We start from the raw sequence: 142619 nt of genomic DNA on the forward strand, positions 1-142619 counted from the left end.
TCATCACTGTAAATTAGGCAGTCAATAATTTTGAGCATTAATTGCAGGGGAACCGACGCCCTCTATGGCAGACAATGCAAATGCAGGGACATGAGTTACCCATGTGCTCTTCACAGCTGAGATGATTCTTGGAATGTTTTTTAGTCCCCACGGACATCGTCCGGGGGGACTTATAGGTTTGGTCATGTCCGTGCGTGCGTGCGTCCGTGTGTGCGTGCGTCCGTCCGTTCACACAGATATCTCAGAGATGCAAGAAGCGATTTCATTCAAACTTGGTACAAGGATTACTTCATATGTCATACAGATGCACGTCGATTTGTTTTGGGATACGATCCAATATGGCCGCCAGGCGGCCATTTTATTACGATTTTTTCATGTACAGAGCCATAACTCAGACATGTTTAAACCAATTTTATTCAAAGTTGGTACAAGGACATTGACCAATGTCATAGATATGCACGTCAATTTTTTTTGTGATACGATCCAATATGGCCGCCAGGCGGCCATTTTATTACGATTTTTTCATGTACAGAGCCATAACTCAGACATGTTTCAACCAATTTTATTCAAAGTTGGTACAAGGACATTGACCAATGTCATAGATATGCACGTCAATTTGTTTTGTGATACGATCCAATATGGCTGCCAGGCGGCCATTTTCTTACAATTTTTCACGTACAGAGCCACAACTCAAGACATGTTTCAACCAATTTTATTCAACGTTGGTACAAGGACATTGACCACTTTCATAGATATGCACGTCGCTTTGTTTTGTGATAAAATCCAATATGGCCGCGAGGCGGCGATTTTATTACAATTTTTTCATATACAGAGGCATAACTCAGGCATATCTCAACCGATTTTATTCAAAGTTGGTACAAGGACATTGACCAATGTCATAGATATGCACGTCAATTTGTTTTGTGATACGATCCAATATGGCTGCTGTGTGGCCATTTTGTTACGATTTTTTCATATACAGAGGCATAACTCAGGCATATCTCAACCGATTTTATTCAAAGTTGGTACAAGGACATTGACCTATGTCATACATGTCTACGTCGATTTTTTTATGTGATACGATCCAATATGGTCGCTAGGCAGCCATTTTATTACAATGTTTTCATGTACAAAGCCATAACTCAGACATATTTCCACCAGTATCATTCAAAGTTGACATTGACCTATTTCATACATATGCTCGTCAATTTGTTTAACGTCATGTAGCAGTAACATGTCAATTATTGAAGTTTCGTAAGTAGGCTGATATGTCAAGAAATATGTACTGCATCAAATTCATGAAACTTTATACAGATGTTAACTGATGTTAAGCTCACATTGCTTTAACATTGAAAAAGACATTTATCAGTGTCATTTTAATTAATTTGTAATTGCATAAGTAATGAACTTTCCTAATTAGGGTGATATAGCCACAAATTAATACAACGTCAAATGTGATGAAACTTGATACAGATGTTGATCTCATAGTGTTGTAAATACTGCATCAAACTTTATGAAATATGGTACCAGTGATAATCTGTTAAGTGTTAGAATTGTATGCAAAAATGTTTTGCAACATCCTGTTGATGATTTCCTAGTTGACTCATTTTATGAACTTTAGGATGGTGGCCTACATTGGTTCTATGTTTTCATCACCATGGAACTCATTCTTGGCCATTGAGCGCCATGTGTATCAAAGTATTTTTATCACAGACCTTATTAATGAAGAGGACTCTATCCTCTCTGAGGACATGTAATCAAAGTACCCATTATTAACAAGTGGGGACTGTGTCATCAACGATGACTTGTCTTCAACAGTGAAGTGTTTACATCTGTTTTGATAGTGATGATTCGACTCACTCAGCTGATCAAATAAAGCAGTTTTATTGAATTAAATATTATCTTCAACTGTTCATTGATACATATTCAGCTTTGCTAAATATTTTCTATCATACCTGACCTTTCAACTTCTACATTGAGAAGGCTAATAATGAACTGGTTATCAATTTATGTTACAATAGAACCGTGCTAAAATATTATTTATGGTTAAATTGTTGATTCAGCCAAATTTTTAATCGATTCAGCCAACTGAAAACATCTCTTTTCTCTGAAATATTGAGTTCCTGCAGAACAGAAAATCTGGAATATTGATTCAGATTATTCTGCCAATGTGAAGAGCGGTAATAATTCAAGAAATGGAGAATATTGAAAAGTTTCATAAGTGGAGGCTGAGAAGCTGTGACGTCACATTGAGTCGTGACGTACTGAACAACACAACGATGTTTAACTGAGAAATCGGTTTGCAAAGCAAAGACTTTAACAAATTCATTCCACATCACATGGGATTCATCGCGAGCAATTCTTTTTCGTTTTCTGGGTGTTTGTACCAAAACGATGGCAGATCACAAGGATAGGTTTGTTATTACTAGTGTATGTATGGTACAGCATCCACTACTTTTTCTACTGCCGACACAAAGTCGGACGAATTTCTGACATTTTCCATTTTCGTTTAATCAAGACTCCGGGTGTATTTGGCAAGCAATTTACATGTGTCTTCATGTAGTCTGCCAAAGGATGCAAACTTTGCCGTTCTTGTTCGCCAACAATATCAAATAAATTTTTGGACTCGTTCTTTTTTTTCAATGTTGATGAATGGAACTGTTACACCTTTTGAAACTGGACATTTAACGATTGGTGAGAAAAATTTTATAGTATTAACGTTGGTTGTGTTTGATTTATATCCCAAAGGATAATTAAAATCGTAACAGTTAAAAATTAATGTAGGTCTGTCTGATCCGCTAATCGTAAGCACATGGGAATTGAAACGTGCGTGATAAAACATCCAGCATGGCTTAACGACAACGTGCCTAGTGATCACGCGGCATCGGAGGTCGAGTTGAAGTGGTTCTGCAATTTTTTTCCAAACACCCAACGAGTAATTCGATCCATGCATTTTGCATCGCCAGGATATTAACCCCGTAAAATTTTTATCCGGTGCAGTAATCACTCATTTCCAACCAAACTCACTCTTTTGAAAAACCAGCGAAATCAGAGGACACATAATACTTGGAACTTGTGTCTTATTTTTCCGCGGCTTGACACTTTTTATTTATATTTAAGTTGGGATTTCAGCATTCAGTTTACAAAAGTCACAACAACCCGTTCAGACTCAGATAACTTCACAGTAACATTCAAATATTTCGGAGTATAATTCAATTCAAAACACCATCGGTTTTGGAGGCAACTTTATCTACCCATCTATCTGAACTATGTCCCGCGTTCTATGTCGAAAATATTAAACACATTATCAAACACATTCAAGATATTAGGTAGAGAACAAATAGCCCCCATTCTGAACAGTCACCGTCATCTTCATATTGACGTCGATCTTAGGCGGCGTTGTTGAGACCGTCGACGACTGGTGCAACCAAATGAAATGGAGCTGGACCTCTGCGACCGAGAACGACTTACTCCCCGGTATGATACGCTGACGTGCGCTCGTGTCCTACGGTTATCCTTTGAGCAGCAGCCGCAGTGTCTGCAGTTCTTGACAAAAGTTGCGTGTAGAATTGGATTTATCAGGGCGTTGAGGCCGCCCAGCCACGTTGCGATAACAACCATGGCCAGTCCATGTTTTTTGAACGGTCCGAAGTATGTGGCGAAAGTGAGCACGTAGAAATAAGTAGAGTAACAAAGTAGGAAAGCTATCACAGCACAACCCAACATCTTTATGACGTTTATTCTGGCGAGGTTTTGACGTTGCAAGTTGTACGCCGCATGGTTTACCACGACTGATTGTCGTGACCGTCCCCAAATATATCGAGCGATCTTCACGTACAACGCCGTTGTTATGAGGAGAGCCGAGGCATAGACAAAGATGAACACGCTCACGGTGAAGGTGTGCGCATACACGAGATCATCATCCACTATTTTTGATAAACAGAATGTGATGTGAAACACATTGCCGTCTTCGGTGATGCACTTTATTTCGCGCACAGATCCGAAAATGAAACACCTGCCGAAGGCCAGAGTCAGCGCCGTGCTCCAGATTAGCAGTATGATCGCCCTTGCCCGTGATGGAGTTCGGAAAAGCTTCGTCTGGATCGGGTAGAAGACACAACACCATCGTTCGATACTCACCGAGAGCAGCGTCAGTACAGATACTGTCCCGAAGAGCCCACTCATGAAGAACACTGTTGTACACAGGGGCGTGTTTAATAAACGGTTTGTAACATCACCAGAAACCAGGTACTGCAGCATTGCAAGCGGACATTCAAGAGAGACGCCGAGAAGGTCGGAAAAGGCTAAATTTAATATATAGATATTGGTTGCTGAGCGCAAATGCTTGAAACGAAGTGACAGTATCACAGCTAGATTCCCGAACACGGCAGGTACAATGATGACAAAGTATGCGATCATAAAGGCGTTTCTTACCCTTGGTAAAACCAAAATATCCACCAAATAATCCTTTCTGTTCCCGGAAGGCCACAGCGTCTCTCCGGCTTTGAAGTCTTTTAATGGAGTGTGAGCACTCGAATTTATGTGCCAGTTGGCATAGCAACAGTAACTTGTATCGCAGCTCATATTGCAATTTTGGCCGATGTGTCTGTATGCGAAGATAGCGAGCGTACCGCTGAAGAGTTCTGACTCAAAGCATGAAGCGATGCATGGATTAGAAAATCTTGATCCCGCTGGACAATGTCCGTTTTAGATAGAAGCTCTATGAGGAATATTTCAAATCATCAAGAACTGACAAATACAGGCAAGAGGCTGCTATATGATGATGTGCTCTGCAGTGTTTTAACCAAACTGTTGCGTTACCCATCCGCATCCGTTAACTCCATCGATCGCTGAGCTAATGAGGAGACGGCTGGATAGGCTTCAAACGCCTGTGAAACTTAAAATAGCGTTCAATCTCTTGTGACAGTACAATGTACTGAAGATTTGTTAATAATTGACGTACAGCATGACTACCCGTAGGTCTTTTCCACACCTTTACAAATTACATGTAAGTTCGTCGATGTGTACTTGACGAAGAAAAATTGTACCGACAGGTCAGACGAAAATTCTGGACTTGACGAAATATGAGGGGAGTAGCTTATGATTTCAGCCGCTAGTTCGGACGGTTTTTTCAGCAATAACAGTGCTCGCGTGCCGTTCATTAACGGCGGTATACCTTTTATTTGTTCATTTATTAGGTCAAGGGGCCAATCATGGAGGTATAAAGAGATGTTACCTCCATTGGCCAATTACGATATCATACCTGACAAAGGAGAGGAAATCTAGAGATGAAAGTCCCTATGAAAGAGTAATACGCAATATGTCAACCTTGAAGCGCATCTGGCCCACAGGGTCTATTGCTTCACTTTTGTTAATAGGCCGGATTGATAAGTATAATGGACGGGACGGCCACACTGCAGTGACGTGACGCAGAGATGCTTCTGGGCAGTCGATACAATGCATCTGGCCGTAGTCATGGAATAGTTTTCGTGGAAAAACAGAAAACATTGAGTACTGTTCATCGTTTTATTCAGGTAAAAGCGTTTATCGCTTTCTATATTGCAAATGCTTTCGTCGTTGAAGTTCAGTCCCCGTGATATCACTGTAATATCAGTCGATACTTTATTCGTGTGTACTGTTTTACTGTCAATAATGAAAATGTACATTTATCGATAACTATGTGGCAAATTAAGCCGACTCTCAATTGGTACCATTTATTAATACCACAAATTGCAGCACATCTGTTTGGGCGATATGCTATAAAAAGGTGCATAATTTTTTAGCGTTTTCGTGTTTTCGTTGCACTCAAAGGGTTTTTAATTCAACTAAAAAGATATCGTAACCATAGTCCATAAAGGGAAACGATAAAATAAACCGCATCTTAAACAAGATAATTAACAGATTTAAATTCAATATTAAAGAATGCAAGCTAAAAGAGGTGTTACACACTATACATGCTCTACACAACCTCCAAGCTACGTATTGCATTACCCACCCACCCATCCCCCACTTCCCCAGGTGGGTTGAAAATTTGGGTTCCTTGTTTAAACTGAAGTTTTCAATTTTGACGAAGGGAAAATATAATAATTTAATTATATCATATCATTATATTGATGGTGCAAATACAGCGATCTGATTGGTCGAGACGCGAAAAGAACCGTGGTATATTCGCGATATACCACGGCTGGCATGCGCGCTAGCTCTCAGCTTGAGGAAAATTCCTTTTATGACGTTCCACGCCAGAATTTCAATACACTGTTATGATATAATAGCAATAAAGCACACCCAGCGACGGTATACCACACGATTTTGACCAGTTCACTTCATATATGCACTCGCTATCGCTCGTGCTTATATGTCGTGAACTGGTCAAAATCTCGTGGTATACTATCGCTGGGTGTGCTTTAACATGTTTGCATATTCCCATATCTTGAAAGGGTGTATTTTTTATTTATCATCAATATTTATGAAATAAAAATCGTACGGTTTTGATAATCGAGTAATGGAGTCAGCTGAAGGATTGGATATAACTTCAACTTCTGAATCCAGGGCGTACTCTCCTGAAGTCCTCAGTAAATATTGTGTTTTATGGTCTGCTTTATCAGTAATTAAAAACTATCTACTGTTGATTGACCAATCACAGCGCTCAATTCAGGGTGTTTTATTTACGGTAAGCCTTGGTCACCAAATTCCAGAAACGAATGACAGCGCCGTAGTAAAGTACTCCAATCAAAAGTGAACATGTCATATTCTGTATACATCTGGTACGTTTTAATATTCAAATTTGGTAACACAGCGGAAACCATCTGCAACACAAAATCTGCTGTGCCCTAGGCATTTATATAATGTGCCCTAGGGCATTTATAGGATGTTCCATTACATTAGAAGGCTATTTCACAAATAAAAGTTTTAATTCATATCCTAAACATGTTACATTGACAAAGGGGACGTTGACGTAAACACATTGAAAACGAAAATATATCAGTTAGGGGCGATAGTATTTAAGTCGGATAAAACCCTCGTACTCGGGCTCTTCTGGTATATAAAGTCCAACCCTACGATAAAATGTCTCGGCCTGCGGCCCTCGACATTTTATCGTTGGGTTGGACTTTATATACCAGAAGAGCCCTCGTACTCGGGCTTTATCCTATACATAGCCGAAACATTTGTTAAGGTCCTGGAAATCGTTTTTTAGCTACTATAGACTATAGTCTATAGAAGCTATTGGGATGGGTATCCGTCCGGCGTCCGTCGTCAGTCTGTATGTATGTATGTATGTATGTATGTATGTATGTATGTATGTATGTATGTATGTATGTATGTATGTCCGTTTGTGAGGCGTCCGTCCACTCAAATATCTTGAGAACCGCAGTACTTACTGATTTGATATTTGTTGTGTAGATGGAAAATATGATTTTGAGAAACTATTTTTTTTAATTTTTTGATATTGTTGAAAATAGGCAAATTAATGCCAAAAAAGGCGTTTTTGGTAAAAAATCTTCTTCTTCATAACCGCTGGTCAGACAGCTTTGTTATTTGGTATACAGGTCCCTAGGGATAACCCAACTTAGATTTGTTCAAATTGTGATGAAATATGCAAAGGTGTATTTTTAAGGAATTTTTTTGTCCTTTTTGGTCAAAGTTTGACTTACATTGTATGTAATTCTTGTACTGTATAAACCCTATCAATTCACCCAGAAAAAAATAATTAATATGATTTTAAATAATTGAATTAATTAGGAAATCATCAAAGCCAAAATAATGTTAGTGTGGAATTATCAGAAAGTTCAACTTTTTTTTGACAGTTCATAGTGAATTGAGGATTAAAACATGTAAAGGCAACTTTCCTGAATCCCAACTTTGATATGTTCTGAACCACCATTTATGTTATCTAAAAGAAATTGCTCATAATAGTTTGTCATGATAGGGTGGTCAAATAAATAGAGATAGAGAAAGTTATAATTTCCATTTATGGTTGACTTGGTAAGGATAAAATAAGATTAGTTTTTGAGAAAAAAAATAGAGTGGTCAATTAAAAGAGTGGTCAAAGTGATAGGGTTTTTATGGTAAAGCTAGGCTGTAAGTTTCCTCATGTGCTATTTATAGCAATTATGCAATCTGTGTAAACAGTGCAATGAAAGTGTAACATGATTCCTTATGATGCTTTTGATGACCTTGAACTTCTTAAGTTTCAAACATTTGTCTCTTCAGTGTGCTTTCTCTGAGTACCTACAGTCTCAACTTATTCAACAGAACTTACTTACAATCTTAATTTGAAAGTTAAAATGTGCTTGGTTAATAAAATGAAAATACTGATATTAAAAGATAACCAGCTCAAGATTCTTTATAACCTGACAGATATGCTGTTTTTTTATGACGTAAATCTTGATATAAGCAAGTCTTGTTTACTTTAATTAGAATGTAATTAACTCTTGTTTATTTGCTATTATAGACTAATATACCGGTAGTCTGTTGAAATATGCAAATCTGTATTTTTACGCAATTTTTTTCCATTTTTGGTCAGGTCATCCTGAAATGAGCTATCAAAGATATCCACCTTCTTCATCAATACATGTGTCACAAAAGGTTATTCTCTACATAACACAGCAGAGCTCTGTCAACTGTTGAGTCGCTTATTTTTTCAAAACCGCTGGTCAGACAGCTTTAATATTTGGTTTACATGTCCCTAGGATGACCTTAGTGAGATAATTTCATAGAGTCAGGAAATACTTAATTTTGTATCCATGTCTATAGTAGCTTCAGGGACTTTGGCCCTATGTTTATTTAATATTGGAAAATGGCTTGAACACTCAGCAATTGCATGTACAACAAAAGTCAGGTTTAGCATTTGATGTCAAAGCTCGGAGCACGTTGGGTCGATTAGTGTTACTACCACCATAACTACTCAAAAGTATAAGATTTTCCACAGAAATATGCTCATTAGTGTCACATGCCTGTGGATCACAGCTACGTCACAACAATATTTGTCAAAACACAACAACAGACAAAGTTTTCACAAACTAGTACAGGGTCTGTCGCTCCACAGGGCTGTTACAGGACTTTGTACAACTGTGTACCATGTGTTGAATGTCACAGAGCTGTGGGGGTTCTACTGTGTAAGAGAAATGATTCGGAAAAATGTGTTATAGTCTACAGAGGGAGATTTCTTTTCACCTTTTAAAGGTCAGATACTAAACATGATTAACAGACCTGTTGCGGCATGGAGATAAACAATGACATGTACCATTGTTTTAATATAGGGCATATTACCTAGACATGAAACACAAATGATAAAAATGTTTTCTTTCCATCATATTTTACTGTGTTGGGACAAAATCACACCTTGAATGCGCCATCTCCATTTACAGCAAAACAACCACTGTGACATAGGCCTATATCTGGATCTTGAAACGCGCCTATGTCCATATACAGCAAAACAACCACTCAGTTAAATTTATATATCTGGGTTTGTTTGCAACATATAAAGAATTAATATTTAAGGAAAATAAGAACAGATGTGTGCACAGTTGCCTGTTGCCAGTTGATTCTTCTTTAAACAAGAATCGCCTTAAAGGGAGGGGGTCGTCCCGTCTCCGGCTGTGCGTATGGGAACCATACAACCGGTCTGTTGCCATGCGCAGCATATCTAAATAGCCTTTTGCACATATCCACAATTTTAAAATCTCAGCTTCAAATAAACGAAAGGACGTAACCAAAGCTTATTTGGCAAAGTCTTCCAGGAGTTGGAGAGTTACATAACTGGTGAACTGTGAACATGCATTAAATGCAGAATTTGTTTAACATTTGCTCGAAATTCATCGCAAATTTCTTGGAAGAAGTAATGTTTATTAACAAGAAAGCCGCGCAGCCGCAGATGGGCTGACCCTTCCCTTGATATGTGCCGTGCAGACATGCATACATAAATACATCACAACACGATGAGAGCTAATTTGGGATAATCGGATAGTGAAGTTATGTCGATTTAATCTACAAATGATATCTCATCTGCTTTTCTTTTTGTATTTCACACTTGTTTTTACGAGTAATTTGCGATGTTGCATCATTCATTTATATGACACCTAACACTTGCCAAATATTAAAATCCAATTATCCCAAATTAGTTCCAATCGTGTTTCACGTAAACTGTACAATGCTTTGTCATTTGAATAAAGCCGTTTCCCGACTTTGCTCGTATATTTTCACAGCATATTTGACATCGTCATTTTTACAGTAATAGTGTTGTGCACTTTATTCAGACTGAGCAAATATCCGGGTATGTCATATACAAAGTCAGTTCCCAATTTATAACTTAAGACCTAGATTATTGTTTACCTTGACTTTTGACCTTGACTATGCTTTAACTGTTTCAATGAATGAGAACAGAGCTGACATTGGATCAGCTGTTCAAACATCTCCTTGTTGTATGAACTGTTTTACTCCTTTCGCCATGTTCTCTCTCGTTTATCTTGTTCAATGGAACACACTGGCAAGTGACTCTACAAGCATTGAGATTTTCGCGAGACCGCTATTAGACTGCGATATGATTATATTCATTTTTCACCGACATTTATTGTTTCAATTTATCAAGTTTAGATATTAACAGACCGAAAGATACAATTACATGCCATGCACTCTACCATTTGTTAATTTAATATTTCCTATGCAGATAACCAGAGACTAAGACGTGATCAACTTTATCTTCGAGACAGACTTTCATATGAACGACGGTAGGTAGGGTAGATGAGGGACTGCGTGAACTCAGCGATACGCCCCTGTAATGTTTGTGGCCAGTACTTTACATTTGGTTTTGATAGACGTTACATTTTGATCTCGAAACGGTGTTTTCAATTGTCCATTTCTAATATTTATTGAATCTGCATATTAATATTAATAGCAAGCATTCATATCGACAAACTTTGGATAAGGAACAAAGGCGCGCCATTTTTTAAATTTTGTACCCATCTTGTAGGTTTGTAACGGTTTTTAAAAAAATATTTTGGTCAAACTCCATTCATATTTATAATGTTTCAGTTGTTAAATTTTATCTTGGCAATATTGTGAATCACTCCAGGGATACAATACTTGGCCGATTAACATCTCCATCGGCTTAATTATCAGATATTTGTATGCAAATGCAAAAGTTCGCATACGCTTTTGCAATCGACCGAGAAAACCGGGTTATGATACAAGCATCGGTAGAGGGCGCTGATGGATGTCTATGTACGAGAGCGGCATCGAAGATACTTCACTTTATTGCCAATTCCAAGTATAAGTATACAAGGTATACAAAGTATACAATGACGAGGAAAGAGGCAAGTTGGAGCCAGGAATAATAGCTCAGAGCTAATCGAGCCTGGCCCCATTTTCATGAAATTTACATTGCAATATTTGTTTTAAAGGGCTAATTATGTCAGTTGTTAATCAAAATTCTATATTTAAATGAATATGGACGTTTAAACTTGGACATTTCGTTCTGATTGACCGTATCTTTGAGCTGTAGCATACCCTTTTACACAGCTTTTGTTGTCACTTATAAGCTAATCAAATCTACGACTACAAAACCTTATATTTTATTTTTTTCTTACGTGTGATCACAGTCCCTCTGTGGTGTGATGCATGCCTCATTGCACGGCTTTCTGCCCAGACACGTACCGCCTTAGAACCCTATGACTGAGGACAGCTAGTGCCGGTACGCAGTTGTATAGACAAAGACACACACTGCTCCAGCCTATTAATCTGCGTCAAAAACGGGTCTTGAAGTAAACAGACACTACTGAGATCATATGTTAACATCATTTAATCATATTTAAATAATGTTTTTTTTTTCAGTATGAATATTAATCAGGGATGTTAACACTGGCGATGAAAAATTCAACTGAACGAGAGACAGTTACTTGAACTCACAGTCATCTTACCGCAAGGTCTGTGTCCTCCTTGATGTTCAATAGTTCAGAGACATTACCTATAATGCAAACTTCTTTTAATTCGTTCAGATAAAAATTTACCCGTTGACTGTATAGAATTTTCTTACAGTTTTAGGTGGGCAAAGAGGAGGGAATGCTTTAAAGCAGAAATAGCAAATTGGTAGATTTATTTAATGGAACTTATCACAAAACCCTAACGTGTAACCGAACAACTGCTCATTGAAATTGCATTTTCGGACTTTAATTCAAATGACTGGGCTGGCTGATTTGAGAGTGGCATGGAAAAATTGAAGCTTCGCAAATTTGTCTAAAATATGGTGCTTTCGATTTTCGATATGATCTCGTGGAGCAGGTCTCCAGATTACCGATGTAATGGACTGTGGGTTTTGTCATTGTTGACAATATTTAAAAAGTTATCCGTTTGATCCCCTCGTACATGGAATCCCATTAATCGGGAGACTCTAATCTGAGAAATCACATCCAATCCAATCTTGGAGGGTTTTGATATTAGGGTTGTGTTTTAGGCTTTGCGTTGATTCAATATGTAGTATACCAGTATTATACACAAGGGACTGGTCAGTTTCTTCGGCCTGGGGGGCGTGGATTATTTTTTGCCGACGTCAAAAAGCGGCTGACCCCCCTATTCCAACTTTCGAAAACAGGGTGACCCTCTATTCAAACTTTTGAAAACAAGGTGACCCCCCTGCGCGTGATAAAGGTAAAACAATAGGTGGAATATCGATTCAATAATTCAGTATATATATATATATATATATATATATATATATATATATATATATATATATATAATTTTTGGGTATATTTTAAACATTCAGTCATTCTGTGTTTTAATGAAATTGTTGTCATGTCAGTTGTTAGATAGGAACTTAAAAGTGTCATTCTAAAGTTTGAATACAGTATTTTGAATGAGCTGTGAATGTACTCCACTCTTTTTATGCATAAGCAGATGTCCAGAACTGTTGTAAGAAAAATGTGATTGTGAAATATTAGTGCATGTTGCTTTCTAATACTGAATTCTCATAGAGAAAACAGAAAAGTATCAGGAACTTGTCATGCTTTTCATATGAACTGCAGATTTCATAATGATTAGTACACTTTGCAAAACAGACTTTCAATTTACAGACATCAAGATATTTCTGACATATATCTCTGATATATTAAAGTACTGCACCCAAAGGGCTCACCAAAATATTATTTAGATATCTGTGATATATATCTGATATATGGAAGTCATGCGGCTGAAGGGCATGCTGAAAAATACAGGCCTTTGCTGCTAATACCTCCCCGTTTCACAATTTGTGCATACCAGACGTCGAAACGGGGAGGTAAGCAGCAAAGACCTTTATGTTTGATATCTTAAAGTAAAGCGCCCGAAGGGCGCGCTGAAAAATTTTAAACATACAGATATTTCTGACATATATATGTCTGATATATTAAAGTTTCGCACTTGGAGGGGGCTCTAAAAAATATGTCTTATTATTATCATTAAAGTTACGCGCCCGAAGGGAGCGCCGAAAAATGCAACTGAATGATGAAATTTGTGGCTGGTACGATGCATTTTAGGCAAGTATGAGCCCGTGCCGAAATTCAAAAACACACTGAACCCCCTTATTGGGCATTTCAAAAACATGGTGACCCCCCTATCACCAAAGTCAAAAATAGGGTGACCCCCCATGAATCTACCGCCCCCTAGGCCGAAGAAACTGACCAGTCCCTAAAGACGTGGGAGGTCGGGAAAGGTCTTAAGGAAGTCTTTCCCAACATTTATTTCAAGGAAGAGGGGTGATAAGATGAGTCACAGAATAGCTGATCGTAGACTGTTCTATCAAAGTCCCTCTAGCCACAGTAGATGGAGGCACTGTGCCTCCATGTGTGTTTTTTTTTCTCCTGGTGGATAATGACTCTTTGACTTTCAACACGTTAAGTCTACTTGTTTTGCTATTAGGGAATATGTTGTAAAAGACTTTACTTTTGATATTGCGTTTCCTGTATCACCGCCAATTGAATTGACACACCTACATCTATTTCCGTGTCGAGTGGACAATGAAAGGACAATGAAACTTTGAAAGGGGATTTCAAAGATGCGTGTTTTTACCAGTTTAATCCGACAGCAGGTTCTTTACCATGATTGCTAAGGAAAGCCGGCGAAAACCTGACACATCTCGCTAATCCTCTTATATCAGGCACAACACAGGGCTGAGAACATATGCTATAGTGGGACTCGAATCATTCGACTTTAAGTTAAACAACAGATTGCAAATTTCCACTCGGCCGACGGAAATGAACAAAATATAAGGAGCAAACTGTTGAGACCATGACGATTGAAATTACACTGAGGAAGTTTACCCTTCAGCTTTATGAGATAAAATTGACATAACACACTTCAGTTATTCCGTGTGCCGTAACAGTAAAATCGGATGACGGCACATGTTGACACAACACTGATTTAAGTATTACGTCCTGGCTGATAAGTACTGCATCATATGTCAATGTATTACCCCAAAATAACTATTCAAGGATATGTATTTGTCTATTATATAATGAGCTTACTTCGTCAATGACATCGATGTAAGTTCGCAAATCAGCAATTGCTTGATTCACTAATAATTGACTTCATTAACGGACCAGCTACTGGGTTTACGCAGAGTTGCTGGCAAGCAAGGTCCACGTTATTTTGCCATACAGGTCACTGCACACGTTATGAGGTGCTAATCAGGCTGATCTTGCGTGTATGTGTACTGTGATATATTTTTTATTATCTAAACTGTCCCTCCCTACGGGTACCTTCCACCCCCTACGCTTGAATTTGTTGTGGTCCAGTCTTGGGAAACCCTCAACATAGTGATAAATGACGCGGACAAGCAGTTCTCGTATGATTTATGTGGGGAGATTGTCTTCGGCGACTGCGTCTTGTAAGTCAACTACATTATCATTTTTATAGCGAGTGCCAACTTGAGTGTACGTTTGATACGTTTGAGGCGATCGTGAACAACATACCACACCTTACAGCTAGTGAAGTATTGACGTTGCTGTCGACAACCTATGGTTGGAATGTGCGTGGACAATCTTTACCATCGAAGGGCAACACTGAAAGGTTCGTAGTTGGTGTCAATTCGCGTTGCCAGATCTAGAAGGAAAATTCGCCGGTAATCCTACAGTTAAGACACAGGCGGGATGGAATAGAGATCTAGTAATCGCTGGGGATATACAACCATCACGAAAATGCGGAGGCTTAGCCGCATGTCAAAGCGAGGACAACAGTCTTAATAACAAAGACACGGATTTTCACACTTCCATTAAGGACCTCATCATCTCTGTCTATGCATTAGTGGTGTGACGTCAAGAAACTAATTTCCAACGTGAACACTTTCATATGGAATAATGATTGAAGTGTGCAAAGGAAAACAGAGCAGCAATAGGCGTCCTCTACGTCAAGAATACTTTGCATTCTACAGAATAATTGCACTGCACGATGTGTGATCTGTAAGCTTATGTTGAGTAACGTCTGGGGGTTTCACAGGATACAGCGGAAACATTGGAGTTACCGTGTGTTTTGAAGAGAAAGATTATTATCGCATTATTTAGTTGATGAATCTTACAATGACGGACATATCGACGACCAGAGACCAACTGGATGCTATGGCCGAGTTGGAGAAAGCTCTCATGGAGGTGGAACGAGAAAGACAGTCGACACCGAATGGTGAAGTCGCCCCTTACGACAAAATGCCTCGTAAGTTGCTGCTATTATTATTACACCACGTTCATATTCAAGAATCTCATAAAAGGCATTCCGATCGATACGATATATTACTCTGCCAGTTAACCTTTGGTAATCTGATTTCATATGAAGCAAGCATTATGGGGCCATTTTCAAGTTAATTTTGAAGTCCGTGCAACCTCTACAGTTGCGCAAACTTGACGCAGGCGTCAACGACTGAAATGGCGCGTTGCTGTAGATCTGAAAGGTGCATGATTCCAGTTTACGAAAGCCCTTTGTAAATAGACCTCATTAACACTGAGAGAAAGGCAATCACAGGCTGAGAGCTGAAGCTCCCCTTACATTGCCTATGGTTGCAGGCATTACGTAATTACAGTCACGTGCCACAGGTATACATCAGAGAGAAAGGATGCCGAGATGAATGTTAGTCGCTGGCTCAATCGTCAAACAACATAACCTTATTCTTATCCATGCATGACCTTTCTTCTGAAGAGATATACTTTGAACTTGGTGGATGGTTCAACGTCCGGCCAAATGTTTTGAAATTTTATAAGATAATGCAGGGTGAAACCACAGTCGAAATTCGAGGGTAAATAGTTGTATTTTCCCATGTCCCTTTCGTTTAGAGAAGGGCACGCATGGCTTGCCACCTACGATGCGCTTTACCTCAACTATGGCCATCGATCGCCCGACAGTCAATGATGACAAACCGTGCTTTATAGATGGAGTTTCAATTCCCCAGAGACTAACTATTCAGCTGTAAATTAATAAACTCAACGTCACACAAAGGAAAGTCATTGATAAAGCCATTGTTTGAAACGACTTAGCTTTAGGTTAATGTATTTCTGTCTTCATGATTATTTATGTAAACGAAGTCATTCAATTTCCTGCGTGCTATTGACTGTGCATACATTCTGCTTGATTTACAAGAATCTTTACTGATTAGCCTAATCGATGAATGGCTAGTTGTGTCCATTTCACGTGATTGCCTTCAATACAGTGAATTTTCGATATCAAAATGTATGTATGTATGTATGTATGTATCTATGTATGTATCTATGTATGGATCTATGTATGTTGTATCTATCTATGTATCCATGTATCTAAATACATATGTATCTATGCTTAACTATACAAATGTTATATACTAGCTGACAAGATACCCAATACTGTGAAAGGCATATAGCTTACAACTTATGTAGTTTGAAATGTATGCTGGCCTACATCCGAGCGTTTACGTACTCACAGCAAGTCTGCGTCTTGTGACATGGAATAGGTTCGCTGAACTGCATGGCAATAGTATCCACCATCGCCGCCAGACATTGAATTAGTATCTCCATTCAACTACTTTGATGTATATTTACAGGCAAAAACGCCCTCTCCTTGAATTATTAAAACGCATAGCGCTTTGTACATATAATTTGCACATTTTGAGTGGGAGAAGTCGATATTGTGAAGAAGGCCTCCTTGTCAAGAATTATCGATTTCACTTCAGTGTGGCGTCTTTATTGCCTGATCCTATTGAGAATACAAGATGGATGTGTGCATGCGTATTGGATGTATACCTGAACGAACGCTATACGGCGTGTCTGTTGAACTCGTCACGAACTGCATCCTGTACTCAAAGGTGAACTAGGGACACGAACTCACAGTATGTCAGCAGCTGTAATTGAACCCAGATTTCTCGAAGCACTACTCGCCTACCGATTACCCAGCTAGACGGGAAATCGGTCTCCATGCTCAGATCTAGAAACAACAAGCAATCATATGACCGCGTTGTAGATTTTGATTTTATAGACGATACTGCCAGAGCATGGAAATAGCTAATTTAACACGTATATTTTCCTCAGTCGCTGTAAAAACCGATTCTCCGTCTTCACTCGACTGTAAAACAATTATCGCCCCTTTCAGTGCTTTCCCACAGGCTTCCTTGAAAACGCCTAAACTGTAAATCACATTTGATTTAATTACATATTTCTGATGTTATTGCCGTATAAATATGGTTTCCAAGGCACTGTTTCACTGAGCCATCACTCGGCAGTCGAGTCAAAGAGCACAGATTATCACTGACCCTTGACTTCGTGTCCTTGACGATACACACTTGTACATGGCAACAATCTTGATGAAAACTTCACAAGTCAGCTGTGATCTCAATAGACGTTGCCGCTCAAATGAGTAAATAACACGTGATAGATGGATCATGACATTTTCCGTTGGGTTATGAAATGATCGCATTTCTACCGAACGGAATTTGAGCTGTTTTTCTTGACATGGCTGACAGTCGGAAAAATTGACATGATTAGAAACGGTTGCTCTCTGCTCTGGAAAAGAGATTCTGAGTATGAGTTCAGTTATCATAGACTCTAGAAACAGACTGTTTCAGTTCTGTGGAATTATATAGTATATGTTTTGTGTTTCAAAAAAGCATGTTTTCCTAGGTAATTAGCCATATGACAAAATTACAACAATCTGACGTATTTTGTTAGAGAAATTACGGTCACGTGACCGCAGGCATGTGACGTAACTTTAAAATTTGTAGCATTAGTGACAGAAAATTGCATTTCGAATACTTGAGCAGGTAGGCTGAAATATGGATATCAGGTAGCCCGTATTTACGCAAATTAAATTTTCACTTTGTCGATTTCTGTGATATTTCAAAGACATTGTACCTCTATAATTAGCGAAATGATGATGGAAAATGTGTTCATTGTGTATTTTAGATCAGATACCGATGCGGGTTTCTTTTTCAGCTGTCGGATACTCTCTGGAAAATACGAAGTACTTTATTGTTCGCATGCAGGCAATTTTGCAGGTGGACGTGAAATGAATGAAAATTTGTCTCCGTTAAAATCCACCAAACACTAGTATGATTTGACATGTAGTGCCTGTGGTTGTTTTTGTCAGCTTAGGAATTCTTTGGCACTGACCCGTAAACCATATGTCATGCGATATTATTTATTGGCCTCTACAGGTACTTGGCCTCCAAAAGCATGAAAAGAATTCATGTCAACATGTTTGATTTGTCATACACTGGGTCCTGATATCATGCACCAAGGTCTACAAACTGTGAACTCTAGTCAAGTACGTTTAAAAGTGCCGTGTTGTTTTGAAGTAGCCCAGGTTCAAAAAGCTTGTATGGCGACGGTTGACCGGCACAACCGTACCAAAGTTAAAGTCTATGCAGCTATGTGTCTGTCTGTCTGTGTCTGAGTAATTGTCTGGCGGTCTGTCTGTCTGCCCGTGTGTCAGGCCAGTCAGTCTGCTTGTCTCCCTACCTGCCTGTCTGTCTGCCTGTCTGACTTACCGAATATCTGTTCTCAACAGACTGTATAACTAACTACCCGTCAAGAAGTCGGTCGGTCGGTCGGACGGTCGGTCAGTCTGTCTGTATCTATGTATATGTCTGTCTATCTATCTGTCTGTCTGTCTGTCTGTCTGTATATATATGTATGTCATTGTCGATATGATGAAAGCTCAGGTGATCGAGTCACTGCTGTTAGATAAATTAAAACCAGCACGGAGATATCGATCAATAACTTGTTTTTTCACAGTTGACATGGCTGGCATCGTCATGGGAATATTTCATAATTAGTGTGTATTATACTTCATTTCTTGAATTTAATAGGATAACTCCAAAAACAGTGTACATGAAATGCCAATTATGCAATGATTGCAGTGAAATTATCACGTGTACCATCATACAATACGTTTTGATACGTTCATGTTTTTACGAAGTTAAAGTAATTAGGCGCTAATTCTTAGAAATGTTGATAGAATAACTGTCGGTCGTTTTCGTGATTAATTCTTAAATGAATATTTCATCGCAGAGCAGCTGTATGTTTGCTACCGGTAACATGTTACATTATTTATTTGCATATTCAATTAGCGTTTGATAATAGCAAGTATCTAAAAATACCCAACGATTTCAAAATGTCGGTGCCTTTAGCGTTCCTTTATGATGATGCGACATTCCTGTACATGCTGCAAAAATGGATCAATATTATGAACAATGTAACGTTGCTTATTGGATTCTTTTGAAAGCGACAGACGCCTGCATGTATGTATGTATGTATGTATGTATGTATGTATGTATGTATGTATGTATGTATGTATGTATGTATGTATGTATGTATGTATGTATGTATGTATGTCTGTGTGTCTGTGTGTGCGTGCGTGCGTGTATGTATGTATAGGTAGTAGGTAGATAGGAATGTAGGTAGGTAGGTAGGTGTATGTGTGTTTATGTGAATGAATATTTCATTACACATATGATATTATTTCTGTCTCTCTGTGTGTTTTCGAGTTCCTTTATTGACTCATGACAGTTATGGAAATACAGTCATGTTGTCAGATGGGACACTAATAAACAAGTATCTATATGTTGACTCCATGCTCGGCGTTTAATTATCATCTCAGTCACCTTTCAAGAAAGCGCCATCGCCATGATGAAAAGTAAACACTCTGTCACTTCATTGCAGGTCTCCCAGGCCCTCATTGTTCGCTTACTTCTAAGGAAAGATATGCTTGAGGTACACTTTAAAATATGTTTACTGATGACTGGAGGTCACAGCTTTCATGGTGTGGAAGTCCAGCATTTACCAAATAATTTGTAACTTGACTCTTTTCGGAACTATTTACTGTGCGGAAAATACAACTATTAAAATGGAAACAGCAACAGCAACAGCAGTGTTTACAAGAACATATTAACAGTCGGCTTCTGAGGGGGCTAACATTGTTTTTCGTGTCAACGGGCGGGGGGGGGTCAATTTTTATCACCAGTGAGTGGGGAATGTTTATTCATTTGCTTTGATAGCATTTTATGGATTACGATATTGTTGTTTATGAAGAGAGGGAATCGGAAATGTTTTGTAAGGGAAGGGGCCAGCGGTGAGTTTTCGTATAGGGAGAGTAGCTGAGCAAAGCTTCACTTTCCCTAATAATTTACATTCTGTTTTAGAAAAGCATATCGAAGCAAGGGGGACAGTTTCTCTTCATCTGCTAACTGACGTTCCCAGGTGAAGATTTTAGCAACCAACCAGCTGTAAAAGTCTCAGAGTTGTTTGTAATTTCATATTCAAAATGTTTGGCACCTTCAAAACAAGTACTTTGCTAATTTTATTGACAACATTGTCAGAACGCATGTCCTCAGATTAAGACATTAAAGTGATATTCTGTTAACTTACCCTCGGGAAATAGCCTGGGAAGGATTGGTCAGGGACATTTTTTGGTAATTTTAGCTCACATTTGGTATACCAATGTGAGGTTATCTTATTTATTTTTGTTGGGTGTGAAAAATCAACAGAAAGCAAAATTTGACAAGAGCATGCCTGATTTCTGAAATCGCGTAAAAAGGTTTAGCTTATGGTTTTTAAATACGGTACGTCATGTTACGGAAAACGTGACCTGAGAGAGAGAGAGAGAGAGAGAGAGAGAGAGAGAGAGAGAGAGAGAGAGAGAGAGAGAGAGAGAGAGAGAGAGAGACTAACTATCCATAGGATGCAGGAATGCAAGAAGGGCTTGTAGTCCGTCAATACCAATAAAAAAATCAATACATTTCGAGGATGCTTCGGCGATACTCAGTATTGTATGATTACTTCAGCGTCTTGTTGGGTCAATCGATAATTACACGAGTGCATCTTGAAAAAGAGAAGTTTGTTTCTACAATGTACCATAAATGATAACTGTTGTCAGAGCGAGAAGTTATCACCAGCGACAGAAAGCCTGGTAGTTAAAAAGTTGTACGATCAGTTTAATTATGATGAATAATTAATATTTCGTCAAAAGATAAAATGGCAAGAAATAAGCGTTTAGTCGGACACTCTTAGATTGGCATTGTTTTATAACAGAAGTATAATTTCATTCTGGTAAAAGATATTGTACGTCCCTCTGACCACACATTAGATCAGGTTCGACTGTCAGGGGTCACTCAAGCGTACATGTATAACTGTAAAACCCTCAATTATCAGTGAAGTGTATAATCCCCTCTGATTGGGCAGTTAATTTGCATATAAAGGTGCATGGCCCTCATTATTTCCTCTATTGTCAATTGTTCATTGTTATATTGGCAGCAGATGCCACAACGTCTCTGACCTACTCCCGCAATGCAGTCGGTAGCTATTTGGAAACTATGTTTTGTGTCAATAAGCAACGGGAAAGGTGCAGCGGCTTCTATGCGACAGGTTAGCCTCGACAAGCGTCGGCCGGTACGACCATGCTGGTTTAGGGTCTATGGTTTGCCTTGCTTTTGTAGCAACCTCGTCAAACTAAATCTGCAAACAAGTGACCAAGTGGTAGCCGAAGAACAAACAACTGTATGCGGAGTTCAAATGCCAGCCATTAAAGTTTGGATAACTCTGAATGAAGGCTGTAAATCTAACTAGATTTCCTTCTGATAACAGTTTTTTAACTTTCAAGTTTAAACACAATTAATTCTTGCAATGCGATTGTAACGGTGATACACGCAGCCTTTAGATCGAATCAGATGAAATCATAATAAAATTGTCTTACATTGCATTTCAAATGCTGCTTTTAATGTGATAAACGCCTGTCATAATAAAATTAATCCATTTAAGTTTTTATAATCATTAGCTTTATTCTATCGAAAACTTTTATTGCTTTGGGAAAGTGTTAAATAGATCACAGTACCCTCGAGGGACTGTGATAGAAAGAATGTTTGCGGACCGTTTGGTGTTACAGTGTCAGCACCGCCATCAACGTTGGATAGGCTTTTGAAGTTTTTATCTGGAGGCCAGGCGAGGCGTTCCAAAATTATAGCATGGGTGACTGCCGCAGGAGTCGTCTTGGTTCCAAAACAATATCCAAGCCGTTCATTCTAGCCAAAATCAAAGCTACAACTGTTCAACAGTTTCTCTGTTCCTTCTTACGTGTCTCCTGTTAGTTTTATTTTCGTCACATTTCCTGTCTCCTGAAAAACTACCATAATTGTTTTAATATTCTCATTGATAATATCACATCTTAGCATATCTCTGGAAGTAATAACCATTTTGACAGAAAAGATCTGAAACAACGCCCGGGGGCGGGAGGTTAACCTTACTTACATTCTCAATGACTTCCAATCACAACATGTCTCATTGTCGGAAATTGTAAGTTCTTGACAAACATGACAATAATTGAATCATGTTACTTCTAGAAGGCTTTCCGGTATGAAAGTCTTTATAAAAGATCATGTTTCAGCGCCGTTATTGTGTTTCGTCTGGATACAATATTTTGTAATCGTTAGTCTAATTTCGTCTGGTCTTTTAAAAACAGCTGCGAACATTCCTAAAGAGACATTGAGAATCTATTGGAACTTACTTCCTCGTATATAAAGTATGTGTATCTCTTGACAAGAAAACCATTCTATCGATTGTTCATTTTGTCAATGGACTTTTCTGAATATTCACTTACGCATTGTGAAATAAGTGAAACAAATTCACTCGCAAGCACTTTGACCTTAAAAAGTAAAATTCATCGAACGACTCCATGAATGGCCGTGTTTACAGTTAGTTTTTCTTTAAGACTATACATATCCAAAGCTAACAAGATGGTTTCAAAATTTCCTTTACTCTTTGAATTGGAACATATGCACATGTTGGTTAACAAATATGAGCACATATCTTGTGGCGATAATGAAGAATGGATGCGCAGTTTTTAAAAGGAACTGTGCTGAGGAGATTATTTTGTTACTATCTTCCCCAAAACAACAATTATGCGATTTTTTTTCAGGTATCCTTATTGTTGCACTACAAATATCTCCCATGCAAAATTTTAGAAGGAAAATTAATCATCAAATTCAAAGAACACCCCTTCATAGTCAAACGGCGTGCAAGGTTTTGAACGACATAACGACCGAGTGTCTTTTTCAAAGATATTTTTGCATATTTTGAGTACTGCTGCGCCATGAACATCGACAAGAGTTAGATGATACCACTGTTATGTCTTCTGACGCACAGACAATAACGTGTAGGGGACAAAAGATAAACGACAAAGGGATTGTTTTTTTCTGCAACGCAGGTAACAAAGAAAGAAAAGGAAACTTTTCTGTGCAAGAAACGGCAAAGAAAACAAACTACTGACAAAATATTTTGCCGTCTTCGTTTCAGTCGGTCACCAATCCACACAGTAAAAGATTTAATCTCTTTAACGTGTAACTAGGCAACGCGATTGTCACAGAGACGAAATGACGTAACTCAAGATCATCGGAAAGAGCGAGGAAGGTCGAAGATGTAATCCGAGAGTAGGAATTATGGCGACGACAATGTTGTCCGAGACTGGACACTACCGCAGTGAGCTCCAGTCGAGTACTTATAGACATGTGGGGTTTATGATTCCACAGGTTCATGTGATAAGTCCAATACGTCATTTTGAAACAGATCTTGAAAACTGCTATCTCTGGCCAGTTGCGACACCTATCTATGCGCAGTGCTGTTCCCGATGCATAGAAAAGACCAGCGTTTGTGTGATACACCCATCTCACATGTACTACTGGTCGTTTAACATCCCACGGTCTTTTCTCCCCGTAGAACGTCTTGAGACGGTCGTTGAAGAGGAGTCTAGTCGAAGTGATGTAAGCATAAAGTTTTTAATGACATTGTGTCGCAATTTACGCTCATGCAGAATGTTTTTAAATATACGCCTATCTTCTAAACATTTCGCACTTCCATATTTGACACCCTTTGTGAAAGAGGCGAAACTTTTGTATATGATGGAGGAGTGTCGCATCTGACATTAATAGAGCTGTATCTCACATTGCAGAGGGCACGTCGCCATAGAAAGTCTAACAAGTTGACAGAAACCGATGGAAGGCAGTTGGCTGAGGCGAAGAAAAGGCGTCATCGGCTTGGAAAAGGTATGGAAGTTTATGTATAGATAGCGCAGGAAAAGGTGGGATTGGATTGGCACGAATGAGAAATGAGTAACGATTGGTAATAGACTGTTCCGTTGACAAAACTTTTGTCAAGTGTTTATACAAATCTCGGTGAAATCATTCCTCACAGAAGATCAATAATTATTATCAACAAAGATGGCACGTTTACAGATTGTTTACTTCATTCGAATGCAAACAACAATGATTGACGCATGTTACTGCTTTAACATTTGCAATTAACAATACTGTCTTAGTGAATAGATAAATATTGGTAATCAATAAGAATTGATCAAGATTCAATGTATAATTTTCTCTTTTCGTAACATTAACATGAACTAAAGACTATCGTGTGAAGAGATGAGTTACAGATGCAATCGTAATACGTTTAAAGCATCAAATACATTTCAATGTTTCCATTGTCCCTCAAATATGTCTCTATGTTTGAATACATACGTAAGTACTTATTTCTGTATATTTTTTAGTTTTTTTTCTTTTCTTTTATTTCCATGTATCGACTTCATTTTGTAATATCTGTTCTCTGGGAATGTTTAAATACCCATGATTACGGTTGTCGATGGAGCCATGTGTGTGCGCGTGCTGTTCTTGTGGACAACTGAATTAGTGTGTAGGCGGAAATTCATTCGCCAGCATCTACCGGCTGAACTATAACGTGACACTGTAGCTGATACTTGAATCAAGAACACCTGGAAATATCCAGGGTTTTTTATAAGTCATTGTGCACATTTTTATGTTGAAATAACGTGTGTTGTGTTCGTTTTTTGTCCATTACGTTATGTGATGTTGTCCATCAACTCATCTCATCATAAAAGTCCACCCTCCGAACACGGAGAAAGTTAGTAAGTGAGATCACACCCATTTACTTCAGCTTTGGTCCGAATTTCCTTCGTTCTTGTTTGCTTTGTGGATCAATCAGGCAAGATAGTACCATGCACTCCAACTTCCATGGTCGGGTTATCTATCTAGCCCTGTTATATTCTTTTTCAGACGACTACGAGTGGTCTGAGGTTCTTTTCGAACATCACGTCTTAACGCTAATCAACCACATTCTTTAAATCTAAGCAACTGTAATATAAGCTATAACTTTTGGTGTTATTTCCCGTATTTAAATGTCTGTGTTTGTAAAATGCAATAACCTTTGTCCAGATGCCTCATGTTCAACTTGTCATCAATGACCAATGTGTTGATTTGATTTGGGTCCGGACTAGAAACCATCGGTCAACAGTAGTGGCATTGTGCTGTATGTTGTCCGCATTGCGTTGAGCTGGTAAGGCAAAACAAATAAATAAAGCAAGAAATATAAACATAAACATGTTTTACAGAAGAATAAAGCCACAGCTTTCGTCCACGTAAAATAACAAAATTGACATTGTTTGGATATTGTGGATAAGTTGACCAAAGCTCTTCCATTTAAGCATTAAGAATATGTTTCGACTAAAAGCACATAGTTCTCATTCTTTCTTGAAACATAACACCTTCAAATAACTGTAATATAACTGTAACTCGTCATTTAAACTCTAATCTTTGGTAACAGACGCCTGCTGTAACCCCAAACACATTTCCATTTACGTTGGTAGCACAGCGTGGACAAGAATTCCGGTTATTTTCAGAAAAAATGTCATAGAAAGATGTTGATGGCAATCTACATTAAACGTTAGAAACTTACGGAGCACATTTGTGAGATGGCAGTGATTGTAATTTAATTTGTTGGCGGGTGAAATGCTGATGGATCAGATTTAGAGACTTAATTCATTTTGGTTTGGATTTTTTGACATTTTTTCTCTCTTTCTACGTTCAACAGAGAGTCGACTCAAGACTGGAAAGGGGTTTCACAAAGGAAAGGTATGTTTCACAATTCAATTTAAAGTGCAGTCAATGCCATAATAGGTTTGCATGAGCGATCTCAGCTCGGAAGCACAAACCAATTATGACGGCTATTTCTCATTCTAAATTCCCTTAAGTTGTCATTTATGCGAAAATCTTTCATCTTTCAACAATGGTCCGTCTCTTTCACATCTCCTTGTACTGTTGTTCAAAGGGTTTGCTTTCACAACGTTTATGAAATATATATGAGTCAGAGCCACTTGATGTGTTTTAGCGTATTGGGGAATTTGAATTACGTTTATGACGAGCTCCACGACCGTCGAGCGCCCTTAATGTCAATTGAAATAATACTGAGTAACTTTGTAATGCAAATATTATTATGATGAAATTATAACTTTTTCTCACCTCTAGGGAAGTGGCTGGCGTGTGGCAGGTGTAATTGTGAAATATGTCAAAGTGGTGAGTACGAACATTTGTGAATCCGCAAATCCATTCTGTATTAATCCAGACCAATAAGTGGTGCATGGTATACTCGACACTTAACAGTAGAAACACTTAAATTTTAATATTTGATATTTTGTTTGAACACGCCATCAATGAAACAAAATAAAATTAATGATGTACACGCGTTCTCACTTAATGTGGGCGGGTCTTAGAGTGTGATGATATGGAAATAATTGTTAATACAGCAATGTCAGGGGGGATTGCAACTTCTCTATGAATTTTAGTGTAAAACTCACTCGTACTAAATCCTTAGTAGATAATTTTCAATAGTTAGACACAATTATCTTTGATTAGTACATCGGTGTTATATATACACATGTAACATGTTGTGCTACACTTGTGATGTTCAGTGCTTAGTTCAGGCGTCAGAAGAAAATACTGCAGTCTCTTGTAAACCTTTGAACCTACCTTACCCTTGTTTGTGCCTCGCATTGCCACTTGTTTGGAGAGAAACCAATGGGGGGCGGACTATTCCACTCTATACTATAGGAGTAAGCTCTTAAAGTTCTTGTTATCTGCCAATTTCCCGTTGGTGTAAACCGCTTCATATTCTTCCAAAACTAACCCTTTAGATTATTTGATCTTACATATCTTTGTTAAAACTTTGCATTTCATCACATTTTGAGACAAATGCATTCGCTCCCACCCCTTGAAAAGTGGAATGCATTCGCTATCACCCCTTAAAAAGTGGAAAAGTCCAGGTGAATTGGATCACCTGTTCAGCGACTGGCAATTGATGCTGGCTATACACCCGAGGGAAAGTTAAAAGCCATTATGGAAATACTCTCATTAATGTTAGGAATATTATCCCTGCTTTGAAATCAACGTAGTCATCTGCAGTTTGTTCTTGGAAGAAGTCAAACAGTCGCTTTATACACAAAGTGAGAAGGGGAGCCTGGTTAGAACGAGAATATTGATAAGCTCAGGTAAATGGTTTGAGTTCTATTTGTTTGAAAGCGATACAGGTGACAGTGGTGCAACAATAGTTACGTGTGCACACTATGGTCAAATGAATTGGGCGTCTGCCAAATGTCTTCCTTTGTCAGCGAAAGCAAGGGTGAAAAATCTTTCAACAGAGTGGTACCTCCCGCTGACTGTAACACCAATCGATTCCATCCACGATTGAAAGCTGCCAGATTTATTTTCTCAGCTTGGAAAGCGTTGCCAGCACACACACCTTCTCACAAAAAGAGTATCGCAGAAGTAAGCTAAGCTTATAGTTATCGATAGATATTGAATTTCTGCTGCAATCTGAAGTCTGACCGTGAAACTCTTTGGATAAAAAATAACAGATCGCGTCCATTGCTACTACTTAATCGCTAATTTTAAACGGCTACTTTGAAGCAAAGCATTGATATCTTCTTGGGTAACGTGACTCCCTAATAATCTACACTGTAAACATTAAGCTCTAATTAGAACATTAAATAACCATGTAAACTTCACACGTACATATTCAATGTTTTCCATTGTTGTAAAGTGTTACAATTCAGCTTCTGTTATATGCAAATGACATCCTGTTGGAGATTTAAACTGTTCCATGACCCAAAGACAAGGCAGAATTTTTTTTTGTCTGTTCATGATCATGACCGGAGAAAGTTTCGATTGTTTATGGTGTAAAATGTTCAAACACATAATTTCATCAAAATTACTTAGAGACCATATGTCTAAGATAGCACGATATTGCATTGATGTCATGATCAAATTCAAAGAAATCACTCCGAGGTGCTGTATGGATTTTCCTGTCAACGTGAAAAGCATACGTTGTGAAGATGCACCTGCGTGGCTGTCCATAAATCAAAGTTTTTCTTAAAGTCTTTATCTTCAGTTTAATTGTCTCTTTTTAATTGGTGTATACAGAGTTTCCTTTCTAACCGAACTGCCGAATCAATAGTTTAGATGGGGCTTCATTTTTCTTAAGTGCTACGTTTTGTTTGAGCACGTAATGTGCATGACTCAATTTTTACTTGTGAGCCATTCCCATGCTTTCAGATTCAAAGACGTTCGTGAACCACTTGCCTGACCTATTCTATTGATATTACAGGGACGACATGGCTACCTTGAAAGAGCTCCACTGACGGCGAAAAGAGGCTGTAAGTTCTTTCCCTAATTTAAACAAGATTTTACAATGCTTTTTACGTTACATGGATTGAATTACTTGTAACAAAGGCAGATTGAAGCAAACAACTTAACGAAAATAGTTTTTGAAAAACTGTGAGCACGTTTAAGGTTACACAGGCCACAAAATATGATATTACACAGTCCCTCCATGACATACTCTGCTTTGTCCCGAGACACCCGTCTCCACCAATATATCAAATTATATCACTACAATCCGATTTTATTCAAGAATAAATGTACCTTGTATTTAGTATATTGATTTGGTAAGAGTGCTGACGTCAGTTTAGTCTCATTCACAAGCTACCTACAGAGTCAAAGTAGTTATAAATACTTCACAGCACTGTCAAGTGCTTGTGTGTGCCCCGTGTGGTTGTCAGGTGTGAGTCAGTGCATGTACATGTCGGTGTTTACACGTCTGTCCATCCCTACTGGTGCGTCTGAGATATCAAATATGCATCGGAACGATTCTAGTATACGATTGTTACATTAATTTGGAATCTCAACGGCAATATATCATCGTAATTATATGGCAGCTTATTTTCACTTTCCGTTTGACAGTTCTAGATACCTCTGAATCAAACCAGAGTGAAACTCAGGGCTATCATAGTTTGAAGAGTGAGTGTACAGATATAAGTTCGGCTTCCATCTGTAACTCTCCGGACTCGATGCTTGCTGGCAATATGGAAAACCAAAATGGTTCTATTTTAAGCGTTCATATTGATGAATCAAGGTGAGAGGGAAACGTTTAAATGTTAATATTTACAGGTCTGTCATGAATATTAACTATTTTATGTTACGTAGTAAAACATGTCCGTAAATTAAAGACAGAGTTCGATACGAGTTGTGAATTACATGTACTCAAGTTATAATTTTGATCAGATGATTTTACCTATGTAACTGTCTTAACCAATGTTAAATACAACACAAAGCCATTTGAGCCAGATAATTCTTCATGGAAGATACAGTGAATAGCAATGAGAAATTCTGAAGATAAAAACAAGAAGCGACTTTATCGGCAGCCGGAGGAGTACAAAATTTTAACCTAATTTATTAAAAAGTTACAAAATGCAGAAACCAAATTTGAGCCTTAGATGAACAGAATAGCATGGCTATTAAAATCGGCACAAAGTGATCAAAGATAACAGGAAACTACAAGTTAACTTTTTACATTTTCCAAAGGATTATTGAGCGTCAATTGTAACTTCCCAATTACAAGTAATCTTGAAAGTCACATATTGTTTGTTTTTTCATCTCATGCACTTAATCCAAATATTTTCTGCCATATTTTGTGGAAAACAACAAAAGAGAAAAAAGAAATTTACAAATTTGAAAGAATGCCCGATTCCTAATGTCGTTTGTGATCTCATTTAGATTTCCAGGCCAAACTAGTCCTGGGCGTGTTGAAAGCAAGAACTCAAGTTCTTCATTTAGGGCTATCTCGGAAATGCCAAATCAATCTGAAGCAGGTATGTAATGTTACGTGAAAGAAAACTCTCCGTCAACAGTCAACACAGGGAGGTGGCGATTCTAATAGTTTTTATAGACTTTCATATGAAAGTTTGAACAAAAATTGAACGCCTTTACCCTTCTTTGTTTAAAACGAACAACTTTCACTGTTTCATTCACATGTAATTATGACGATCCTTCTCCAAACAACAGCAGCAAAATACTGCCCTCATTCCTCAATTGCTCAGACGGACCGTTTAACAACAAAATTTGTCAATAAATCTCTAAATGTATTTTGACATGTGCTGTAATAGGAAATGAAAAGGGGTTTTCAATGAAAGCTTGCCTCTTTGATAATTTCTTCACCCTCATGGAAAGAATGAGATATAAATAAACGTTTCTGTCAAGTATGCTGCCCTCTAGAGACCATACATCTCGCTTATCTTGTCTTCCCAGATCCTCATCAAACATTGCCCTTCTCTTCTGTGGTAGCTTACGTGTTCATGATTGCAGCCAGGGTTTACTCTGAGAGAAGTGTAAAAATGTGTTTCCAAGTCAATAGTTTAGGATGTCTTAACGAGTAGCACTAACATGCAGTGATGTGAATGTATCTAAAACTGGAGAGATGAAAATTTTGTCGCATTCAAATTCTTCATCACTTCAATTTGAAAGTACGTTTACTGGAATCGTCTATAATCATATGTGAATGTGACAAAGATCTATGATTGCATTTGACCATATCTATGCAGGACCTCAATGGAAGAGCGAGAAAATGAGCAAGTCTACGTCATCTTTTCTGAGTAAAGGAAATGATTTTGGAAGACCAAAGCCATCATCCTCATCGAGAAACGCTACGTCAATGATACCCGTGCCTATAAGGAAATCGGATGCAACTCCTGTCAAAAGTAAGCAAAGTAAACATCTATGCATGGTTAGGTACAAACAATCTGATCATTACCTTTGTGTTTTGATCGTCGTACATTCTGATCTGTTTTATTTTCGAAGTTTGCTAAAGTCTTGAGCATACAAGAAAAGTCTCCTATGTCTTCAATACGCGTCAATGAAAATATCTTTGAATACCTAATACTTATTACCACTATTCACCGTCGTTTGAAACAGATAAGTCTGTCACAAATCCTGACAGAAGTAACTCAGCAATTGCAAGATTACAAGACAGTTTCAGCCCAGGTGGCATCGATTACAACTCGTCAGGTATAGAGGAAGATATGCTGTCATCTAGATACAGCGTTTGTTCTTTGTCGTCTGGTATCATGGATGACTCAAGCCATGTCATTACAGGGCATCTTCAACAGAAACAGGTAATTATTTGACAAAGTCATCGTAGCTTTACCAAAAATAGAATTCTTAAAAATCAGAGCCAAGAATCAGACTGCGTAGTTCGTTTCAGTTTTTCAGTCAATCCGGGACTCAATATCTTACGGGTATACTTTCTTTCATTATCAATTTCAAATGACAGAAAAGGTATCTCACATCTCCTTAACTTTACTTTGCCGTGATTTTTACTTTATTAATACGTTTAGTAACTTAATTGTATAAAGGTTTAATATTGATATGTTTTTCAGTTTAAGTTCTCTCAATTTCACTTTAAGTTCTCTCAATTTCAGTTTAAGTTCTCTCAATATGTATTGCTAACGAACATTTTATAGCGTCCAGTAAATAAATAGCACAAGCCAAGGTGGTAATCATGTTCCAATGATGTGACTGCGACAGTCCACCTCCGAAATTCAGAGTTATGAACATCATCACTTGCTGCTTAAGCTATAGACCCTTGACAATTCTCGAGGGTCCGCGGCTAAAGATATAGGCCTATTGTAGATTCACAAGAAGTTTAAAGCTTTTATCGGGGTTTGTCTAGAAGCTGTCCGTGGTTTTCGCATGCTACTCATCATGTTTTGGATGGCATGCCTTTCGGAGAAGTGATTATGGACAATTTATGATGAACTCTTTCTGTGATAAGTTTACGATTGGATTATGCTCACACGTTTTCTGTACATTTTTGACTCAAGTTTTCACCTGCTTATTTTTGTGAAAACCGAAAATTCATTTTGAATTTCAAGTGTCAGTAAATACTGTTATTATTAATTCATTTTTCTAGTACCAGCTTTTGACTGTTACCCCCAGATTTTTAGAATGGCTGCAAATTTCATTGAGGAAAGATCAAATATTGAGGTATTTCGCTTCACTACTTTAAACCCCCGTTCGGACTTGAGCTATAAATCTAGCAACATATTTATGTTGTAACGATTACAATTTCACAGGAGAACAAAAGGTAGAAACACCTCATAATCTAACACCTTAGTTAATCCAAATTAATCCCTGGCCTTTTCTAGCCAGCGTTAAGTCCTTCCCGGTATAGACAGTTTCTCTATTGTTTATGGTTCTTTGTAATTTGCTGTCGATGTGAGAGTAAGATAAACAACTTACATTGATTTTTCGTCTCTAATATGAAGACCTGGAACACTATATATGATTTCCTCTGTTTCAGATTTTCTCCATGTTTCCTGAGTTCAACGTAAAGTCTAATCTAGAAACCTAGTGCGTTTCGTTCGCGTTGTGTGGCTCGCAGAATCGCAATCACACTACTGGCTACATGAGGCAAAGAAAAATTGTCGAGGCACTGTTTAAGAGGTTCTTTTCGATTGTTGTGAGAGTGGTGTGTAAAATTACTGCCGTTATATTTCTTGTGGGAATGAATAAACCTTATTTAGATTTAGGCCTTTCTAAACCCATAAATTATTGCGGCCAAAAAGTGTCTCGGGCTGCGCTGTTCAGGCGGACACACTGATAGTTTCTAACTAGAATGATGTCAGTTTCAAGCTATAGCCATATAACATAATGTAGCCTTCGCAGACCATTTTTGCCGGGACAAATCGGTAATGCAAGGAGACTTTTAACTCGTAACTTCAGAGTAGGTGACAAAATGTCATTTAAGAAACCTCGGATAGGCTATGCCTACGAATTGGTAAATGATGGTTTACTCTATTCCTGGAGCGTTAGGGAGCCGTCATTATTTACGGCCGGGGGAGGGGGTCGGAGGAATTTCATCGGAAACTCTGAAATTTCGAGAACACCCAACCATGATGAATGGCCTCCCATCCAGAAAAGTTAAATATCGATAAGCTTACATGTATTTGTAAAGTTTACAAAAACCATAGACCCTCGAAAAAAAAGTTTTTCTCGAGGGTCTATGCAAAAAACACAGCAATAGTAAATACCTTTCAAAGCCTGCTGTATCCTGCTAGATTATCATAGGTTATGTCATGACGGTTGAAAAAGGTGAAGCCGACAAAATGAAATTCAAAGTGACAACAAAATGTAGATATAAAAGCTCACGCTATAACCAGTGTCCAATCGTAGAGTATTTGTTTACTTTGAATGGGTATCATGGGGATTTCACTGAGATATGTGACAGGGCAAAATTTGAAAGTACGGGGGAGAACACGTGGGAGACTCTTGTGTGGAAAATTTTGAGTAATTGATGTGTGCAATGGTGCAGTCTGAGAAGTGTTTTCAATTTGTATATTTACTGAGTAAAATGGTCAGAACCCAAAGGGGGGGGAGCGCGAGAGGCGGGTGTCCAACCACTGGTGTTGAAACTTTTGAGAAATTAATGCTGAAATGATGCTAGCTGAGAGGTGCTTCAATTCATTTTGAACCAAAAATTGAGTAACCCCCTTCTTTCTCTCCACAAAAACCCCCGCCCCTTGTAGCTTTCAATTGAAATTTGAGTGAACCCCCCCCGATTCCTCCGACCCCCAGGCCGCAAATAATGATGGCTCCCTTATTGCGATGTATCTGGACGGAGTGTTCTGAGTTTGATTAGGATGCAGACATTTTTCGCCGTAAACATTTGTTACCCAAACAAGAAACATCAAAGCTCACAGGCTTTTGTATCTTAGTTTCGTGAATACTTCACTCTGGCCTGTGGATCAGAGATCAAAGAGAATGGTTCGCCGCGTTAGCAACTCGTTGTCAAGGTTTAGCTATCGCATCCTACATGGGATACTCATCACTTTTGTGTGGGGCTTTGCAATTGAAAATCATTTAGTGATACAGCATTGACTTAATTTTTCTCCTGAGAATGTGCTGACGTGCTGTAAGTTTTTTCAAAGTAGTCTATTCTTCGAGAAAAGTTATTTTTTGGTGCGAGCATACTTGAATATAGACATCCTTCATGCTGTAACATCCCCCGTGATTACAAATGGAATAGACCACAGGCCCCATGTGGCAAGGTCAGGTCAGGAAGTCAAGAAGTTTCCTGACTGGGATGTATCGTTTGATAAACATTTTGGTCTCAGGGAGTTTGATGTCCTGGAATGCCAGCATGATGGATAAAGATTTGCAACGTGGCTTCCCTCGGAAAACACGTAAAGTCTGCAGCAGGGAACGCGAGACTTCTATAAATAGTTGTAATTGTAAGCCAAGAGGCATTTCTTGCCTTAACCGCCGGATGAAACTCAGAAATGCTCGCGTTGCTTTCAGTTCGCGCCCAGATCGTCCGCAAATCAGTATTTTAACCCTATGAAAAGTATACGTTTTTGTCTGCCCAAACGCATTTTATCACGCTACTCTTTCTAACATTATTTTCAGGTAAGAAACCTTATATATCATTGACACTTTACATTGTTGGTAAAAGTTGCGAAGTTTCAATTCATATTGCCGTATTGGTAAAACATTTAGTAGTTGTACTACAACAAGCGTGTTTGGCTGCATCATCAAACTTTATATTTGTTCAAATTTATCATGACGACGTGGCATGAGATGTCCATAGCAGTCGAATTCTGTGATTTATGAGGCAGAGTTTATCCATTATTAACAGTACTTCGCGCAACCAAAGTGCCGTTACGTAGTAGATCTGATCCACGATGGGGGTCTCGCTGTTTGTATCACATCGGAATAAACACAGACAGCTGTTGTTCTCGTTGTAAACAATGCCCAATCAATATGCGATGCTTTGTTCTTTGTGAGGGATATTGTTGCAAGTTTGTCATGAGATATATCTCTGTTAAAGTGTTTTGGTCATTGTGCTGTTGTATTTTAGTTTGCTAGGTCAGGATGTAATATGCATACTGTTAAGACTTTTGTTTCTCTTTTCATCATCATATTTGTTTATTTATTTTTTTCAAATTTTTTTCTATTCATTTTTTTTGTTTAATAGTTATTTAGTACGTCCCCCATTATCATTAATATTGCCGTCTCTATCGCATTATAATGCATGACATGGCCATGACACAAATATAATATCTGTAAATACAACATACAGTATATCCTATCCAAACATGTATGATGAAGGCATCTGTAAACATTTAAATTAAAGTAGCTAACACTGAAAGTATAATGAATATAGTGTGCTGACCCTTATAATGTCAAGGAGGTAATGCTTGCTGTATTTACATGTAAATCATGATAGGGCCATTTCTTTCTGGTTCACCCTTGTGTGTTATTTTTGGTATTATAATCATCCAGTTCCATATGGTATCAGAAATTTGCATAACAATTCACAGCTGGCGTGTGTTATGTGCAAGCTTGTTCCATCACATAGCATTTCTATGGGATTTTATGCTTCATTTGAACAATGTGCTTTGATGATATCATGATTTTTCATGTGTAATTTTTCCCCCATGGATTTTAGGAGGTATGATTTCAAGATGAGTAGTGTTGGTGACTTGCAAGTTAACATGGATAGGACTGTGGAGTTTATTGAAATGGTGAAAATTTTACGGATTCTCGGTGTTGTACATGGAGATGATGCCGGCGTGGTAATGGAGTCTTCTAATTTTTAAATAGATTTAGGACACAGCTTTTCGATGACAACCTGATGTATCACTATCTCCTAATTTATTGCATTTGCAGTGCTTTCCAAAGATAATCGCAGATCAGAACCCCCATATATGGATTGATGATTATATCTTCAGCTTTTTACCCACACAGATGGAACAATATTTCATTTGGTGAATGGGAACCGCCAATCTTGGTACTGCAGAAAATGTGAAGATCAAATCAAAAAATGCACATCATAAATGTGCTTCAACAAACGCATATTTGTCTATTGAAATTTATTAACCTACTTAACCAAACTATTTCTGGAAGAATGTATTTAAAGTGGAGATGATCAGTTTATGCTAGTAGTACACGACTATAAAGTCACTTTAATGATAGGCACTGATTGCCCTAAAAAATCATTGCTGTATGAACCAGAACATGTATATTTGATTCATCTATCTAATTCTCAGTGTATTTTTCTCAATTATTTCTCATTTGTTTTGATTGCTATTTTTGCAGTATTGGAAAGAAATTGATGAATGCATTGGTTTTAAAACATTTCATTTGGCAGTGTTCTTGTCTGTCATTGTACATCATATGTATTTTCAGTAATGAAACATACCAATTAAAGTTTGACTTAGATTTTAATAGCAAGAATCTAAGAAAATAGATCTGAGAAAAAAGTTGGGATGTTTAATTTTTTAAAAAGCAGCCCCAGCAATGGGTATATTTATTTCCGAACATTTATGCATGAGCATAGTATATTGTGAATATAACAGTGTTAATTTCATGTCACGACCAATCAAATAGCTTGCAAATGAAACTCGTCATGTGAACTAAAAAAACCCTTTCCTCAACAAAGGTTAAAAAACCGATATTGCTAAAATAGGTCATTGAAAGTTTATAAAGACAGGTTTTTTGAACATGTATTTCATAAGAAAATCTGATCAGTGATTGAGTGTCACGCATGCCACATACACGGTTTCCATGGTGTAATCATTGCATACAGTTTTGTGCGAATTATCACTTGACAATTGAAATAGCACTAAACCCCTCGAATGTAGTGAGTTTCCTCTGTCATGTGGTGGTTTTTTATCCACAGCCCCTTAGTATGTTACAGTTTGTGTATCATCGTTGATTTTCAATTTGTTACTCATGACAATGGAATGCTGGAGTTTCACAAGTGGATTGGAACCCTGGGAGAATACCTATGTGCCAAATATGACAATGGCTTGTATTGTTCTATCAACCAAGATAGCTCAAACTATGTAACAGAAACAATGAGTCGAGAAATATTAAATTATCTTTGGAGAAATAATTTTCTTTGATCATGGTGTATTTCCATGGCTATTTCAATAGATTTTGAGAGAACATGAGAATGATATGTCATCGGTGATATAAGCATTGTAACAAGTATGAGTAGGTCTGATTCATGTTGATTGACAATTGCAATAATGGCTGCCAGGTTCTGTATTTTCAAGTTAAGCTTTTTGGTCATTATCATCCATACCTTGCGTTTACAATCCCATGGTGTTTGGATGTATATTATTTTTTTTAATGGAGACAAAAAGGTACAAATCATCCATCATATGCTATGCATATTTAAATCATATTTTCTGTATGTTAGTAATATATGGTAAATTTGTTATAAAATTTGGTACTTGGTAGCAATTTGTTATTCCAACAATATAATTATACATGTAATTTTTTATAATATTTGTGTTTCTAATCAATAGCATTTTTGTAGACTTATTTTTCTGTATAAATAATTTAGGTGCAATATGTTTATAATACTTGAAATTTTTAGTCCCTATTCACTGAAACTTCTAGAAGGGGGATATGTAGAAAACAGCAATATGAACTTATTCTGTATAACCTAGAATTGTTACTGACAAAATATTTTGAGATATCATTATTTACATGTCTCCCCGTGCAAAAAAAAGGAAAAATAGATTCTCTGATGAACATGTTATTATTTTATTGTCTGACAGGTCAAACTACATAAATATATCAATTGTTGTGATGAATATTAAATTGTAAGGACAATCATATATCACACGTTACAATTTTGCATACGACCTCACAAATGTGTACGGGTCATCTTTTCTAAATGCACACTCAGTTCATCAATCTTTGAAATGATGATCTAGTCGTTTTACCATTGTTCAAACACGAATGCAATTACACAGGTGTTTGTGTTTTAAACCAGTGTTGCAGAGATCTATCCAACCTAAAGCAGTGCTTTAACAGTGGAGGCAGTCCTTGTATAAAATTAAAATGCCATGACACTATCACCAAGGAAGTGACAACTTTGTGTTATCAATCAGTGAAAGATATATAGAAATATTAACTTGTATGAATATTACTTTTTTAAAATTCAAATGGAAAGATTTAGATGACTATTAATGTTTTGTGGCAGCAGAGTGTTGATAGAGGATTTTGTTCTTTCTGATTTCACATCACATTCACTTCCCTGACTGCTATTTAATTTTTTGCACTTTTTTGTTTAGGATTCCAGAATTAGGCCAGACAAGCACAGCAGTAGTTCCTCAACAGCAGGTAAGATTATAACTATCTCAAATATCGTACAATATTTTTAGGTGCTTTCATTTTGCTGTGTGAAATATGGAATCAGCACAGTATGAAGTTTACCTACAGCTTTTGTCATTGTGTTGCTACCAGCATGTTTTTGTCCACCACGTCCCTACATCTTAATAGACTATCGTACATATACCAACTGAATGCATTTATGAATAAACTAAGCTTGGTCTGTTCAGAAACACTTTGGAAAGGTGAACAGTTCGGAATTACAACAGAGTGGAGGAAGAAAACAACCAAAAAATTATGGTGAATTGTCAATGTGACTGTACAAGTACTAGTGTTTGTATTGAAGGCTGATAACCATTATCAGTGGATTTCACTGTGTCTTCCACTTTGTCGATCTCTATCATGTGATATACAGCAGGGGCATGGTAATAAATGGAACAGCAGCAATGTAATAGATTTTCATTCGGCCTTTTTACAAAGATAAAAATAATTTACACGTCAAATTGACACCTGATATTGAGCAGTGTCACTTTTATATTGAATGAACATGTGATGGCAGCTTGTACACTCTCTAATCTAAATTTGCATGTAGGGAATCCATATTGACAGTTTCATGTCGGTTTCCAAATGGCCATTGTCTGTGGATTCACCGATGGACCAATGGAATAGCTGTTTGTATTCCACCAAATGTTCCACCCTCCTGTATTTTAGGATTTAATTTGTAGCAAACCAGGCCGAATTCCTGTCTGACAGGATGTTGGAATCGTGTACCACCATTTACTTTTTCCACAAGTCTACGACTGGCTTTTTCTGTAAGCGTTTACAATGATCATGGGAGCCACACTGCCATGTTTTATTCTGCTCTTTCGTACATTCAAGCTTTTATTGTCCAGGTTTTGTGGATCTGTAGGCCGATCAGTTCATGGTAAATTGATCAAACTTAAAGGGGTAGACCAAATTAGTAGTTTTGGTATTGGTGGTATTGTAGTGTGTAGGGTTAGAAGTAATTACTACAAACCAGCATTTTTTGTTAAGAAGTAACACCAAAGTACAACCCTGTTATTTTTTATGTGGTGGTGGTTGATCTTCATCGCAAGCTATCTGGATTAAAGGGGTAAATTTGATGAAAGTCAACATTTTGAAATTTATATAGCAAGAATAATATGTTTGCAAAAACCTCATTGAAAATAACCAGAATTACTGATTTTTCACAAGTTTTTTTATCAGAGAGACTGTTGCTTATCAAATATGAATTAACTTAGTATTAGTACCTGGTCATGTACGGTTATACAAAATCCAAAACAGATTTCACACATCAAATATTTATGGAATCTTTGCTTTATTTAATAATACAGACTGAATTTAATATTATCAGTAGTTTTGATTAATATGTGTTTATCCAATAGCTCAATAACATGATGTGTTTTTTCCTACAGCTCAATTGAAGCAAGAAAATGAAGACTTGCGTAAAGAACTTGGTTACGAAAACCAGCAGAAGGAGAAACTGAAATCTGCCCTGGAAGCTATCCAGGAAGACTATGAGAAACTGAAACACATTGAAGATCACAACTCTAATTGGGAAGATGAGTTGCAATCAGTGCAGACAGAGCTTAGAGTCAGCAAACTAAACAACGATGAAAAACAACAGCTGATAGAATCACTGCAAACTGAGGTGGGAAACAATTTCATTGTCATTTTATATGTACTGTAAAACACTGAATTAGCTGTCTGCTTTTTTAGTGCATTTGAATTTTCATCAATATCAACAGGTTTCTAATTTAGCTAAAAACGTGTCCTAACAATAGTAAAAATGGTGAAAAGTTTAAATTAGTGGGATCTTAAATTAGCAAAGTGGTAGACTTAGCTAAACTCGTTAAAAAAGGATACTATCTAAAAACACATCATTTACAGTAATATCAATGGAAATGGTGACAACTAATAATTAGAATTAAACCATTCAAAATTTGAATTTTATTTATGAAATTTTGTGATATTTCATCCTTGAAAACTATGCTGACTTGACAGATTTTGACTGAAAATAATTTTTTTCTTATACTTTATGGTAAGCTAGCATCATCACTTTGATAGAATTTCTAAAATGTACCATGTCAGCAATGAGTCTATTTTGTCAAAATTTCCTTCACTATAAATACCAATTTTATGAGTTCGTTTGGTGTATTTTACCATGGATTGTATTTTTTGAGTGTGGATTGACAATAGTGTTCATTAAAATTCTGCTTGTAGCTCTCACCAGCTGACTCTGCTTTGTCGTAATACCCTCCATACTTTTTGTTCAGTCAGTTAGAATGACATTTTACTGATCATAATTGATATGCCACAGGTCACCAGCAGATTTCACAAAGGTCAGGCTTGTTGTATCCATAGAGATGACCTTCCTTTATTCAACACAAAGGAATCAACATCTGTTGTATGTAATATTGTTTACCACATTGATGGTACCATATTGAAGAAAATTGGGTCATATTTTCACAGACAAGTTATACTTTCATTAAATGTCACTAGTCTGCATATTATATCTTACATAGACATAAACTTTTGAATAAAGGCAAAACAAATCAGCAAATTTTAGAGAGTTTATGTTTATTATTTGTCATATCACTGAAGAATTTTGTTTCTTGCATAGACATATACCAATATTTTTGAATAAATTAAACAAATCCAAATGTTAGGTCATCAATATTTACCGATAAATTTCAATAGATAAACCTTTTACAATTGAATTTTTTGTATGGCCTTATTGTACATGTATTATGGGTATGTCAGAGTTGCCTGCAGTTCCAGGTAGCTTAAAATGGAGAGTAAAGGGTTACAAATGTTACATTTCACTGTTTGGAAAGTATCATTGCTGTCCATGAATCCTAAGGGTGTATGGCTAACTGTTACCCAGTCTGTTTTATATATCCTTTAGAACAAATCAATCCAAAATGAGGTTAATACACTGGAGAAATCAAATGCAGAACTAACAACTGAGAAAGAGGAACTTGAACGGAAATTGTCGTCAATAGAGAGTCAACTTGAAGAAGCTCAGAATGAAGTAAAGTGGGAAGAAAACAATGCGTTGTCTTTAGAAGCTCAAGTAAGTGGAAAATTAATGATGTTTGGTAACTAGATAGTATTTACAAGTGAAATTTGCTTTTGGACATGCATGAATATTATAGATAGACAGTCTGGCGGCACCCTTTTTAGATGTCTTCTTTCGGTATTTCATATGTAGGAAAAAAATCAACATATATCCGGAATCTTTTCTGTTTTCTTACTCAACCCAATGACGTTAACATTCTAGACTACATGTGCCGTACATGACAACACTGTCAATTGTATTTGATGGTATATCACAATCAGTTCAATGAGTACTATTGAGTAGTCTTTAAAAATTTGTTGTTACTCAGACACTAAAAGTGCATTGATATTTAAAATTGATACATAGGAATGGCAGGTGAAGGAAATATTATTATAATATTTGATATTCTATGAGAAAAACATTAAAAACAAATGGCATGAATACTTTCTGTACAAAAATATATTTGTGTACAAGTTGTTATGACCAGGTTGGTGTTGTTGCAGATAATGATTTGTTGGTAGCTTTAAGTTAATCCCAGTAGCTTTTTCAGACAAGTAATAGTACACCAAATCTTACACCAGAGACAAGTGAATTGAAAAAGCATAAATCATATAGACAGGTGATTTCTCATGCAATTAGTTACATTTACAGGGTCAGGAAGAGTTCTTGAAAATGAAACTGAGTCCTGGAAAGTCGTGGAAATTGATAACCCACCCACAATTTTCAAAAATGACAAGATGTGATATCATAAAAATGATATGTGATATCATAAAAGTGATATGTAAAATGATGTATAAAAATGATAAATTGAAAAAAATGATATCTGAAAAATAAGTTTTTGGACCTTAAAAAGTCCTTGAAAATTACTGAAAAAGTCCTTGAAAGTCCTTGAATTTTAAGTGACTTTCAGTGGATGGACCCTGCATTTATAATATCATGAATTTGGATAGAGAGTGGAAAAGCAACAGTCTGATTACCTGGTTTGAATCTGAAGATTGAATATTTTTCCACAGGTCGAATCTATACAAATATTAAATATGTTTCCACAGGTAAAATCTTTACAAATGTTTAATATTTTTCCACAGGTCGAATCTATACAAATATTAAATATGTTTCCACAAGTAAAATCTTTACAAATATTGAATTTGTTTCCACAGGTAGAATCGTTACAAATAGAAATTACACAACTCAGAGAAGATTACAATAGAATTTTATCAGACAAGGAGACAATAGAAGGTGAAGTATTGTCACTGACATCACAAATGGAAGAAGCTAAAGTTCCAATTGACAGAAGTAAGACTCCTGATAGCCGAGCTAGAACACCAGACTCACAGGTTAGTTGTTGTAAAATTTACAACAAATGAATTTCTATGAGAAGTATACTGTAGTCCATGCTGAGAAACTGCCAATGCTCTATCTGTTGTACTTATTAGATTTTCATTCATCAAGTTTCTACAGTGATATTAGTATAGATAATAGATATGAATTTCTTTTGCCATACTGACTTTTTTATTAAAGTGTGCAGAAAATATGATTGATCTTTTCAAATGAGAATATTCAGCACTTTCCATCTAATGAGCTTATCACAAACATTCTTTCTGTAAATACTTCTAAGCGAAGTAACTAAATCAGTCAGTATAAAGAGTTGCTCACTGTAATTGTGATATTCTCAAATTTGAGTATCAGATTTTATTTTGAAAGGTTCAGCTGCAGTGATTCATCTAGGAATTCCAAACCAGAACATTTCAAACTGTTGTATGATCAAATTACACATTGCAACACACAGTACTTGAAATCAGTCAGTGATATTAGTGTCTACAATGCTTCAGCAATTCTGTGGCAGTCCCTTCTCAAGCGTCATCTATCAGTCTTTTATTTGCTATGTCTATACAAACAGCATGGACAAAGCTTGAATGTGATTTAGAAATTTAAAACTACTTATTTCACAAGATACCATTCACAATGTTGTTGCAACCAATATCACCATCACAGCTATTATACTCAGAATGTATTTTGCATGCAAAGTTGACTCTTCATTAGTAGTGATAATGCATGGTCATAATATTTTCTTTCATATAAATCATGCGTGTGTTGATCATCAGTTTCTGAGTTGGATTTTGTCTTGGCGATTTTTAACTTATGACTACCATTACTACATATTTCACTAAATGCATTATTCTTTTTCAAATATGAGTGAAAATGCCTGCAAATTGCCATTTTCTCACTGTCTTGTTTGCCATGCTCTCTTTTTCTCTAATCATAATCTTGCTATATCTTAATTTCTCTGTCTTGGACACCATCAGGCATCGGCTGCTAGCATTTCAATATCTGAGGATAAGGTAACGATAAGTGTCCTTTTGATTTCATGTTATATAGTATCACAGTTAACACAAATGTTTGAATGTTTCTGTACAGTAGTGTAGATAATGCAGATAATGGGACAACATTATTTTAGTTTTGATGATGTATGATGGTTATTGCAAATATTTGTGTGTGTGTGTGTGTGTTTATGTAGTGCATACGTATCTATATATTAAGAGGAAGAGAAGAGAGTTTAATGTTTTTACTACACAAGCGCTATTATAGATGGAAATAGCTCACTGTTTAGAATTGTGGATGTTTACCATTGATAATGAGTCATTTTCATCAGACTCAAACAACTCTCATCATTACACTTTGTACAAATGAATATTATTATTATCATGATGAATTTCAAGCATCAAATGTATATAGACACATTCAGACCAAAGCTGTTGCAATGATGTTGCTTCTGTCAGTATATTGATGTAAATTAAACATTTAATGCTCAAAGCATGACAGGTTAATGTTCATTGATACAAAGTGGACTATTATGAGTTTTGTTTCTACCGTACATATCTGGAGATAACTAATCACTGATAGAGAATATCCATATACTTCAGACTGTACACTATGTATGCAATAGGCCCACACTTTGCTTTAATGTAATAAATTACCCCAGGCTTGAAACCAAACCCCGTTTACCTTCCCCAGTTTTTGCTGTGCTGCATAATCTCATAAACATATGCTTCAGTAAATTTAAACAAAAAGGTAGCGGAAATGACTGATGTGAATTTCACCAGTTGTTGATGAACTAGTGAAATTCAACCAGTCCAGATACAAGTAAGTATTGCTTGTGTTAACAGCGACAGAAGATTTGAATGTTGACTGCTAAAGCCAGCTAGTATATTTGAATTCAGGCTTTGCTTGCTCATCTCTGTAGAATTGATGTGATATACTGAGAGAATTTATCTGAACACTATGTGGTATTGACACTTAATTCTGCTGATTAAGTAACTTGATTACCCTGGTAACATGTGACCTGTAGTTCCAGTAGCTGCTGTCACTAGGTGACAGGGTGGCCTTCGCCAAGTAAATCTAACCTAGCATTTCACAGCAATCGATTCATGCTTGTAACTGCCGGTTAGTTGGGGTGCAGAAGAGGCAGCTCCCCCTGGTATTTGTCAAAATCACAGCCACCTTTTGTCCATTGTTATTGATCACATGTTATATCATGAACCCATTCATCTCCATTTTCAAATTTGGACAGCCAACATAGCCAACTTAGCTGGTAAAACAATAGGGCTGGACCAAAATTTGATAATGAAAGGGTTAAAATTTGTTATATGTCACTGTCATTAACTCTGGACAAATGGATTTGCCCTCTCCTGCTTCAATTGCTGCACAAATATTGCTAAGTTATCTACAGCAAATTATCAATCAAAAATCATACCAAATGTAAACTTTAAAATCAATTTGAAAATATATGAAGATCAGATGCTCATCACTAACAACTGAATACTTTTTGTACAATTTGCAAATACTTACAGCTTGCAGCTCTGAAATCAGAGGTCAAAGTTTGGAAGGAAAGACATGGTCAACTCAACACTGAAAAGAGAGTCTTGGACAAAAAGCTAGATAGTACAACCAAAGAGTTGGAAAATGCCAAGAAGTGCATCAAGAGATTGGAAAGTAGTGCTGATGCTGTGGTTTCTAAGGTAAATGGAATGTATTATAGCCAGTGATGTTACAGTACATGAAGAATAGTGTCACCTCAGAGACAACATTTCAGATACTCAGATTTTAACAGTGTAGGTCTGCTTCTTATGTGAACTCTTGAAATCTGTTGAGTTAAAAAAGTTTTCACTTTGTTTTGTCAAAAATAGAGAAACAAATTTCATAAATGTCAATAAATTTTTTCGCAATTTATATCTCTCATCTTTTGATTTGCATGTAGTCCCTTAATTCTTGAAACCAACTTCATCTATAGTCATTTTCATGAAACTGCTCAAGCTCAGGCTAATTTGTAAATTTTCACAAACAGCGACTGGTCACAAAGACTTACATGGTGATACTCTTGATATTGTTTTAGGATGCAGATGAAGTTAGAAGATTAGCTGCAATAAAGGAATCTTTGGAGCAGGAACTGAGTGTTGTCAAATCCTTGGCAGGTGTCAGGCAGACACAGTCAGAGTCATTACAGAAGGAACTGAACAATATCAGAAACTTGGCTGATGAGAGACTCCAAGAGATCAGAAATCTGCAGGAAGGACTCAAAAACACGCAGAAACTCGCCAAGGGTCGGGAGCATGAGATTGACTCTTTGCAACAAGAGTTAGTGGGAACCAGTGGTCTTGCTGAGGACAGGCATAGACAACTGGAACAACTGCATGAAGAACTAGAAACAGCAAAAATCTTAGCTGACTCGGAACACAGAGAGGTAGGAATGCTGATGGAACAGCTACAAAGCATCAATGAACTCACTGAGAGCAGAAACAGAGAAGTTGAGTCTTTGAAGAAGGAAATGGAGACGGCAACAAGATGGGCAGAAGATAAACAGCTGGAGCTACAAACTCTTGAACAAGACTTACTAGGGACACAGAGAGTAGCTGAAGGCAGACAGAAACAAATAGAGTCTTTACAAGCACTTGTGGCGTAAGTCTTTATGACTCGGACAGTGTATGTAGTCAGTCAGAAAGAAACATTTTGTGATTATTCTCAAATTGAATTCAGATTATACAAAATTTTATTCTTAATGGAAAACATCAATCAAATTTTTATCATTCATTGTATCATATATTGTCCACATCCTTCTCAGCTCTACAACCTTATCCTAAAAACTATTTTGATTCCTTTTTTGACAAATACTGCACATTTCACTGTAACAAATCATATCTTTTTATATCAACAATGGGTATTATTATTTAAAGCACTCTTCCTTTCATGGACTAATGAATCAACATTCATTCCAGATATAACATCAGTTTTACAATGGTTTACCCTAAAGTTTAAGGGTTACATTCTTAACAGCTACTTAAGAATAATGCACAATTGGAGTTGGGTTTCAAAAATCATACTAGTTTTCTTTATTGCTGAATTCTATATTGACTTATTGTCACACCAACAAATATTCCATATTCTCTCACAGTGATTCTTTGAATTTTTTCCTTTTAAGTTGACATTTAAGTTGAACTGTACACACCCAATATGTCACAAGTTAATCATTTCTGTTTTCATTAGTTCTTCTTTTAATCAACATCCTCTATTTCTTCCTTATTTGCATGAATTGTACATTGACCATGTCGTCTTCACCTCATTGGTTTCTTCCCAAATCATCCATCCAACCAGCATTGATCTCTGTCAGGCCAGGTAAACTGAATTTTACAGCTCTCATGTAGCACTAGTATTATGCTAGTAGTGTAGTAAGTAGGGTGTAGGATACTTTATTCATTGTTCTGACACTGGTGGTTGGAAATCTCTACCGCAGGTGGTGTTTACAAACTTGACAACAGTGTCTTCTTGTTAAATGCACTGTTTAGCACACTAGTCTCATATCAAATGACACTGTACTTATCTCAGCATTGTCTGTCTAAGATGTTTTCCATTTCAGTACAGTGTCAGGTACATAAATCACTGATAGGTCCCAAACTAAATAATCTGGAACAAATTTTCATTTTTCAGAAATGAGAAAAAATGTAAAAAAATTAGAAAAGTTATAAAAAGCTCAAACTCATCTTTTCTTGAAAACATTACTACACGACAGTTCAGGAATATCTGTCATGACATTGTTCTGCTCTCATTATTACATGATTTTTTTGTCAGATCTTATTATTGTAAATTTTTTATGGTAACTTGTGTTTCACAACAATTTTTGCTCAGTGACCACAGTGAAGCTAACTCAACCCAGGGACAAAAGACAGCACTGTTATTAGCTGAAACACGTTCTAACAGAGAAGAAATTGAAAGACTCACAAGAGAACTCACAGTTAAGGTAATGACTGAGACATGTTGTGTTTACACTCAGTTTTGTGTAATATTTCATGGTAGAAATTAAAACTTCAATTCAATGAAAAAGTACATTTTGTTCCATCTGAACGATGAAACCTACCTGTGACCCTTGCAATGGTAGAAAAGTGTTAAAGGTAACAGTAATGCTGTTGCCCTCGTTTTTGCAGAGTGACAAATTTTGCATAACCACTTGGATGTGATTGTTTAGCTTTGTTTTACTAACAATTTGATAAGTTTTGATTTCAATAACATAGTAGGAATTTCATTTTCTGTACAGATGAAGGAAGCTGCAGCTGACAGAGAAGTGAATGAATATTTATGTAATGAGAAATACAAACTACAAAGTGAGAAATGCAAATTAGAAGATGAATTGGCTGCCGTCAAAGATGAGTTTGAGAAATTTAAATTAAACCACACAGCTGATGACAAAATATTGAAAGCGGAGGTCAATGAACTTAAGGCAAAGGTAAAGACTTAATTTGTTCGTACATAACTCATTAGTTTTGTCATAGAGAGAATGACAACCTTGTTTCATGACATTGATTTTAATACCAGCAGTGCTTTAGGGATTAGAGCATTTACATTGAAACTTTACCAGTACAAATCATTTCAAGTTTAAACCACAATTCTATGATGCTCAGTGTTGCTAGTACTATCAGTGGGTTTTAAGAAGGTATGGGAAGACAGGTAAATGATTTAGTAACCTGGTACCATTTCCATTCACCCCTGAGAGGATTGCATTGACTTCCCAAGGGAACCCCAGCAACATTGCTGTTGTCCCCTAATCTGAAATGCATTATATACAATGGGGAACCTGGTAAAATGACTAGAGAACTCCTCCCCTAGTCTGATTGCATTGGTATACCATGGGACCCCGGGTAACAAGCCTAGGAAACCTGGTAAAATATCCATAGTTAACGTTCTATAGCAAATACACTCAATATGCATGTTCAAAATGTCCGTAAATACACATAAAATGGTTGCCCTTTGATTTGGCATTCTTATATTGCATTTTTACTTCATTTCAGCTGAATACCGCTGAAAAAATGAAAGACACGTTGAACTCTGAGATCTCTCAAATATCCCAAACCAAAGTTAACCTGCTGGGTTCTGATATCTCAGAGACCAGTGACAGACTTTCTTCTGTGAACTTTGACCTGGCATCGGCTAAAGTTGAAATAGAAAGTTTACGGAGGGAGCATGATGTCATCAATGCTGCCCTGGCCAGTGAAAGGAAACAGTGTGAAAATTTGAGGGTAAGTTAGTTCACTCATTATACAAGTTGCAAATGTGAGTTTTTGGTCGCTGTCAGTGACTTAAAAATTGCCAACGCTAAATTTATTTACATTATAGAGACATTATTTAAAAAAAATTGTCACTAGCTTGTCAGTATTGTCATCTTGGTTAAAACTCAAAGTGGAACGTGTCATTGTACTAATAACATGATTGTAGTTTTATTGATGTTTTGTCCTCTAAATATTTGGCATAAACATAACCTATCAATGTCTTGAACTTCTCATTGATGGTATTTAGGAGGAATGGCAGAAGGAACTGGCAAGTAAAAGACGACTGCAAGACAAGATACATGATCTTCAAGTTGAGTTAGACACTTCCAAGGCAACCATGGATGCCAGCAATGAATACGCTGCTCAGTTGCAACAAGAGAAAAATCAACTTCACAGAGGTGAGTAAGGTTGTAAGACAAAATGAGAGTATATCCCATATGAGCTGCTAAGAAATAATGCATCAGACTGATGATGTAGATGCAAGTGAGTTTTGTATTTGCTATGCAGGATGAACATTTGCAGGTTGGTCATTTGGTTCACTAATGTTTACAAACGTTTATTCAATATGAAAGTTACAGAGATACCTAAACTTTTCAACATTGGATGTCAACCTGTTGGCATGGTGACACACTAGCAGTCTTTCAATGATTGTGAAAAGATGCAACTTCAGATTGTATACTAATACAAAAAAAATGTACAGAACCTAAAAATCTATAGATACAACACGAAGACAACTGCATACTTTTGATATGTTGATGGTAATAATTGTGCTGGATACTCTCAAGCTCACTCACACTTTACTTGTCTGCAAGTGAATTTTCAAGGTAGAACAGGTAGATATTCAGACACAAGGTTTTACACTTACTTGTCTTTGTCAACTGTCTGTGTGCACTCATATTGAAGCTAGTACAGTAGATAAAGTTTTCACCATCTTGTATTTGTGAGAATCAAAAATTTAAATTTTCTCCATAGAGTTAACACAGGGACAGTGGCCATTTTGAATTGCAATTTCGGTAAAATGAGGTAACTTGTTTCTCCTGTACCAAAATTTGTAAAGTGATCTCTGATTTGTACAGTTTATTTTGAAAGAGTTTAAAGTTTCCTTGAAGAAAGTGTGACAAATGTTTAAGTCTTTCAGTTTCAAGGCACCTATCACCTTAGAATGTCACTGCAATGTTTATTTGCTTGTTTCTGTGAAGCAAAGTCTTACATGTGAAATTCAGATACTAGAACAGAGTTTGATATTGAAATCAATGAAAAATTAAGCAACATTAAGGCTTCGATGCAATGGAAGAGTATGATGACGTACAAAGAAGTCAACAAGCTCTTGAAGTCAGAGTGGCATCTAAAGTTGATGTTATGTATTTGAATCATCTTGTGAATTCCCCAGATTTTCAAGACACAATCAGAAAGTTATCAGACAGGGATCACTACATCAGTAAGATCCAGGAACACACTGGACTCTCTGCTGAGAATATCACAAGACAATATGAAAGAGAGAAACACCAAGTTGAGCTGGAACGGGACAGTGCCAGGCATGAAGTCAAACGCTTGAAAGATGAAATTGAGCTGCTGGGTGAGAGACTTGAACAGAAAGATTCACAGATAATATCACTGAAACAAGCACTTCAGGAATTAGAAACACAACAAAGGTAAAATGTCATTAAAAACTTCATAATGTTTGCTTTCATTTACAATACAACGCTGTACAATGCTGTTATTCAACTTACTGCTCTAATGAGGGTTTACCTGGTACCGTACAATTTGTTAAATTCTGTTGAAATTTATCTTTTTTCTTCTAACTTACTTTTAATTCAGTTGTAAAATACATGTATGTACTTTGTAGATAGATTTTATAGATGCAATATTTGTTCAAGTGTAGCTGATCTGTAGGCGTCCTTTTCGCATTGATAAAATAATTATTATACTTTTACATGTACAAATTTATTGTAATTACTAAATGTCAAGAAACGATTAGCCAAAATTGAGTGTTTGCAAAATGAAGGAACAAAATTAATGACCCGACTCACTCCTGAGTCAATGTAAACAAGTCCACACCTACCATTGATAAGAATGGATGGAGAGGGGGGACCGTGGTAGTATGATATTCACATTAATATTATGTCATTCTGCAGGTTTGGACCACACCATGAGAAAGAGATACAGGTAAGAGTATTAGAAGAAGAACTGAATGGAACCAAACTTCTGGCGAGTAAATTGTCACTGGAGAAACAGAGCAAAGAAGAGATGATAAATGATTTAAGAGACGCCTTGGACAAGTCTAATCGGTCTAATACCACTCTCAAACAACAGTTGAAACAACAGAGAGATGCTACAAGTAGTTTGATCAGAAACAAAGAAAGGGAACATGGCGACTTGACACAGAACCTTACCAAGGTAAATAGTAATGTATATGTCATTTCTAATTTATGTGAGAAAGTTAGAAACTAGAAATGGTTACTAAAGGGGAGTCTGTTATTGCAGATCTTTCAAGACAGCAGTTTGCCTGCTAAAAATAAAATGTCAGTGAAAATACAGATTGATACACACAGTGTAATATAAATAGGTGTGAGTTTTTGTGTTTATCCTAGTGTACCAGTACAGATACACATAATACTAAATTTATTTCTCAATAAAATTGTTATCACACCAGTGCTCTGATTTTAATTGTAATACATATCTAGTCCAGTTGCTGGATCTCTTATTTATTTTCACAGGTTTTGATTGCATAGCTCAACAAAGTTGAACCTGTGTTTGGCAACTGTAACATCTCTCAATGCATGAGTTTAATGACTTTCCTTTGCTTTCTCTACAATGTCTGATGGTCCATCAAGAGTGATGATGAGGTTAGCAGTTATCAATAAAATCATCAACACGACTTGTGATAGATAATACGGGCATTGACATTGTGGTTGGAACATATAACATCATATATACTAATGTCACAGATAACAGCTAAAAGTGATGTCATGTTAGAAATATCCCCATGTTGCTGACAGTGATGACTATATCATTTACCCTAAGGGTGTTAGTGACATGCTGAGAGACTGTGCATTTTGAAGTTACTGAGTGACCACAGCCAGTTTTCGTGGTTCATGATTTACAGTTGGTATGGCTGAATGTGGGGCTTTTAAGGTTACCAGCTGAACGCACCACCCAGCTAACAGACTAACCATGCAGTCATACCATATGCACCTGAAATACAGCTGATATCATGTAGATGCTAGACTAAGTGTAACTTGCAATACTGCTTACTGTAGCTCAGTAGGGTATTGAACTTATCATCACTGTAAGAAGCACTGATTCAATCACTTTTCTTTTACAAAGACAGCGTTTAGATTTTCAAAAAGGGAATATTCGCTGAAAAGGGCAAATGGGCACAAATGTTCATGTAGAACTACATGTATGGGCTTTAAAATAGTTTTGATCATTTAGCGAATCCCTACCATGTACCGGTTTAAGGCTTAAAGGCGGTGTAGTAAATGTAAAGTTTGATATATATACTTGTCTTTATTTGTAAGTAAAACCAGGCAGCCGTTATGTTTGTATATTTTGCACAACTATGGATGTCAATGAGAAATTGTTAAGTAAGAAAAAGTCAATTTTTTTATTTTGTAATATGCAGAAGTCTAGACATTTTGAGTACAAGTTGTATTCATTTCCACATTTAAAAGCTGATTGCATTCATATACTTCTGAGAAAGTTCATTCGTCATTCAACAAGGAACAAGTATTGATCTTTGTGACGCTGAAGTCATTGTTAAACCTCTGTGTATTTTGTTCTTTTTCTGCTCAATAAGAGAATTGATCGTCAACAATGACATTATTGATTTTCATGTCTTGTTCAGTCTGAAGCGATGCTGAAGACTGCTGAGCAGAACTACCAGGTTGTGTTGGAATCCAAGACTCAGCTAGGCACTGATATGAAACTCTTAGAGAACATGATCAGTACGCTGAAGACCCAACTGATAGAGGAACGTTCCAGCCGTAAACTGGCTGAGCAGAAAGTACATGCCTTGAAGGGAACGCTGGAGGAAGAACGAAAGAAAAGGGTGAGGTTTCAAAGAATTTGTCTGTGTTTGTCAACAACCTTAGGATTTCTGTTGTTTTAGTTCACCACAGATGGATTACAATATATTATTGTGAATAAGTACCGAAACATTCTGATTTCTGCATCATATAAGTATTGCAAATTCCAGCCCTTGTATGATGCATAAATCAGATTCTGATTTCTGCATCATATGAGTGCTGGAATTTGCTATACTCATATGATGCATAGCAAATTCCAGCCCTCGTAGGATTACCACATTACAGAGGTATGTATAAATTGTCTCCAAACTGACATTGTACGAGCAGAAGTACTGGCTCGAACTTTCATATTACGAGTGACGTATGCAAGCTATAAGTCACACATGCCTTTTGACCTAATTTTTTATGAATACGCCTAGGACTATGTTGTATTCCATGGATGAAAGATTTTTGTTTATGTGAAAGGATTTTACGACAAACGAACGCTTAGACACATTTTCTGTGTATATTCGAAACTCGGAAGTAGGAGCGGGTGTGAACTTCGTATGATTATTTTTTGGTCGTGAGAGCGGGTTCAGTGCAGTGCGGAGGAATACTTTTAGGCTTTGACTTTCGGACGAGTCTGTACGTACGGGTCAAGACTGGAGACGATGCGACACTCTCTGACTTATTATACGCCACGATGGTAGACTTTTTTGCAGACGTCGATTGTAACATTAAGCTGTTAAAGAAGAACCAAAGAAGAGGTTGCAATGTCCGAACATCAAGGAAGAGACCTCGATTGGTTGTAATGCACTTGAACCTACCGCCGTTGTAAATCTTTTTTACTTTCTCGAATTCGAAAGTGCAATGATTTCACATACATAAAACCTGCGTGGCTCGCGAGTCAGCTTATGACCTCGAAATAATCTGATCACCACATTATGTTAATCACAGTGTACAATGAATAATATAAAGGATTTTATGAGTTGGCGGGTGTTTTTGTGGCACCCGTGTGTACCTCATGTTGTACAGTCTATTTGAAAATGACCTCTACTCAACAATGATTTTAAGACTAACATTTTTCTGACCTCGCATTCAACTTCAAGTTTTGAAAAAGCACATTATCGGAACCACACTATTATTGGTGTGTATTGTTGAGAATACGGCCCCGCCTATTGAATAATGGTATAGTCAGGTCACTGTGGGGTCAATATTCCTGTTTGTCATCGCGGAACTTGCAGAAGCCTTACAAGATATCGATGCTCGATACTTCTATATTCAATTCGTTCGTTCGCGCTCCTGAACAACAAAAAAACATCACACAATACCAACTCATCACATTCCAAACTTACCTAGCTACACTCAGTTCGGTAGATAAGTTCCAGGCATCAGTCGTAGTATAAATGCTGACGTCGATTTGTCGACGTCAATGAAGTCGGCGTCGACGTAATAATGTATTTTTACAAATATATTTATTTATTTGGCGTTAATTAGAGGAAAATCACATCAGAGGGTGGATGACGTATGTATTACAATATCCCGGGTAGGCTAAACTGGCCGTTTTGTTTATCGCTATTATTGCCTACTCCCACCGTACCGCCCATCGTCTGTAAACTTGCACGCGATGTTTGCACACGAACGACGCCCAATGCCAGTCACTCAGAGTCGTCGGTTTTCTTGCTACCCAAGTTGAAATTATGCAATTATGAATGTCATTTTTGAAAATTCACTAATGCATGCAATACCAATTACGATGAACCCACAATTTATTGTTGTTGAGATTTTGTCAACAGTGTTATAAATATAGTGCTGCAAAGTCAGTAGTAGGGCCTACCCACGTGAAAGACGTTTTGAACTCGTTCCCGCACCCCCGTACTTGCTATATTCAAGCTGAAATCAGTCAAGTCATTACGTGTTTATTTCGCATATTTGCTATATTTTAGCACCCGTACTCAGAACCCCTCTTTGACATTCTGTTTGGCATGTTTCTACGTTCATTTCGAATCCTATTTTGTCTTTTTTTTTTCAACTCTCAGTTCGACGCTGTTTTTGTTTTTCCACGCTCAGCTTGACGCTCACTTTGTCGATTTTGGGACCTGCATACGTCACTCGTACTTTGAAAGTACGGCACATTACGTCACTCGTACTTCGCCCGTACGAGCTCGTAGGTCTGCTCGTAGTTCGTCCGTTTTGAGAAGATTAGATAAATACATTACATGTAAAAGTAAATGCTTGAGGTAGAATGAACTGCAGTGACATATTTTCAGAAAAGTAAAAGTCCTGATAATATTATTCTTGATATATTTCACATTTTGCTCACACTTAGGCTTAAAATGTTTAGTAAAAATGAAATTACTGAACATGTGTTCACCAGTCAGTATCAGGGAAAAAAATGCTTTTGAGTATTACACACAGATTTGTAACCATTTTGAAGTACAAATATTGTTAATTGGTGGTGCTCAAATGCCAATTTTGTGCTTGATTCTTAATTATGTGAAGTTTAAAGCTTTCCTTAGAAGTCTTCAGGGAAGGTTTAAAACTGATTTCTAATGTGTGTATACCATTGTCACCTCTAAAGATGCACATATTCTTGTGTTTATCCATACTTTAGGCTGCGTTGAAGGAAGAAATTAGTGAACTTCAGTTGAAGTTATCCAAATCAGAAGCGACCATGAACTTTGAGAAGGACAGGATAAGAAAGATGCAAGAAACCATCAACAACCTTGAAAGTGACACCAACAGTAAAGATTACAAAGTACAGAATTTACAAGACCAAGTCAACAAGTACCAGGTAAGTTGTGAAATATCCTGGAATTTTTCGTGGAGTTCTTTTTGGTTGGAAAAGGTCTTAATTAGTTTGAAGTTGGTGATGAGTTTTAGTGGTTGTCCAATTCCATTGTGTCTTCAGTTCAGCAGACAAAGCTAGTACCCTACTGAGGATTGCTCACATTGCAGTGTGACGTTATTGAACACTTTTCATGTATATATTGAGGATTTCATAATTCACTGTGATTTTGCCTTTGATATTTGGCTCCTAAACCAACAATCCTTTTCATAAATGATAGATAATTATCTCTATACACCCAATTTTGGAAGAGGAAAATGCAAGACTATTGGATGGGCTGAGACTTCACAAATTTTCAAATTGACACAGCGGTTCCGTTTTATTAACTTTTGTGTTAGGGACCCCAAGAAACTCAATTTTTTTATTTTTTGAATATTGGGCCCAGTTTTGTCGGTTTTTTTCCCAGAAAGCTAAGAGTCAATATCTCTGATAATTTTCAGCTTGAAGTAGCAGGTTTGAAGAGACAGCTAGAAAGCAATGAAGAACATTGGAATGAAAAAAACAAATACTTGTCATCAGAGTTGTCATATAAAAGGTAAGAATGATTAAATTTACAGTCTGCTTTCAACTCTAGCATTTCAACTCCTCATCATGTTGTCATTAACAAAATTTGTTTTCTGATGGCAAAGTATGACATCTGTAACATCCTTGTTGCAATGACGCCGTATTACTCTTCATCAGCAAATTTGCAGATGTCATGGACTAAAGAACACTATTGTACTACATTTTTGTTGTTTGCTTTTCATCAGCAAATGTGTAGGGATGGACTTTCACAACAGTGTATCTGAAAATATTATTGCACTATATTTTTGTTGTACCCTTCTAAATTAATAATTTCCTCACATGGCATTTACTGATGGAAGTGTCGTTTGTCTGGATGTTTGTGTCTCTCTTTGTAGGGACATACTTGAATCGGACAGGAGAAAATTAATGGATCAAGTTCATCAACTCACATCAGATCTTGACCAAAAAAGGTAAATATCAGAGTGGTTTAAAAACTTGCTTTTCTTTGAGTTTTGTTCCTTGTATGTCACAGGAAATATCTTTAGAGAGGTCTGCTCTGAGCAAAGTTCACAAAGAATGTTTTACGTTTGTAGATCAAACAACAGTGTGAAAAGATTCTGCACCAAAACTCCATGTTGTTAAATTAGTTTAGGTCAGTTCTATTCCCTATCTGTATCTCCAGCATAGATGTTTTGCACATTTACATAGTACAGAATGGATGTATACAGGCATGTCTTGGACTGGCAAATTCAAAAAGATGATAGAAGTGAACAGTTTAAATGTGCTGGTATTACAAAAGAGTCAACTCTGCCAACTGTGTTATCTTGTGATCAAAACTCTGGTAAGGCCAGAATAACGGACTCACTGTCAAAGGATGGCAAGTTGGAGACTGCAGCATCATGTTGTGCCCTTGAACAAGGCACTTTCATTGGAATAATGGGTACTGGATCCCTCATCCTGTTAGTGGGCGTTCCCATGTTGGATGATGGATTGAGAAACAAACAACTCCACAGAGAGTGTCATCAAAGAGAAGTGAAGTCACTGTCTAATGTATGTACTCTGTAATAAACAAGACACTCAATGTTCTAGAGACTTAGTATGCCCAAAATACCGTATTACATGATGACAGTACAAACAAACCCAAGCACGTATGGAATTATGGTACACATATCTCTTGTGATCCATTTCAATTCTAAGTTTAACCAATTTCTTCTAACCATAGCCAGTTTATTCATGAAGAAAAAACTTTCATTGAATGCTGAATGTACTAGTTTGATAGCGTTGACATTGTGACAATACTGGACCAATTTCTTCTACCAACAGAGAAATTGTGGAGGACAAGACTCGTGAAGTGATGCACCTCAGACGACAGCTTGGTGATTTGTCTGTTGATAAAGAAGTGTTGCAGTCTCAGCTCAACCAAACACAGGAAAGACTCAAGACAGAGAAATTTACTCCACAAAGGTCAGTAATGTGTAACTGTTATCTACGTTGGTTGGAAGTTTCCAGAGGAAATATGAAATGACCTTTGCACAGCCATGTTTTGATAAGCTTTGTACTTTATGCAAACATTAATTTGTGGAAATGTATGGCAAAATCCAATCCAATATAAGTTGATTCAATGAGGCTCTCCAATCTTATATTTAGTTATACATGTATTACAAAATATTTTGAGTAAATCTTTTTACGATTAATGCTTTTACATAAAATTGGGTTCATTTTACACACATTCAGCCAAAACTTGATAAGGAAACATGTCAGTATTATAGTCAGACAGTATACCGGTATTTCCAACCTGCTTTAACCAGGTGTTTTCTTCATTGAACTTCAAAATGTGGGAAGTGGTTTTACATTACTTCAATGCATGCTACATCGTTATGTGATAAAGGTGTCCATAGATCTGAAAAACAGTATGGCACTGTTCCATACTGGTGTTGAAATGCCTTTATTGCCTGTTGACATGGTTGCATTGATATTTTCTATTGATAAATTTATCAAATGAATGTTTTCATAGGCTGTATATCTGCAATGTTTTATGTCATTCTGTCATCAAAATGACAATCATAATATAAGTGATGTTTATGTGGATTCCATACAAATGCACTGTTTTGACAGTCAGAGGAGAAGTTCAAATCATGATAACATATGAAACTCAATATTAGTGGAACCGTTATATATGATTTATTAAAGAAAGCTTTTACTCTATTTCACCATGATTACTTTGTTGACAGGAGTTTGGATGATTTGGACTCCACTGCTGGATACAGATCTGCAAGTCGTAGGAGCAGTGAAGATTTTGACATTGAGCCAACCAGGATAGAATTACAAACAAAGTATGGATCTGCCATGTTAGAACTCTACATTCTTGATGACTAGTACTTCCTTTAGAATTACACCCATTACTTTCTAGCTTTCTTTCATGAAGTTTTCTTGTTTGTTGTTTTTAATAGTTTTAAACACTTTTTCACATTACATTTTAATTTCCAGACTTTGTTGCTATAGCATCTGGTATTATAGTAAATTTTGAAATTTAGTGAAAGTAGATGAAAGCCTGTATGGCAGAAAAATTTCAGGATGAGAAATTGCAAATTTTTTTACAGAATATGAATTTTAGTCTTCTGTGGACCAATTTTTAAGAAGGACTTTGAAATTATGTCCACAAGAGAAACAGTGGTTTCATTTTTCATACACCACATACTGGTATGTTTGTGTAGTAAATGTCATTAGGGAAATTACTTTGAATTCAGTTCTTGTCAGGAAAAGTGATAGAGATTTCTAACTCCACAAAAATTTGTTGAAAAGAAAGAATGGTGATGTTTTCACAGACAGGCCCATCAATTATATTTAAGCAATAAATCACACCCAGCGAAGGTATACCATAAGATTTTGACCAGTTCATGACATATATGCACGAGCAATAGCGAGTGCATATATGAAGAGAACTAGTCAAAATCGAGTGGTATACCATCGCTGAGTGTGATTTATTGCTTTTATATCATAACAATATATTGAAATTCTAGCGTAGAATGTTAAAAACGGACTTTTGCTCAAGCTGAGAGCTCGCGTGTATGCCAGCCATGGTATATCGCCAGTATACCACGGTTCTTTTCCAACTCGACCAATCAGATTGCTGTAATTGCGCCATCAATATACTGGTATGATATAATGTATATTTAATTCTAGAATCTATCAACTACATGGTACATGTACTTTCAGATTGTCAGTTTCCGTTTTTGTTAAAGTTAAGAAATAACCATGTCTGGGTAAACAACTTAGAACAACAATTGTGCTCAGTTCTTGGACCTTGGTTGATCTTTTGGAAATTACGTCTTAGGTCATGTAATCATGCCATGGTATTGTTTACTACTGTTGTGTATCGTATATTTCTCCAAGGAACGCATTTTCTTTATACTTCAATTCTGTCAACACTTTCACTGTAATTTACTAAGGTCTCACATACCATGGCATTGATGGAAACTACAATTTCACAGTAAAATCATTGATGACTTTCACAAAATCTAACTCACTTCATTATTTCATCACTTCAGTTTGATGAACCATTAATGAAATAATTCTTTTATCACTGTCTTTCATCTCTCTAAGATCAACTCCTATGAAATTATGTACTAAAAGATAATTACTGATACTATGATACATATAAATGAATATCTAAAATCTGAACTGTAAATGACATTATGCTCTGTAAGTTATTACCCTACCTTGTAGCTAGCTGTCAAATGACAACATCTTGGAATCTTTTCTCCAGTACAGTAAGTGATCTCACAGGGTTTTCATTCACTAATCATCTATGCATGTCAAAGGTCATGATCTCACTCTTTGGTTGTTATTTCTTTCCTCTCATGGTGTACTTCAGACCATCTCACTCTCGGACACATTTCTATCATAAGCCCATATCAGGCTTGACAAGGTGAGCTTGCAAACTCTAACACTAGTGTCTTTGAGTTTCTTCTCGTATTTTCAGTTTCATATCTTTCTTTTTGTCTCTGACTGTTTGAGTTAAATGTCACTCTTTGATGATAACTTCTAACTGTCATGCAAAGCACAACGCATTCAAAGCCTTTCCCTGTTCCATTCTCCAATTGATGAAATCAAATGTGAAGTGTCAAGAGATCATTCAAAATACCAGACTGCCAGTTCACATTTGGACCTTAGAAAAGCACAATAAGGAAACTTTATACGTAATTCAAAATGGACGATGAAGCTTGGAAAGGTGCCTGACTGTTCAACAAATTACGTTATGATTACCTATTGAGGTGCCATGGGCAGTCATTTTAGAAGACCGCATTTTGTAAATTATACTTAGAATCATAACATCATGTCTGTTTGCACAGCATGGCAACTCACAACATGTTTGCTGAACATGGCTGAGAAAATGTATCATTAGATTTGTTGTGTGCATGCAGATAGCTTTACATTGTACCTAGTCTATTTATCAAAGAGATTTTGTCTCCTCCATTGATGCAAACAAAGGAATGTTTGATATGCACAAAAAAGTCACCAAATAGAATAGATTACATTTCATTTTAATATCAAATGCTTATCATAAGTAATAGAGAGCCAGGGATTCCATTCCACAGAGTTACAAGTTAGAACCTATATGCTGTGGTAATTCCCTACCTGTATGAGTTTCAGTCTGAGAATGCATGGAATTTTATGCATGATGATGTAGGATGATTTAACAGTTCAAACAGTTTAAATGGCAAAATAGAAAAGGCAAGAAGAAGTAGCATTGGTATAGCATTCAGAGAGATTTCTTCACTCTGCCGTACTGTCCCTTGCCATAATTACAGTAGTCATTGTAGAAAAGAACAGCCTAGTACTGCATGTATTTCCACTGATCTTGAGGGTCACTTCTTCCACAATTCCTTGACTGAGGTACATCGGCATCCATACACAGTTTATAACTGCATGTCATTGAATCAAATCAAGAGCGTTTTCTTCCACCAAATACCTTAGATTCTACAGTTCCATCTGCGTTTTTAATTTGTTTGTCAATTTAAGCTTTGTAAAAGCCATCATCTTTGCTGCTTTGTAATTCAATATCTGCCAATTTGACATATTGTGCATGATTCTGCTGCAAGTGATTCATCCACAACCCTTTTTTAACCAAGAATTGTGCAAAACCTTTCCATTTGAATTCTGTATAGTTTTCATTCAGCCAAACTTTTTTATCAGCGTAGGAGTGCTGTGTATGCTAGATCAGGTTCTCATTTTGATATGATTTCCCTCCAACCCTGAATCAAGTATCAATTAATTAATGCCACAACATTATGACATATTTTTGTAATTGTTCTTCAGGCTCGAAGTGGAGCAAATGCTCTTTGATTTGAACAAACAAATCCAAAAACAACTTGATGATCAAAAGGAAGTCATCAAAGATCGCAATGACACTGACGAGAAGAAGAAGGTAAGTTTGTGAAAATAAATCTAAGCTAAAATTTTGCTGTGTGTGAAATGGTATTAATTTTATCATTAGATTCTGGGTTTGTTTTTCACATCAACATATGAATAGCTGACAACTGGAGTTTCGGTCCACACTCATTGTCTTTTTGACAAAACCAACAAAATCAAATATATGGAAATAACCTTCAAGTCTATAAGTTTCTTATTTGAGGATGATTTTAGAAAGAAGGAAGAACATAAGTATGGAGATAACATACATGTGTTTCTTATTTGAGGATGATTTTAGAAAGAAGGAAGAACATAAGTATGGAGATAACATACATGTATATATGATTGATGTCTTACTTTTTGCCAGTGTTTAACCATGATAAAGTTCCCTCCCAAAAACTATTTCCTTAAAATTTAAAGAAAGAAAGAAAACTTGCAGCTTGTTAACTCTACCGAAAATTGTTTCTGGAAAATTTTAACTAGGAAAAAAGCTGGCACCTTTTTAAGTTATAAAGATAACTGTTTTGAATGAGATGATGATAAGTAATGATATTTTTTGTCACACCCCAAGATTGCTACATTGGAGAATGAACTATCCATTGAGAGAGCATTCAGATCAGTGGAGAAACTTCAAATACAAGCCCTTCATGATGAAATGGCAAACTTAAGACAATTGCTGCAGAGTATGAAGAGATCCAGGGATAGTTTAGCAACTGACAGGTACCACACTATTCATTGCTGTCTCAAAACTTCTCAATGAAATGTCAACTAAAGCTTCTGGTACATATTTATTTGGATTAGCCTCCTGAGAAGTTGAATAGCCTGCAGCAATGCAGAAGATATAACATTCATTGGTTTTTAACATTTCAATACCAGTTGTGCAATTGATGGATGGTCTGACAGAAATAATGTGAATTGACGTATCATTGATAGCCATACAAAACTGCTGTGAACGATCCCTTAAAGCCAATTGAAACTGGCATATTAAGTTTATCTTCAACCATATCTCACCTCTCAAGAACTTCTTGTATGGTTGCTCCATGCTGCACTGTGCATTTCACAAACATCTGGACGTCTTGACATCATACTTAGACTGAACATTCACTCACAAGCAAATTCATTGATATCACTTTCATTGTTATTTTTAGAAACCAACAGCATGTAATGAATCGAATGGAAGAAATCAACCACCTTATAGCTCAGTCACACAGCAGAGCCCAGACTCTGGCATTTACAAGTGCAGGCATGGCATTGATGGCAAATCCTGTACTGGGAATGAATTCCAAAGATTTCATAGACCACCTCAACACTCCAACACCATCACCATTCACTCCTTCCAACTAATACTGACCTAATCAAGATGATGAGTGGGTTAAAGTTCAACAGAAAGGGAAACAAATGGTTGGATCAGACAAGACCATATCTCACTGTCGTCAAACAGGTGTCTACATCAAGCTTGGTGACTGAGGCAATGAAGTTTCATCAAAAAAAATATGACGAATCTGATTTGTGTAAATTTACACAAAAAGAATGAAGAGATATAAACAAGGTCTCAGGCAGTGTAAAGTTTGATGTTAATGTAAAATGTGATAGTGAGCTTGTAAGTAACAAAGACCTATACAGTATCGCTGTAACCAGACCTGACTAATATATCAACAGGGTAACCATGATCTGATTTGTAACCATGACCTTTACAGTGTCCCTGGGACCTTATTTCGACCACAGCCTGAAAAAAGTTGAAGGTGACCTCAGACTCTATAACATGTAAAATGGACCTTTTCATATTTTAGATATATGCCAAAGTAATATAGGCTTCCAACCTCAATAAGAAATATATTGCATATCGTGGTATATTCATTAAATTTGTGTTTGTCTTGCTTTACTGCATATTTTATATATAATTTTTTGTTTTAGTAACTGAATGAACCAAGGAAAATTTATGAAAATTGTGTCAGTAGTGAAATAGGTACTTCTATATGGATGAGCAGACAAGGCCTGCGGATGCAATCTGGTGGCAATTACATATATTTGATTTACTAATATGATTTTAAGAAAATGTGGTCAGAATGTGGAAATAAAATTAATTACAGGTTGATGTTTAATTATTTGTTGATGTTGCTGTCTGGTTTTAAAGTAATCATAATATTATCAACTTTAAACACAAAAACAAAGTTATGTAAGTTATTAAAAAATACCAGCAAATTTATTGAGTTCTGTTAAGGTGCAAATCATTAGTGTTAATATGCTATAACAGTGTAATACCAGTTCTATAATGAGAGATATTAAATTGAATATGCTTGATCTGAGAAGCATTTAGTATTAAGCATAAATTCATTTACTGTTTACTGTTCATTTGCACATACAATGTAACATAATTTCATAAAACGATATTTTTATGCATTAGCTACAAATTGGAGACCATTTTCTATCATGATCAGCTGAAGAAATTAAGTTTAGGTGGAAACAGACTTGAAATGTACAAGTACAGTTCCTATAGCTGGACACATTTCAAACATGGTGTATATTAAAGTAGCTACATATTTTGTTTCTTTTATGTAATTAGTGTTCTGTTCTTCGTAGATTTTTTATCTGTTTGTATAACTTTAGACATATTTAGTTGTAAAGGACTGTAAACAGCACACTTTATGTTTACCAAGGTTCTGTCTGTGGCATTCTCAAGACAACCATGATTTTAAAACTCACACATTATTTAAAAAGGCATATGATATTCAAAATTAGAAATATCAATCATAGCCTGTAAGTTAATCATGACATTTATCATTGCCATATTAGAATAATTTTTTAAAGGCAATGTGTCCTGTATGAAACCACACAGTTTATTTACATCTATACTTGCTGATACTTGCTGGCTCAGTTACACTAGTACACAATGCAGTTACTTTATAATGCCGGAGTCCATCATTTATGTCACCTCAGTTACAACTATTGTTCATTATTGTACTATCCTGTCTTCCAATCTGATGTGTTAATAGCATAGTCCCTCTGCCAACTTTATTTGCCATGTATATACAGTCAACATATATATATCTTATTCTCTGTGCAGCTAGTTATTGACAGACATCCCTCTTCAAAATATTGATCACTTGTATCTCATCTCCAATGAAATTGTTGAGATATCGACACTTTGGTAGTCAGCTTAAATGCTGCATACCTAAAATTTCCTACCATAGATAACCTTGTAAATTTATTACAATTTATGTTGTCATGACAACAAGGCTGTGTTTAAATTTTCATTGACCTGTTGTCATGACAGCTTATAGGGTATGTTTATGTTTTTGTGGACATCAAATGTCATGTTCAGGTGCTTGTCTGTCTTTATTTCAAATTTTGAAAAAATATGCATCAGATTATCATCATAATTTCTATATGCCCAAATTAAATGATCTGGGTGTTATTTTATCAACAGATGGCAGTAATTTCTGTAGAGTGCAAGGCTTTGTCATGTTAGCCAGTTACAGATATTATTATTTTCGATTGCGACATGTACTAGTCTAGATATTTATGGTGAAATTTGTCTTCTCTGGGCATCATATATAACATGTGTGTATACCCTATCTGAAGGGTGTCCAATTGCATAAGCCTGTACGGCGTACCCATTGAATAGTAAAAATCCATCCTGACAAATCTGTGTATTTGATAGAGTCCTGATATGAGCAATCTTTAAGGTAACAAGTTCATTGTTCTGTTCCTTTCATAATTTGATTTGTCTCTGATGGTATATAATGATAGCATGATGTCAGAGTCTTTCTTGCAAAATACAACATTCAGCCTTGTAAGTTGCCACAGCTGAAAGAATGTTTGTTTGTAGATTTAGGTATTCATTGTAAGACAATACAATTGATGAACAGAGAACCAAAGAAAACTAAATGCCAAGTAATATGGTGCTTTAAAAAACGCATTGGTATGTCTCTATTCTGTGTCAGGAAAACATTTAAACAATAAATTTGTCTTGATTTTGTTTGTAATAGAGTGTAACTGGTGTTATGTTATCACGTAGTTATGTCATATAAAGAACATGGATAATGACTTTGTGAAGGTGACCTTCACATGTATAGTGGTTATTTAAAATCATGTATTTCATTAAGCTGAAGCACTTTATCCAATTATAACTTTTCTACTTATCATGTATGAATATGTAAATATTTTTACTGTAAATATAAATATATCGTATGTATATGGTACAAAGTGTTTATAAAGTTCCATAATTGAATTGGGATAGGGTGTCTTTTCGAATCTGCCATGTCAATACAATAACTTGAAATAAAATTATTTTTCAAAAAAAGTCTGTCATTGATGATATTTACCCTTTGAGTGCCAAAGTAACTTTTGTTGCCTTTATAGAAAATAACGTAGCCAGCAACTTTTTTCAGATCTTGACAATTTTTTTCAGATATTTCCCAAAATTTTGGTCAAAATTGTAGCCATTGCAAGCTTATGTTCATTTGTTCCAAAATTATCAAAAAATTACAGAAAAATTCATAACAATTGGCAAAATGTTTCACCGAAATTTTTGTGGAAAAAAATACAGCACTCAAAGAGTTAAACTTGTCTGGCTTATGAATGTGTAACTCAATCCTGGGCCTTATTCACTATTCAATTGCACTATGGGGCTCAGTCAGTTTTGTCATACTTTACTAGGGGGCCTTGTTTAGCATTCTTCAAGTTGGCTAGGGAGTCCAAGTTTTTTCATCTCAACTATTTTAAAGGGTCTTGTCTTGCTGAGAGATCTCTTCTGTAGTGTGTTGAACTTCAATCAATGACCAGAACTTCAAAGAACTCAACCTTGCATACTGTGGAGTGAATCACAACTTGGTCTTAGTCATGGATAATGTTGACCACGTGCACTCACACATTCTTAAATTCATTTGCATTGGGCATTTAGTACAGAATGCTTGATATCAAGACAGATATCTCACATGCCAAGACACAAAGCCGAAAATCTGACCAACATGTGTGGCACATCAAATGTCTTGACATTATGGCAAGAATTAAACAACACAGTTTACATTAATTTTTTATAATTTTATAGTTTTTTCTTTATTTACACTTTATACCCACAGTATCTGTGATCTAATCACAATTTAATTTCTTACAACCCGATATAAAATTAAAAAACACTCCTAGTTTACAATAAGATCTATTGCTTTAAAAATCACATCTTTACCGTAAAAAGAATGGAGTCTTCAGTTTGCATGAGCGTGATGAATTTTTCTTTTTTCAAATAATCTGTGAGACGCACAAAAAAAAGCCTGTGAGACTCTTAAAAAAAGAAAACCTGAAAATCATTGCATTTTTATGTCTCAAAGCTGCATTGAACAATCCTTTAAAGATAAGGAATTATTGCCATACACTCATAACCAGTATGACTCATGATTTGGAATTCTACTCTCAGACTAGTTCTTCTGAATTATAAGAAAACATAAAAAAGAATATCAAAAACTCTCCTGTTGCTAGTAATGCAGTAGTACTGTTTATTATTTCAGAGAGTACAATAGCCAGCTTACTGGCGCTATTTTCACTAATGCAAATACTTAATGCTTGTTTGTGCTTTCTGATTGTGGCGCAGAACAAAATTTCAGAAAGTTTTGTGTGTTTTTATATACCTCCTCTAACACTCATGAATACAGGATTAAAATTAGTCGTGAGTATATTCCCAGGAATATGTAAACCCAGTGCCATAGTGCATTGTTTGAATCCCAAAAGTACTGGAATATTTTCATCTAATAACAGTAACTTACCAAATTAAATCATTTTAAGAAATGGTATTTCAATTTCAAAGCTTGTTGATGTTCGCTCAATTTTGAAAAAACCTTCATAGCAAAAGCAATTTCTTCAGTTCTCGTGGATACTAAGATATAAATAGGTAAACTTATCCCATACTGTCTTTTGTTTAGCATGTGTATCAACAACGATAAAATTCACATCTGAAATATGAAGGCAAAATTTTAAGGGCAAAATTAACTAAGCAATGAATGTTTGGTAACAGCATTTTGCCATATGGGTATACCTTGCATCCTAATTTTTGAAAAGACTATAAATGACAGGAACATTTCAGAGAATATACTATATAACTGAGTATGTCTTGTATGGTGATGTCTGTGCATTGGAAGTGCATGTGGCAATAACTTGTATGATGGTATCTGTATGAAAGGAATACATGTGGTAATACCATAGATGGTGATATCTGTATGGTGGGAATGCATGTGGCAATAACTTGTATGATGGTATCTGTATGAAAGGAATACATGTGGTAATACCATAGATGGTGATATCTGTATTGTGGGAATGCATGTGGCAATAACTTGTATGATGGTATCTGTATGAAAGGAATACATGTGGTAATACCATAGATGGTGATATCTGTATGGTGGGAATGCATGTGGCAATAACTTGTATGATGGTATCTGTATGAAAGGAATACATGTGGTAATACCATAGATGGTGATATCTGTATGGTGGGAATGCATGTGGCAATAACTTGTATGATGGTATCTGTATGAAAGGAATACATGTGGTAATACCATAGATGGTGATATCTGTATGGTGGGAATGCATGTGGCAATAACTTGTATGATGGTATCTGTATGAAAGGAATACATGTGGTAATACCATAGATGGTGATATCTGTATGGTGGGAATGCATGTGGCAATAACTTGTATGATGGTATCTGTATGAAAGGAATACATGTGGTAATGCCATAGATGGTGATATCTGTATGGTGGGAATGCATGTGGTAATGGTAATACCATACATGATCATTATCTTTGATGCATGATGCATATATAGCAAGGATGCCTGTTGCAATATTGAAAGTATAAGAATAGTGTGGCAACGTTTTAAATGGCATTATCAAGATTGGCAAAGAGCTATATCAGGTGACATTATTCTCATTGTAACAATACACTGATATACACAGGTATATCAATATTTTTGGCATACAATCACCATGTATAATTTTCCCACAGATTGGATACATCAGGGCTACAAATAAAATGTGGTCCCTCAGGTTCCCAGATGACCATTGCAACCTTCCATTTGGACTATGGTTTTTCCATGGGACTACAACTTATTCCCATGTCTAATGAAATTGAGTGTACAGCTGTGTTTGGTTCCTTAGCAAGCTTACACAAATTTGAAAATGAGAATCACAACGTACTTCCGCCAGTACATACAGTTGTAAATATCAAACAGTGGTCTCAGGTGCAGTCTTGTCTCAACCACAGTATAAATGCAGCATTTTAAGTACCATAGTTGTCAGTAGTAATCTCTGCCAGTGCACCAATATCTGTCAAATATTTCCCGGATTACAGATTTCTGGTAGTCCAGCAGCGTATCAATCAAGTTCATACCACTTTACTATGAAGTGGATACATGATTGCTGTGAGTGACCCATACTAGCATTATGTGCAACCACTTTGGTAAGATCTGTTCCTACTGACCAGATTAAACGCTTCTGATTCCACTGAAGTTGTACTGCCTTCTAATTCGGCCGTGTCAAAGTGTAAATAGCTGATACTGTGTCCTTCAATTTGTTTTTTGATCAAAATTCCCACCACAGTGTAGAGGATTGCTGATAATCCATAACAAACAGGTACAACAATGATGAGGACATGTCCAATATTTTCATCACATACATCTTGTGGATACATTTTTTCCAGTAAAATTGCACCCTGATGAGAATGAGACAAAAGTGCGAGTAGAACAGTTAAAGATGAGTATGCTATGTATGGTCCACAGATACCAGAGATTTACCTCTGTTCATGTAACCTCTGTGTTGTGTCGAATCTAGTTACTGATATTTACACAGGCCATCATAGATATATACCAATCTATCGATTTGAAAACTTTTGAAGTGTCTGCATTAAAAGTAGCAATTTTCCTTTCAGTTCATCATTGACACAATTTACATCAAACTACTACGTGCCTGATTGTAACCATGGGACAATTCATGTCTGGAGACTGGGAATAGAGTTTTCAAGAATCAAATACAACAGCTGGAAGCTGTGAGTTTTTGAGGAAATGTAACCCCCAGCACTTAATTCCCAAAGAAAGGTATTTGAAATTATTGACATAGAATGTGCTTAGGATCACTGACAATTATGCAGGTCTTACGCTGTTGTCTTCCATAGCGGTATGGCAGGGTGGAATTATCTGCACTGTAGGTGATGATGAATCACAGGTATGCTTGTAATACAGAGCAAGTACTGGTACCATCCAGTTTACATTTGAATGAGACAACATCCCTATCAAAGTTATAGACCTGATTGATACCTCTAGGAAATGACAGGCAGGAATTGCTCAGACTGTAATCATAGCCAAGAGTGTAACTGCAGCCCTGGTCTCCATATGCCAGTATAGCAATACACTGATGTAACTGAGTTATATCATGCACAATCGGACCATTAGATTGGACCAGTGGATTAATTTTCTCAAAATCTAAGACTGCACTGATGCTTACCAGCACATTCTAATACTTCATTATGAAACAGACAGCCTGATTGGCTAAAACCCATTCATGCATTGCAAAAACTGTTCCATATGAAAAACACAACATTTTTAGATTACATTTCTTTCAAACTTCAGCATGCAATGATTGGACTATACCCAGGTACATGGAACTCTGGTTCATACATACGGTATATACTAAATGTTGAACAATAACTGTGTCCCTGTTGACAATTAACCTGTGCTGCTCACAATTATCAAACATCAATGATTGCATTTCTACTTACAAGAAGTGGTCCCAACGTTCCACCAATGAGTGTGTGGAAAACAACGTAGACTGCTGATGACTGAGCTCGAATATCTGGAACTGTTAAATCCTAGATGTGAGAAATAAAGAAATGGACATGTGACAGGCAGATGACCAAGCCGCAGACACAAAACTTAATCTCATATGAAAATTGTAATTCAACCAAACTTTTCCTGAAAATGTTACTAAAAATGCTTTACTAGTGATAACGTTGAAATGGTACTATGATATTCAACTTCAATTTACAGCTTATTTTCTTTATCTATCTTTTTTATCAAATCATAGAAAATGCAATGCTTATAACGGGAAAAAGTGTTGAGATTTCAGCATATACAATTGCAAAATTCTCGAAGTCTGGAAAACTCTAATCTCTGCTATGAACAATTCGAAAAAGTGTTCAAATCCCTTTCTTTCTACCTGCACTATTGTCGCTGACACTCCAATCCACGTTTCTGAGAAAATGTATGATAAGAAAAAGAGGAAGAACGATAGTCCTTGTTCATCGACTGCAAATGCTCCAACCACAAGAGGTGTTGCCAGTAACTGACTCAGTCCAATTACATACGCTTTAGCTTGCTTCTTATTCACTGAGGCCCTGGAGTTGATGGAAAGTTAAATTAATTGTGCAGTTATGAAATACTTGCTGTGACAGTTACAGATACATATATACGATGTAAACCACACTGTTTTGGAAATTGTTAAGAAGCCTAGCTGTCACAATTTACTGAGACTGTTGTAAAGAACACCTTTATCTTTAGCTTTTATTAGATTTGATAAAATTGAATAAATATAAAGAAATTTGTATGAGTAATTGGCATTGATTTCATTTACAAAATATTTTATTCTTGTAGACAAATACAGATAGAAACTGATGATTTGATTTCATAGAACCATGGTCCCTCCAAAATTTGGATTTCTCTCCATAAAAAATCCCTTGATACAAGGCAGGTGAATCTGTCAAGTTACTTCAACAGATTGTTAAAAGTTATTAACTGAACAAGTGTACAATACATACATGTAAATCACTGGTGTCTGCAGTTATAAATCATGTATATCACTGGTGTTTGCATTTATAATATACATGTTGCCACCATCACAGTCCCTCAACGATGAAAATATGTTTGTCACCTTACCTGTCAGCTAAATATCCTGCAGTCAGACTTCCTGTACATCCACCAACCAAAACTATCAGTGCAAGTTTGCCACTGTATTCATCTGCTGGTAAGTTGTACTTTCTGGCATAGAAAGTTGGTAACCATGCCAACAGAGCAAAGGCTGATATCATCCTCACTGATGAGGCAATACAGATCATGATGTATGGCTTGGATTTCAACAACTGCAAGGCTGTTTCCTGCAAATGATTCGAAGTTTTCTTTGGTAATAATTGCTGGCAACTACAGAAGAGCAAAGATCAGAGACACTGAAATTCTACAATTTATGTTTTGTTTTATACTATGAATATGTATTGATATTGCCACAAATAATTCTGTCTTTGTATCCTACATGTTATTCTTGTGTCATTCTAAAGGCAAAAGGTTGATAACGCCAGGTTTATCATGAGAGTGACACATTTTTTCATGCAAGATAAACATTGAAAACCTTTCCCTTGATAACAGTATAATATTGAAACACAATGCTGTAAACTTTTGCTCATACTTTGCTCAAGAAACTTTAAAACTATTCTCTTTCACAATGAAGAATACACATCAGGGGTCACTCTGCAAAGTTTAGGATTTGAGACACAAATTACCTAATATTTGCCAATGTTGGAAATTCAAAATGGCTGCTATAACTTTCTCAAATCTATAGGAACAAAAAAGTAATTTTCACAAAATAACGCTGGGAAATTTCATTACTCTACAAACTACTTCAAACTGAATCCACACAGGTAGTAAACAAGAAGTTTTGAAAGAATTTGAGCATCATGCTAGAAAAATTGATCCAATGGCGCATTGCATCTAAAATTTCTTTACACTTTCTCTTTTCTAGACTTAGTTGTCAATATTCAATATATTTTAGGCATAATCAAGCTGTATACTGGCAGCAATATATGGTACCTTGCATGACTGTGGAACTGGTTCTGGTAAAATCCTTTCCTCCGGTTCAGGGTCTTTCAGAAACAGTACAATAATGACAACCATAATGAAGCCAGCAAATGCCAGGAAAAAGAAAGGCCATCTCCAGCAAAGAACAACATTGGTAGCACCAACTGCAAAACCCAGTGAACTCCCTGTTAGAAAATGTAGATATAAACAAATTGTAATCTTCAGTAACCTTGGCGGTCACTTTTCCTGTAAAGGATGACCATTTTCATTTCTGTTTCTCATCATATGTCCAATGACAAGGTTTGGTCAGTCAGAGAAGTATAAGGAAACAGATAAAATGAAAAATTTCTTTTGAATTATTTCACTTTGTATAAAAGGGTACATGTAGCTTTGAAGTAAAATATAAATGATGGAAACACTGACAGTGTACATGAACACAGAGGAAACAACTTTTGCTTTTAGTAAACTCATCTACACCATAAACAACCAGCTCTATGTTGACAGGGGTAAGATGACTGTCAAAAGTAAAGAATGTCTTTTCATATTTTGGCAAGATAATTGAAATGGAAACACAAGTAAAGAGAAACAAAGTGTCCCTTGATGTTTGAGGACTAACTATTGATTGATCCTGTGGCAATAAAGAAAATTGTATTTGTGAACCAGATTCATTATTTATAAATAGTTCTTCTATTAAAGACCAAAATCATAATGACAACATACTGGTACTCAATTTGTTCCAGAAGGTAAACCATGGCAATTTGCAGTTACTGTTGTTGCTTAAAATGTTTTGTAACATAACACAAGAGGAAAAAAATACCAGCTGTATTTCAGGACTCACCAATGTAAAATCCTAAATGATAGAATGCTAAGGCTTTTGTTCTGCTGGTGTAGAAAAGATCCGACAACATTGCATAGGATGATGGGTTACACGAAACCTTGGGAGTATCAAGAAATTATATTGTGAATATTACGGTACACCATGGCATGCAAATGGAAGACTCATTTTTGTTGTTGATTGTGATGATCATGATAATGATGATCATAATAGAGATGGTAAATTGATAAATTATGCTGACAATCATTAAACTGATATCTATGATTCTCAAGGATAAAATTAATTGTTAGTGCAACTTGTTTAAATACTTTTCATAATTTCAATTGAAGCAGGAAAAGTTGTAGTCCTTTCAAAATCTAATGTTACTGCTAAGGAAGAAAATTGGTAGGTCGACAAGTTGAGCAAAAATGACATGAATTTACACTGACAAATATTGAACACTTCTATGAGATAACTGTTAACTTTTCATAATGTTTAATTTGTTCCAGGTATTGATTTAATATCACAGTAAAACAGCTCCAGGAAATAAATTCTGCAAACTGAAACTAAGCCAAGCATGAAGTATCGAAGGCCATAGGTCAATAGGTCACAACAAACAGTAGCATGGTTATTTCAGTTGAAACCAATGTATCATAAATTTTGCAGTGTACAATCAATGAGGCGTTGTAAAATGTCAGATTATACAACATCTGCCATGGAAGTTCACTTAAACTGGCCAACTATTCAGGAAAGCATGATCAATACTTCAAAATCCTTGTCATCAACTGTTTCAGTGAAAAAGTACAGGCCTATTTATCTGACCTTGTCAGTATAATCCTAGAGGCAAATATCACATGCTGAAAACACACAACTGTTCATTCAAATACCCGGTACTTCTTATTCATCTCTACAAATATCTTAAAAATAGTTTGTGTATCATTTTTAACATTTCTATTGGGTTTACTTTATAAATTCTTGGCATGTTTATTTTTTATTCTGTTTTTGTGAATTGATCATTATATACTTCTATAATTTGATGATATATTTAAGCTATGAGTTTCTGTATTTTATTGTATGTGCATGAATTTTTGTCTGATCATGAATTTTTATCTAATGCCTGAATTTTTATCTAACGAATGAAACGCACTTGTAGCTATATAAATTTAGAGTACTAAAATTGGAATTTATCATTCAAACTCCAAATTCTGAGATATGTGACTGAAACTTACCTCACCAACGCCGACTCCAACTCTTGCCAGTAACATCACCCAGAAAGAATTTGAGAGACCCGTTATGAGAACCATTGCACACCATACAAATACACCAAACCCTACCACTTTAACTCTTGATGATAAATCTGCCAGTCTACCAATTGGAATACCAGCAATCAAGTATGCAAATACATAGGCCAGACCAGTCAGGGCTGCATGCTGCCATGGCAACAATGAACAAATTTAGAAATAATGTAAACTGTATCACAAATGACGTAATAAAAGCATGCTTACATACAGACAACATGTTCACAAAACTTTTCAAGTTTTGGTACATCTTGGAATAACAAGGTAATGATATACCGGTATTCATACATTAGATCAGTTTTGAAATATGACAAAATCATGTTTTCTAAAAACCCTTGCTAAGGACTAATTAGAATATCATAACCTTTTGCACTCTGAAATACAAAACTGTAATCATTCTGAAAACCTCAAATTTTGACAGTACCTGAAAGTCATTCAAAGTAATACAGTCTTCTGGACTGCAAAACCCGTCTGATTTATTTGCATATATGGAGCACTCATGGTCCTTGTCATCTCCAGCTTTTGGATAACATCGCAGTCCTGTAAATGAGAATAATTTCATGAAACACCAGCAGAAATTATTTGTTCTAAAAGTTTTAAAGTTACAGCCATGCATTAATTATTCACATACGAGTTATTGGCTTTGCATTGGTGCAAATGGCTGCCTTTATGGAAAGTCGGAAGGTGAACATAGTTTGAAAATTGTATTGATGATTGCACAATTTTGAATTCTTGCTAGCCCCTACATCCCTTTATCTACTGTAAACTCTGTATTTGACTCTGAAAACTTTTTGATAAATGGATGGATAAACAGAGCAGACAAATAAACAAGCATACATTGCTTACTGATAGATGTATCACTGGTTTGACATCAGGTACTTAAGTTTTAAGACACATCTAAATCATCACCTAATATTTTAAGCTATAGCTGTTGTACCTCTACATCAACTAGCTCTCAAGGTAGTAACCTTGAATTCACTGGCTCTCAGGGTATTAACCTTGAATTCACTAGCCGGCAGAGTAGTGACCTTGAATTCACTGTCCCTCAGAGTAGTAACATTGGATTCACTAGGCCCTAGTAGTAACCTTGAATCACTAGCCCTCAGGGTAGTGACCTTGAATTCACCAACCGCCAGGATAGTGACCTTGAATCACTAGCCCTCAGGGTAGTGACCTTGAATTCACCAACCCACAGGGTAGTGACCTTGAATACACAAGCCCAGCAGCCAAGACCATAGTTACCAACTGGATAATTCACTAGTCCAGTGGACTAGTAAACAAAAAAGCTTGACAGCCCTGTCAAGTATGTCTACTGTCTATGATTACTCCTTGAATGTTTTTTTCTTGCAATTCTTTGTTATGTATTTAAAATGTAGAGTCTTGTTCTACAAAAGTCATGTCAGAAATCTCTACTGTTCAGCTTGTCAACACAGCTTATGTTTATTGTTCAATGTTAAAGGCAGTGTTCACGATCCCTGGGATCGCCTTTGTTCTAGTCTGTAGGAGGATAATGGAGGTGTGACAGCCTTTTGTTTTCCGTTGAAATTGTAATCTTGTGGGTAAATTGTTTGATGAGACAATCTGGTGCCAATGCAGGCCTTTAAGGTCAACACCTGAACTTAGGATCAGAATTCTAGCACTGTCAACAATCACATCGAGTAAACTATGCTATGAATTGAATTGACAAGGTCTCATTATATTTCAAAGATAATGTACTTGTTTCATAGAACAAAAATAATCAAGCATCATCAAAACTTACAGCTATTGTTACTGTAAATAAATAAATAAATAAATAAATAAATAGAAAAATGGATTGACATCGTGTTCTTTTATTAAATGCACTAACCTGATGGGATAAGGGCTGGAAGCAGTTGTCTGTCTGCTTGTGTGAATACGTAGACCATGAATAATATAAGGAGGGATCCCAGAGCTCTCAGTGTCATACTGCTACCCTGACTTGGCGATAACTCATCATCTGCATCATAGGACTCTGTCCTGAGGAACTTTTCCAATCGTTGACCCATTCCTGGCTTTTTCCTGCTGAATAATGGAACACTCATTTGGTTCAGTTACCAAGGACTGCACAGCTTTACATTTTAATTTTGAAAATTTAGGTCCATTTTTTATCATCCCAAGTCTGTGTCCATTATCAGTTTCAATGTTCTTCTTTTGTTTCCTGTAACAAATCAACAACAACATAAATAGTTATTAAGGCTTTGAAATCAACCACCAGGTCAAAATTCAAGTGCAGAGGAGTCAACAAGCCAACAGATTTTGATTATGGAAACTATGCATTCAAAATAGACATTTGCTGGGCTTGTTCCAAACTGAAAGATTAAGTCATATATGGGTCTCAGCTAAGTCCAACCCAACTACTGGGATTGACTTTGGGGAGATACACAACTGAATCTTTCAGTTCATGACACTATACTGTCGTGAGTACTGTTTCCCACCAATAACCAGTTTTTAGAGGTACTGTACAATAACATATGCATTGGAAAACTGGTTTCTGGACATTTTCCTTTTACTTGTGTCTGTATGGGCAGGTCGTTACACCTAGATCTTATATCAGTGCTTGATTAATTTAATTACTTTAATTAAATTTAATTTTAATTTTATTTATTTAAACGGGCTCAAGGCCCATAGACGTAAAATAAAAAAATAGGAAAAATGGTAGTACTAGAAAGTACAATTGTTCACACTCAAAAAGTGACCCCCAAATAAACGGTAGGAAGTACAGTGCATTTAAATCTTCTACGGTAGATTAACCTTCTCACTACAGGCTATGCGGGCACATTGACAAATTACAGGATCTTCGTCCTTTTATGGAGGTGGTATAGTAGCGGAGATGACTACACCCGACTATGGTTCCTTGTCCTCCTTTGTAAGTTGTGTCCACCAGCCTGTCGGTATGTTGACAAAAAACAAACAAACAAACAAAAAAAAAAAACTGATGTATTTACGAAATAATGAACAAGAGTGAGTATTGAGTCGATAAATCAGGGAAGTAAGACTGAAGCAGTGGGCCTGTATGGCAAGTGATCCTGTCTGCAGGTATGGGGCATGCTCACTGAAGAGGCATCTTCTCCTTCTACCTCCATGGAAGAGGAAGGTTAATCCACCGTACTTCCTATTAAACCGCGATCAATCCACAAAATCAAACTTACACGTTTTCTGTGTGAATTTGCTTCCAATGTGTATTTAACACAGACAACAGTTTGTTGACTGCAACTACCTGAACTCCTGTTATAGCAACCACTGACTTTTTAGGGGCCCGTCAATGAGGGTTAAATTAGCTCCGATACAAGAGTTTCGTATATGAACTCGCGCAAACAGCACTAACAGTGCTCAGGCCTGACCAGCGCAAGTTTGACACAAAACTGTTGCCAAAACTCTGTGTCATCCAGTGCACGCGTTAATATAGGACAATTTCACTCTTCAGTCCCAAAATAAACGCTTTCATATTACATCTTACCCGTTTACCGATTACATCGTCCGTTTAAAATGACGTCGACTGAAGCGCACACGGAGTTTCCCCCTTGAACATGCAAGTACTGGTACACAGAGGCCGAGCAGGAGAGGTCATGCCAACTTGTCTAAACCGAGGTCATCGCGTGTTGGTGTACTGAAATGACCTCCCTATGAATTGTGGGAAAATAGGAAACACCAACTTACCAAAATGGCTGCGCCCATTGTGAACACGCCACAACCAACAACGCCAAACGGACCGATGAATCGTTTATTTCAGGCTGCTTTACTAATACGAAATTAGAGGTTTTGATCAAGCGACATTGAATACACTGACGAAAAAAATCATACAGGAGATATTTTGCAGCTTTCTTCCTCTGCGATGCTTATTGGACTGTTTACGACTTGCAGACGAACGTTGGCCAAAATGACAGGATTCAACCATCATATGAAGCGAGAACACATTCGGCTCTGCAAACAGCACGTCTATCTGGCGGCAAGGACATTCCAAAATGCTTCCTTCGAGACGATTTATTCGCTTTCATCGGGACATGGAAAGTGTGGCGTGGCCGTTGTCAGAGTGTCAGGGCACCGTATCAAAGACACAATTCGAAGACTAACAAACCTAGAAGAAATCCCATCACCTCGTAAAGCGTCTTATCAGAGATTTTATGATCCGGTATCGCGTGAACAAATAGACAAAGGACTGCTCTTATGGTTTCCAGGTGATATCATCATCATCATCATCATCATCATCATTAATACTAAAGTAGCAGTAGTTTTCAATGGAACAATTCACACTTTCACCCTGGTTATATTTACATGTAATAGAACTAAAATATATAGCTATCGGTATACGAAAATATGAAAAGAAACCCGACATACTAGTGTAAATGTTGTAAAGCTGAAGTTGTACTCCATAGTAGTTGGAAGTTCAGAGGCGAATCAATCTCATCCATATAATGAGATTGTGCCGCCTGCCAGAGATTAGAGCCTGAAGCAACAACAAATGAGAACAGCAAAGACTATGGAAGCAAACGTGGAGATGTCACTTGCACATCTCTACATTTGATTTAATTAGATCGACAGAGTAATATTGGATCAAATCTTTGCATAAACCCATTGGAAATTCAAAATGTGTTGTGCTATCATCCCATCTGGTGTGCAAATGAACAGTACTACAACCTCATTAGGATGATGTGGAGACCTTACCATTGAACAACGTTATCACTGATAATGTCGCCCACTGGTAATGTCTCCAGATCATCCTAATTAACACAAGTATAATGCAGCAGTTTTGCATATGAAATTTACAAGACTTCTCTAAATATTCATGGGTACACTTGAAACACCTGTTGGTTTGGCATATTATAAAGCTTAACCCTTTCACCCCCAGTTCCCTGTATACAGGTCCAACTTTACCATAGAAAACAACGGATTTGGGACAAACCATGGTGGTGAAAGGGTTAAGGCACAGTTCCTCCATCATCTTGTGATGGAAGGACTGTGTTTCAGGTTTGTTAGCCACTTGAACCACCTCTTAAAAATGAAGCACACATTTAACCCTTTCACCACCATGGTTTGTCCCAAATCCATTGTTTTCTATGGTAAAGTTGGACCTGTATACAGGGAACTGGGGGTGAAAGGGTTAAAGAAAAGGGGAATTCTTTGAGGGTCAGTGTTTTCAGAAGAAAATCCCAATCTTAAATCTTAGTCAAAACAGTCTGTGATGGGCTTGTCCTTTGATTTGTTATAAAGTAACCAAGAAATTTAAAACCTTATAAATGTGATGGTTATTTGTTAAATATGTCAAGTAGCAATTTGAGAATTACTGCAGTAATTTTGCATTTTGGAATTTAACTCCCACCAAATATATACTTTATTTAGGGCCAAACAGTTTTACTGGTGAAGATGTGTGCGAATTTCAAGTGCATGGAGGGCCAGCCATCATCAATGCTCTGTACACTGCCCTTGATAGATTGCCAGGTTTGAGGCCTGCAGAGGCTGGTGAGTTTACCAAGAGGTAACTACCCAAAATTGATCATAGTTTTAATTGAAAAAAAACTGGAACAAAATTATCATTGCTTAATTATTGGAATTTCCATAAACTGGTCAATAATGGAACAAGGAGATTGGATCACAGTAAAACCTGGGTAAATGTACTATTAAATACTGTCATACAATATGCCAGTTGTTTGTGAAGTTATGTAAACTTTTCATGTCAATTCCCTGTAAACAGAGTTCTCACTGATAACATTGGCTTTAGGCCAAACCATGATGGTAAAAAGATTTAGGGCCAATAACAGTACATAACTTATGGTTTGTTGTTCAATTTTTCACTGATTGTCTAAACTACACTCTCTGTGCACTCTGTGTACTCTGTATTACATGTTGAAATATACTTAGCATTTGTCTTGTCAACACAACCTGCATATGTGTGGCATACATTGTTATTGATGACAGATGAAGTGACATCCATACCTCAGTTTGATCTATTATTAGCAGAGATTGCTATCTACCCAGGTTGTATTGATAGTGGAGTACGGGTTAGGGTGTTGACTACGAAACTGAGGTTGACACACAGAATTAAAGTTGTGTAAAAATTGTCAAGAGTTACAGTTTACTGGCCTTAGCTGAACGCTGATGAGAAACTGTTTTTATGAAGTGATGGACCATGGTTGTTGCTTTATGATTCAAAGGGCATTTCAGAATGGTAAACTGGATTTGACTGAAGTAGAAGGGTTGTCAGATTTGATCCATGCAGAAACTGAGGCTCAGAGGAAACAAGCACTCCGTCAAATGCAGGGTGAATTAGGAACTCTCTACAATGATTGGAGGCAAAGGCTGATAAAGGCAGGTATACTCACACAGATACAATTCTGTTTTTTATGCACAGCTGATAACATTCATCACTTCTGGATATTTTGCGGGCAGGATTTTTTTTTCCCGCAGGGCTTTCTGTTAAAATATAAAATTTCAATCAGCTCCATTCCCATGTACAATTCCATTGAGAGCAGAAGTACCTATCATCATGATCATAAAAATTGTCTATGGGCATGCAGGGCTCGAAATTAACTTTTTCCCCTGGTAGTCCGCTTGGGCTACCACTTTCTGAAGTTGGTAGCCCAGAGACAATGGCTGGTAGCCCATGCATATTTTAGTTAAGAGATTTTTTCATTACAAGAGAAGAAAAAGCTATTTTTTCAAGATTCTGCCAATTAAGTGAATTTGTTAGTCATTTGATGTGAATACTTGCACACCTTTATTACCCAAAGGAAACTGGTATAATTGAGGACAGTGACACTAAAAAGTTTGGTGACCTATCGTTGAATTGACAACCCGTTTCATTCTCAGAGTTGCATGCCAATTTTGATAGTCGTCATGGCAATGACCACCACCTTCAGCACCTTCTAAGCAGGGTTTAAAACAGACCATGGGCTTTCTGTAGTAGAGAGGAGTTTGCGATTGATACATTTCGATCAAAATGCAATGAGAATACGTTTTCATTGGGCATCGCTATCTGTGCCTGTCATCCAAATAAATCAGTTGAGATCTTGAGTTCCGTCGCAAGGTCGTCTTTGTAATTAGCAAAACAAAGTCATAGTCTTGCCTTACTGTGTCTAGCTGAGTTTGACTGCATTTACCTTGTCCAAAAGTGACAGCCCGGACAAGGCACGCCAAGTACTGACGGAATTTCATGTCCCAGGCTTTGGTTGTCCATGTGGGCTACCATTTCATGGACTTTGGTAGCCCCAGGGAAAAGTTGGTAGTCTGTGGACGCGGGACTACCGCTAATTTCGAGCCCTGGCATGTATGAAGAACACTGGATTAATTATTGCTAGTCTGATTGTGCCAATCATATACAGTCAAACATACACATGTGTATAGGGGTCACTCAAGGTACCGAGGAAAAGTGACCACTAAATAGAAGTGGCTTTTCTATAGAGAGGGTGGGTGTGTCATTACTTTCGGTGTAGGTGGTGTGCTGAGTGGTGAATTTAGAAGGAGACAACAGCAATAATATAATTCCATAATATAAATTTGTTGAAAATCATAATACACTCATTTAGTTTCTGAAAGCTTGTAATGCAGATATAAATCAGACAAAACAGACTCATTTCTTGCTTTCAAATCTAAGCATTTTTTGACAGAGATCATTCAAAGTCAGACATGCTGACCATTATACACAGGTTTTGTACCAAATTGAAGCAATTGCATGTGGCCACTGACCACATAATATAGAGGTGGCTCTTCTGATGAGAGCCTTTCACATGCAAAATGCCATGGGACCGCTGCAAAGTGACCACTATAGAGAGGTGACCTCACTGTAAAGGTGACTACTAAGATAGGTTTGACTGTTGTTATAGCCCAAACAAGGGACTTTGTGCCAAAGGATAGGTGACCATTACCTGACGTGAAGTCGGGAGGGCAAATGGTCTCCTGCCTCAAGGGTACTACATAGTCGCTTGTTTGGGCTGTAATGTTGTTATTACATGCCTGTCTTACACAGTTTCCACTCCAAATGTTTGGGTTTATTTTGAAATGACAATCATATGCTTTATTTCCATTTAAATCTGAATGGAATGATTTTCATCATCGAATGGTGCAGTGATATATTTAAATCACTGTTATGTGGTTTATCAATTGTTTTATGCATTATTTTCAAAAAACCAGATTTCCTATGCAAAACATCCAAGTCAAACATTTTTAAATTCCAAAGTTATCAAGTTGAAAATAGTTCCGGTTCACTTTCAGTCCAATGATGACTAGGAGGTCCGCCAGGTCATTCACAAGTTACCATTGAATCCTATGGAGCATGCAATGTTCTATATACGAGGCATGTAATAATGATGAATATATTTAAACATACCCCCTACCATAGTGTTGAGATGAACCATAGCTTTCAAGTATTTTTCAGTATGCCTATTTGTGTTTTGACAGTGTGCAGCCAGTGTTGAGGCGTATATTGATTTCAGTGAAGATGATAACATTGAAGATGGTGTTCTGGAAGACGGTATGTATTAAGTGATGCCGAAGCCACTTATAAAAATATTGTGATCAGTGAGCCTTGTAAATATCAGAGGTGAATTTGTTGACAAGAGGAAACGCAGAGAACTGAATTGGGTGAAAAAAGTAACACAATTTGAGAAAAAACTCATGTCAAACTAAAATTTTCCTGTACGACAACAATAAGAATTGATGGATATAATAGTTGTTTTGGTAAAAGAAAGTGTTCCAGTGTGTTAAAGTTGAACATGAAATGTGGCAATTATAGTGATAATCCAAACTGAAATGGGATTTGGTTGTGAAAGATTTTTTAAAAATAATATGAAGAAGGACCTGATATTGTAAAAGCAGGGTACTGCATTATTCTCTCCACCTCAATTTCTTGTAAACAGGTCACAATGATCACTGATAACAATAACCTTAAGACAAACCATGGCGGTAAAAGGGTTAAAAATTTACGTTCTGGATGCTGTATGTCTCAATTAGAGTCCAATTTCATCATAGAAAATCATAGGGGGTTTATCTAAATTTTGCTGTGAAATTCTTAGTCACCTGTATCAGAAAGTCTCTTTCATGTAAAAAATTTCCTCAGCTAGCAAGATGGTAAAGAGCCTTATGATTGAAATCGAAGAACATTTATCAGATAACAGGAGAGGGGAAAGACTGCGTAGTGGTGTCCATGTAACCATAGCTGGTCCACCTAATGCTGGTAAAAGTAGCCTGCTAAATGCAATATGTAAGTATTAGAATTTTTGGTGAGTTCATGTGACAGTATACATTGAGATACTACAATACATTATTCTTATAGTCAGTGTTATAAAACAGTGATGCAATGGCAAGGCTAATGTACTTGTAAGTCTCGGTCTGTTTCTAATTAAAGTTTTCATAGGAAGCACAGTCACTTCTGTGGAGTGACCATAAAGAAAGTAACAAACAGCCAAACTCGATTACAGTACACAGCAAAGTCTACACAGATCAAACCTCACCTTCTCTCTCTGCTGTGCTCTGCCTTGCCAATTTGGTCACTCCAGTCATAATTAACTTACCTTATGAATGCCACTGTAAAAGGACTTTTACAATTTACAATTTCAATTCAGAATTAGTTCATGGTGTGTAACCTTTAGAACCTTACATGTATAACATCTCTCATAACTGCTTTAAAAATATGTGATCCAGTGAAAATAATAAATTTAGTTCCTCCAGGCCCATATATCACACTCTACGATAGAACAATAGTCATGATATTTATTGCTTGCATATTATAAATAAAACATTACATTGCATTTTGCAGCAATAAGTGTGCTGTATTAAGCTTTGATCTATTCAAAATGCAAGGAATTATGTAATAATAGACCTAGGCATTCTCAAACATTGTTTGAGAATGTTTGATAACTATTATTGGATATTGGCAAAGTTAATCTGTTCACCCCTAATTCACTTTAGACAGGTCCACAATTACCATTGATAACAATAGCTTTAGACCAAACCATGATGGTGAAAGGGTTAATTTCTAACATTTGCATTGAAAGCTTTGTTTTTATTTATAGTGGACGTTCACAAAATTTTGAATTTTATTGACGTAAATTATAATGATGGACAGAAAATTCAAAATTTGTCATTTATTTTACAGGTCAGAGGCCTGCAGCCATAGTTTCACCCATTGCTGGTACAACCAGAGATGTTGTCGAAACTGCAGTCAATATCAGTGGATACCCGGTGTTGCTAAGCGACACAGCTGGATTACGAGAGACTAAGGATGTGATAGAGCAGGAAGGTGTACAAAGAGCACTTCAAAGGTGAGTATTTATAGAGTGCTGTAGTAGTAAGAATAAAAATTGCAATGTTGCTAGTTTGAAATTATATCACATTTCTGAATTTGTTTATATGAATTCAGATATTACCCTCACAGCCTCAGGAGTGGTGAAATTGACTTAATTACCAGACAATTTTGTGGCAAACACTATAAACTTCTCATGTTGAGGGATCTGACCGCAAGCTACAACAATTAGACACTAGTGCGAAAAGAAAAGAGAAAACTGGAGATAACTTTTGTCTGCCGATACCTATGTTGCATATAAGTGAGACACTTTACTCAGAAACAGACCTACAACTGCTGTCAGCACTTTAAGACATGGATTTTATTTTCTCTACTCTACTACAATGTGTAAAGCAAGTATATGTTGCCTGAAGGCTTTCTCTTTAACCTGTGCACCCCAATTCCCAGTAGACAGGTCCACAATCACTATTGATAACAGTGGATTTGGACCTCATGATGGAAAAAGGGTTAAGTTAAAATTCTGAGTTGAATTTCATTGTGGGTGTATAACAGGCAATGAAATGGGTCTTATGCTAGTGTTTAGTGATATCTTGGAAAGGTATCACTTGCGACAAGGTGTGTCAGTAAGTATGTGCAAGATATTCAAACACTGTGCCACACCATAGCATGGCACACTATGGTGTGGTGCCACACTAAACAGTGTACCACACATCACAGTGTTTCACATGCTGTGCTATAGAATGCTACACAAATGACAACACAGCTAGAACAGAAATCTAGCAGTAGCTTTTCATCTGTTCAAGTATACTAGTCAGCCTTCAATGGCTAAAATACTGCAAGAGTGTAATATTTATCTTTCATTTAGTTTGATTTGTAAGGTCTCATTTCATCCCAGCAAAATAAATTTAGAAAGTCATTCATCATTTCAGAAATGAAAGCATATAACATAACAAATACACAACTATAAGACCTGAGCTTTTGCAGTTGTCAGTACTTATGTGTAATTAAGGTGACTGAAAATCACAGATCCAAAAGAGTAAAGAGAAAGATTGAAAAAGTGGCTGTTTCCAGCATCTTTCAGGCTCATTGCGCAAAATGGAATATATTTTGTTACGTGAAGAGAAAACGAACAAAAGGGTGAACTCAGCAGTTAACATTTAAACAAAATTTATTACAAAAATAAAACTAATTGCTAAGTCAGGGATAGAGTACAAGCTTTAAAAGTGTACAGACTACTTATCTCAGCTGGGACGGCAAAGCCCCAGTCTCAGAGTTGTAACAGTCAGTTGGATGAATGAACAGTCCTTTGGCTTGCAGGCTTGAAGCTGCACAAAGTCCACAGTATAAATCCAGCGTTGGCAGTGAAGGTCTTGAAAAGTCTTGAGAATGACTACTGCTGGAGTTTAGTAACACACAAGAGACACGATCCCAAAAGTCTGACTGCGAGCCTGCTGTCCCAGTATTTATACTTGTGTGCTTACATAAGCATATAAGAACAATCTAGAACTTTTATTGACATGCTAATTACTGTTCTAAAATTATCTCTCTTACACAACTAATTAAATTTCCAGAACATTCCAAACATGACTAATTGAATTCAAGGTTGTGAGGTCATTAAGGGCAGTGACCTTGAGAATGTTCTAGACTAATTGAATTCAGGTCATGATGAGTGTGGGGGAAATGACCTACATAACAATTGAAACTGATTCCTCCCTGATATGAAAGCTACACAATATTTCTTATAACTTTAAAAGCACTTGGTAACATTTTTCCGAGACACATTTCAGATTTACCCCTTTCACCACAATGGTTTGGTCCAAACCCATTCTTATCAATAGTGAGTGTGGATCTGTTTACAAGGAATAGGGGTGAACAGGTTAAATCACCAAACCAGCTTTCCCTGAACACAGTTCAAATTTTGAAGATGAACTTCAATACCTCCTCTTACACTCCAACATTCCTAGAACTATTCACTCATTTTGGAGTTTGCAGAAACACAAAAATCACTTTTTCATAAGGGGAAACTTTTGTACATCTGCCTTCTGAGTTTTTCCCGCAGTTACAGTAAACTCCATCATTTCCAATAAACTTGTCACTTCAGAGCACAACAGGCGGACATCACAATACTTGTACTCGATGTGATGGATGTAAATACAGGAACAGTCATGGAACACATCATGGAAACCCTTGGTCGTCTCCGACAGGGCCAACGGGAAATGATCTCAGAAACACAAAACTCAAGTATGAATAATGTGTTGAGTACAGAATCAGACTGGACAAAAGACACCATAGTTGTACTGAATAAAATTGACAGTCTAGCAGATAAGGAACAAGAAGGCATTTTATGGGATGAAACAGCAAAAATGAGGAATCTTTGTTTGATATCGTGTCTTAATGGTGACAACTTTGACATATTCTTGGAACTTCTGCAAGACAGAGTTAAAGCGATGTAAGTATTGTTCAATCAACACCACTGAGAAGGTCACCTGTAGTCACACATAATGTTAAAGTATCATGATAATACGCTTTGTAACCTTGTTATCAGTTACATTATTTAAGTAATTAAGAGCCAGTATTTAAATACCTGTTTTAAAGCCTACAGAAAACTGCAGGAAAGTCGCAGAAATATAACTTTGCAGAATGTGACGCACTTTCTAATATGTGAAGAATGTGTCAGGTTCTGCCGGCAGCAAGCTTTAAAGAAATAGTTTGTGTGTAGGGGATGACGTACAGTTATGTCTTCTGCATGTAAATGTAGCTCATGAGTGGTTCCTTGTCAATGGGGAAGTATATCAATGTAGAGTAGTGTTTATTGGTTCTGGGAATCCATATCAAGATAGTGAAAACCACATCAGTATTGCCGAGTTCAACAAGACACAATTGTGTCAAGTTCATGTGTCACCAGTATATCAATGTGGTAGCAACCAACACAACCCACACAATGCACTCTGAAAGCAATTCCAAGAAATATCAATCATGATAGACTGAAAGATCCAGCCATGTGTGGACACAGGGCTGAATCAGTCAGTCTACACAAAGTCCCTCTACAGAGGGACCAGAGGGACTGTGGTCTGCAGCTGTCCTGAATCATAAACCTTTTAAGCTATCTGTATCTGACTATGATTTGTGTAACTTGCCCCACAGGTGTGGAAATCCTTCCATTGGTAATCCAAGTCTGACACAAACAAGGCACAGAAACCATCTGAACAAATGTCTGGAAGCACTAGAGTCATTCCATGAACACCAGGATCTGGTAATTGTGGCAGAACACTTGCGGATTGCAATGTTACAGATTGGGAAGATAACTGGGAAAGTTGGTGCGGAGGAAATCCTGGATGTTCTGTTCCAGGACTTTTGTATTGGAAAATAAAGTATGTAACGTCGGTGCACAAAAGTCTAAATGTCTTGTCAGTTTTTTCCACATCAACACAATTGATTTTATTCTGATAAAATCCCATGTGTAATGGAAATAATCATATAATTAAATATAGCTGCAAGCAGCGATGACCGGGTTTCGACACAAAAGGCAGCATAGAGCAAAAGTAAAATTAGATTGTGCGCATAATTAATGAAGTACAGGATGCAGTGTTATAAGGTCTCCAATCATACCACATATGAAGTCTGTAGCACTTGTGGTTACCAAGTTGTGGACATATAGGTATATTTAAGGTCAAAGGTCATCGAGGTCACACGACATTGTGTCAAAAAAATTGTATTGCTAAGTTATCCCTATATACCAAAAATCAGACCTCTAGCTCTATTGGCTGGCTCAGAATTAGATATGTGCATAATTAATGAGGTACAGGATGTGGTGTCATAAGGTCTCTCATCATACCAAATATGAAGGGTGTAGCACTTGGGGTTACTTAGTTATGGCCATATATGTATATTTGAGGTCAAAGGTCATCGGGGTCACATGACATTTTGTCAAAAAAATTGTATTGCTAAGTTATCCCTATATACCAAAAATCAGACCTCTAGCTCTATTGGCTGGCTCAGAATTAGATATGCGCATAATTAATGAGGTACAGGATGTGATGTCATAAGGTCTCTCATCATACCAAATATGAAGGGTGTAGCACTTGTGCTTACTGAGTTATGGACATATACTCATATTTAAGGTCAAAGGTCATCGAGGTCACATGACATTTTGTCAAAAAAATTGTATTGCTAAGTTATCCCTATATACCAAAATCAGACCTCTTGCTCTATTGGCTGGCTCAGAATTAGATATGCACATAATAAATAAGTTGCAGGAAGAGGCCGAGGTCAAATGTCAATCGGAATCCCCAAAATTGTGGATTCCAATTTGGTCCCCTGCTTGCCATGGTCCAATAGATGCTGGCTGTTTTGGACTTTAACATAGGCCAGAATAAGCCATTGCCATAGCTTAGCTGCATAGGTATAGGGGAGGTCAAAGGTCATTGAAAATTTAAAAATCTTCTTCTCAAAATTGGCTAGTCCTGTGACCTTGATATTTGCATAAAGGAGAAGGGCTATAAGGTCTAAAAAGTGACTTGAGCAGAATTTTGATTTATCACTTTTTATGCAAATGAGCTCAATTTTAAAGTTTATTTTCAAAATGGCCGAAATGTCACGTGACCCATTGTTATGGTAATGAGATCAAAAAATTACTTGCGAGGTGTTTTATCTATATGCCAAATTTGGAGACTCTAGGTGCAACAGTGTTTGAATGGCAAGCGCATTTAGGAGGCGGAAGAAAAATAATAATAATAATAAATATAGCTGCAAGCAGCGATGACCGGGTTTCGACACAAGTGGCAGCATAAGAGCAAAAAAAAAATAGATTGTGCGCATAATTAATGAGGTACAGGATGCAGTGTCATAAGGTCTCCCATCATACCAGATATGAAGTCTGTAGCACTTGTGGTTACCAAGTTGTGGACATGTAGGTATATTTAAGGTCAAAGGTCATCGAGGTCACATGACTTTGTGTCAAAAAAAATGTATTGCTAAGTTATCCCTATATACCAAAAATCAGACCGTGAGCTCTATTGGCTGGCTCATAATTAGATATGCGCATAATTAATGAAGTACAGGATGTGGTGTCATAAGGTCTCCCATCATACCAAGTATGAAAGGTGTAGCCCTTCTGGTTACTTAGTTAAGGCCATATACGTATATTTAAGGTCAAAGGTCATCGAGGTCACATGACATTTTGTCAAAAAAATTGTACAGCTAAGTTATCCCTATATACCAAAAATTAGACGTCTAGCTCTATTGGCTGGCTTAGAATTAGATATGCGAATAATTAATGAGGTACAGGATGTGATGTCATAAGGTGTCCCATCATACGAAATATGAGGGGTGTAGCACTTGTGGTTACTGAGTTATGGACATATACGTATATTCAAGGTCAAAGGTCACCGAGGTCACGTCACATTTTGTCAAAAAAATTGTATTGCTAAGTTATCCCTATATACCAAAAATCAGGCCTCTAGCTCTATTGGCCGGCTCAGAATTAGATATGCACATAATTAATGAGGTACAGGATGTGATGTCATAAGGTCTCCCATCATGCCAAATATGAAGGGTGTAGCACTTGTGGTTACTTAGTTATGGCCATATATGTATATTTGAGGTCAAAGGTCATCGAGGTCACATGACATTTTGTCAAAAAATTTGTATTGCTAAGTTATCTCTATATACCAAAAATCAGACCTCTAGCTCTATTGGCTGGCTCAGAATTAGATATGCGCATAATTAATGAGGTACAGGATGTGGTGTCATAAGGTCTCCCATCATACCAAATATGAAGCGTGTAGCACTTGTGGTTACAGAGTTATGGACATATATGTATATTCAAGGTCATAGGTCATCGAGGTCACATGACATTTTGTCAAAAAAGTTGTATTGCTAAGTTATCGCTATATACCAAAAATCAGACCTCTAGCTCTATTAGCTGGCTCAGAATTACATATGCACATAATAAATAAGTTGCATTAAGAGGCCAAGGTCAAAGGTCAAGTGGAATCCCCAAAATTGTGGAGTCCAATTTGGTCCCTTACTGGCCATGGTCCAATAGGCGCTGGCTGTCTTGGACTTTAACATAGGCCAGAATAAGCCATTGCCGTAGCTTAGCTGCAGAGGTATAGGGGAGGTCAAAGGTCATTGAAAACTTTAAAAATCTTCTTCTCAAAATTGGCTAGTCCTGTGACCTTGATTTTTGGCATGAAGGAGCATGGCTATATGGTCTAAAAAGTGACTTGAGCAGAATTTTGATTTATCACTTTTTATGCAAATGAGCTCAATTTTAAAGTTTATTTTCAAAATGGCCGAAAGGTCACGTGACCCATTGTTATGGTAATAAGATCAAAAAATTACTTGCGAGGTGTTTTATCTATATGCCAAATTTGGAGACTCTAGGTGCAACAGTGTTTGAATGGCAAGCGCATTTAGGAGGCGGAAGAAAAATAATAATAATAATAATAATAAATATAGCTGCAAGCAGCGATGACCGGGTTTCGACACAAGTGGCAGCATTAGAGCAAAAGAAAAATAAGATTGTGCGCATAATTAATGAAGTACAGGATGTGGTGTCATAAGGTCTCCCATCATACCAAATATGAAGGGTGTAGCACTTGTGGTTACTGAGTTGTGGACATATACTCATATTTAAGGCCAAAGGTCATCGAGGTCACATGACATTTCGTCAAAAAAATTGTATTGCTAAGTTATCCCTATATACCAAAAATCAGACCTCTAGCTCTATTGGCTGGTTCAGAATTAGATATGCGCATAATTAATGAGGTACAGGATGTGGAGTCATAAGGTCTCCCATCATACCAAATATGAAGGGTGTAGCACTTGGGGTTACTTAGTTATGGCCATTCATGTATATTTGATGTCAAAGGTCATCGGGTCACATGATGTTTTGTCCAAAAAATTGTATTGCTAAGTTATCCCTATATACCAAAAATCAGACCTCTAGCTCTATTGGCTGGCTCAGAATAAGATATGCGCATAATTAATGAGGTGCAAGATTTGATGTCAGAAGGTCTCCAATCATACCAAATATGAGGGGTGTAGTACTTGTGGTTACTTTGTTATGGCCATATATGTATATTTGAGGTAAAAGGTCATTGAAGTCACATGACATTTTGTCAAAAAAACTGTATTGCTAAGTTATCCCTATATACCAAAAATCAGACCTCTAGCTCTATTGATTGGCTCAGAATTAGATATGCGCATAATTAATTAGGTACAGGATGTGGTGTCATAAGGTCTCCCGTCATACCAAATATGAAAGGTGTAGCCCTTCTGATTACTTAGTTATGGCCATATATGTATATTTGAGGTCAAAGGTCATCGAGGTCACATGACATTTTGTCAAAAAAATTGTGTTGCTAAGTTATCCCTATATACCAAAAATCAGACCTCTAGCTCTATTGGCTGGCTCAGAATTAGATATGCGCATAATTAATGAGGTACAGGATGTGGTGTCATAAGGTCTCCCATCATACCAAATATGAAGGGTGTAGCACTTGTGGTTACTTAGTTATGGCCATATATGTATATTTGAGGTCAAAGGTTATCAGGTCACATGACATTTTGTCAAAAAAATTGTGTTGCTAAGTTATCCCTATATACCAAAAATCAGACCTCTAGCTCCATTAGAGGGCTCAGAATTAGATATGTGCATAATAAATGAGTTGCAAGAAGATGCCAAGGTCATAGGTCAAGTGGAATCCCCAAAATTGTGGAGTCCAATTTGATCCCCTACTGGCCATGGTCCAATAGACGCTAGCTGTCTTGGACTTTAACATAGGCCAGAAAAAGCGATTGCCATAGCTTAGCTGCAGAGGTATAGGGGAGGTCAAAGGTCATTGAAAACTTTAAAAATCTTCTCTCAAAATTGGCTAGTTCTGTGACTTGATATTTGGCATGAAGGAGCAGGGCTATATGGTCTAAAAAGTGACTGAAGCAGAATTTTGATTTATCACTTTTTATGCAAATGAGCTCAATTTTAAAGTTTATTTTCAAAATGGCCGAAATGTCACGTGACCCATTGTTATGGTAATGAGATCAAAAAATTACTTGCGAGGTGTTTTATCTATATGCTAAATTTGGAGACTCTAGGTGCAACAGTGTTCGAATGGCAAGCGCATTTAGGAGGCGGAAGAAAAATAATAATAATAATAATAATAATAATAATAATAATAAAAAACAGAACGATTACTATAGGGTTTCGCACCCATGGTGTCGAAACCCTAATAATAATAATAAAAAACAGAACGATTACTATAGGGTTTCGCACCCATGGTGTCGAAACCCTAAATATAGCTGCAAAGCAGCAATCACCGGGTTTCGAGACATCTCGGTCAACAGGAACAATAGAGGTATACATATGCAAAAAGATTGGAGGCTATGGTAGTATTTGTGAAATCGAGGTCAAAAGTAGTCGAGGTGATGTGACATTATGTTAAAAGAATTCAATATCATAGTTATCCCTTTATACCAAAAATCAGACCTCTAGCTCTATCACCTTAGCCTAGAATTAGATATGTGCATAATTAATGAGGTCTTGTCATGTGACATATTGACAATTGATTTCTATCCCCTAATACTCCCTGTGTACAAAAATTCGGATCTCTAGCGCTATTGGTTAGCGGAGAATTAGATATGCGCATAATTAATGAGGTATGGTCACTTGACATATTTGCAATAGATTTCTATCCCATAGTAGTCCCTGTGTACCAAAATTCGGATCTCTAGCCCTATTGGTTAGCCTAGAATTAGATATGCACATAATTAATGAGGTATGGTCACGTGATATATTTGCAATAGATTTCTATCCCATAGTAGTCCATGTGTACCAAAATTCGGATCTCTAGCCCTATTGGTTAGCCTAGAATTAGATATGCGTATAATTAATGAGGTCAAGGTCACGTGACTGACCCAAATTATTTCGGTGAACATTAACAGCCATGATCGTCTATGTCGAAAAAGAACCAGACTCCTAGCTTGATTGGCTAGCCTGTAATGGGCATTTGTAAATCTATAGGGGAGGTCAAAGGTCACTGAAAAATGTGAAAAATAATACTTTAAAAATCTTCTTCTCAAATCGGCAAGACCTGTGACCTTGATTTTTGGCATAAAGGAGCATGGCTATATGGTCTACAAAATGACCTCGCGGAATTTGATAGATGAATTTTTATGCAAATGAGAGGCATTTAAAAGTTAAAATTTAAGATTGACGGCAGGTCATGTGACCTGTTGCCATGGTAACAAAATAAAAAAATATGGTCTTGAGTTTTACCTATGTGCCAAATTGGAAGTCATTTGGTATAACGGTGTTCGAATGGCAAGCATGTAAAGGTGGCGGAACAATAATAATAATAATAAATATAGCTGCAAGCAGCGATGACCGGGTTTCGACACAAGTGGCAGCATTAGAGCAAAAAAAAAACTTACAGTATGCGCATAATTAATGTGTACAGTATGTGGTGTCATAAGGTTTCCCATCATACCAAATATGAAGGATGTAGCACTTGTGGTTACTTAGGTATTGACATATACTCATATTTAAGGTCAAAGGTCAATGGAGATGACATGACATTTTGTCACAAAATTTTATCGGTAAGCTATCCCTATAGACCAAAGATCAGACCTCTAGCTCTATTGGCTGGCTCAGAATTAGATATGCGCATAATTAATGAGGTACAGGATGTGGTGTCATAAGGTCTCCCAACATACCAAATATGAAGCGTGTAGCACTTGTAGTTACTGAGTTATGGAAATATACGTATATTCAGGTCAAAGGTCATCGAGGTCACATGACATTCTGTCAAAAAAATTGTATTGCTAAGTTATCCCTATATACCAAAAATCAGACCTCTAGCTCTATTGGCTAGCTCAGAATTAGATATGCGTATAATTAATGAGGTACAGGTTGCAGTGTCATAAGGTCTCCCATCATACCAAATATGAAGGTTGTAGCACTTGTGGTTACTTAATTATGACATATACTCATATTTAAGGTCAAAGGTCATCGAGGTCACATGATATTTTGTGAAAAAAATCTTATTGCTAAGTTATCCCTATATACCAAAAATCACCCTCTAGCTCTATTTGCTGGCTCAGAATTAGATATGCGCATAATTAATGAGGTACAATATGTGGCGTCATAAGGTCTCCCATCATACCACATATGAAGGGTGTAGCACTTGTGGGTACTTAGTTATGGCCATATATGTATATTTGAGGTCAAAGGTCATGAAGGTCACATGACATTTTGTCAAAAAAATTGTATTGCTAAGTTATCCCTATATACCAAAAATCAGACCTCTAGCTCTATTAGCTGGCTCAGAATTAGATATGCGCATAATAAATGAGTTGCAGTAAGATGCCAAGGTCAAAGGTCAAGTGGAATCCCCAAAATTGTGGAGTGCAATTTGGTCCCCTACTGGCCATTGTCCAATAGACGCTTGCTGTCTTGGACTTAAACATAGGCCAGAATAAGCCATTGCCATAGCTTAGCTGCATAGGTATAGGGGAGGTCAAAGGTCATTGAAAAATCAGAAAAATAATACTTTAAAAATCTTCTTCTCAAAATTGGCAACCTGTGACCTTGATATTTGGCATAAAGGAGCAAGGCTATATGGTCTAAAAGTGACTAGAGCGGAATTTGATTTATCACTTTTTATGCAAATGAGCTCAATTTTAAAGTTTATTTTTAAAATGGCCGAAAGGTCACGTGACCCCAGATTATGGTCATGTGATCAAAAATTTACTTTCGCAGACTTCTACCTATATGCCAAATTTGAAGACTCTAGGTCCAGCGGTTTTTGCTCTAGAGTTCCAAACGTGCGACAGAAGAAGAAGAATAATAATAAAAAACAGAACGATTACAATAGGGTTTCGCACCCATGGTGTCGAAACAATAAATATAGCTGCAAGCAGCGATGACCGGGTTTCGACACAATTCGCAGCATTAGAGCAAAAGACAAATTAGATTGTGCGCATAATTAATGAAGTACAGGATGCAGTGTCATAATGTCTTCTATCATACCACATATGAAGTCTGTAGCACTTCTGGTTACTTAGTTATGGCCATATATGTAATGTTGAGGTCAAAGGTCATCGGGGTCACATGACATTTTGTCAAAAAGATTGTATTGCTAAGTTATCCCTATATACCAAAAATCAGACCTCTAGCTCTATTGGCTGGCTCAGAATTAGATATGCGCATAATTAATGAGGTACAAGATGTGATGTCATAAGGTCTCCCATTATACCAAATATGAAGTGTGTAGCACTTGTGGTTTCTTGAAATCAGACCACTAGCTCTATTGGCTAGCTGAGAATTAGATATGCGCATAATTAATGAGGCACAGGATGTGTGACCTAAGGTCTCCCATCATACCAAATATGAAGTGTGTAGCACTTGTGGTTACTTAGTTATGGCCATATATATAATGTTGAGGTCAAAGGTCATCGGGGTCACATGACATTTTGTCAAAAAGATTGTATTGCTAAGTTATCCCTATATACCAAAAATCAGACCTCTAGCTCTATTGGCTGGCTCAGAATTAGATATGCGCATAATTAATGAGGTACAAGATGTGATGTCATAAGGTCTCCCATTATACCAAATATGAAGTGTGTAGCACTTGTGGTTACTTAGTTATGGCCACATATGTATATTTGAGTTCAAAGGTCATCAAGGTCACATGACAAGTTGTCAAAAAAATTGTATTGCTAAGTTATCCCTATATACAAAAAATTAGACCTCTAGCTCTACTGGCTGGGTCAGAATTAGATATGCACATAATAAATGAGGTACAGGATGTGGTGTCATAAGGTCTCCCATCATACCAAATATAAAGGGTGTAGCACTCGTGGTTACTGAGTTATGGACATATACTCATATTTGAGGTCAAAGGTCATCGGGGTCACATGACATATTGTCAAAAAAATTGTATTGCTAAGTTATCCCTATATACCAAAAATCAGACCTCTAGCTCTATTGGCTGGCTCAGAATTAGATATGCGCATAATTAATGAGGTACAGGATGTGATGCCATAAGGTCTCCCATCATACCAAATATGAAGGGTGTAGGACTTGGGGTTACTTAGTTTTGTCCATATATGTATATTTGAGGTCAAAGGTCATCGGGGTCACATGACATTTTGTCAAAAAAATTGTATTGCTAAGTAATCCCTATATACCAAAAATCAGACCTCTAGCTCTTTTGGCTGGCTCAGAATTAGATATGCGCATAATTAATGAGGTACAGGATGTGATGTCATAAGGTCTCTCATCATACCAAATATAAAGGGTGTAGCACTTGTGGTTACTTACTTATGGCCATATATGTATATTTGGGGTCAAAGGTCAGAGAGGTCACATGACATTTTGTCAAAAAATTGTATTGCTAAGTTATCCCTATGTACCAAAAATCAGACCTCTAGCTCTATTAGCTGGCTCAGAATTAGATATGCACATAATAAATAAGTTGCATTAAGAGGCCAAGGTCAAGTGGAATCCCCAAAATTGTGGAGTCCAATTTGGTCCCTTAATGGCCATGGTCCAATAGACGCTGGCTGTCTTGGACTTTAACATAGGCCAGAATAAGCCATTGCCATAGCTTAGCTGCATAGGTATAGGGGAGGTCAAAGGTCATTGAAAACTTTAAAAATCTTCTTCTCAAAATTGGCTAGTCCTGTGACCTTGATATTTGGCATGAAGGAGCAGGGCTATATGTTCTAAAAACTGACTTGAGCAGAATTTTGATTTATCACTTTTAATGCAAATGAGCTCAATTTTAAAGTTTATTTTCAAAATGGCCGAAAGGTCACGTGACCCATTGTTATGGTAATGAGATCAAAAAATTACTTGCGAGGTGTTTTATCTATATGCCAAATTTGGAGACTCTAGGTGCAACAGTGTTCGAATGGCAAGCGCATTTAGGAGGCGGAAGAAAAATAATAATAATAATAATAAAAAACAGAACGATTACAAGAGGGTTTCGCACCCATGGTGTCGAAACCCTAATAATAAGAAAAAACATAACGATTACAAGAGGGTTCGAGACGAAAGTCTCGAAACCCTAATAATAATAATAATAAAAAACGGAACGATTACTATAGGGTTTCGCACCCATGGTGTCGAAACCCTAATAAATATAAAATGATAATTTGATATGGCATTTTGATGTTCAGATAGCTGTGTGTTTGGAGAATATGAAAGACAGGTTTGGGTGACTGTATTCAAGTAATCTTTATTACATGCCTCCTATATCGAATGTTGCGCGCTCCATAGGATTCAATGGTAACTCGTCGATGATGTCGCGGGCCACATAGTCATCACTGGACTGAAAGTGAACCAGAACTATTTTCAACTTGACAACGTTTGGATGAAAAATGTTGAAATTTCATGTTTTGCATAGGAAATCCGAGTTGAGGAAAATTTTGCGGAAAAAAATGATAAACTGCATAACAGTAGTTTAAATATAAAGGGGAAGTTCACCAAGGATGATTTTTACATATGTGGTAGCTCTGTTGTCATTTACCCCAGAAAAGCTATTTTCACTATTTATAACACGCCCGATTTTTTACGAAAATGATGAAAATAGTACAGGAAGTTGCCCATGTAATTTGAATCATGGGAAAAAAGCCCCAAGCTTGGAGCTTGCATCATGTGATATGGAAGGGACCATCTTTGGATGGGTATGGCCCCCACATTGTCCACTCACAGTAACACAGTAGTAAACAGCAACACAAAATCTGACAGTGGACAGTTTATTATAAGTGATTCATCGTTTATGCAAGGATACTCAGAATAAACAAAAGTTATGTAAATACGCACTGCCTGGTTTAAGCATGGGTGAGTGGACAATGCCATACCCATGGGAAAATGGTGCCTTCCATATCACATTATGCAAGCTCCAAGCTTGGCGCTTTTTCCCATGATTCAAATTACATGGGCAACTTCCTGTACTATTTCTATCAGTTTTTGTAAAAATTATGTCAGTTTTAAATGGTGAAAATAGCTTTTCCGGGGTAAGTGACTACAAAACTAGCACATATGTAAAAATCATCCTTGGTGAACTTCCCCATTCGATGATAAAAATCATTCTATTTGTAACGGATTTTCATCTAAGATGGAAATAAAGCATTTGATTATCATTTGCCAATAAATCTAAATATTTTGAGTGAAAACTGTGTAAGAGAGACATGTAATAAAAACATAGCCCAAACAAGGGACTATCTACTCTTGGGGCAGGAGACCATTTGCCCTCCTTACGCCGGGCAAATAGTCACCTACCCTCGGGCACATAGTCCCATGTTTGGGCTATAATATATTGTGTTGACTTTTTGTTTGTCAGGAAAATGTACTAGACGACCATTTGATGTTCCACAAATGTTTTACTTGTGTTCAGAAGGTGTGAACAGATCTATATTTGCATGTTTGATTTTCTCACGTCGTGGATTGAAGCTATATAAAACCAGTCAATTTGTCTGTGACAATTTGGAATTTTAACGTTTAAAGCCGCACTTTTCAATCCCAGGTCCTCGCATTAGTGGAGTTCTCCTCCCAGTCAAACACTTGGCAAGTATGATGTTTGATTTCTATTACATTAATTACTCAAACTGATTTCAATCTTTTGTCACCTTTTGCTAATCCTGCAATTAGAGCTTATATAACCGTTTGATTGACGGTCGGTTCAAATTGCCAACGGTCATTTATTCCCCAGCACACGAATTTCCTTAAAAAACGTCTTCCAGCCACGTTAGAATTTGAATATAACCACAGGGTTCGATCAGCAGCAGCTTCGTGCTGACCGCTTGGCAGTCTGTCAGCGTTTTTGCTGTCCGAAAAAACCAAAAAGTGGCATTTTCTGGAGCGTGTGCCCTCATGTTGCCTGTTTGGTGTCCACTTACACAATGAACGTCGCCATAGGTTGGCGCCCTTTTAAAGGGAGGCTCCGCCTTTAACACAATACAAACAAACTTAGCTTCTTATCTTTAAAATGTCCATTATTGACAGACTATTTGACCCAGCTGTCAACATATTCATATCTTGAGCTAATATTATCCTTTTTCTGATAAGGGCGTCATTTTCTGTTCCTCTTTTGGGGTGTTAACATTTTGATACCCTCAGTGGTCAGACCGAGTACATGTTTTTCCTTTCGGTGATGGCACTTTCAAAGTGAAACAAACAAAAAGGATGTGTGGCCTGCAGTATGCAATGGCATGTTTTAGCCTTAATAGAGTTAATCCATATTACGCCAAGTTCTTGACACCACACCAGGTCAACTTGGTTAACACCAGAAAAGCATAATGTGTCCAGTATGTATATTGCATTATATAAAGACTTTAACATTTGGAAGACCCCTGAAAACAGATACTGTAAACATGATTTTAGCTCCAATTTGCCATACATATATGGCAATTTGGAGGTTATATGGTTGAAAAAAGTCTGTATGTGAGATGTCTGTCTGTCTGTATGTATGGATGTCTGTCCGTCCAACGCGAAAACTCATGAACCGCTGCTCGTATTAAGCTGATTTTTGGTGTAATGATGCCATATGTGGTGTAGATGTGCTGTTTTTAAACTGAATTTTTTAGTCTCATAGATATGCAAATGAGGTAGAAAAACTGGCGAAAATGGTCAAAAATCAATAACTCTGGAACTACTCGTCTGATCATTGTCATATTTGGTTTTTAGGTATCTTAGGCCCATTTGTCTCTTCGGTGCGCTTTCTCTGAGTACCTAGTCCCAACTCATTCAACAAGACTTAGTTTGTGAAAAAATAGCAATGGTAATTTGAGAGTTAAAATGTGCTTGGTTAATAGAATGAAAATACTGGTAAAGATAACCAGCTGAAGATTCTTTATAACCTGACAGATATGCTGTTTTTTTTATGACATAACCTTGATAAGCAAGGCATGTTTACTTTAATTAGAATGTAATTAACTCTTGTTTATATTATTATAAGCAGTATTATCATATACCTATGCCCTGTATTGTGTCTGTACTGAGTTCAGTGACATGATTTATCATGTTGATTTGCATGTCAATAAAGTGATATGCCTTGTTGATTTGCATATGAAAGGAATGATCAGCGCGCCTTTCTTTCATTCAATTGAATATTAGCATATGAAAAAGTGATACGACCTGTTGATTTACATAACAAAGCCTGATACGGCCTGTTGATTTGCATACCGGACTACTTTCATGGTGGCGCCCTAATCAAAACAAACCATGGTGCCCGTCTATGATTTTGACTTTGACTACGATTATTATGTCCGATCTCCAAAAGTGGCAGGGTTTTGAAGCATAGGGAAATGCGGGGTAACTAAATAAAACACATGTGTCGATATCGGATTATTCTGCCAGTAGTGCTACCAATTTGAACAAATTAAAGAGCAGAGCATCACACCGTACGGGCACTGACAGATCGATGACAGACCAGCTGTTCCGTCCGTGCATAAGCACAGACGCGCAGACGATAAGCAAAAGTGCTATCGGACATGTCGGAGGACCGGCAAATTTAAAAGCACAACTTTCAAAAATATCATGTATTCATGGTTAATGCGTTCTGGAAAATAATACAAAACACAACACTTGCATGTACCGTACGGATTAGATAGATATCCTACATGTTTGATGACAGAGTTCAAGCATTTCTCTGCTCAACCGTAAAATAATTGTCAATGAGCCAGCTGATAGATTACGTCAGACGCTAGTATATCAATCCGCCTTAGCAAGATGACGCAAACAAATGTAGTCCATCAAGAAAAACCACAGTGAAACGTATCATATTTTAATATACGAGATTTATTCATTCAATAACGTGGGCATAGGTATATGATAAAGAGGTTATCCCTCGATATCACCTCTTGGTAGGGTCGTATTGCTGCTCGTGCGGTTGTGGGCCGCATCACACTCGTCTTCGACTCGTGTGATGCGGCCCACAACGGCACTCGCAGCAATACGACCCCACCAAGAGGTGATATCGAGGGATAACCTCATAGTATCAAGTTGAACAAGCTGATATTGATAGGTTGGTTGGCTGTTGGAGGTTAAAAGCTGTAAATATAAATGTATGTATGTATGCATGTCTGTCTGTGTATATGTATGCATGCATGTATGTATGCATGTATGTATGTATTTTTGTTAGTATATGCGGATGTATGTCCGTCCACATTAAAAACTCCTAAACCGCAGCACCTACCATCTTAGTATTTGGTGGACAGGTGCACCCAGGGGTGGAGATGTGAATTTGTTCAAATGAACATGTCAAAGTCAAAAATATGCAAATGAGGGGGAAAAAGGGAAAAATCCTGCAAATTGCTAAAACTGTTAACCACTGGCCAGATTTGGTTGAAACTTGGTATGTAGGCTCTTTATAGTGACTTAGTTACATTTCTTCAAATTCTGGTGAAATTTTGAAAGTTGTATTTTTTGGGCAATTTTCCCGTTTTTGGCCAAAAAAATCTTTTCTGAAGGCGCTCATCCCATTGCCTTGAAAACTTGTATGTATGATCCTAGGGTTGGCCTTTGTCAGGTTTGTTCAAATTGTGGTGAAATTTTCATATTTGTATTTTTGGGGCAATTTTTCCCATTTTTTGTCAAAAAATCATTTTCTCCCAAAGTATTTGTTGGATTGCTTTAAAACATGATAGTCTTGATCCTAGGGATGTTTTCTGTCAGATGTGTTAAAGTCATTATGAGATGGAGCATTTCATATTGCTGGGGGATAAGATTAATTTGGACTTGCAATGGAATTTTCTTAGTAATCAACCTGTAAGAATGCAATGTCATGTGTGTACTAGTACTTAGTATCTCTGTAAAATGGGAGCACAGTGTCATTGACACTATTGTTACTGACTAAACTTGCTACAACACCATTCCAAGTAGGTGAAAATACACATAGGTTTTGGTTAAATATTGCGTTTTATTGACCCAGCAGATGGAAAAGTAATAGGCTTAGCGGGATACAAGTTTATGACGTTCAAATGTAGACCACCCCCTCATCTTGACTTTGATCTATAAGGCCCGTAATTTAAGTACACAAAGCAATTATGTTTTTTTGTAAATTTTCTCATCTTCTGTGCCTGATACACAAAATATTTTAGTAGGCCTAATCATGAAGAACAAATAAAAGTAAGTTGTCCTTTCAAAGGGATACCGCTGTTGGAACTGCGCTGAAAGGTCGTATGAGACCCATACGACCCATGTAAACACTGTATCCAACGTACAATGGTGATTGATGAAAGTTAAAATATGTCTCTGTCATAATCTACATCATATAATATAGATATTGCATCTATGATGATGAGGTGCATCTAGATATGCACGAAATATATTGTTTGTAAATAAGAAACTCTCACAGGCGCACTTCCGACAATGGTTTCCCTTTAAGAAAACACAATGCAAATCACTGTTTATCCCAAACCTTTACAGCAACTTTATTGACTGTTTTCATTTCAAAAGAACAAAGAATACATAAAAGATTGCGGAAAAAAGTGAATTATTGCTTTTAATATTGGCTGATGTGAGACACTTGAACTCCTTGCCTGGTGGATTTTCATGAGATAATAAGATGGCAGAATTACAGACTTTTCATTGGGTGATATCGAAAAGTACTGAAACCTGAGACAGAAATCAATACATTATGTGGGTTGTGCAGTTGTCTACAGACACACCATAGTTATCAATAAGCTGACACTTCAGTAGTATCGGTAGTTAGTGATTTACAAATCAGTAGCCACTGGTAGATATGGATGTAGTTTTAGTCAACACATCAGTAGCCACTGGTAGATATGGATGTAGTTTTAGTCAACACATCAGTAGCCACTGGTAGATATGGATGTAGTTTTAGTCAACACATCAGTAGCCACTGGTAGATATGGATGTAGTTTTAGTCAACACATCAGTAGCCACTGGTAGATATGGATGTAGTTTTAGTCAACACATCAGTAGCCACTGGTAGATATGGATGTAGTTTTAGTCAACACATCAGTAGCCACTGGTAGATATGGATGTAGTTTTAGTCAACACATCAGTAGCCACTGGTAGATATGGATGTAGTTTTAGTCAACACATCAGTAGTAGCCACTGGTAGATATGGATGTAGTTTTAGTCAACACATCAGTAGCCACTGGTAGATATGGATGTAGTTTTAGTCAACACATTAGTAGCCATTAAATGGTAAGCCAGTAGTCACTAATTTAAAGTTTCTCAATACCGAAGTTACTTGAACAAAATTCGAACCACAGATTTCATAAAATATTAATTCTGCCTCAAGTTCTGTTTTTTCCTCATCATTTGTGAAAACAAAGTTCATGTTTTGAGGTTGTTAAACAAACTGGCCACTCACAGTGTTATCCAAACCAATGAAGTGCTGTGATTTCCCAACAGAAAATACAAAACATTGCATTTATAAGTTGTCTCAAAATTCAGATATTGGCAACTTTGAGATAAAAATCAATGGAAAATATTCCGAGAAATAACCATGTACCTGTACTTGGATACTCTGTTCTCTATAGAAAATTGAGGAAAGATTTAACAACACTACACGTGCTGGGAATGAAACTTGAAGGTTATGAATTTAGTGAACATCTTTACATGCCTACTGCAAACAGAAAGAAATATCTTTTGGATTCCTACACATGTGAACATCTGAATTAAACCAACTATCTGAATATTTGATATTCAAATAACAGTGTCTGCCTGTACTCTTCTTTGAATTCTTAAAATAATCTTATCTTACTAGTAATTTGCTTTGGTGACAAGTAAGTCTGTTGTTGAACAGTTTCTTTTGAAACATTTTCTCCACATTTTTTTGACAATCATATCATGGAGCCTCTGCGTCAATAGAGACCCCCTTAATTACATATATAAATGAACATACCCCTAGTTTTATTTTCCAATACTCTGACAAGAAACCAAAGAAACAGTGAATCCTGACACTGAAATGTCAAGGATACTTACAACAAAATAAACAATAAAACCAAGAAAGTACAAAAAAGTTTTGAAAATTTCATTCACAAGAGTAGATAGACATCTGATAAACAAACACAGCATAGTGAGATGCAGGTGATATAAAAGTGTGTGTGACTGCTATAAGCTAAGGTGAAAAGTGACAAGTTCAGCCAAGGCATACACACAGGTCACAGCAGAGAGTTATAAATAAATACATGCCTAAACACATGAAAATAAACAGCTGTTTTCAAGCCTTATGCTGGTATTCTATCAGTTTACGGCTCAAAAAAAGACAAAACATTGCACAGTTGAAATGAGATTCTTGCCTTATAAATACACCAAATAGACACAAAAACTGACAAATCAAATCTGAAAAAATACTTAAAGTATGTCTGAGTAGTAAATAGGTCATTGAACTTACCACAACATATTGAACTTCTAATCCGCTACCCTTAAGTACTTGTACAAAACTATATACCAAGGTTTATTTCGTTTTTGTGATGTCGAATGTTGCACTTGCTGAGTATTTTATCATTTCATTTGATCGTAAGCAAATCCTAAAAAAGTATCAAAGAGGACACTAAAAAGCTCAAGACAACTATGATGAGGTCACATCTGGTAATCGAAATACATGGCAAGTACAAAACTTTGGAAAATGTATTTCTGTCGTTGAGGGAAACTTTCCATGTATGAATTGATCTCAATATTTTTATACTCCAAGTGCACTGACACAGAGCTGGTACAAAGAAAACTGTACAATTTTTTTACATTTACAACATTTTTACATTCTTGAGAAGAGATGACTATGAGACAATTTCGCAGTACTTCCAGCCCAAACTACTGATCCTATGATATACACATGATTTTAGTGCTGCTGAGGTTCTGAAGTCATTGTAAAAGGGTCCCCCCAAAGTGTACCACAGACACAGCACAGCAATCATGAAGGATTCCAAAACCATTGAGCCATGTTGTCAGACCTTGGCAAAAACATTGCGCACCACATGAACACATTCCTGCCAAAACTTCACATATTATCAGAGTTTATTTCTCATGGCAGATCAACTTTCTTGAAGGTGCTCCCAAACTTGAATGCTATGATCTATTATCATTTACCGCTAGGTTTTTTCCTTATTATCTTCTGTGCAAGCTCCAGTTCCTAATTACCATAATCCTGTTTCTGTTGAAGTTGATTTTGACTTATTTGACTTAATAATATCTTGACGAACCATTTTCATTGGCAATTGGTGAAAGAAAAAAATGGGTTCAATTATTCATAGAAAAGGGCAGAAATCTATGCATTGATAGGAAGAAATGCGTATTGTACAGTCATGACAGTTGGCTACTGCAAGTCTTTCCTCTTCAAAGTTCGTTTGTGATGTTGATGACGTGTATTTGCTACATAGCTGGAATTTCAAGCTTCAAGTGTTACTGTTCATTGTTGGGGTCTTCAGCCTCTTTGTCATCAAAGCTTCTCTCTTGTTCTTCTTCAACATGATCCTCATCATCTCCTTCTCCAACCTTGATATAATTTGCATCACCGTCATCACCATCATCTCCATAGTCATCTCTTTCATCTCCCTCAACAACTTGAATACCTTTTTCATTTTCATTGTCCTCTTTGATATCTTCTTCATTCAGTTCCCTTTCCTCTTCTTCCCTAACCCTCTCACTATCCCTGATATCATTCCCCTCCCCCTGGTTTTCCTGATCTTCATCACGAGCCTCTATATCGTTGGCCTCTGCATCATTGGCTGCTGCAACATCGGCCTCTGCATCATTGGCTGCTGCAACATTGGCCTCCGCATCTGCAAGTCAAATACGATGAATCACTATTATATGCCTAGAACAGAAGTGCTTTCAGAAACAAAAACATTGTGAGAATACTAGTAATTCTCTCTAGATCCTTCCATAGCTTTGGCAGCTACTTGTGCTGTGGATCTCACAATTCAAATTTATACCTCCCACCAGAAAATTGTGGTACAACACAATGATTTCTACGGCATGGTTGGACTCCTATCCTAGTGAAGTAGTACCAAAGGATTTAATATGTGCTACATTTTCATTAGAACAACAACAGACAGTAACACCTTTGTATGCTAAATAATTCTCACGTCACTGAAACAAACTAAATCCCTGAGATGTGAACAACAGCTTTTCAAAATATTTGCTGTGATCACTTGCCATTTTATTGTACTGAAAGAAATGCATCAAAGACTGGTTTATGTACGCTGAAATGAATTTGCTGGCCTCTAAGCACGACACATCAATTTTAACCCTTTGATTGCCAAAGTCAATTTTTGTCACCTTTATAAAACATACCCCAGTCAATTTTTTTTTTATTCAGATTTTTGACATAATTTCATAAAAAATGTTGGCCAATGAAATATGATATCCATTTGGTCAAAATTATCAATAGAATTACTGAAAAATTTTAATAGTTGGTAGAATGTTGCACAGAAATTTTGGCAGGGAAAAATTACAACACTCAAAGGGTTAAAGTAGTAATTAAACGAGGATTTCCAAGTGAAATATTTGCTGAAAGCTGCTGACCCTGTGAATTATGAGAATCAGTGTCCTGTAAGATTACGTGACAATCAACTGCTACACAAAAATGGGTCCCATGTGCTTTGCCACGTGACATGTATTGACATTTGGCTGACCATAGACCCTAAAAAAATGAAGGTTTAGGGTCTATGAATTTTGAGAAATTGCTAGATTGGATTTAAAGCAACTTGTCTCTCCCTGCTTGAATCCTTCCAGTCTACTTCCTTCAACACAGATCCTTCTCAACCTCGAAAACACTTCAGTTGTATGTATCACAGTTTGGTTGGGAAAGGGTTAATATGTTTAATACTGAATTTCAAAGATGCAGAAATTTTTTCCAAATGAGGTAATGGCTGACATCAAAGCCTTTTCCATTTAAAATTGATAACCTGCTAACTGTAAGATCAGTACAGTTGGTACAGTTGATCACAAGTCTATGGCTATGCCAAATTATATTCAGCATGCCGATTTTTGTCATCACTTTTTTTTCACCAAAAGGAGTTACAGAAATATGAAACAAACATATACATTTCGCACATTTCAACATGAAATGAAACTGCAAAAACAAAAAACCCTTTATTTCTGAGCAGTTTATCTATCTAGTTCCTACTTTTATACACAAATACTGATTAGTTTCTATGACGTCACTGACATGTACAGACAGTTTGCTGAATCAAAATGAAACATTTATTAAACAAACTCGGAGACTTAGTTTCGGTCTGTTGTGGTAAAATTGATTATAAAATGGTCATCAGACATATTGGTAACAAAATCACTATCAACGATTTGTGTGGCACAAGTTCTGTTTAATTGAAACTTTAAATCTCCCCCTTTCTCCTTGCTTGCTCTGCACACATGCACAAACTCTCTCTCTCTCTCTCTCTCTCTCTCTCTCTCTCTCTCTCTCTCTCTCTCTCACACATACACACGCACACACATAAAGAGAAATCTTGTCACTTCAGATGTCCGATGCCTCATTTGGTGGCACAGAATACATGAAATCTTGACTGTTCCACCCCGAATGTTTTCACCCCTCATTCAAGTTGAAGTTTCCTAGATTACTTATTTGTAATTGGTACAAAAGATAGCTTTGTGTTGGTTTGCAACATGCAAAGATGCTCTTTGCACTATGTATTACTGTTAACATACATGAGGGGGCAACCACATGCAGGTAACAATTACAACAGTATTCTACAATTGCAATCAACAGCATGGTTAACAAACATAGGATAATTTTTCCATTCTAAGTTGCTGTTTCATGCAGGTCATTGAAAAAACATACAGGAACGATGCTTTGCAAGTAAAATTTCTTTGCATTTCCGAGTAAAAAACATTTTTTTGTACATGTATATAAACATAGGATTTCAAACACTGCAGTGTTTTTGTAAGGCAAACGATATGTGCAGTGTAGAGAGTGCACATGATAGAGTGATGGAAAGTCAAGTCTAGTCAGTTGATTATTCTTGAATTTCACAGACAGATCTAGGGTTAGTTGAAGATGATGTATAATGTGTTAATGAATACAACAAAACACAGATAAAAAAATAAAACTTTTTCGAACTGCAAACATGCAAAAATATTTTGACTATTGGGACATACCGGACACCATTTTTTGGAAAAGTTTCTCTACATCTACTGCATGTACAAGCTGTTTGGCTGTACATCAAGAAAATTCCCCCTTTCAAAAGTTTATTTTGTCTTTTTGTGTTTCTTTTGTTACTTTGTTAGCCTGTGTGTACCTGGATTTTCTTGTCTGTCTTCAAACAATTCATTCCTGGGGCCTTCACCCTGTGAACACAAGCCAGGAACATAAACCTCCACCATTAAAGGGCATGCAACAGTTTAAAAAACTAAAAATATTACGTACAGAAACATACAATGAAAGAGAGTTTGTTAAACTTTGTGGAAAGTGTGGCTTATAAACAACAAATATTAAAATAGGTCACAATAAGGGAGAGTGAAGTAGTTCTCTGGGCTTAATATCACATCTGATACAAAGTACACCTTTGTACAAGTTTCATTGACATTCCTTGGAAAGCAAAAAATATACTGCATTCCTTTTAGAGATTTGTTGTAAGTGGACAAATAGTTTATGTGATTTGAAATCGTGTCCATGGCTCCTGTATCATTTTACAGTGTGATGGAGTGAACTGAAAACACACATAATTATTTCATGTTAGTCAGATTTGTTTTAAAATTTTGAGATGAAAGAGATTTGAGTGAAAGATATAAAATCTGATGAAATCATGTTTACTTAGCAAAGCAATTGGTGTGAATATGTGTGTGAATTGTCCTCCAGAACATGTCTTGTTAATTCCAAACTTAGGCAATGTCCTCCAGAGTATGTTTGTTGATTCCAGAGTAAGGCCATACAGCTCTGAGTGTAAATGTCTGGCAACCGTAATGGCCAGGCTTTCTGCCTGGAGCATTACACCGCACTGGAAACTGGTATATAGATGCTCTCTCTCATTGAACACCTGATCAATCTGAAAGTGTCTCATTTACCTCTGCTCCTTGCTCTGTTTCTGTGGGGAAAAAACAAAAAAAGGAATACGAGAAATAATTTATATTGAATCATGGTGTCCAACAACAAGATATAACATTAGATGATAACAGTTGGTTTCGTAATGTCATCAAAGTGACACAAAATGTGTTCCATTAGAGAATTTTATCATGTAACATTCAGTTGACTGAAATATGACTTTAAACAGGTTGTTGAATGTTGACTTAAGTCCTGGTTAACATGCATGATATATATCAATACTCCTATGAGATATTTTCTGTTATAGACTAGAAATTACATCATTTAGGTGTATTTGTGTTTACATTTACCAACTTGATATGAGCAGGGCCTTGACATATAATGATTGAGCTGGTACGTGTCACTGTCAGGGAGATGTTGATCAAAAAAGAACGACCACAACAATAGCAAAAGGTGATTTTTATCTCCTTCTGCTTAACAGTCAACTCGCTGGCATGAGAAAGTTCCGAATTCACAAGTCTCTGCTTGGTAACAGATTCATCCTGTTAACATTAATTTGCTCATAAATGTTTAAATTGTTTGGAAGAATTTCTAGATCAGTGAAAGTTTGACTTGACAAAAAATCACAAGACCAGAACTCACCGCCACCTAATGCTTGACGGTCTGCTTCAAGTTGTGCGTCTTCCATGGCTACCATGCCGGGATCTCGGTCTGGTAACCTTCCTATATGGTGCAAGAAAATTTTGTGATAAAATGAATCTCCAAATTCAACAGTGAAACATGACTGAATTTCTTTGAAACTTAGCAATTACCAGTATGTGTGTACTGGTAGTGGTATATCATTATTGTGACTCTGTACTGTCATTCTGGGTTTTCATTTGTAATGCACAGACATGGAACAAAGCAGCTGTGCATCTCACATAAACACTGAACACTATTCCTAATAAGGTATCATGTCTGTTAAAAAAGTTAGTGGCAATGTCTTCACTGACATTTCTTTGAATAAAAGTCATGATCTTTGGGTCTAGTAAGTGGACAAAGTCACTCCTTTTTTAGCATTTTTCATGAATTTTGTTTTGATATGAAAGGTAGTTTGTGTGTTTGACTTCTTGAAACATTCTAGAGTACTGTTAACTGTTCACAACCTCAACTTTGCTTGCAGCCAGGCAAGATAAAACATTTGGTGAACATTTTTGCAGTCTGAATCAAAAAATTAAGTTCTGTGAACAATTCTCACCATGCATGGCCGAATACATACTGTTACATTAAGTCTGGACCCCATGAATGAAATAATCAGTTTCCATTCAGGAAGGGGGCAATTTATGCCTTTTTTCACTGCGTGACTCTATGCAAGTATTCAATGTTTTCTGGATATCACAAAACAGTGAGAAAAGAGTGACTGTAAGTGAAAGTTTATTGTAGGAATTTTTCCGGCAATCTTACCTTGTTCATCCAGTTCACGTCTGTCTTGATCTTCTCTGAAACGCAAAAATGACAGCAGCACAAGGATTATTTGGGTGTTTAATAAAGAAAAAGGCATTAATGAGGCAAAAAAAACAAAAACATAGGATGCTCAGTCGAGACAGCAGGACAGGTTTTAATATTTGTTATTGACATGTATTACATCAAAATATGAATGCTTACTTTATGTGAACTCAACGAAAGAGCAAGGCAAATTAATGTAAAATTGGCCATAAATGTACCTGTGTGTATCTCCTTGGTATTGCAGTCTGTTATCACCAACTTCTGCAGGCTGTGCTGCTATTTGATCTTGGTTATTCATGTCCTGAAATATTTACAAAATACACCAAAAGAATATTTTATATCTAACGCAGTATCAATGTTCATTTGCAGGCAGTCTGGTGAATATTTTCTTTCACTGTATTCAATTTCATGACATTGCCTCAAATTTTTTTCTCTAGGTACTAAAATCTTTTTGGTTGTTGTTTTATCTATTGCAACACTTTCCATGGCATTGTGACTGGTGGCTGATGACTAGTCTAGGCCTATTCAATATGCTTCACAGCAAGATGACATTGATAACCTGTTCAATTTTCTATGGTCTCTTCGGTCTACTCTGTAGAGCATGTCAAAACACCCATAATTTGACCTATTGATTTATCCTTTGGATTTGTAGTAAGGTATCTCAACATTCTTTGTAGAGTTGCTTGTCAAAGCTGTAGTTGATGAATGGAATAAATATACTGATTTTCAAATTATGAACTTTACAAGAACTGTGACTTTATCAGAGTAATTCTTGTACATCAACAGTAAAAACACTCCTGGTAAATCTCTGGGCAAAATTTTTTAAGTTATCATGGCAAATTACCAAAAGTGTGACAATCATCATCAAAGCTGATGTAGTCACCTAATAATATATCATATTACATAGACATCAAAACATGCTTGAAGCAAGCATGTCTTGTGAACAGCAATAACCATCTATTGACACAATAGTCCATGATATACATGCAGAACACTTTTCCACATTATATGAATTGGTAAAGTTGACAGGATATATACAAAAGAATTTGTGGAGAACGAAATACTGCATTGTATACATAGAGTTAAATTTAACGTGTTAGAAGGAACAATGCAAAAGAGAATAATTTGTTGCAGTCAATTGAAGACACTGGCATAACCTTTGCATATGTAAATAATCCCCATTGGCAATACATCCTGTATATGATTGAACAACTTCCTGGTGTCTATCTATGCATGACCTTTCAACTTCATGCCTATTCCACCTTTTGCAATCAACAATCATGTTAAACTACACCAATGCATCCTTTTTTAAGTCCACATGCCTGTACATTCACTTATCACATACTGGATTAAGGCCTCCCTGAAGTAAACTTTAAGTGCCATATAAAAGTACAATTTGTATATCCCATGTTTTATACCACCACCTCTATGTTATTCATGTCACTAAAACAAACTGCTTCTAATTACACAAATATCAAATTTTCCTCAACAAGCATAACCAACATGTCCCAGATAACAAGCCAACACTCATGACTGAATGCTTATGAACAGTCAATCTACCCACTGTCTGTCCCTCTAGTATTAAATTACTGGGCCAAGGTTACTGTATGTGCAGCTATCCCTGGCCAGAACCCCCAGCCAGAACCAATGCAAGCTACAAGCTATTGGAAACACACAGCATGTTGCTTTTGTTAGATAGATGGGATGTCGATGTAGAAATAAAAAATTGCTTAGAAGAGCAGGATGTAAACAGCAAGACAAAAAGAACAGCAAAGTTAGTGATTGTTCTACTTGATGGGAAAGTAAGAATGGCTCAGGTTGCGTGATGTTCAGTGTGACATTTAGAGGTTATTACCCAATATCGCTTGTTCCTGTGTCGTATCAGCATGAGTGTCATTTGTGCTGCGTCAGACATGAGACGAAGTCGAGTGTCTGACGCAGCACAAATGACACGAATACTGATACGACACAAGGAACAAGCGATATTGGGTAATAACCGATTTATCATATACCCATGCCCATAATTTTAGGGAATTTTTACTAATAGAACGAAAAACCTTTAATTTTGAGGCTTAACTTTATTACGCCTTGCGCATAAATATCAGAATGTTTATGTGAACAGGCTTCATTCATAAAGTATACGACGAAGATGTCAACATCACGCGCGACATCGCTGCAAGTCGTCCATATCTCAATGAAACCCAAGAAGAAAGACACCGGGATACAAAAATCGTCATACAGAACGAACATTTTAAGGTGCAATACGCTATTACAACTGTAACCAATTAAAAACTGCTCAGCTTTAAATCTATCCTGATTTCGATCGTCGTACGGAACGGAGCTCGCGCGGAGAGGGGACGCCATTTTGTTAGTTTACCTTTAGAGTTGCCATGTCAACAGTCATCGCGCGCGCGACATCGCTGTCACGCCACGCGCTCACTACCTGTTCGGTGGAGACCGTGCACAGTGCCGGCGCCGTGCGAATGGCAGAATGTTTGCTAGAACTTGACCAAAAAATACCATGGGAAAACATTTCAAGACTCAACATGGTATTTCCGTAGTTTGCAATCAGAAATACCCGTGTTCCTCGAAGCCCTTCAAGTTTTTACGTCGGCGACACGCTTTGCAGACAGGGAGCGGCAGCCATTTTGTTGTTTACGTTGTTTACCAACAAACTGCTAATGTAGTTTGGGAAAACTCTAAAACTGATGACGTTCATCGTGCATATCTCGACGTTTACCGTGAAATATCACGGCTGATATTTTACGTTGAACGTCACTAGGATGTAGCAATATGGGCATGGGTATATGATAAAAATGCTATGAAACACGGCATGATATGGGTATATCATTGCAAAGAAAAAATACTACAATGCTTGTATTACACACTAGAACATAGGTCTTGCAAAGTGACAATGACATAATGTGGTAAGGCATGAAGGAACACACTTACATGTACAGTATGCCAAAACACTGACACATACCCTGTTAATAAGGATATACACAAATGGGGTGATACAGAAGGTGACAGAGAGTGTAATGCTTTAGTCACAGCAGAATTAAGATACCATGATACTAAACAGAAGCATACAGTACGGTACACTGTGATGCACTTACGATGAAGTCAGAGATGGTATATGTTCAGTAGGATAATGATGGTGTAATACCGATAACTAGAAAACATGCATGGCAAACAAAACTCACTGCAATCCACCCTCAAACATCCTCCCCTTGCTCCGTAATGACAGATTATATATGCGAAAATTCAACGATAAAATTTTGATTTAAAGTTCCACAGAACATGATAAAGTCCTGAAACAGTTTGTTGGAAGCTTGAACTGATGATTGACTTTTGAACAACAAACATTTCAAAACAAAATCTGAATGGTGATTTACAATCACACAGATACATGGTTTCCATGGCAAAGGTGAGGCCTACAGTTTGTGAAAATTTTTGTGCGTTATTATTGCATTACAGCTAAACCCCCTCCCCTAACAAAATCATGTTTTGTTTTACATGCACATTATCGATAGTTTTTAATATTGAGAGGGATACATGCCGACATTATGTGATACAGACCGTGCAATATTGAGTGATAATCATGGTGATACGGAGACTAAGATACAGACACTGTGATGCACTCATGGTAACACAGCATGTGATACCAATATGGCTAGTGTGGGACATACATCCTACAAAAACTTAACTGCTGACAAAGCCGTGCACACATACACAGTCCGGGTTATGTCCATAGAGAGGATATTACGATTGACCAATCAGCGAACCTGCCGCCGCTAACGTCATGAATAATTAACCATGCAAACCTTGGCTCGTACATTGCAACGAGTTTGGAACTTTTCGGCTTGATTTCACCCTTTATTTTTAGCACTGGGTAGTTTTTAGATGTTGACGTTACGCACAATGTTCAGTGCGGCCGAGATGGTGACCGACACAAGTGGTTAGTACATTGAAAATCACTTATTTGGATGAATTTCCTGGCCGGGTACGGCTCCTAGAAATCAGCATTTGACCCTTGTAAATCTACAGTAAGTTATTTGTCGCCAAATATCGCCTACTTTTGGTCAAATTTCAATTTAACCTTGCCATCTGCAGTATGGAGAATGTTTCAAGCTTTGCAAAGATGGGTCAACTGTTGTAGTCGGTCATCGGAGCACGATGGAGCACGATTTTTTCGATCACCATGCATTTCCCGGTACGATCGACCCTTCGCTCAGAAAAACGCGCGCCGGATCAATCGCCGAGAAGTTAACCAAAAGCTGGAAAAGAGAACGAAAAACGTCCAATAACTCTTTGTCGAATATGGTCAAGGGTTAAGAAACTCAGAAAACTATTCTTGAAGAAATCTTACAATTTTTAACACGGTAGAACGTCGCCTATCGACTTGAGCTAAGATACTTCCGGGTAGCCAACAGTCTCACTCGATCGGTGGATCTGTCAGGTCATATCGCGATCTGAACAAAGTGAACCAACGTAACCTTTGACCCTTATTACATATACAGTACGTGATTGGTTCTTGCCTTAATTTCATTACATATACGGTACGCCATTGGCTCTACCCTACTATCCTCTATATGGACATAACCCGGACTGATACAGCTTGGCAGACAGATATGACCAGTTTAGTAAAGACATACCATAAAAACACCGTTTGCTGACATTGTGATACACAGATACAGGCAATATGTGACAGACATACCATGGAGGTGTTGGCACACACGGTATTACTGGCAGTGACCATAGCATACATGTAGTAACAGACATACCATGGAGATGTTGGCACACACGGTATTACTGGCAATGACCATAGCATACATGTAGTAACAGACATACCATGGAGGTGTTGGCACACACGGTATTACTGGTAATGACCATAGCATACATGTAGTAACAGACATACCATGGAAGTGTTGGCACACACGGTATTACTGGCAATGACCATAGCATACATGTAGTAACAGACATACCATGGAAGTGTTGGCACACACGGTATTACTGGTAATGACCATAGCATACATGTAGTAACAGACATACCATGGAGGTGTTGGCACACACGGTATTACTGGTAATGACCATAGCATACATGTAGTAACAGACATACCATGGAAGTGTTGGCACACACGGTATTACTGGCAATGACCATAGCATACATGTAGTAACAGACATACCATGGAAGTGTTAACACACAGGGTATTACTGGTAATGACCATAGCATACATGTAGTAACAGACATACCATGGAGGTGTTGGCACACACGGTATATTTGGCAATGACCACAGCATACCCGGTACATGTAGTTACAGACATACCATGGAAGTGTTGACACACACGGTATTACTGGCAATGACCATAGCATACATGTAGCAACTCAATGGGACAGTGTGATGCGACCAAAAGGAACATAATTGTGAGTAATAAACTTTGCAGTAATACAAGCATATTCTGTGGTATATGTCAATATGCACACTTTTTGTTTTTGACAGAAACCATAAGAAAGATATTACAAACTATGGCTCGGGCACAGTGTAACCTTAAAATTATACCCCTTTACCTCATGCAAGAAATGCAATTGTTATGAAAACATGCAGAATTAGAAAGAATAACATGCCATGCAGATGAAGCAACAAGCAATGATAAAGAGTCAAACATTTGCCAAATATCTACTAGTAGTACATCCAGACAATTGTAGATTTGAGACTTATTATTCACGTAAGCACTGTGGTAATAGAGTCAGTGTTAGATGGGATGCAATCTCTGTAATAACATTTTAAAAGCTGTCTGCTAGACAGTGATGGGTTTCAATACATTTTACAAACAAAATGCCAATATGAAATAAATTTTTAATATATTGCAGTCGTCTAATCACTATCTTCTTCAGTTTGCAAAACGACAGAAGGTGATTTTACTTTTCTATGTATTATACGATATGGTGTTGTGATTTTGATTGAACTGTTGTACAATACTGCTGGTATTTCTTTGACATTGTGCATGTTTGCATCTGGATAGAAGTATCAAAGTATTCATTGAATTCAATATTTTTTTCTAAAAGATTGTATGTGTCTTGAAGTCTATGGCCTTGTATCAATTCATGAGAAATTCTGGAGATCAAACTCAAAATGATTGTGAAAGTAGTGGTCAAGTATCGTTGAAACAGCAAAATTTTTCAAAACTTGTAGAAAGAGCAATGCAAACATTGCTAACAAAATGTTGCTGGCTTACTGCAATGCAGAACAGATTTTTCAAATAGTAACTTGTGAAAATTTATAATTGCCTTTCTTTCAATTCAGAGGTTAGTGGTGATATTGGATCATGCCGTTTAGTGACACTTTTCTTTTTCCACTTTTTTCAACATTAACACTTGTTAATTTTATTTTTTGACATTGCAAAGTCGATCTCGTTTTACAACAACAGTATACGAGGACACGTAGACCTAGCATACCAGAATTTGATCATACACTTAAATCTATTTGGCAAATGTGAGAACTCCATGCAAAGAAAGACCTGCCTGCGGCATGTCGTAAGCTGGAAGTACATATGGAAGCTGGGGCGGATCATGGCTTGCATCAGAAGCTGCTATTTCAGATTCCTGGCCATCAACCTGCGCGAGAGAATCTTCCTCGCGTTGGACATCTACAAGTTCCTGATCTCTCAGTGCTGCTGTCAGCTCATCATAGTTGCCATAATCCTGTTCCTTGTCAACATTATCTAATGGGAAAGCCTGCCTGGTGGGGAATTCTCTGTTGACATCTTGGTCATCAGGATTCGGATAATCCTGGAAAGCGGGACGTTCTAACCCATACCTGTCATCTGTTGGCATTCTAGGGGGCTCTAAATCATATTGGTTGACTTGCTGGATTTCTTTGGGTTCAAAGTTGTAAGCCGGCAATGCAGGCTCTCTGAAATTTACTACCTCCTCACGGCGATCCTCTTGTTCGTTTTGTCTTCCCAGTTCACCAGCGTTGTTCTCATCTCCTTGTTGCTGCTGGTATTGCTGTTGTGCCTGGTCACTCTCTTGCCGCTGCTGTAGCTCTTGGTTGCCATATTGCTGTTGCTGGTCACCGTATTGCTGTTGCTGTAGCTCTTGGTTGGCGTATTGCTGTTGCTGTAGCTCTTGGTTGGCGTATTGCTGTTGCTGGTCACCATATTGCTGCTGTTGTTGTTGTTGTTGTTGCTGCTGCTCACTGTAGCGGTCCTCTTGTTGCTGCTGTCTGCCATCCTGCTGTTGTTGCAGCTCCTCTCTCTGCTGCTGCATCGCGTTTTGCTCTTGATGTTGCAGGTGCTGCTGTTGTTCAATTAACAGCAGTTGCTGCTTCAACTCTCGCACTGTTTGGTTCAGCGCAATCTTGGCATCGCCACAGCGGATCAGCTCCATGTTGCAAATTTCTATGTCTCCCTTCAGCTGTGTTTTCTCATTATGGAATTCCACATTGTTTTGACTGAGCACGTCGCATTCTTTTTGTAAATCTCCATGAACACCTGAAACAAGCAGGAGAGAAAAGGAATCTTTCAGATAATAGGTACAAAGCAAAAAACTGCAGTTTTTCTCCTTCTTTCGATCGTACAGAGATACTGTGTGACAGGAAAACCGTGTCTAGTTCATTTATAGGACGATGATCTTGTGAACATACGTTCAACAGCTGAACAGCTTTTCATATGCAAAATCAGTGTACCGTAATTAACCGGTGGTATTATTTAAATAGCATTTTATTGAAAGGCATTCTATAGTACCATTGTTTTCATCAACTCTTCATGCAATTTTATGAACTGCTTGACCTCAAAAGTGTCATAGACATTCATGTTGATTGTTCAAAACATTGAACTGCAAGTGCCAGTTGGTCACTTGTCAATGCTGGTCGGAAATTCTGAGTGCTGGACGGGCCCGACCAGGGTGAGGAGAACCCTGGGTACCGAAGTCACTGAAAACTGTAATTTTTTGTTTATGCTGACAACTGTTTTGATCTTTTGGCAAGATTGTTTGAACTGATCTTACTTAGCAGAGTAAACTATCGTCATTGCGGAAAGAATGATAAAAATGGTGACCTATTTGAAGTTGGATAAATAAAACACCCACGTATGGATCTTTTGACGGTGGAAATGTACAGTACCTCATACATGGTACCTGTACCTTTGATGAGTGGACATGCAAAGTACACTATCTGTTTGCATAGACACATATGTAACGGGAAATTTATTTACTGCTACAGATATGTGTTTTCCAGTCTTTTTCATTTAACTCAGTGAGTGGGGAAATTATTAATTAAATACAGCTTGGCTCTGAAATCATCTCACAATAGGGGACATGTTTACACTTTAATTTTATAAAAGGTGGAACCTAAATGTATGATCTGCACAGGAAACCAAGGCTCTTCACCAGTTGTGAAGAATGAGCTTACAGGAGACAGTACAAATGTAGGGTTATTATGCCATGTAGTAGACTGTCAATGAAGACAAGACTACACTTGAATGATACAATGTGCAACAAATGTGGAAACTATCTTGAAAATGTACTTCAAAAAACTAGCATGTGGCAACTGACAGATCCAAACGCTCTATTTGGGGCCTTATCTGGCAAAACGTCATCAGCTATGATCAAAACTTCTAAGGCCTTAACATGTTGTATGTCTCCTTGACATCTGGTTATTTTGAAATTGAATACAGGGCAGGAACCTTCTAGAACAAAATGGGTGCCATGCCTTGACACAAAACTTAGTGTACAATACAATGTTCCATGGTGTTAGAAGGCAATTTGATAATAAAGGGATTGACAAGTCTGGGAACATTGACAAATGTAATGGAAATAGGCACCTAACAAAATATATTGAATTTAGATGATACAAAAGATAAAACCTCTACACTCTGACTCTTCTCATAAAATCCAACCCCGCTGTAAAATGTCTTGACCTTTGCCCTCAACACTTTGTAGCAAGGTCAGATTTCATATTCACCAAGTGCCCTCGCATTTGGGCTGTATATCTTATAAGAGGATGGTCCAAGCCAAGTTGATCAGTGTTAGAGAATGCTACGTTTTGTTTTGATAAGGTTGGGACATATGTTTCTGTACTTTACAATGACAGAAAATCAAGTTATATTGCTTCCCGTACTCAACAGTGACTGCTCTATCCCAGTCTGGTATACTGACAGAAACCCTTGTAAGATAGCTTCATACCTCATTAGACATCTTTCAGTTTATAAAGCTTTAAATAACCTTGAACAAATGATGGAACAAACTTATTTAATAGTAACTGAGATTATTTTTCATCAGTTTATTTCCTACCTTTGAGTTCTGCAAATTGATAATGAGTTTCTGTCACATTCTTCTTTACAATGTCCTGGAAAATAATAAAGCAAAGAAGTTGAAAAAACAAGATATAAGCATTTAAAGATTAAATGTTCAACTACAAAACGAATAAAAACAATTGTTTTAACAATTAACAGATGTAATGGAAGTGAACTAGCTTTTCCATGGTATACTTAACAGGTTACTCCAATGTTCAGATTTTTTGCTAAGGTTTAGGAAGACAGAAAAATGGTGTACAAACCCTGGTAATAGTTGTCCTTGTATACGATATATTAAGCTAGTTCGCATCTTGGAAATGAAAGACTTAAACTTTTGCTCAAACTTTTCTCCGGCAAAGTTTCAGCCATTCTCTTTCACAATCAAGAATATAAATCCGAGGTCACCATGCACATATCGGTACAACAGAAACAAATTACTCAATTACTGATGATTGAAATTCAAAATGGCAACCATCCCTGTATTCTCTCTCTCCTGCAAATAAAATTCCTGATTTTCACAAAACTAAGGCTTATTCTATCTTTAAAGGAAACCCAGTAACGCAACTTATGAACTATGGATGATAAAATCTACCAGTATACCAGCCTTTAGAAAAATACTTCTGGTAATCTACACCCTATTTAAAAACCAGCGCCGCTACATTTATGCTTCATCCAAGGCATTTCATAAATGTAGAGATAAAAATATGCATCCAAATGACAAGATCACTTATGATGACATGTATGTCTGAGTACACGCTGTGGTACAAATGTGCTGTATTTAACTTCAATTTCAAGGTTCTGGCTGCATGAAATTTATATGCTCTATGTTATTGACGGTAGAATTTCCTTATATCAAATGTTTTATTGCTCAGTTCTAGGTACTATGTACAATCTTACAACAAATGCCTTCACAATCTCATACACATGATGAATATGATTAACCCTTTTCCTGCCAAGTCCATATTTCACCACCAGATCAAGATGGTTAAAATTAATGAAACACAACATATTTAATATGATGTATTTTAACATAATACTGTATATTTGAAGGCTATTGAAAACATAATACTGTAAAGTTAATTTTTTTTGGACAAAAGATGCTATAACATACCAAGCCAAGTGTGTGAAAATACGTCATGTTTTGGCTTAATACCGCTTTTTACTGACTTGGCTGATGGGGAAGTGATACAGTTATTACTGTCTGGCAGGAAAAGGGTTAAAAAGGTGTAAACACCACCAAAACTGAACATTCATTGCATGACAAAATGTACAAGCACAAAGTTTTAGCATGTTTAGGTACGTCACTCTATGTGTTTATGTTGCGGTCTACTGCTAACTTTCAACAATGTAGTCACATGATGCTTGACACACTCAGGCTGTCACCGTTAAAGTGGTGTACCAGTGTAACCAGCTGGATTGCAAATCATAGCCGCATGGATTGATCTCCAGGGATTTATCAAGTGTCTTTTGGAACATCTTTTAAATCAATCATTTAGGTATCAACAATCATGTTATCAACCAAAATTGCACTTTATCAGATTGGTGACATTGATAGAGCTTAAAATAGTGTTATCACTGACTGCCATTCCATGTACCGTAATATGTCATAGACATGACTTTGCCTTTGTGTTCCAACAATCAACTTGTCTGACCAGATAGGAGAATGTCAATACTGCTATTGTCATACAGTATTTGAATTTGTGAAACTGATAAAAAGTAATATTGTTGAAGACTACATGTGGGAACTATAAAAGTTCAACTCTCTTGGATTTCACATTTTTTTGGTTTCAACGATAATAAATAACGGTACACACACAACAAAAAGAACTGTAAATATAAGATAAGTTCACAAAGTCAAGACATTGATAGTTATTCCACGACATACACTTTTTGTCACATTTTACGGGTTGTTAGACCTAGGGTGTGGCTGGTGCAGACAATCTACTGATCTATTATGCTTTTGTGTTTGTATCAATGTACTGCCATCATTCTGCATACACAGTGACAATAGAACCTTGTTGAGTATTTACGGGGCATGCCTAGACACTCATGATACAAGCTAAATTGAGTCAATGTTGCAAATGTGATTTGTTTGCCCTTTAATCTATGAAACACTTGTGGAAATGTAAACCTATCTTCTTCCTTCTACTACTAGTTCTACTGGCAGTAGTTGTACTACTTGTGTTTACATAGCCATACCATCACAAAAATCATATATCAAAAACTCATTTTTCTCATGTTTTGCCAGAAATTCAAAAATGTTTCTCGTAATTAAAGACACCCAAGATTCTATCTTGACTACCCTCCAGTACCTGTAAACTGCAAGTAGGACGAAACTAGTTTAATAGTTGACGAAGACTGCGGTGGTTTATGGTGTACTTGTATGACACCGGTGTTTTGACTTAAGTTGAAGGCAATGAAGCCCTGCTGCAGCTGTCTACACTACAGGCCAAACTGCTTCTCCCATTTGGGATAAATCTCGGGCTTGGAGATTACTTTATGTCGGTACATTTGTTATTTGCAAACTATCCAGAGAGTTTAATGACTGCCTCATAAACAACACAGCTGTACTTTGAGCAAAGCTCCTCCTTTCGATTCTAAGTCTCAATAAAAAAAGTAATAATATTGTTTTGGTGACGTGGCCTGTAGCTTGGTCGCTCGCGCCGGGAAGCGCTGTACTGGGATCAAGTATAGCTTTATTAAAATCACATATTTTTATAATAATAACAGTTACTCTTACAATATTAAAGATAATATCACTGACGCAATTTTATCAGCTTGAACACATGATTCCGCCAGCATAACAACCGTTTCCACACTATAAGTGACCACTATAGTCTATACTACAGATCTCCACACATACACGTACGTCGCGTCAGCACTTGTTGTCGAGTCACCACACCTGCAGCTGTGCCGCTGATCCGATTTACGTCCGTTTGCTACTCACCAGCATATCCCTGCACGAATGACTTTCAATAGCTAGCTGATCATTCTCCTTTTTCAATTCTCTGTTCTCGTCTTGGAGGTTGATAATTCTCTCTTCTAACGTCGCATGAAGTTTCTGTTGCTCGATCAATTTTCTGTTTGCCCCAACAAGATCCTGGGATATCACGTCATTGCGTTTCTCCAACGCACCCTTTTTGAAAACGGTGGCTTCATACTCTTTTTCCAGGAGTGAAGTTTTTGCTACTAGCTCCTTGTTTTTTGCAGAAACTGTCCAATAGTTGAAAGCGAGGATACATATAACGACTAAGAGTCCAACTACCACAAAAGGTGGTGATCTTGACGGCCTCATATGCCCTCGATTGTTAGCAGCCATGTTTCGGTCGCGTTCTTCTTCAAGCATGTTGATGTGTCAGGATTGTTGCGCATGCGCCCGAGTGTCAGACATGTAGTTCCGGTTGTTCCTTACGCTCACGACACTGGTCCACCAGTTACTGATCGTGGCTAGGTCTTTAGGGGTGGACCATTTGATATCCTGTGGGGTCTGGAAGATTTTAGAGGTTGCATTTTTTTTCGTACCTGATCCACTGTTAATTTTTTTTCACTCTCTAATTACTGGTAACTTTTTTTTCCTCGCACTCCTCATTTAAATACTTTTTTCCAACAACAAATGTACAGTCCTCTACTGTGTGCGACAGAGTAACATCATAGACTGTCTATGGTACTCTGTGTGTGTGCGGAGTAAAATGTTGCACATTAGAAAATCAGTTGGAAGACAATACTTGTACATATATTTACCATTTACCATTTATCAGTTGGAACAAAATACTTGTACATATATTTAGGGAGGGGTTCCAACTTTCGAAAATGGGGTGACCCCCCTTCCAACTTAGGTAGTAGTTCAATTGGCGTTTGTCATCCATCTATGCATCTACCACGAGCGCAAGTTGTGCAACTTATTGAATGTGTATATATAGTTGGTCAGGGTAATCACACGATTTAATACAGATGTCGTTTCCGAAAAAATACGAGATACTCTGAGGGAAAACCACAGCAGGAAAGATTTACAATATAAATTCCATCGACAGAAAGAGACACATTCATAGTGATTTTTTCCTGGACGTATGAGAAGGAAATTATTGTGGCAAAATTTTTCATGATGGTAATCGATCGGTGCAATTGAACAAGGTTACCAATTTTCTTGCATTTGTAATGAACAGCTCCGCATTATATTTCTCAGGCAAGGGAGCGTTCAGTTATTACGGCCGGGGGTGGGCCGGCAAAATCCGGGGGGGGGGGGTTCACCTTAAATTTGAAAACTGCAAAGGGGGTTCATATATTTTTCAAACAGCTCAGAGAGGGGGGGGCACTTAATATTCATAAGTATCCATCTCGTCAAAAAGCAGTTTCAGTGTTCAGAAATATTCTGAGAGATAAAAATGATTCGCTGCATGATTTCACTCTCTGAAGTCATTTAACTGTAAATCTGAACAAAAGTATAATTATCTGTCACATGAACATCTTGACAAGGCAACTCTGAGGCTTGTCTTTTTGTAAATTGAGCTCACTGAGGGCAATGAACAATTACTATTACTTACATATTACTAAGAGATATTGCAAGTTTTGTCAGAGAAATTATTTAACAGTTACCTGTAGACTACTAGTACCATAAAAAGTGATATTATACTTTTAGGTGAAATTCCAATATCATAATTGTTGTCAACATCTGAACTTTCAAATACCTTGTTTGAATCAAGTACATTTATATCAATTATCAAACACCCATAAAAGCACAAATTAATTTAGTCTAGATGATTGTAAAAAAATTATTCATAGTTTTCTCATAGACTCCAATGTATAGTGAATCAACATTTCAGTGAAATTCTAAAATCCAATTTCTTGCATACCTATCAACCTTTAACCATCCTAGTTACCTAAGTACTTTAAAATAAATTATCAAACGTCCATAAGATAGCTTGAATTGGAAAAAAATATTCATAGTTTCCTCATAGACTACCATGTATGGTGAATCAACATTTCGGTGAAATTCTAAAATCCAATTTCTTGCACACGTATTCATTTGTAACCACCCTAGTCTAATCTAAAACATTAATGTTAATAATCGAGAGTACATAAATACACAGATTTACCTATTTTTGTATTTGAAAAACATTATTCATAGTTTCCTCATAGACTCCAATGTATAGTGGATGAACATTTTCAGTGAAATTCCAAAATCAGATTTCTTGTACACACAATATGCACCTTTAGCCATCATATTATAATCAAGTACAATTAGTTAATTATTCAACATCTGCATATGCACAAGTATAGCAAGTTTTTCATTGGAAAAAAATTATAAACTCCCATGTATAGTAGATGAACTTTTTTGGTGAAGTTCTAAAGTCAAATTTTTTGTCCACATACCAGTTGTAACAACCCTATTCCAATTAAGTACTTTTATGTCAATTATTAAATATCTATAAATGCATAGATATAGTTTTGTATTGAAAAAGTATTACATAGTTTTCTCATAAACTACCATGTATAGTGAATCAACATTATCAACAGCTGATTATCAAAAAATCCAAATATCAAAATTTTTTACACACACGTTTGCGCAAAATATTGCGATCCACCCATAATTTCTGTCCGATCCCTTTGAGGGGTAATTTCAAAATTATAGCAAGTCAAAAGGGGAAATTTGAACATTAACACCTTGTGAGTAAGGAGGGTCATTTGAAAAAATCTGAGATTTTTTTTTTTATTCTATCGCCTCCCCCTCCAGAGGTGTATGTGTGTGCAGCTTTACTCAAGCAATGTGGGGGGGGGGGGGGGGGAGTAATTAAATTTTTGTCATCTTAAAAGGGGGTCATCAATTTTTTGGTGCAATGGGTAGGGGGTTCACTTATTTTGACTGATGCGCAGAAAAAAGTTCCCGGCCCAGCCCCGGCCATAATAACTGACTGCTCCCTAAGCATTGAGAGACAGGCTTTTCACTATGTGGAGCAGCATCTTCGCGGACGATGCTGGAGCATACGACACAGGCATCCGTGGTAGGCTGTCACCTGCAAACTCATCTCGTATTTTTCCTCGAAGTGGCTAATTCCAAACTATCCAAATGCTCTCGGTTTATTGTTGATCTCATTCACATGTATGAAAATTGCTATTTGTGCCTAATTTGGTTTTGTTTTTGATACAAGAATCCTCTCTGATAGTTTTTAAATATTAAAAGTTTGTAGACCTCCCAGGTGAATGCATTTATAATATATAATTTTCTCCATTGAGAGATGAACTCGCAATGCTATGTTTTCGAGGATGTTTTACATAGCTTCGGACCAAACTGTTTTTGTTTGCTACTGGCCATTAGTTTGTAACTTCAATAAGTTCCTGCAAGTGAAGACACAGTCGAACAAGGAGTAGACTAAATAGTCTAAGAAATATGATATCATGATAGGTATGATATCAAATATAATTCGTAAACGGATTTTATCAAGACAAGCTGAGCAGAAAAGAAGCTGTACCCCGATGTAATACCGACCTGAAAACGATTCTATTGATAATATATTTTATAATTATGATATTAATATCATATTCCTTAGGCCCTATACTATTCACCCCAAGTTCGCTTGTGGTGAATGTGTTTATGACGTCATATCTAAAACTTGCGAACAAATCCAAAAATGTATGGCTGACGGGTACCCTGACGCCATGCTCTCAATTTTTCCTGTTTTTCGCTGTCCTAAAGCCAATCAGAACGTCCCAATTTGCCACAACCTGAACAACTCTCCCTCTTGCCAGGTGCTGGACCTTTACTAGAAGTTATAGAACAGCGCAGCCAGCGACAGAATTGGGGCATTGCAGGGAACCAGACTGGAAGTCTATTGGTGACAGGGATCACTGGGGGTCACCGAACACCCCATATCTCTACGAAATTTTATGTTTTAATTCTTAACTTTCTGCTAAAAAAGAAATACTTTTTCAGCATCGAATATTTTGTGCGAACTACTTCTCTGGAGTGAATTTTTACTTACGAGAATTGCTCTATATGGCTCGGGGAGAGGGGTAGGCATAAGCCTACTATATCCCCCTACTATGCTTGAATAAAATCCATAAAATTACCTTGTTTTGGAAAGCTTGGTTATTGCTGTTCACAAAACATTCGTTAGGTGTAGCAAAACAAATATCACCTTTTGGAATACGTTGACGTTAATGGTTACTGGGTAATTTTGATCGCTACGCTATCAATAAAGTGTCTATTCGGTTAAGCCTTAATCTACACAGCCATAGTATTGTGTATTGCGCTACTTGAAGTGGTATTAAAGTTGGTAATTCAAACTGAGGAATACATCGTGACTTTCTCTTCAGAAAGATGTACACCGTAGTCGTTCAGTAAATGATTGCTGGTTGTCCTGGGAGCCACCAGCAGCAGCAGAAGTGGCACTGGGTGTCAGATCCGAGCCAGTATCGATTTTTATGAAACTGAAATGTATGTAAGTTTGTCTTTTCAGTCACTGAATATTGCTGAACAAATTTACAGGATTTCAATTTCATTGAAACGCATAACGAATGCGAAAGGGCCCTCTCCTTGGACCACTCGACGTATTCGAGCAGGGAGATTAGGTACGGTTAGCGGTTCAATCATCCAAAAGAGCGCCACCAACCTATTCTCCTCGAAAACAGCGCCCAATAAGAATTGAACCAACTTTTCATGCTAGTTCTCATGAATGTACAAAATTTATTCTGTATTTTAAGAGAGCGATTTGCAAAAGCATTTTTACGAATGCTTTAGTAGAACTGATATATTAGGAAATCGACGATTGAACGACGATACTAACACTCCGGATCATGACTTTCACCTATAAATATTTTGCGGGGGGGGGGGGGGGGGGGAACAGGGGGAATGGATCGCAAATCGTCTGCCGGGACAGGGGGATTTGATCGCCACAAAACGCGTGTCTAGAATTTGGTTGATATCAAGTCCTAAATTATAATCTACTTTTAGTCTCTATTTTAAATACTCATGGGTATTTGACATATTTTTTGTATTTTGTGGGTGGGGTCGGAATTTAACATGGTTTTGGAGCATTGGTAGGCCCGCACTCTCCCAGGTTAAGCAATGATATGTGCATTGATGTTCATAGCCTTTGTAAAGCAGTCAATCGTACGACACGACAGTTGTCACATGAAGGACTGCAAATCAGCGCGTACTGCATAGACTACCACTACCAATGTTTCAGATTGCACATACCGTCCTCTATGTAGCGAAAAAAAGGAAAATCATGACACAAAACCCTGCCTTGCGTACCAAGTCATTTTCCCTGTCATATTCTTTCCCACAGTGTGCAAGAATTGACTTATCACAAAGTCGTCGTTGGAGGCCTTCCTACCTCAATTTTACGTCACGGTATCTTTCGTATCATGTGCATCCATCATGAGTACTCTTTTTCTTGTTTTCTGACGATTTCGCACCTGGTAATTTTTAGGCTTTATTCTTGTACATGACTTTTCTTTCATACAAAATGACCACTGGAAAATCTAGTTTAGATTTGCTTGTCAAGTCCCAATAGCTGCAAATTTTATGCATTATTTTCATGATTTTATTTTTAAACCAAAGTTGGTTCGTGTAAATATGCTAACTGAAGGACATGTATACAAGTATCGCTGCTCGCTGAGTTGGACCATGCTTACACGTTTTAACAGGTTAAATAATAAACGGGTGCCGCACTCATAAAATGGCGCCCCACCGAAAAGTACAAAAAATGCAGTATTTCCTGTACATACACATCGTGATCATACCAGAAACAAGCATCATGATGGCATTTACTTGAATACACAACACACGATTGCCAAGATGTTGTTGTTGTTGTTGTTATGTTTATTTTTTCTGTCAAATGATTAGTTTTTGAAAATGGCGGGGCATCTAAAATGATGTTAAAGCGTTTGAATTTACATGCCACTTTCGACACTTATGACAATGTTATACACTTTTTCAGTCTTTAATGGGTCTTATTCAAAGAAAGCACTTGGAAAACTAGGGATATTTTCAGTATGTTACACATTCGCAGCTATTGAGGCTTTAATGACAAATATAACAGTCCCGGTTCGACAGAGAAAAAAAATATTTTCGAGCCCAAGAAAAATGTATTCCAAGTTGTGCAAGATAAAACAGATTTATTTCATCTTTGCAATGGCACGTGCGAATTTTGTAGAACTCACAGTATATAGTAAAGTGCTTTGCATTAAAAAAGGACTGTGTCCGGAAAAGTTACCATAGGTTTGTGTTTCGCTTGTCTTTGTAAAATTGACGCATCGGTGCGCTAGACATTGCCGCCACTTTTTCAAGAGTACTGCCACTAATCTACTCATATATAAACTATAAACATTTTTTCAAGACTTTCGCCGATAGATATTTTAATTTCTATCAATATTGTGGTCGAAAGTCTCTCTAGTAAGTGTATTTCATAAGCCCGGGAAACGGGCTTGAGGTAAGAACTCTTAACTTTGTATGCATGGTATGTATAAGCAGCCGAAAACGCGTTTCCTGAGAACGTTGCCCGGAGAACGTTTCCGGTGACCCCTGAAAGGGAACGGTTTTAAGTTTCCTTGCGGAAAGTTTGATCAAAAGTTTGTCTTTCATTTTCAAGGCGCGTACTACCTTGGTAACGAGTTATTAAAAAACGAGTGACATGAAATTGGCTACGGAGTATCTTTATTATACCATCCACAGCATTGTGTACCATGCAACCCCAGTTGCTACTTTGGTGACAGCTAGTTAGCAGAAGTTAATTAATTACCACTCGAGAGATTTTGGTGTTAATGATATTCACATATGATATTCATGATACAAATTTTCATTGAATTGGCTTCAAAGATCTCGATTTTCCCTCAGACTTGACGCAAGGCCAAAAAATTAAGAATGACGGGTGTTCTTAAAATAAAGATACGCCAAATACAGCTCGTAATAAACTGTGTATTTACCACTGGCAAGTGTCTACCACAACACTATCGCACGTTATCATGGTTTCGGCAAATATTTTCAAATACAAATTTCGATCATGTGAGAAAAGCTCTTCTACTATTTGGTAGCAATTCCGATCAACAAAGAGTGCCATTTTACCTGCTGTAAAAAGCTCACGGTACATTGACAACGCATGCGTGGACACAAAGTTTCATCATCATTGGGATGGACCTGAAATCAATTATTTGTTCAGAGAATGTTTGTCGGTGATGAAAGACACGGTGCCATTTTCGGTACACTTTATATCAGAAATACAGTGGAGAAGTCGTGACTATTGATTTGAGAACAACTGAACTGATTAAAGTCAAATGTTGTCGAATAATATTAACCGGACTAGTCTTTTGAACTCTATTTTACAGAAAATTAAACATCAATCACTTGGACAAACCGCAGACAGCTGAAGCTAGAAGCATTTGTTTATGGTTTGTGAAGCACTTATTGTGGATGTTATTTGTCTGAAAGCAAACCCGTGTTAGTTGGTTTTCACGCTGTTGTCCCAGTGCACACTACACAAATGAATTCACCACACCAGTATAAGCTGGCATTTACTTTTGGTATTAAAAATAATTAAACAGTAAAACTTTTCAAAATAAGTTGTTAATAATATCACGCATTCACGAAAATCGAATATTTAATCAACTCCGGTTCTGATTAACTTGATTGCAGGATGGAGGACGCCGATACAGACACAGATGTATCTTGATCACCATATGGCGGAAAAGCAACATCTTTATTGTATTACTGTGTTGCAAATATTAGTCAGGGCTCCATAGAGAGCTAAGCCGAGCATGTGAACACCCTACATGAGCAAAAAAAACATTAGGCTGAGCGTGAAAACGCCCTACATGAGAGAAAAAAACATTGGGCTGAGCACGAAAACACCCTACATGAGTAAAAAACATGTTGCATTGTGGGTATTTTCAAGATGGCAGCCGCCATGACAGCCTGCACTGAAAGCTCTGGTGAGTACATATTTTGGTTGATTTTACCGTTGAGAAATATTATTTGGGAAAAATAAAAACATCAGAGTATGAGGCAGTGTTTCAAGTGTCTATGCACATAGTTCATTACATAGCAGAAGCTCAAACTGCAAAGATTACTTCAACACAAAATCACTTAGTGGGTTAGGATAACACATGCATGCCTTAGCTCTGCATGGCAGGGCTGTGTGTTACCGGCGTTATACGGTATATGGTGGGAGGCCGTATAACGCTGGTAACACACAGCCCTGCCATGCAGAGCTAGCATTGCCTCTGAACATAGAGCTATCAATGCTCTGGAGCACTGCAAGAACTTTCTTACACACTGCACAGCAGACAAGCGATGCATGTAGTCTCTTGTACACTGTACAGCTCAAATGTTTTGGAAGTTTACAGCTACAGTCATTCACCTACTTCGAGTTTTAGAGCTGAAGTAATTATTACAGTTTGAGCATCTGAGATGTAATGAACTGTGCATAGACACTTGAATGCATAATGCTGAGTCAGATTGTGTCCTACATATACATTAATATGATTTAAAATATGTCACTTTTCATTCAAGATAAGGATTATTGAAAAAAGTCTCCAAAATATCAATGTGCTTGCTATTTGTCGTGCATCATGTGCATGTTTGTGTGAGCTGTACTATTTAGCAGAGAATTAGAGAGCTATTAAAAGGCAGTGAACACTATATTAGAGAAAATACATGTATCATTGTGCTAATGATGGTAACCTTCACCCACCAATGTTAAGAATAGCTACAGGTCAGAATGATCATCAGCTTTATTAATGCCGTGAATATTTGGAATTCCATTGCCCATCTATTCGAAACAGTCAAACTTGTCGACTTTTAAATCAAAATTAAATGAATATCTTTTCATGATGTACTGTATGAAGGTTCAGATCTGGATTTGCCTGTCATAGTCTTTGACATTTTCTTTTTTACTCTCTCTGCTCCTGTATTTTTCTAGAGGTCCAAATTTTAAATTATGGTACAGGTAACCATAGCTAGCTGTTGTGATGTAACTGTCTTGTTAGCAGAAACTAATCAAATTTGTACTCAGTAACTTCACAACAATCTACAGCTGAACTTGACATATATCATCAAAATTAAAATATTTTATAACTCATGACAGCTTCTCTTTTGTTTTCCAGAACCACTTGTTTGAGAGGAAAAAACAGAAGATGAGCAAGACACAAACCAGTTGGGATGTCTCACTTAGATGAGGCAGCAAAAAGGGGGGGGGGGAGTTTTGACACAGGGTGTTTGACATTACCACAATCTCAATGGGAAATTTAATTTGTTGATTAGAATTGGAAAAAGTTTGAAAAAATTAAGGTCATAGGATAATTTCACCATCAAAACAGCCAGTATGGCCCAGTTTTGCTAGCTTTCAGCACATACATTTTACATGTTAGAAGATACAGTGCTTGACTTGTCACATTCATTTATTATTTTGGAATAATTGATGAATCAATACAGTTTTTGTTTTCTACTAATTGCATGTATGCTATATTAGTAGTTGAAGACCCTGGGTTATTGGCACAGATAGTTTTTGGCACTGATCAAAATGGCAAAACTTGTAAAACTTGATAATAAAATCATATTTGTGGACAGTGTGTAACACATTAATCAAGTATGTCCTCAGTCTTTTTTATGTTGTCAAACACAGATTCTAGCATTTTGTGTAATTCCAAACCTAATGCCAGAGCAAGCATGCTGAGGAGAATGCAAGAGGACTTGCCATGGAAGTCAACAAAAGTTAATGTGTTTCTACTCATTGTAACCAGTAATGATTTGATCACTGAGGTGTAACTCTGATAAACATAATTAGTTATTGGTAACCCCTGCCTGCACTATTATCCTAAATCCAATCAACAGAGGGTCATATTCTCTGATTGACTTCCAGGGTAAGCCAGTTGCATATTGTCTACGGTTGGTTATCCAGTACAAGGTTGGAAGCAATAGTGCAAAACTAAACTTGGGTAACGTTAAGAAATCCAAAGATGATACTGGACTAGGTACCGGTACATATACGATGAAATGAAAGTAAAGTAAAAAATAGTGACTTTCCCTTCAATTCACCAGCACTCTCACATTTTATGAAATACCAGAAACTAATAATATTTTATGGAAAAGATTTATTTTTCACTTATTTATTCAAATATATTTACTTCTTGCAAAGTAAATGAAATCATGTTATTGAAACTAAATAATATGAAATAAACAGAATATAATAATATAGAACTGTATGAAACAGCAAGTGTAGCCCTTTTCCTGAAAGAACACATCTCCATAAATATGCCAATAAAACTCCCTGTCCGAAGCAGACTTTGGTGCTGCAGAATACAAAACAAGACCATGTTGGCTTTTACTCTACTAGGATAAGGGGAGAACCATTTGATTTCTGGGGGGGTATGGAGGATTTTGAGAAAAAAAAAATTTGTCGCCAGGTGAGATAGAAGAAAAAAAAAATTGATCCTGCCATGGCCTGAGAAAAAAAAAATTGTCATAACAGACAGAAGTGAAAAAAAAAATTGTCACAATGCATCATGAAATTAGCAAAATTTGGAAACCCTATTCTCATGTATTCTTTGCCGGCGCGCCGCCATAGGCGGCGCAAATGTTTTTACCACAAGCAATTCTTATGTTTTTTTCCAGCACTTATTATATAAGCATGCACTACATAGGTCTACTTACACCTCAGTGCACTCAATGTTTTCCTTCCCTTTCCTGACCCAAGAAATCATATTTCAGGATTTCTGTTGCAATATCTCGATGGCATAGGCACTATCTAAAGGGGACTTTTTGACTTCTGTAAATTGTGAAAATTTTAAAACACAAGACAGGAGTCAATAAACTAGTGTTAAAATCAATATAGTATTCTCTCAATATAAATATATTAGGAAGATGTACAAGTTGACAATGAAAAATTGAGGAACAACAAATGTAATGAAATACAAGGGAGAGGGTCACTAAAAAAATTGAAAACTTCAGGGGGCGTTACTCAAAATGTGGAGAGGAAGAAGGGGGACGGGTTACTCAATTTATTTAGGCTAAATAAATTGAAACACATCTCAGATTGCATCATTGCACACATCCATTCTCAAAATTTTCAATGCGAGAGGGGGCACCCCCTCTCGTGCTCTCCCCCCCTTGGCTTTTCTAACAGTGTTACTGGTAAAAGACAAATTTAAAATACCTATCGGATTGCACTAAACTGCACCGTGGCGCACATCAATTTCTCAAAATTTTCCCAGGATCTAGGACAAAACTGAACTGTTGTGAATTCATCCTTTATTATCACAGAGACATGTTTTCATTTACCTCACTTCAATGACCATTTTGACAGTTAAACATACCATATTCAAGCTTTTCATTAGAAGCTGGCAGCTGGAGAAATGACACAAGAAGGTCACAAATTTTCCGTTCCTGTATATTTATTTATCTTCAGTCTCTGGCAAACAGAACTGTTTTTCACAAATTGTATTGTCATCGTTTGGTTGTTGAATATTGTGACACAAACACTGATCATGCATAAAATGTAAAAATATTGCAGTGTTCAATGTCATTTTCAAACAGTTTTACCAAATGCAAAATAACCTGAAACTCCTCTCAGATTGCACCATTAAACACATCAATTTCCCAAAATTTCCAATACGAGAGGGGAAACCCCCTCTCGTTGCTCTCCCCCTTGAGGTGTTCTAACAGTTTCACTTAGTAAAAAAAAAATTAAAAAACACCTCTCAGATAGCACCAGACTGCACCATGCACACATCAATATCTTAAACTTTCCATGCAAGATACGGGAAAGCCCCTGTGACACTTTCCCCCTAAGCCTCTCGCGTGTTCTCCCCCTGTACTTTCAAATTCTGCCCGGTCAGATATCCTAGTGAAAACCTTGTCATAATACCCATCCAAATTAAACAATATACTATATGGTTAGATACTGCGTGAGCTTTTATATCTTTATTTTATTGTGACTTGCAATTTCATTTTGATGGGTTCACCTTTTTTGAACCATCATGAGATAACTGATGATAGTCTAGCAGAGTACATCAGGATTTCAAAGGTCTTTACTGTTAAATTGCTGTATTTTGTAAATTTTACAAATACATGTATTTGTATTTAACTTTTCTAAGTGGGGGGATCAGTCAAAATTTCAGAGTTAGAGAGGGGAGTTACTCAAATTCATCATGGTTGACGGGGGGGGGGGGGGGGGGGTGTCACTTGAAATTCTGAGTTTCAGGCCGTAAATAATTACGGCTCCTTATATACAACGCATCACAAACTTGATGACAAAGAAAAAAAAATTTGCATTGCTACTCCATTTGAAAAAAAAAATTGATGCAGCTCTGACAGTAGAAAAAAAAATTGCTGTCACTGTGACAGGAAAAAAAATTTGCTCCCATACCCATTTCCTCCATACCCCCCCCCCCAAAAAAAAAAAAATCAAATGGTTCTCCCCTAAATACAGCTGACAGAAAAGCTAACAGATTCCTTTTCTGCCTATTATTCTGCTTTTCTATTTATAGAATAACAGATGATCTACATGCCTTATCGAGCGAAAAACTTGTAGAACAATATACAAAACTGTCTTTTGTTAAATAATTTAGAGATATGATAGTGTTTACTGGAATGTTAGAATCCCTTCATTGTCATCAGTACCATTCACTTCATCAGCTGTTACAGTTTGATTGTTATTGTTTGTCATCTGGGATTTGAGTGGCATTCTCAATGCAATGATCTTCCTCTGACAAGTTCACCAATGGCCATCCGTACAGCAAGGTATCTAGAGTTGCATGCTGTTGTAAATGAAGAAAAAGTTTAGGAGTTTTTGAACCACAGAAATATGATCATTTTTCGCAGTTTACAGAAAGGTTTAGCTTTAGTATTAATCGTGAATGAAAGTATAAGCACATCCTTTGTACATAATTTGAATGGTCTTCAGTAGACTTGAGTTATTGGAGCTGGCTAGTCGAGGACAAAATCTGTTTACGACCCCCAAAGATACTCGTAAACATGCACAATGCATTACTTCAGTCTCTTGTACAGTTTACAGCACACTGTGAAGTAAAGTTGTAGCAGTTAATCATCCACTGAGCGATTTTGTGTTGAAGTAATCTTTGTAGTTTGAGCTTCTGCTATGTAATGAACTATGTGCATAGACACTTGAAACACTGCTGCATACTCTGATGTTTTTATTTTTCCCAAATAATGCTTCTCAACGGTAAAATCGACCAAAATATGTACTCACCAGAGCTTTCAGTGCAGGCTGTCATGGCGGCTGCCATCTTGAAAATACCCACAATGCAACATGTTTTTTACTCATGTAGGGTGTTTTCATGCTCAGCCCAATGTTTTTTTCTCTCATGTAGGGCGTTTTCACGCTCAGCCTAATGTTTTTTTTGCTCATGTAGGGTGTTCACATGCTCGGCTTAGCTCTCTATGGGAGCCCTGTAGTACAAAGACAACATTTGAAGACAACCGCGATGTGAAGTCAATAACAGAGCACTATGGCTTGACAGGTTTATCATGTATTGCTAACTTTCAGTTACAGCCTCAACGTTCATGTCTGTTTGACATGTCGTCAAAATATGATTTATGGACAAATAATGACTAAATATATAGTAAGTGATATATTATCTGTTATAAGGTAACTATAATGGAAATGTCCGTGATATGAAATGTAACCTGCTTCATCAGGTGTGCCCCAGGGTTCACTCTTGGGGCCACTACTTCTTGTTATGTTTATTAATGATATTTCACTGTTAGACATTTCTGCAAAGCTAAGCTTGTATGTCGACGATGCTAAGATCTATCGCACCATCACATCCCTCGTTGACTTTGTCATGTTACAGCAAGAACTTGATAAATTTGCTCAATGGTGTAAAAACTGGAAGCTGTCACCTAATATCAGTAAATGTAAATTTATCAGTTTTACACTTAAGAAAAGAGTCATTTCCTCTCTTGATTACTCCATCAATGGTACTCCTCTTCAACGGGTCTCTGTTGTCAAGGATTTGGGCATTTACCTTACTTCCAATCTTAATTATTCTTTTCACATCAATAACATTGTTTCTAGAGCCTTCAAATCTATTGGTTTTATTAAGCGTCTCTGCCAGCCATTCAATGACATATCAGCAATTATTTCTCAATATTTTGTTTATGTAAGATCTATTCTAGAGTATGGCTCTGTTTTGTGGTCACCCCACCAGCAGGTCCTGTCAGAAAAAATTGAGCGAGTACAAATTTAAGTTTGTGAAGTACATTTGTCGTAAATTTAATGTTCACTGCAGCAAATCTAGCTACCCATTTTATTGCAGAATCCTGAACATTCCTAAGTTATACAATAGAAGACTTACCCTTGACATGTGCTTTTTAAACAAAATAATCCATTCACATTATGATTCACCAAATATTTTAAATCAAATCTGCTTTATGCCCCCAGTAGAAATTTACGCAAGAAACCCCTTTTTAAACCAGACTTGTGTTCTGTTAATTGCAGAAAATTCTCGACAGTGCCCAGATGCACGTCTGTTTTTAACGATATCTCTTTCAAATGTAATATAGATATTTTTTCTACGCTGTGTAGTTTTAAAACTATTCTATCCAGTCATTTTAATAGTTCTCTTTTTTGATTTGTGTATTTTTTTCAATTTAATGTAACGTGTTACTTTTATGGTTGTCTTGTACATCTGTCTTGTGATGTTGTGACTTTTTTGTTTCGCAGATCTGTTAGTGAGTTTGCCCGTTGATCTGTGTATCAAATAAAATAAAATAACATAAAATAAAAATAACCATTGTATGTCAACAGTGTTGATATTGGTGATGCTGATTGTCGGTGATTTGCGAGGGTTGATGTCAACGTTTTATTACATATTTTTCCATGTAACCCACCTGAAGTGATTACCGGTAAGAAGTGAACGGCACTTCATTTTGCAGTGCGTTTTTTTAATTGACCGTTAAGTCAACATCGTTATTATGGTGGCCAGGACAGCAGTCAATAAGAATAGTTTTCGACTACAGCAATCATTTGTGTAACTTATACGCAGAAATAACATTCCATCCAACCTGTTAAATATACACCTTGTTTTCACTGTGTACCGAAACATGTTGAGACCGCATTCGATAACAAAGTTGCCTGCGGCTAACTTCTCTTCACACACACACACCGACCGCTGATCGATTATGACAAATCATCCTCTGAACATTGGCGAGAACAAGCCCGTGAAATATCCAGATATAGAACTCCACCGAACCGTTTACGTGTTAAACTAGTGATAATGAAGTCACAAGATCTTGTTTCGGTGAAAATACAGGCAAACGTTGCTGACAATGACTGATTAGTCATGTGTTTAGCCAATAGCAAAGTGGGTTTGGTGTGTGTGGGCATAGTTCACTGTTTTGCCACAACAAAAGCCACTTGTCACGAACATCTGCATATGTGTCTCCAGAAACCAGCTCCAACAAAGAGTCAGGTCTGTTCGTTTGTTTGTTCTCCTCTTGCAAACTCTATAATTGTGTGAGTTTTGTCTTCTTTTCTCACTGACTGTGCACACACACGAGCTGAAAGGGCTACCTCCATTGTGGTGAATGCCTACTATTTGGTGTAGGAAAAGCGCTGGTGACATAGCAACGCGATTACTGGTCAACTCCGTCCCGAGATCACAGTCAAGTGTCGGACGACCATCAGTTGCATTCACAGGAAAACCCTTGAATGATAAAGTCGGCGAACTCTTCTGAGCGAGAATAATGTCAGCAGTTGCAGAAACGGAGGGGCAAGATTCTTCACCCGGACGCCCAGTCTCATTAGCGTCAAACTTTTCGTCAGCAATCATGGCAAGACGGACATCAACCGTTTCCACGCCTTCTGAGGGCACGTCTGCTTTGAAAACAGGTGGTGGTGGTCTAGCTTCGTTTCGTCGACTCTCCAAAAGAATGTCGATGTGGGGAGCACTGGGGAAAGCCTTGACCGAGAAAGAGAAGCCGAAGCCCGTCGTACCCAAGGTGAAACTGGAGAATACGTACAGGCTGGAGCCGGACCCATCCATGACATTCAACACAGCTCGAGTGAGGAGGATGATGAACAATGTCTTGAACGCCCAGCTCCAAGGGAAAGAATACGACCCTAAAACAACATCCATGCTAGCTTCCAAAATCTCGGACACCATCAAGCACAAGGTAAAATTGATGAACTTCAAAAGGCACAAAGTTGTGGTCTACGTAACGATCGGCACAGTCAGCGGGCAGGGAATTACAGCGGCTAGTTTGTGTCTCTGGGATACAAAAACTGATGACTTTGCTTCGGTCACATATGAAAACTCCTCGTTGTTTGCTATAGCAAACGTGTATGCAACTTACTACGAATAATTACTACCATATTTACATGTAGTTGTTCATTTCGAAGAAAAAAAATCTACTGGTGGTCTAGATATTATTGGTTGTGATGATACTTGCCACGCACACTCGACAGAAAAATCATGACAAGCCCTATTGGCAAATTTAGTGAATTCAGTATATTTGTATCTGTTTTTATGGTTAAGTATATGTCATCGCAAAATTTTTGATATGTAAAGTCAGAGGATAGATTAAGTTTAAAAACCAACAATCTACTGGGAGATAAAACAATTATTTACACTACAAAACAAAGGCCGAGTTTTGTTATGAGCATCTACCGGTTATATGTACCAAACATTGCGGTATTGCTGGGTGTGATGTTGCGTCCGCATTTTTGTACGGGGTTGTGACCGATACATGTGACCGAAAGTGATTAAGTTCTGTTTGAGACTTGTACTGGGGACGTCGCAATCGATGGATGGATGCAACGACAAGTGACAACAAATGTGTGTTTGAGACGCACACTGACACCGTTACTGTAATGGCCGGCTTGGTGATGTTTGCATATGCCTGGATAGCACTTGAAAACAAACGCAAGCAAGCACACTTGGCCTGTTTTCATTCGAGTCAGCTCCATTCACCGAGCGAAACAAATCCAGAATAGCTCCGGGGAAGATAAACGACCGCAGTGTTTACTCATGATCTATTTCCAACATTTAGGGTGTCGCCATGGTCACCACATTATACAAGTAGAACTAATCTGATTTCACGAATAGATGTGTTTATGTCATAGTTATGGCCACCAAGTGCATTAATTGATAAGACACGGCGTCTTTTTTTCCGTCTTCAGTGTGATATTCCCCAAATCGACTTGTAATCCGCCCGGGGGAATGCTAACTATGTTGCCTCATCAATCAACCTTTCAATCTTACCCACAAATCCTTGGGGCAGTGCAAATTCTTGAATACAGCGACCACAATAGATGCTTGGGACAGCATTGCGTAATTGCTCCGTGGCGGATTTACCCAAGGACTTATTTCCAAACAGTCAGTTTCACCTATTATACCAAAGATTAGTGACCGTTTTGATTTACAGAATCGCAACCAATGAGGGTAGTCTGTATTAACCAACTGAAGGTGTAAATAACGCTAATATCATGTTTCAACTCGGTATTATAAGATTAATTACCGTTGGCAAAAAACTATTTTACCATAGACAGAAGAAGCCCTATCTCGCTTCTACTGTTTGCGCTTTTACCGACGAATTTGTGTTTGATAACTTATTAGTAACCTATTTACTACGCAAAGTAAAAGTATACATGTAAAGATTAACAGTATCCTCCGTATTGAATAAAAAGAACATTATTTGCATAGTGATCGATTGTTGGCAGCGTTGTCATTTTCAGCTGTAACTCAGCTGTTTAGTTTACTTTAATAATATCTTTCTTCTGCCTACAGTAATTTGTAGTTTCTTGTTCTACTTCAAGAATAATATAGAAATGACCTGTGTCCAGTGTGTCATTGAATGTGTCAACACAACGTCCAGTTGTTGACTACTGAATTTTAATCCGAATTAGAATTTCTTTGTCAAAAATATTATTGCATATTGTATATAACGCATCACGGTGAAAAGGCTCACACTTTTCAAAAAGAAAATGATTTTATTTATATAACGAAAATAATTGTTGTGTTTAAAAAGATATGGATGTTGTCCCTCCAAGTACTAGGTACATCATTGTCACGGAATAATGGAAAGCACATTTCGGCCTCGGACAACGTAAGATTTTGTTGACGATCTTTAGTATATGTCCTTCATAATTGACATTACCAATGTCAATAACTTAAATGGTAATTCGAACACGTGTCCACGAAGAGATGTTATCCTATCACCACAGAGCATGTCATATTAAAGTGGGGCATTTTACTGACTTTGGGTTGATAACTGTAAGGTAAAACGCGCCTCAGGGACAGATATTCGGACTCTCAAACTTTTATAATTCTTTCTGATCTACCACTTCTGGGGGTTCTTTTTAAAGGTCTTGGTGAAAGAACAATTTTCACGGTCTTAGTTTTTCGAAAATCAACAATTTTATTTCTCTCTGTAGAGTTAACACAGGGATGGCGGCTATTTTTGAATTTCAAATAACGGTAAATCTTGGGTAATTTGTTTCTCTA

The 142619-nt window shown here is 37.0% G+C and overlaps 5 protein-coding genes and 1 long non-coding RNA gene across 21 annotated transcripts; 4 read left to right on the forward strand and 2 right to left on the reverse strand.

The window, feature by feature from the left end:
• Positions 1-14804: 14804 nt before the first annotated feature.
• On the forward strand, positions 14805-64919 carry LOC139121058 (myosin heavy chain, cardiac muscle isoform-like). 12 transcript variants are annotated; one of them, XM_070685661.1, is made up of 35 exons: positions 15372-15675; positions 24186-24229; positions 24418-24511; positions 25360-25386; positions 26349-26389; positions 26783-26830; positions 28917-28965; positions 29552-29723; positions 30365-30459; positions 31189-31344; positions 31559-31758; positions 38734-38782; positions 40207-40442; positions 41700-41867; positions 43010-43186; positions 44156-44191; positions 45701-45868; positions 46243-46805; positions 47499-47519; positions 48030-48141; positions 48436-48624; positions 49187-49414; positions 49692-49842; positions 50835-51096; positions 51580-51841; positions 53292-53495; positions 56066-56245; positions 56740-56834; positions 57199-57273; positions 58127-58267; positions 59035-59136; positions 60678-60731; positions 62123-62231; positions 62787-62935; positions 63364-64919. In XM_070685661.1, exons 1-35 carry the CDS (start codon positions 15534-15536, stop codon positions 63557-63559), a joined length of 4995 nt encoding a protein of 1664 aa, XP_070541762.1. In that variant the 5' UTR covers positions 15372-15533; the 3' UTR covers positions 63560-64919. The 12 variants fall into 12 exon arrangements, 11 of the variants coding, with proteins under 11 accessions (XP_070541769.1, XP_070541770.1, XP_070541764.1 ...); XM_070685663.1 differs by lacking the exon at positions 25360-25386 and having other exon boundaries at positions 14825-15675; XM_070685665.1 differs by lacking the exon at positions 60678-60731.
• A 4056-nt stretch (positions 64920-68975) lies between these two features.
• Positions 68976-78752, reverse strand: LOC139121061 (MFS-type efflux pump MSMEG_3705-like). Of its 3 annotated transcripts, none has more exons than XM_070685678.1 (10): positions 78622-78752; positions 76993-77322; positions 75571-75686; positions 75078-75278; positions 73873-73969; positions 73047-73219; positions 72123-72340; positions 71407-71584; positions 70970-71059; positions 68976-69907 (listed from the first exon to the last, which is right to left on the reverse strand). In XM_070685678.1, exons 2-10 carry the CDS (start codon positions 77204-77206, stop codon positions 69638-69640), a joined length of 1557 nt encoding a protein of 518 aa, XP_070541779.1. In that variant the 5' UTR covers positions 77207-77322; positions 78622-78752; the 3' UTR covers positions 68976-69637. The 3 variants fall into 3 exon arrangements, with proteins under 3 accessions (XP_070541779.1, XP_070541781.1, XP_070541780.1); XM_070685680.1 differs by lacking the exon at positions 78622-78752 and adding an exon at positions 77916-78032 and having other exon boundaries at positions 69501-69907; XM_070685679.1 differs by lacking the exon at positions 78622-78752 and adding an exon at positions 77861-77938 and having other exon boundaries at positions 69501-69907.
• A 102-nt stretch (positions 78753-78854) lies between these two features.
• On the forward strand, positions 78855-88792 carry LOC139121060 (tRNA modification GTPase GTPBP3, mitochondrial-like). Its single transcript, XM_070685677.1, has 8 exons — positions 78855-79339; positions 80502-80637; positions 81314-81467; positions 83556-83628; positions 84214-84357; positions 85252-85417; positions 87500-87847; positions 88543-88792. The coding sequence occupies exons 1-8, from the start codon at positions 78997-78999 to the stop codon at positions 88766-88768; spliced, it is 1590 nt and encodes a 529-aa protein (XP_070541778.1). The 5' UTR covers positions 78855-78996; the 3' UTR covers positions 88769-88792.
• Positions 88793-103814: 15022 nt separating this feature from the next.
• On the reverse strand, positions 103815-124535 carry LOC139121035 (golgin subfamily A member 6-like protein 2). 3 transcript variants are annotated; one of them, XM_070685623.1, is made up of 9 exons: positions 124108-124535; positions 121159-121213; positions 118795-119360; positions 112085-112167; positions 111825-111859; positions 111024-111104; positions 110405-110424; positions 109639-109687; positions 103815-107160 (listed from the first exon to the last, which is right to left on the reverse strand). In XM_070685623.1, the coding sequence occupies exons 1-9, from the start codon at positions 124504-124506 to the stop codon at positions 106781-106783; spliced, it is 1668 nt and encodes a 555-aa protein (XP_070541724.1). In that variant the 5' UTR covers positions 124507-124535; the 3' UTR covers positions 103815-106780. The 3 variants fall into 3 exon arrangements, with proteins under 3 accessions (XP_070541724.1, XP_070541722.1, XP_070541723.1); XM_070685621.1 differs by having other exon boundaries at positions 118390-119360; XM_070685622.1 differs by lacking the exon at positions 109639-109687 and having other exon boundaries at positions 105263-107160; positions 118390-119360; positions 124108-124523.
• Positions 124536-131891: 7356 nt separating this feature from the next.
• On the forward strand, positions 131892-133737 carry LOC139121036 (uncharacterized). Its single transcript, XR_011549209.1, has 2 exons — positions 131892-132086; positions 133260-133737. It is a non-coding gene; the product is annotated as an uncharacterized lncRNA (long non-coding RNA).
• A 6207-nt stretch (positions 133738-139944) lies between these two features.
• LOC139122164 (dynein light chain Tctex-type protein 2B-like) lies at positions 139945-140478 on the forward strand. Its single transcript, XM_070687582.1, has one exon. It carries the CDS (start codon positions 139945-139947, stop codon positions 140476-140478), a length of 534 nt encoding a protein of 177 aa, XP_070543683.1.
• The last annotated feature ends 2141 nt before the right edge of the window (positions 140479-142619 follow it).

The sequence above is a fragment of the Ptychodera flava genome, chromosome 21 (assembly GCF_041260155.1).
Source record: "Ptychodera flava strain L36383 chromosome 21, AS_Pfla_20210202, whole genome shotgun sequence".
NCBI lineage: Eukaryota > Metazoa > Hemichordata > Enteropneusta > Ptychoderidae > Ptychodera > Ptychodera flava.

Excerpts from the sequence above, each read along its gene's own strand:
- LOC139121061 (XM_070685678.1), bottom strand. The coding sequence starts at position 77,206 with ATGAGTGTTCCATTATTCAGCAGGAAAAAGCCAGGAATGGGTCAACGA. Across the intron at positions 75,687-76,992 it reads TCCAGCCCTTATCCCATCAG|GACTGCGATGTTATCCAAAA; the intron begins GTTAGTGCATTT and ends TCTCATTTACAG. Across the intron at positions 73,970-75,077 it reads TTGGAGTCGGCGTTGGTGAG|GTTTCGTGTAACCCATCATC; the intron begins GTAAGTTTCAGT and ends GATACTCCCAAG.
- LOC139121060 (XM_070685677.1), top strand. The coding sequence starts at position 78,997 with ATGCTTATTGGACTGTTTACGACTTGCAGACGAACGTTGGCCAAAATG. Across the intron at positions 79,340-80,501 it reads ACTGCTCTTATGGTTTCCAG|GGCCAAACAGTTTTACTGGT; the intron begins GTGATATCATCA and ends TACTTTATTTAG. Across the intron at positions 87,848-88,542 it reads CAAGACAGAGTTAAAGCGAT|GTGTGGAAATCCTTCCATTG; the intron begins GTAAGTATTGTT and ends CTTGCCCCACAG.
- LOC139122164 (XM_070687582.1), top strand. The coding sequence starts at position 139,945 with ATGGCAAGACGGACATCAACCGTTTCCACGCCTTCTGAGGGCACGTCT.
- LOC139121035 (XM_070685621.1), bottom strand. The coding sequence starts at position 124,506 with ATGCTTGAAGAAGAACGCGACCGAAACATGGCTGCTAACAATCGAGGG. Across the intron at positions 121,214-124,107 it reads ATTCGTGCAGGGATATGCTG|GACATTGTAAAGAAGAATGT; the intron begins GTGAGTAGCAAA and ends ATTATTTTCCAG. Across the intron at positions 112,168-118,389 it reads CAGCTTACGACATGCCGCAG|GACATGAATAACCAAGATCA; the intron begins GCAGGTCTTTCT and ends TAAATATTTCAG.
- LOC139121058 (XM_070685661.1), top strand. The coding sequence starts at position 15,534 with ATGAATCTTACAATGACGGACATATCGACGACCAGAGACCAACTGGAT. Across the intron at positions 26,390-26,782 it reads AGGGGTTTCACAAAGGAAAG|GGAAGTGGCTGGCGTGTGGC; the intron begins GTATGTTTCACA and ends TCTCACCTCTAG. Across the intron at positions 49,843-50,834 it reads GAAAAATCAACTTCACAGAG|ATTTTCAAGACACAATCAGA; the intron begins GTGAGTAAGGTT and ends TGAATTCCCCAG.